This window comes from Pogoniulus pusillus, chromosome Z (genome assembly GCF_015220805.1).
Source record: "Pogoniulus pusillus isolate bPogPus1 chromosome Z, bPogPus1.pri, whole genome shotgun sequence".
Taxonomy (NCBI): domain Eukaryota; kingdom Metazoa; phylum Chordata; class Aves; order Piciformes; family Lybiidae; genus Pogoniulus; species Pogoniulus pusillus.
In genome coordinates, this window is record NC_087309.1 from 78437964 (window position 1) to 78582142 (window position 144179).

Here is a 144179-nt window from a genome sequence, read left to right on the forward strand (position 1 = left end):
AAGCTTTCTTATAGATTTTGTTTTGTTGTATGTTTATGGGAAACCTGTACTTAAAAAGCTGTTAACTGTCAAGTGTTTCCTTCTAGTAGGTGTTTTGATGACAGCTATGTTAGAATCACTTCAATTGTAATTTTTTTTGTCTAAAGTACTAATGTAAAGATACCTTGCCCACAGTAAATACTCTTCTCCTTCTATCCATTCTAGACCTTGGCTGGAGCCTGTTTTTGTTACAGAGATGCTCACCTGAATATCCAAAGGCTTTTAGTGACCTTAATTTTTTTTTCATTTTGTGATATATAGCAGAACTTACAAGGAAGAGACACCAGAAAAATAAGCATATCTTTAGCAGATAATGTACAACAGTTGTATAGTTAGTATCTTTGTTGAATTTGCTCTGTGAGTTTTTTATAAAGTGGCACATCAGATGAAATTGTTCAAGTAGAGGAGATGTGGATCAGTTAGAGCAGAAGTGGTAAAAATAAGTAACCCTTGGTTGTCAGCTGGGCCAACTCTCAGTTACTGCTGTTAGATTACCTGAGTTGTGGATTTTTCAGTGTCATGGTAAGAGAATCTACTGTCTTAGTAGTAGGAGTACAGTGATTCATGGCCAAAGCTGTATTGGTTTCAAGGCAGGCTTATCACTGAAAGAAATACAGCTGCTGTCCCATGGAGCAGGCTGGCTTTGCACCATGACAGCTTAGGCATTTGTGCATGTTGTTCCCAAGACTGGGATGCCAGGGATTTCAATGCAAGCTACATGTCCATTTGACAATAGCACTCTTCTGGTGGGGCTGATGAGCTCCAGCATCCAAAATAGACCTACCTCCCTATGAAAGGACTGTTTTGTTTCCACTTCCCAGGGAGTGTTTTTTGACCAGGAAGATGATTCAGTAGACTGCAGTGTCACATAAGTACATAGATTCTGGTTAGTCAGCTGGATCAGCTGGATGAGGAATACTTTTTTCTGAGGAGCACTGCAGCAGGTATGCGGTGCCATGCTTGAGACTACGCGAAGGCAGGTCTGGCTCTGGCAGGCTAACATTGCCACTGCTCCACTGGGATGCAATATGCAGAGAATACCTTTGAGGGAACTACCTTCTGTCAAGTAAATATGCCTTAAATTGGTTCAGGGCTGCCAGTAGGTTTGTTTGAATGCAAACAAGACTTCAATCTATTCACTAGTCTGCACTTGTCTACTGCTTCCTTGTCTGTGGTATCATCTGTATTATTCAAGCTTTTCCTACTATTTGCTGGTATATCAGTTCCCCTGTTAACTCCAAAAATAGACTATGGCTTGATTTGATTGATTGAATCTTAGATGCAAGGTACTCATAAAATTATGCTGGTTTGGAAGACAGACTTAGTTATTGACAACTTGTAATTTTCCTTTCATCTTTTAAGTACAATGAGATCCCGTTATCCACTTTTTATAGCTCTTTCAAATCTCTCATGCTCTTACTCAGTGTTTCTTCCATCATTAGTGTCTTCTTCACAGGACAGCCTTTTTTTTTTTTTTTTTTTTTTTTATTAGGCGATGTCTATTTCACCAATTTATCTTTTTTTTATGGTTTCCTTTCCCAGTGCACATCATAAGTCTCTCCTTTTTATGGATAGGCTACAACTTTAATTTGAATAATGGCTAATCTATGACTCCTTGGCTAAGGCCAGGGAAGTAACTACAAGGTCAGCTGTCTGTTGCTGAGACATCTTAGTATTTCAATAATTAAAGATCACAAGACCTCTCACCTTCCTCATCCAAACTCAGCACCTCTATGAACATGAGATGGAGACCAAGTTTCTTAATACAGCTGCTAGATAAGAATGGTTTTGTGTTATTATGCTTTAAACAAAAATGTAGCAACACGTTTTACTAGACAGTGTACAAGAAAACATAAATACAGAGTGTGCTTTTGTTCATATAGGAAATGGCCATTATGTGCTTCAAAGTATTGTCTCCTTCACAGGTTGCTTCTTCAGCTCTTTTGGATGAAGTCTGATATGCATCTCTGCTACAGGAGACACAAGAGCCATTTGGCAAAAGCATATGTGTTGGTGGGCAGGTGCATGAGAAGATAAAAGTGTCTTAGGCTACTCAGATCTGGCAGTGATGACCAATACATGTCATACTGCCAGTGTTTGTGAAGAATAAGATGACTGAACACTAAGGAATTGTGTTGCTGATCCTTCAGGCATGTCACCATACCTCAAAACATGTTGCAGCACGAGAGTGAATCCTGATGTTATACCCACACAGGTGTGATGACAAAATCCAGTGTTTAACTTTGCAGTTCATATTTTCTGTTGATTTTGATTGGTGCCAATATAGCATGATTTCAATGAGGACATGGAAAACATAGCTAAGGAATCTTCATTCAAGCCCAGCTGCTGTAATTAATACTTATTATTATTGGCAGTGCTGAATGATAAACAGAGATGATTGAAAAATGCCCATGATTTTTTTTTTTTTTTTAGATCAGAACATTAAATAATATTTTAATGGAAAAGATGAATTCAAATAGAAATTAAACCAAAAGAAGTTCTGGAGAATGTTTTCAGTGAAAAACTTTATTTTTTAAAAAAACATCAGACCCAAAAATTTGCTCTAGAAGTGCTTTGTTTCCTTCTTCTTTTTTTTTTTTTTTTTTTGGATAAGATTTTCTAATTAGAGATTAATGAACTTATTTCATCAAGAGTACAACAAGAAAACTTCAATCATTCATGCTGAATCATCACTGGTCTCAGGGCCCTGTGGGTCTTCTTGTTCCTGCCTACATCCTCCTCCCCTGCCAGCCCTGATCCTGTGTCCTTCCCCATCTGCTGATGCCCCAGGACCATAAGTCAGCCCTCTAGGGCCAAAAGTCTCTGCCCCAGAGATGCCAATACTACAGCAGGAATTATCTCCAGCTACCCACAAACCTGCCCGTCTGGACCATGGGGCAAGACTAACAGGGAGCAGGAATATTGCCATCAATATCAAGCAGTGAGAATCATTAAAAAAGTGAACCACCATCAGCAGGGAAAAGCAAAATTTGCTGTTAATCCATCACTCATGGCAAATGTATGGTGTCTGTGTGCATGTGAGTATGTTTATTTTTCACGCTTGCATGAATGTGGAGAAGGATAGTCCGCACCAGAGGAACGCAGGCTGTCTTTATTTTCCTTGATTCTTTATACCCCTTTCCAAGGAAATACATAAGCACGAGTAATATTAGGTCTGTCCCACTTTCCTTGTTGTAAATGAGATACTGCCCTAGTGCTGTTGTTTCTTGTCCTGTGTTGAGTCATGCAGTGTAGATACTTTATCCTGTCCGTGTGTCTGTTGTGAGACCACAGATCATGTTATCACTTTACAAATATAGCATATTAGTGCATCTGGAAGGCTAGTCACGCTATGGGGTTCCAATAGATCTGGCTGGCCATGAGCTGTGCTGCTGCTATAAACGACCTCAGTGTCCCAGATTGAGTAACCGCAGAGCTCTGGACACTTGTGTTCTCTAAGTAGTAGGTAAGTGACAGTTTTACTGATTATTGTGTTTCTTTAGATGTGTGGGGTCAAGGTGGGAAATGTCAGGAAAAACAAGAAGTTGCTTTTAGGTCTTTGTTGCTGTTACTGTGCTACTGGACTTTTTAAATGGTAATATCTATAGGAAAAATAGCTGAAACAGGGAATATTAGTCCAACATAAAGTGTTTTCTAGCTACTTTTGAAGATAGTAAGATTCACCCCATATATTGTTGCTCTAAATAGATTTACACCTCTGGCAAATCTAAACTTTATAGTCTAGGAAAGCTTTCAAGACTCACTCTGTGACTGAGTTGTAATAATCTCTTGCTGTTACATCTCAAGGACATATGCTGGTGTGAAAATGATATTCAATTAAAAACTTATTGGGGAGGTTGGTCATTCATCTTTGTTGTCTGTCAAAATTTGGAATGGAATTTAAAAAGAGTTACAGAACTTCAGTTTCAGAAGGTTAGTTACAGATAATCTCACTGGTATAGGAAGTCTGTCTGCTGAATCTTTTGTGAACAAAGCTTAACATCTAAAGGTATACATTTTAATTATTGTTGTTGCTGCAACCATAAGGACACTGCCTAGCACTTATATGTTACTTTTGGTAAGCTAAAAATTACTGACCACCTCTCTTCCTCTCAGGAGGTGACTGAGCACTGTTTCAAGCATCAGTGAGGGCTGATGAAGCTCTTTAGTCAGAGGTAGATCCTGATGGAGAGTTTCATCCATGTTGTTTTTCTCAAGCAGAAGGTGAAGGTGCAGAATTATTCCAAGGAGGTCCATGCCACCTATCTCTTCTATCCAGAGTCGGGGGAAGGCTTTTGGGAAAGGCTAAGGATGCATATATGTTAAAGGAAGAGAGCTGATGAAATAAAGCTGCCACCTGATTGTGTGGTGGAGCCTGGATCATTTGAGCTACAATAACTTAGCTACTCAAGTAGTTGAAAGCAGAATAGTTTCTTGCTTATTTGAATTGTCTGCCATGCCTACTTCAATCACAAAATGTGACTGCTTAAGAGTTGAGTATGAGCACCTTACTCACAGTATGAACAAATGATCTTGTATCTAAAACTGGAATTGGAAGAAAGAGGCTTGGTGCCATAAGTCAAATATAGGTTTTTGTTCTCCTTCTGAAGCAGAGAAAGATGTGGGTCATAGAATTGAATTCTTAGATCTGTCTATAGCAAATGAACTCCTTGCAGCAAAAGGAAAAGATAAAAATTTTGATTTTTTTTTTCAGTCTCAATTAGAACAGACAACTTAAAACAACATTTATGATGTTGTCATCCACAAAGATAACCTCAGAGGTTGGATGCTGTACAGGAAAGGAAACAGTAATAGCCTCACTTTCTGGAAGAAGTCCAGGTCCATTAACTTTAAGACAAACTGGGAAAAGTTAATGAAACATTGCTTTTTAAAAAGAAAGGATTGCACAAAACAGGTCTGAGAAACCTGAGACTATAACTTCGTCCTTAATTAATACCACCTAATTGTATCTGAAAGTCTCTATGTTTCATTCAATGGTACTGAGTGCAGTTTCATTTGCCATGGGTCTTTGTATGAGTAATTAAATGGAGTCTCTCAAGTAAGTTCTTAGAACACACCTTAGCTTTTCTAGGAATCTGTTGACAACTACCTGTGACAACTGTTTTCACCTTCTGACTGCAGCTACACTAATAGATTCAACCATCATAAAAAAGTACAGTACAGTTTTGAGCTTCTTGTTTTTCCTTTGGGTAGAAACTGCCTTTAAATGCATACTCATTTCAAAGACATCAGCCCTTTCTGATTCTTATGAGAATTAGACCTCTCTTTAGGAGTGCCTAGTGAAAAAAAAAAAAAAAAAAAAAAAAAAGGGTTTGTGTCACAAGTGTCAGTCCAGTGTTTCATTAGCTTCATTGTCAGTGGAAGAATCACTTTGAATAATTACTCAGCTCGCTGAAGTGCTAGGGGAATACAGCTGTAATAAATCCCCTTGCATATGTAACATCTATCATGCTTGATGGGTGACATATTAGTGTTACAAGAGTTGAGGGAAGTATAAGGAACATTGCAATTCAACTGCTAATTAATCCATACTTAAAGACCTAATTAATGAATAACCCTGTGAAAAATTGTCTAAAAATCAAGATGTGAAGACTGAAGTGTTAAAGAGGAATCTTGTTTGTGAGACTGGTTAATTTACATCTAGAATAGGAAATGATTAATGAAAACTGTCAGTAAGACATGGTGCTGAAGCACTGGACGAAGAGAAATACGCACAACAAAATGTGTGGAAGCCAAGCTCTGTCTCTGCGTATCTGTATTCACTTGTCTTTTTAATTTGATGGTGTTCATTGCTATTTTTACCTGAAGTGTATAAAGAGTAGGTTAAGAAAAGACATATTTGTTTTCTTGGCTGTGGTAGACAGTGCAGAAGTGATCTACATGTGAAAGAGACTGATGACAGATTTTGTTCTTAAATGCATCTTCTGTGACATAGCTGAAGCAAAAAACTTGAAAAGAATTTCAATCATAGCAATCAGGAATTGAGCCCCTTGATATGCTAAGATACTAATTTATGAAATTAACTACAGTGAAAGCTGGGCTAATTAATATCTTGAAAGTATCACAGTCTGTCTGTGTTTGTTTATCTAGAAGCCGTCTGGCTGAGGCTGTGCTCTTGAGAGAGCAGGAGGGAACACTGCAACTCCCAAAACATCTGGGTCCTTGTCCAGGTGTCAAGACTGCTTTCTTCAGCACTAGAGAAGCTTTTCCCTCTCCTGCTTCTATTTATTCCACAGTGCAGCTGTATTTGCAGGATGTCTGCAGACCTCGGCCTTCAGGGGGATGTGATACATTGCATTGCCTTACCCACGTGCTCCCCAAAACCTGGCCATCACATGCATGTGTGTATGATCTGTATCACTATGTAACTTGGATACCTGACACCCAAAACTGTCAAATCTGCATATATGTAAAATCTAGTGGCAGATAAACCAGACACACTATCAGGGAGGATAATTCCCTGTTGATGCAGAATAAGAGATTGTTACTGTCAGCAAGACTAGTTAAGAAAGAGGAGCCCAAGTGGCACAGGGAAGTACTACTGCATTTAAAAGCTGTGCACAGTTAGTACGAAATAGTCACATATTATGAACATTATCACCATTTCTACTGCTCTTTCAATCACAGCATGTTTTGGTAGTTTAATCTTTCCTTGATAACACAAAAAATGTGTTCAGTTGCCATCCAGATGTCAGATTTCATCTGAATTATTCAAAGACTTTTGGAATAAATGACCTGATCAGTTCTAAAGCACAGTGCGAGCAAGCTTATGTCCTAAGAAATTATTTGCAGTATTGGTAGGAGGTATATTCACCCACATTTTCTATGTAATCCTGCCAGTAATATTCATAAGATTGCAGCAGGCCTCCTACAGTGACTATCTGAAAGAAAAAGGACCCTACTGAACAAGGCTGTTAAACAAATTGAAGAAATCAAAACATTAATCATTTGCTAACTTATGTAAATCAGCAAAGGAAAGTATAGGCAGTACTGTTACTGAGAGCAACCAGGCCCCATAAAGACTCAGGAGAGTTATAACAGAGACTAATATTGGCTGTATCTGTAGTACCAAAACTGTTGTACATTTTGCAGACTCAAGACAGAGGTCTTGTTCTACAGAATACACTATGCATAGACAAGTCGGACGGTATTAATATTGATGCTGGCTATCTTCAGAGAAGCCTGGACTGTAGTATAATGAAGTCAATATGATTTTGTCTTATGAGTGGCTGCATTTCACTCCAGGCAAGACAGAGAAAATACTAGTGAACAGGGAGTAGCCACAGAAGATTTGATATAGTTAATTTTAGAAGGCCACACAGTTACTGTATCAAAGAACAGTTTTACCCTGTGCTCCACTAATTTGCTTCCCAAGGAAAAGGTAGTTTTATTTTGAAGCCCAGTTGTCTGAGTGTTCCTCCATATCCCAGGCTGGTGACACTGCCAGACATATTGCAAGTCATTGTTTCTGCATTATTAGTAAGCCCAGAAGGGAAAAAAAAAAAAAGTCAAATGCCTGCTCTGAGCTCAGAGGCCAAATGGGAATAAACACAAGTATGTGGTCATGAGATCATTGACTGCTATCAAAGATGACTGTGGAAACATCTGGCAAATATGTGCAGAGCTGTAAACAAGGAGCAGCTGAAGGGAGCAAGGGCATTTAAAAGGTAGTGTACTAAATATCTCTAGTTTTACTGGTGACTCAACGTGGTCTGAAGTATACCTGTTTTGTAGCAACAACATGAATAACAATTAATAGAAAATTGTATAGACATTACAAGGCAGAGATCTTTTCTGTTATGTAGCCTTTCAATGTCTTACTAAATAGTTACTGGTCAATAGTGCCGTGGAGGGGTATTCTGCCACCTACGCCAATTGTGGCGGAGGGGAGAAATTAATTGGTGCAAGATAATATTCTATAAAAATATATATTTATTAAACTGAATATTCTGAACTCTCACCACCCCCAACCACTGTATATTAATATTAAAAGGATCCTACACAGTCTTGAAAACATTCTAGGATTAATATCAACAGTAACTTGTTAATAACTAGCAAACACTTCAAACTATAAACAGAGAGAGGAGTTTCCCCGTGGCTAATACTGCTTGGGGTCCATACGTTGCTTGCCCAGCAGGTGGGCTGAAAGCTCTTTCTGGTCTATGTCAGGAGTCAATAGAAGTTACAGAGGTATTAAGGCATTTACTTACAATTCTTAATAATTATCAGTCACCCTCCAGGGCTATGTCACAGCCTATTACAATTATCAATCACCCTCTGGGGCTACATCACAGCCTATTACTAGTGTCCAAACTTCAGGGGAGTCTTTGCCAATGGACTTTGAGGCTGGAATCCTCCCGGCTTGAGGGGAAAGGAGAATCTTCCTGGCTTCTGGAGAAATGACAGTCTCTGACCTTGAGCTGCTGGCGAAGGATGCAATCTCTGCCTTTGTCTCCTGGCTTCTTCTGGATGCTCTGTCCAGGGACTGTAGACAGGACCTTCAGGTGCAGAGGCAGGATGTTTTGCTGTCTCAGCACGATCTCACACTGGCTAGCAGGCCGATCACATGTAGACAATTCAGAGTCTGCTTCCTGGTAACTCGGCGGCAATAGCACTTACCAGGCAATGATAGGGCAGTGGGTGTACAATAGGGTGCATGGCTGCATGGGAGTCTGAGCTCCATAGGTAAAGGCAGGCAATACAGGATCTGGTCCTGATAACTCACCACAGTGTGCACAGCTGGCTGGGAGACTATGGGAGATTCTGTCTCCGTAATAACAGCAAGGCAATTAGGCATAAGCAAGAAGCTGGTGAGTCTAAAGCCTAATAATGGAGCTTGAACGTGAGTGAGCTTGAGTGTGAGCGAGCTTGAGCAGGCGATTCCAATCATGTTGTTTACCTGTGTACCCCTACTTATTGAATGTGGGCCAAGATTAATGGCCCCTTGGCCACTGGAATGACCAATCTGCTTGGCAGTCAGCCAAAGCTTACCACAATAGGCAAAAGCCACAGGCCTGGACTTTCCAAATATGGTGAATCATGGGCCTTACTGGGCAGACATGAGCTGGGAATGTGGGGGCTTACACAACGTGTTTACACAAACATTATACAATCTGGACCCTAAGCAGGCCAGACTTTGTTGCACCAGGCCTATTGTGCCCCTTTTATCCATTTAATGTGTTTACCTCTGATTTGGGCAGAAAAAACCATGTCCAGGCAAGGCACGGCATAAATAAGCCTATTTTCGGGCCCACAAGCCCTCCACAACAAATAGCTCCTGGATATGATATTTAAAGCAGAAAGACTGACGTGGATGTTAACAAACTATCTGTGTGTCTTTAGGTAAATTTATCCACTAAACTACACTAAAATAAAATAAAACAAAAAGAAATTATAAGCGAGTCCATTCAAGTACTTACACAGAAATTTTTATTAGCAAAACTATTTGGCATTAATGTTGCATCATTTAAATGAAAACATATGATGAATGTCATCACTAAGATTTTGTATTGTTGCCACCTAATCTCTCAAGTCTTTCATTGTAAATATCCTTATATATATAGGGACTGTGTTTGATTTTCAAAGACATATTCATAGACACAGTTAAATAAAAAAACATTTTGCAAGATTGTAATGGAACAGAATTGTCTTCTTTTTAAGACTGGAAATCTCACAGAAGTGTACGTACAGGCATTTGTTCAGTTCCATGCAAGCAGGGATAGATTATGGCAATCAGAAACCTAAAGCCAAACATCTATAGGAAAAAAAAAGCGATTATGTGAGTGAGCACTTGTTCTCACCTCAGGTGGCTCAGAGAGATGGTAGAGTATCTGTGATGGTTTGGGGGTTACCTCGCCCCCCCACTCTCCAAACCAACAATGGTGTTACGTGCAGTAGCATGTGGAACTGGATAGGTTTCCAACCATCCAGTGCTGGCTTCTACCATCGTTAGCACATACTGCTTGCCAGAACGAGATCGAGGTAAAGTGATGTAGTCAATCTGCCAGGCTTCACCATACTTGTACTTTGACCATCTCTCACCATACCATAAGGGCTTGATTCGCTTAGCCTGCTTAATAGCAGCACAAATGTCACAGTCATAGATGATTTGGGTGATAGCGTCCATGGACAAGTCAATTGACCTATCGTGAGCCCATTGGTATGTTCCATCTCTGCCTTGATGTCCAGATGAATCATGGGCCCACCGAGCTAAGAACAGCTCACCTCGGTGTTTCCAATCAAGGTCAATGTCAAGTTCAGAGTTGGTATCAGCTTGAGCAATCTTAGCAGCTTGGTCTGCCTTCTGGTTATGTTGATGTTCCTCAGTAGCTCTGCTCTTAGGCATGTGTGCATCTACGTGCCGCACCTTCACTGGAATTTTCTCCAGCCGTGCATCAATGTCCTGCCACAGATCAGCTCACCAAATAGGCTTTCCTTTCCTCTGCCAACCATTCTTCTTCCAGTCCTTCAGCCAACCCCATAGAGCATTGGCTACCATCCACGAGTCGGTGTACAGGTAAAGGATAGGCCAATTCTCACGTTCAGCCACATCAAGAGCAAGTTGAACAGCTTTTACCTCAGCAAACTGACTGGATTCTCCTTCTCCATCTTTCGTTTCGGTAACTCTCCTGGTTGGACTCCAAACTGCTGACTTCCATATTCGCTTGTTCCCAACAAGATGAAAGGAACCATCTGTGAACAAAGCATAGTTCTTTTCCTGATCAGAGAGATCACCATAGGGAGGAGCTTCCTCAGCACGAGTTATTTTCTCCTCTGGAGGTTTGGGACAGTCTGTGCCTTCCGGCCAGGTGGTGATCACCTCCACTAGACCAGGTCGGTCAAGATTACCCATTCGTGCTCGTTGGGTTATCAAAGCCATCCATTTAGACCAGGTTGCATCTGTGGCATGATGTGGTGATGAACCTTTGCCTTTGAACATCCAGTTAAGAACTGGCAGTCTAGGAGCTAAAAGCAATTGTGACTCAGTTCCAATCACTTCAGAAGCTGCTTTCACTCCTTCATAGGCTGCTAGAATCTCTTTCTCAGTTGCAGTGTAATTTGTCTCTGAACCTCTGTAACAACGTCCCCAGAAACCAAGTGGACAACCACGTGTCTCATTCGGAGCTCTCTGCCAAAGACTCCAAGTTGGACCATTGTCACTGGCAGCCGTGTACAGAATGTTTTTAATGTCCGGACCAGATCTTACAGGACCCAAGCCCACTGCATGGACTACTTCTCGTTTAATTTGATCAAAGGCTGCTTGTTGTTCAGGTCCCCACTCAAAATTGTTTTTCTTACGAGTCACATCATGCAGAGGTTTGACAATCTGACTGAAACCAGAAATGTGCAGTCTCCAAAATCCCACCACACCAAGAAATGAAAGTGTGTCTTTCTTACTGGTGGGAACTGCCATGGTAGAGACTTTGTTGATCACATCCTGAGGAATGTAACGGCGACCATCCTGCCACCGCACTCCCAGAAACTGAATTTCTTTGGCAGGTCCTTTGACCTTGTCCCTCTTAATGGCAAAACCTGCTTGCAACAGAATGTCAATGATTTTGTTACCTTTCTCGAAGACTTCCTCAGCAGTTTGGCCCCACACAATGATGTCGTCGATGTATTGGATGTGCTCTGGAGCTTTACCTTTCTCCAGTGCATTGTGGATGACTGAGTGACAGATGGTTGAGCTGTGTTTCCACCCCTGAGGCAAACGGTTGAACTGGTACTGGATTCCTCTCCAGGTGAATGCAAACTGAGGCCTGCACTCCTTTGCTATGGGAATAGAGAAGAAAGCATTAACAATGTCTATGGTTGCATACCACTTAGCCTCCTTTGATTCCAGCTCGTACTGGAGTTCCAGCATGTCCGGCACAGCTGCACTCATGGGTGGCGTCACCTCGTTGAGGGCACGAAAGTCAACTGTCAGTCTCCAGTCGCCCGTAGGTTTGCGCACAGGCCAGATGGGACTGTTGAAAGGTGAATGAGCTTTCTCGATGACAGCCTGACTCTCCAGTTGATGAATCAGCTGATGAATGGGCAACAAAGAGTCACGGTTAGTTCTGTACTGCCTATGATGAACAGTTTGAGTTGCAATTGGCACTTCCAGGTCCTCTATGTCATGATGTCCCACAATTGCAGATTCATCAGAAAGTTCAGGTCTAATAGACAATTTCAATTTATCATCCTCAATCTCTACAGATGCTATTCCAAAAGCCCATTTATGACCCTTAGGATCTTTGAAACAACCTTGTCTCAAAAAGTCAATTCCCAGAATGCAAGGCGCATCAGGACCAGTTACAATAGTATGTGTCTTCCACTCTTTACCAGTTAAACTGATCTCAGCCTGTATCTTAGTTAACTCTTGAGATCCACCAGTGATTCCAAAAATAGATATGGACTCTGTCCCTTTACAATTTGATGGCAATAAAGTACACTGAGCACCTGTGTCAACTAAAGCCCTGTATTTCCGAACTCTTGAACTGCCAGGCCACCTAATGAATACATTCCAATAGATTCGGTTCTCTCCACTATCCCTTTCCTCCTCCTGGCTGGAGGCAGGGCACCCCTAATGCTCAACATGGCATGTGGGGTGTACACAGTGATTGGTGTTGTTGTGAGAGGAACTGCAACTGTTGGAACAATTGCAGTTGCTCTCGGGAGCTGAAGAAGTGACAGCTACTTTTCTGGCATTACTGCCTCTGTTTCTGCCACTCTGCAGATCCCTGACTCTCTTTGAAAGAGCTGAAGTAGGTTTACCATCCCATTTGTTCATGTTCTCACCATATGTGTCATTAGGATTTGGACTGACTGGGCTAGCGTTACTAGCACTAGTAGTATTATTAACATTAGTGGGATTATTTGCCTGTCCTCCTGGGATGCCTGCCAACCCTGAGGTGTTTTGATTGTTGCTAGGAACATTCTGATTTTGGGTACCTGCCTGTCCTCCTGGGGCTCCTGCTAAACTCTGCAGCTTGTTTTGGTTATCCTTATCATTGTTTACGTTAGTGGCGGGAACATTGGCCATGCTCCCAGCACTTGGAGAAGGAGGGGCAGAGGCTGGCAAGGGGGAAGCCGATAACTGTGTTCCCTTGTTTTGCTGTGAAAGAGACTGCTTCTGAGACACAGAATTTTTCCTAGTTCTTACAGAAGCTGGTTTTGAATTTTTCACCAACAATGCCAAAATTAATATGAATATTAAAATCATAAGAGCCAGGTTACTGCACACCAATCCCGCCACAATCTCTTTTCTGTAAAAATCCTTGCATGGACTTGGCATTTCAGTTTGGGGCTGGATGACCCTCATGAGATCAGTAGATAAAGCAGACTCTCGATTGATTGTAGCATTATTGACAAAAACTCTTGTAATATCACTAGTAATATTCTCAGTGACACTAAAACCAGCATAGCCAAGAACAAAATCACCCCAGCTCCAGAACATGTTTGAAAGCTTAACTTTAGCCTTCTTAAAAACTACATGAAGCAAGAAATAACCAATTTGATCTTTGATCCAGTTGTACACAAAAAACCAGAAAACAGGCCACACAGCAATCCCCACCAAGTACAATAGCTGCTTGATTAGCTTCATCTTAATTCCCAGAGCTAATTTCCAGTCACTCAAATATCTAGCCCCACGTTGGGAAAGCCAATAAAAATGTGATGGTTTGGGGGTTACCCCGCCCCCCCACACTTTTGAATTTGCCCCAGCTAACTCAGACGGACCCTGGGAATATAGTTGAAGCAATTTATTTACAGCTAGCAGAATTTACAAGCAGCTATTTAAAATATATACAGTTATATACAATTATATACAGAAATATACAAAGGATAAACAATACAAAAGCACAACTCCCCTCCCAGAAACCAAGGTCCCCAGGAGGGGCTCTCAAACCACCCCAACACCTCCCCCCAGCCCTCTCAACCTTACCCCAGTTCTCAGGAAGAAGAGAGGTGCGGCCAAGAGGTTAGGGAGCAAGGTTAGTAGGAGCAGGGTTAATGAGATGTGTCCAGGTCTAAGGCAAAAGCAAGAGTGAGAGATAAAATGGAAGAAAAAGTCTTTCTTCTTCCCAGAGTTCTCAGTGAGACTGTGAGAGAAGTTGACATCAATTGTTTTCATTTCACTGCCCGTTATCTAGTTCTTTTACCAAAACATTCTAGCTTGCTTCAAACTAGCACAGTATCAAATTAATGTGTAAAGATATAGAGATGGGTTTCAACATCAAAATGGGGCCTGCAGTAATGCAATATTGTGAGAGTTGCTGAGGGGAGAGGCTTTGTATAGTGCTTTAGTGAAGGCACAAGGCTCTTGAATGGTGAAACTGAGAAAAGTTCATTGGTGATATTATCTAGGACTGAAATTACAGCCCTGAGGAGAGAAATGTGAATTCTTGGTTTAGAAAGTGGAAAGAAGAAATGCTAGTTATAAGGACTGAGTATCCCACAGTGTTCTCTCTGATTTGGAGAAATATGGGTTCAATGGGTGGACTGTTCAGTGGATAAGGACTTGTTTGGATGGTCACATCCAGAGGGTAGTGGTCAATGGCTCAATGTCCAGAAGGAGATGGGTGACAAGTGGTGTCCCTCAGGGGTCCATACTAGGACTGGCACTGTTTATTATCTTCATCAATGACAAAGAATGTGATCAAGTGCACTCTCAGCAAGTTCAACAAAGCCAAGTTCAAGGTTCTGAATCTGGGTTAGAATAATCCTTATTGTCAATACAGGCTGGGGGATGATGTGATAGAGAGCAGCCCTGTGGAAAAGGACTTATGGGTATGGTGAATGAAAAGCTATATGTGAGTCAAGTATGCACTTGCAGCCCAGAAGGCCGATCACACCCTGGGCTGCATCAAAAGAAGTGTGGCCCAAGATTGAGAGAAGTGAACATGCTGCTCTGCTCTGGTGAGACCTCACCTGGAGTACTGTGTCCAGCTCTGGGGTCCTCAATAGCAGAAGGACATGGCCCTGATGAAGGGGGTCTACAGGAGGGTCACAAAAGTGATTAGAAGGCTGGAGCCCCTATCCTAGGAATAGAGGCTTGGGAGAGCTGGGGATGGTCAGCTCTTGGGAGTAGCCTTCCAATATTTGAAGAGTGCCTATAAGAAAGCTGAGGAGGGACTACTTGCAAAGTCATGTAGTACCAGGACAAGGGGCAACAGTTTTAAACTAGACAAAATCTAATATATATTTGTCAAATAACGCAAATGTTTCTAATAAAAAATGTCATTAAAATTAATTATATTACTTAATAATGTTGTCTTAAATGTAATATGTAGCTCTTTATGAAGGGAAAATCTTACATTCATTAGAAGAAAGAAATGTATTCTGAATGGCCAATTTTGTTTCTGAGCTAATTGTTAGCAAAAACATAAGAAACCAAACTCACTTTCCAGTATGTATAATTCTAATGAAGGCTTTGTAGATTATTTCCTGTGAGGTCTAAATGGTCAGGGATAAGACGATTTGCCTCTACAGACATACACAGAGAGCTGCTTTCTCCAAAATGATTCTCTCATACCTGATATCTTTGTCTTCTCTTTTATGTTCCTGAGTCCCTTTTCCTCTAGAAAGCACTGTACTTTTGTTATCATGCATTACTGAAGAACCATGCTTTGGTCATCTGTCTCACTAAATAACCTACATGACTGAATAAATGTTATAATCATGCATCACATAAGAAAGAGATGCTGATCTACATCATAGTTTAGATGTAGCTGTCACCCAAGGAAAATGACATGAAGCTGCAAATTCAGTATGGTTATGAAGTTGGGCCTTGTAGGTAGATGCAGGTGATAGTTGCTTCTGTGACTGTTGCTTTTCCTTAGTGAAAACAAGGTTGCCAGTTTCTTGAGTGAGAATGTTTTTTGTTTTTCATTTACTGAATATTCGTGGGTGAAGTAATCCCCACAGCTATGACCAAAGCTTTTCCTTAGTGAGCACGTGTATGTATGGGGTTGTGAATGGAGCAAGGCTGAATTACAGAGGACTGAGGAAACTGGAAGAGGGAGGAAATTGAATTATATATGGCTATGGGTGGATAACCATGTGATTGGCTGAGCAGGGCAGTTGGACTTCGTGACCTACAGAGGCCCTTTCCAGCCTCACTGGTTCTGTGACTTGGTAAAATGTTGGTAAAATGCTAATAATGATTATCTGTGAAAAGACTAAGTATAGGGGGCCATAAAGGTATGGAATGCCAGGACGAAGGAAAAAAATTAGGAGGAAGTCTATAATGAGGGATTTCTTTACCCAAATGCAACTTCCCACCTGGGACTGATGACAGCTTTGGGTTTTCTCGTGCAAGCCTAATCTGATGACTGGAAGAGAACAACTGCTGTATGTGAATTTGAACAACTACAGTCCTATGTATTTCTAGAGCTGGAAACTATTATAGAGTAGTTTCTTCTGTGGCAAAGTCTTCCCGTGCATGAGTGTGCAACCTAAGAAGCTGTGTGTAGGAGCAGCTAAGGCTAGGTCTGTCAGATATTTTTTCTGTGCAGTGTCTCAACATCAGGAAAATGTTTGTGTCCGAACTTGGGAATTACACATTCTGCTATCATTCTTGACACCTCATGATCATTTTTTGGGCAAGGATATGGAGACAAGCAACAGACCTATGAAGGTTGTTAGGTGGCCTTTTTGGAGTTGTAGATAGAAAAGTTTTATATTTGTTCTGATGAGTGAATGTTGAAGTGTTAGCCACCTTGTGTTCTGATCGGGATTTGTTCATTTGCTCCTTCTGAAGAAAACAGTCCTAGGCAGTCATGATGAATACCTCTCACCTTCCACCACCCCAGTGCTGGGGTTTACCATTGAAGAAAACCTTTAATGCATTGCAGCCTAACGTAGTATCTGGATAAAAATTGGATGAACTTTTCCAAACTGAGTATCTAATAAATCATTGTCTCAATAAAGAACAGATGACTTAACCTTGGAGGCAGGAGAGGTGGGAAAAAGTCAAGGAAATAGAGTAATTTCACAGTTTATTCAGACTTTGTGTTGATTAAGGGCCACTCAGCTCCAACAGTGGTGAAGTGTCCAGCTGACATTTCACCCTCTCTCAGCAGTATAGCTCCTGCAATAGTCCTTCTTAACAAAACATATTGATAGTAATCGACCTATTAAAATGAGTTAGATCCTGCAGAGTGACTGCTAGCCTGAAGCTGCTGTGAGGGGAATTTCTTTTCCACTGGATTTCTTGATTTGGGCAATGGTTTAGGTGTTACTTGCCCCCCCCCACACTTAAGAACAATCACCCATACTAGACTTAGAGCCTGGAAATTAAAGAATGAGCTATATTTACATGTTAGCACAATATACAAGCAGATATAGAATATATACAGCTACATACAAGTTAAAAAAGTAATACAGACATACAACAGCCCTCCCAGAAAACAGAGTCCCCAACCACCCTTCCACCTCCTTTCCACACCTCTGCCTTATCCCAGACTTTGCCTTACTTTCAAGGTGAGTTTGGAGAATTGGCCAGGGGGGGTTAGGAAGCAGAGGGATTAGTTACACAGATGGCAGGTTAGAGAGAAAGAGGCAGTCAGGGCCACAGAACAACTGAGTTATCTATATTTGTGTTCTTGTTTTTATACATCTCAGCAAGCCTATTAGTGAAGTAGACATTACCATTGTTTCCTTTTCTATTCCTCTAATTCCTCTCACTGAAACATCCCAGCTAGGTTCAAACTAGCAGAGGCAGCAGAATAGAATGTTTTATTTTATATGGTAAACAGTTTCCTGTAAATTATTAGTAAATATGTTTTAGAAGGGTGCAGCTGATTGTAGAGAAGTCTCTCCACTGAAAGTAAGGTCACCATACTCATTACATTGCTATTAATGAGGTTTTGACTTTGCTGATGTCAGCAGTTGGTTCCAGATAGGTTGGGAACTATTTTTGGCACATTGTTAGTGCACAAATAACTAAGCAACGGGAGCAGCTTTATGAAAAGTGAAAATGGCAGTTTGTGTGGATATCCTAAGACACAGAAGACAAGTGTCATAGAAAAATACTGTTCTCTTATCAGATTGTGTGCTGGTACTTGGAGGCATTTCTGAGAATATGTCTTACTGAGATGACAAATAAGGTGAAGAGGTACCTTTTGATGTACCTATGCACCTAATGCTTCATAGTCCATGCTGTGCATTTTCTGGAGGACATGAGGGTTTTTTTCTGTCTCAGAAAAAAATTACTCCTTTATATGAGATGTATAGGTGAAAGGGAAGAAAGAGAAAAGTGACAGTTAAAAAGTTACAAGAGGAAAAATGCAGAGGGGAGATAATTTCTCCTTCATCCTCAGTATGAGAACAGGAAGATAGATAATGAGCAGGTCCAGATAAAAGTTATAGGGCTCAGGAGAAATGATTACAGTAAGGTATGAAGAAGGAGTGATACAAGCTTGAAAACATCCATTAATGCAAGAGGTGGAGAAGCGGACTGGTTTTAAAGTGATCTGTAGGTGGTCCAGTGTTTTTTTTTTTTTTAAATCTTATGAATAGTATACTAAATATGATATCTAATGCAATATCAAGTGAAGTTTAAATAACTTTCTTTTTCTCTTCTTCTCTTGGTAGAAGAAACTATTTTAAAAACCCTTCAAACCTCTGTTTCATAGACTTGCTTGCAGTGGTTCACAAATCATTTTATGAAGAAGTAAGCATGACAGAATTCTTCTGCAGACAGTCTAGATGCCTTTTCTGAAAATTGGTGTATTATGGTGATCATACCTTCATGAGTGGCTCTGAACAAGAGTGCTTTTTTGCCTGTTTCATCAAGAACTGAATCTTGCATTATCAATTTAGAGAGTGATTTGTTTCTTTAGTTGGTATTGAGCCATTGTTCAAGTTTAGTGAGGTACTGCGTTGCCAGTCACACTGTGTTTCACAAGATGTAGATCGGAGGTCTTCACCTCTTGTAGTTGTGAAAGATCCTTCAGCCTGGTTTATTCCTCCAGTAAAAGGTTGAGTGTTCACACAGGGTCATACATACCTTTAGCACCATACTTGTTAATGGGAATAATAGATTTGTTATGGATTTCAGCAGTGACATGGGTTCTGTGAGAAGCTTCTTTGGCTTTAACTGAGTATGGAAAGCTTGTGTTAAGATGCACTTCAGCAGTTCTCACTTACATAGGACCTAGCACATTGATGCCAAGCCTTTGATTGATGAAAGGTAATTGTACACATACATGGAGGAGTATTCTGCCGCCTACATCGATTGTGGCGGAGGGAAGAAATTAATTGGTGTGAGGTAATATTCTATAAAAATATATATGTATTAACTTCAATATTCTGAACTCTCACCACCCCCAACCACTGAATTTTAATATTAAAAGGATCTACATGGTTATGAAAGACATTCTAGGATTTATATAAGACCATAACTTATTTATAACTAGCAAACAATTCAAACTATAAACAGAGAGAGGACTTTCCCCATGGCTTAATGACACTTGAGGTCAATATGCTGCTTGCCCAGTAACGTGGGCTGAAGCTCTTTCTGCAATGGCAGGAGGCAACAGAAATTACAGAGGCATTAAAGCATTTACTCACAAACTCTTATTAATTATCAATCACCCTTCACTGCTACGTCACAGCCTATACAAGTGTGCAATCTTCAGGGGACTCCTTGCCTGTGGACTTTGAGGCTGGAATCCTCCCAGCTTCCAGGGAAGGGACAGTCTCTGACCCTGTTCTCCTGGTGAAGGATGCAATCTCTGTCCTTGTCTCCTGGCTTCTTCTGGATTCTCTGTCCAGGGATTCTTAGGCAGGACTTCAGGTGCAGAAGGAGTACGATGTAACGCTGGCCATGCAGGACGATCGCATGCAGACAATCCAGGGTCTGCTTCCTGGTAACTTGACGACAGTAGAGTTTACCAGGCAATGATAAGGCAGCAGGTGTGCAATAGGATGCATGGCTGCATGGGAGACTGAGCTCTGTAGATACAGACAGGTTTAAGCATAATATTGAGAGTGAGTGAGTGAGTGAGTGAGTGAGCGGGGGAGCCTGTGTATCTCTATTTATCAAATGTGGGCTGAGATTAATGGCCTATTTGCTACCAAAATGACCAATCAGCTTGGCAGTTAGCCAACCTTACCATAATAGGCAAAAGCCATAGGCCTGGACCTTCCAAATATGAGAATCACATGAGCCTTACACTAGGCAGGCATGCGCTGGGTGTGTGGGGGCTTACACAAACACATTACACAATCAGAGGGTTCTGGATAGGCCTGACTTTATGGCACCAGGCCTATTGTGCCCCTTTGAGCTTGTTATGTGCTTACCTCTGGTTTGGGCAGAAAAACATGTCCAGGCACGGCAAGGCATGAAGAAGCCTATTTGGGCCTATGGGCCCTCCACCACATACACGTAATTCTACAAATAGGTAGTATGTGCTAACAAATTGCCTTATCTCTGTCTTAATGAAGTTGTTTTGCTCAGTATCAAAGGCTGGTGTTTCAATGTCCTTCACAGATAAGAACCTACTTTACATAAACATTGGAAATTTGCAAATTCCACTGGAATAGGGTACTGAAGGGTACCTAAAGATCAATATACATAAGAATCTGAGGTGAAGCATGTTTGCATGATCTAAAAGCAATAAAAGCTCTTGTTCTAATATTAGTTTTGTAAATTGCTATAGGTTGGACTGGATGATCTTTAAAGCAGCCTTTTAGTACCTGAAGGGGACTGCAAGAATGCTAGGAAGGAGCTTTGTAGAAGGGCTTGGAATGATAGGATGAGGGGAAATGTATTAAAGCTCGAGGACAGGAGATTTAGATTGGATATTAAGAAGAAATATTTTACGGAGCAGATGGGGAGACACCAAAATGTGTTGCCCAGGGAGGTCATGGTTGCTCCCTCCCTGAAGGTATTCAAGGCCAGGTTGGATGAGGCCTTGAACAACCTGGTTTAGTGAAATGTGTCCTTGCTGATGCCAGGGGATTGGAACTGGATGATCCTCAAGGTGCCTTCCAGCCCAAACTATGAAATGATGAGTCTATGAGTCAAGCTACATGCTGTCACAGAACCACAGAACTGAGGTTGGAAAAGACCTCTAGGACCATCCAGTCCAACCTATCACCTAACCCTTCTAATTAACTAACCCATGGCACTAAATGCCTCATTCAGCCTCCTTTTAAACACCTCCAGGGATGGTGACTTCACCACCTCTCCAAGCATCCCATCTTTCTGTGAAGAACTTCTTCCTAACATCTAAGGTATCTTTGGAGTCTTCTACAGGCTGAACAGACCAAAGTCTTGCAACTCTCCCAACTGTCCCCATAAAAGAGGTGCTCCAGCATCTAGGGATAGGTTTCTCTAATGTCTTGTGCTGAAAAAAATCTCTGCCTAAGGTGGTGGCAGAAGACTTGAAAATGAGCTTGGGACACACAGGCACCGCAGGATGTCTGGAGCCTGCTTCTGTCTCATCTTCAGCATCACCAGTGCATCCTGGTGCAGTAGTTGAAAGTGCATTAGCTATTTGGATAAGGTGTTTGGATTCCTTCACAGGGCAGAGCTACATTGTTGATCTTTGCATCCCCATGGAGAGAATTTTTGATCTGAAGAGGGACTTGGATAGGGCTGGGTGATAGGTTGGCCTGGGTGATCTTGGAGGTCTCTTCCAACCTGGTTGATCCTATTATATATTCTCTCAGTGTTACTTAATGAAGTGACCACATGTTTGCAACTCTGTCTTTATTTTGGAAGAGCGGATACAAAGTAATACAAAAAACTCAACATTTATCTGTTGCCATAGAAGTCAACTGTAAGCTACGCTGATTACTGCTAGCATAAAACCCTAGGCAAAGTAGGTAAGATAGAAAGCGTGTTATGTTTATCTGTATATCTATCTATCTATCTATCTATCTATCTATCTATCTATCTATCTATCTATCTATCTATCTATAATTATTATTAACTTCAGCATTTTCCCCCACATAATTTTAATAAAACATGATCATTTAGTTCCTTATTTTTACTCATTGTTTCTTTTCTGAAGTATTTGTGATGGTTTCTTCTTGCAGGAAAAGATTGATGTCGACACTATGGGGCATCAGGTGATAATATTTGACTTTTCTGTCATAAGAGGACTGTGGGAAACTCGAGTTAAGGAAAGCAAAGAACGTCAGAGGAAAGAGAAAGAAAGATTAGAAAAAAGCTCATTGGAGAAGTAAGCCATCTTTACTGATGTTAATTTTAACTGAACTCATCATTATTATCTACTAACATTGCCCTATACTAAGTATATTCAACTTTTTAAAAGAAAAAATTTGTCAATTTTAATTTTATTTCTTGCCTTCTTTCCTCAGATGATTGTAAAATAAATGCAGCACAGACTGTGCTTGTATTTCACTATTTCCTGTTCTTACTTACATAGATTGTGATTTACTAATAATATGTGTAATTATCTACCGTGTAGATTTAATTTGAAGGGGAAAATAATACATTTTGTGCCATTCTGTTGTTTATATGCTGTATAAAACTATGGCCTTTTATTATAGATTCATGAAAACATGCTCAAAAATTCAATAAAAAATTAGTTTCGATCTTTTTGAGCTGACAGGAGAAACAAAAGGATTTAAATAAATGGACACATTATTTTTTCTGTATAGGACAGAGAGGATAGAATCAAAGAATTATCAGAATTATTTTCTTGTTCAAGTATTAAAGAGAGCATTTATTATTATCCTTCCATCTATTAATCAAGTTACTGTTTTTATTATACTTAATTTTTTTGTTTCCTTAAGCAACATTTTGATTTCTTTTTCCATTCCCATTAGAAACCGTGAAATATTATACTGTACTGGCAATGCTGAAAACACAGGACTTAACCATTTTCCCCCACTGAGAAGAGGACAAGACAATAAAAATAATTTTCTTCTTTAAAAAATAAAATGCAAGGAGTTAAGCAGTGCTCTTTTTTAAGAGTACCATTGCATTGCAGCTTCATGTGGTGTTTTAGATGTCTCACGAGACACCTGCTCACAGATTCTTGCTACTCCTGCAGCTATACAATCAAGGGAACAGCTGGGCTAAGAGGAGATCAGGGCAATATGAAGTCTGACTTCCCTTTCTGCAAGAACTTTCTCCTCAAAATATCCATATTTGCAGTCTTGGTTCTCCTGTCTTTACCCAAACCCTGCTTTAAAATCCATAATCCTAGGGGGAAAAAAAAAGGTTTGTACTTCAGACTAATTCTGTGGCTAGGGTAGCTTTTGTTTTTGGTATGGGCTAACCAATAAGAAAACCTTTGCTGCTGTGAGAGTTACCCTTATAGTGTAAAAGAGAGGTTAAAGGATTTGAAATGTAACTTGACCAAACCTTACATTAAGAAACGTGTTTGTGCAGTTCTTATACAAATAGCAGATGACATTCCAATGTTTTCTATGTCTGCTAGTGGCTCTTTGGGCGCCACTGCAGATCTCTTCTTTAATGAAATGTTAAGCCTAGGAATTCACACAAATATATTTTAATGATGCATGGACTCAACTTCATAATTTTTGAAAGTTCAGTTCCAGTGTGGATCTAAATGTCAACATTCTTTTGCCAGGTTTTGTTTGGTTTTTGGTTTTCTGTGGCACAGGTGCTAATTTCTGAATTCATAAGTACAAAAGCAAACCAGGAGCACCAAACACAGTGAACTTTTGTATGGATAGAAGAAAGAGGGTAAACATGTTCTCTATGGAGCTGATTTCTGCTCCCATGTTTTTTGTCGGTAGCACACTGACTCATAAGCTTATTTTTTTACTGTGACTTGTGTTTTCCAGAAAAATATTTCCAGAATATGGTTCTCCCTGCTGTTTCTGTCTATGGTTATTTGTCTGTAGTCACCTCTCCAGCTGAAAGAGTGGAGCTTGACCACCTGTTCTGCTCTTTTCCACTAACGAGGTCCAAAGTCGTTTTGTTTTCCTGCACCAAATGGAGATGGGGAATTTGAATATGATGCAGAGAAGTAAAATGTTCCAAATGTACTTTCAGAATTTAGAAGGGATTTTTGTTTTCCTCCTTGAGCTGGCAATTTGTATATGGTACTTTGTCATGTTGCATATCTTTATGCAGTCAGATTGCTTTTCAGTTGGTCCTACTCCTTTTGGAACTCCTGGAAATAGAAGGAAACACATCAGGCATTGCTTCTGGAACACAAGTGCTCAGGATTCACCTGTTGAAGTGAACAGCAAAGTTCATGTTCATTCTTATGATTCAGGACTCATAGAATGCATAAAGCTGGTAGAATAATGATCAAAGTAATAAAAATATTGGTATTAAAATGCCAGATTCCATAAAATTCCCCAATATCTTTGTTTTATGAGAAGTATAGTAACCACTGTCCTTTAGGTCATAAAACCCATATGAGTTATTTCTTAGATGCTTTTCAGTGTTTCCAAAGATTAGGCCAAAAATAGGACAAGATTTTTCTTGCTATTAGCTGAAAAATGTAGATAAAATTGTAATTATAATTAAATGCTTAATATAAATAATATTTCCATGTAGAAATAAATATTACCATTTCAGGGAGTTGTGTCTTTGACCAAATTTTGATATTCTGTTCAGATTAATATTTTACTCCTGTCAAAATAGGTCTAACAGAATCAATGCTAATACTTATGATTAAATGACAGTAAAAAAGTATTTTGGAAAAAATTGTAACTCAGCGTGGTTAAGTCTAAATACCTGTTCAAAGCAGGTTACTTTCCAGAACTGAGAACTGCATTCTAGTTTGTAGATACCTACTTTTGCCAGATACATGTAAGATACTTCTCTTTATTCCCTCTTAGAAAACCTTACAACAAAAGCAAAGCTTGAACTGTGTTTTTATTAATGATGATATATTGAGAACTTACAGGTCTAGAACATATGTTTAAGCAGATGGCCAGTGAAGGCTGATTCTGGAGAATATTCTACTGAGAATATTGTGACAAATTCATATCTAGCTTTCTGAAATAGTGGTGTCGGATCACTTTGAATGGAGTTAATGAAGTACTCTGCTTCCCCTTTGGTTTTGTGAAACCATGGAAGTGTGGCAGTTTATGGAACTCCTTCTTCTGAGGGACAGAGTACAAAAGAAAGAAACAGTACAGTGTTGTGCAGAAGTAATTTAATTTCATTTAATGTCAATTCTTTTATTTTTTAAAGGATTGCAACATGTTTGTGTTCTCTGTGAAAAGCAGGTAAGGTAACAGTTGAAGGCTGAAAAATTAAGCATTCAAGTGAGGAAATGTCAGAGCTGTTTGCCCAGATTAGCTATCTAAATCTTTGCTGTGGAATGGCACAACCTCCCCTGTCCACCAATCAAACATGCAGCAAAGATAACAGTTTGTTCTGCCACCTCTTCCAGTGTGTCACTCCACAAATTTCCTCTCAAGGTCTGGCTAGATAAATGTGAGGTATGCACTTTCTGAATAGTGAAAGTCAAACAACTTCATTTTTTCCCCCAAGAGGTTGTACGTTTGTTTAATAAAACATTTATTTCTATCTCTCTGCCAAACTTCAACATTATAATTCTATTTGTACCTCATTTATGGTTTCATTTGTTATATTTATATTTATATTTATTCTCTCACTCAATGCCCAAATGCAAAATTTTTCTAAGCAAGACTAACCTTAAGCTCATTGCCTTTAGCTCCAAACACAAATTGTAGGCAACAAGTTGGGAGTAGATCTGCAGCATTTGTATCCACTCATTGTTTTCCTTTCTTCTTAGGCACTTGTGCATACGAATCTTACATTTCATACAGTGCATGCAAGTGTGTTGAAAGATAAAAGCTATTGCTCAGCCATAATCCTTCACAACAATGGAAGAGTCTGGCAGAGGGACTGAAAATAAATCAGACCATTTGAATTTGAATGAAGTGTTACTTGTCCATCAGGAATATGAGTCTGGGCTGAGCTCTAGTTTAACTGTACCACTCCCGTGAAAGCTCTTTAGGATTATTTAATGATCCTATGTGGCTAGTGATTTTGATTTAAACACTACCCAGGAGTGCTAAACTGGTGTCACCATGTAGCCTCCTGTGTATTTCTTAAGCTCCTGATTTAAAGGAAACAGTGCCATCTAATGAAACTTCATTTTCTACCTAAGAACAGCAGCTTTGTCTCAAGACTTCCTAGTCAGACATTGAGAAGTGGGTAGCTGCAGAAGGAAGAATCATTCAATCAAGTCCAGCTGGCATGGCGCTGAAGTCCTTGCTCATGCAAACCTGTTTTTCCAAAATGAATACTCTTCTGAAGGGTCTAGAATTTATTCTACAACTTTTTTTTTTTTTTTTTAATTAAGTTGATTAGCTTCTTGATATTGTTGGATAACCTAAAATGACAAGTAAAGAACTCCTGTACTCTTGAAGGGAAACGCTTATAATAAAGGAAAAAAAAAAAAACCCGATGCTAATACATCTCTTTTCTGCAGAAATACTCCAACAGTGAAGTAGTGTTTGGGGAACAATGATCTAAGGCAAGTTCAGCACTAACTGAAATGGAACTATTCGAGTACTCCATTTCCCTGTTGATCCCATTTCATACCTGTAGTTTTTCAGTGCATCACCTTGAAAGTTTTCGTAAAACCAATGAAGTATTGGGAAACAGCTTGCCAGAGTTAACATTTCCTCTATACCATTTACAGTATGCTTTAACAACAGGCATGCTTTTGCTGATTTGGAATCTTAAATCTTATCTGGGTCCAATGTCCAGAAAGAATACTTGATCTGTGCTTGTGTTCTTACTTACATTAGGCTTGGCTTAGCTAACGCTAATGTTTAGTTTTTTCTGTAATCTGACAGCAACTGTTTTGCCACACTCTAGTAGATAAAAAATTTTATTTTTTGGATAGCATTAGAAAATAGATTAAAAAGGCTGTGATTCTGTAACCAGTTTATTTATTTGTCATGTGTGACAATGTGTTCCTGGAATATCAGGAGCCCTTAAAGTGCCAAGAATGGAAATTTAATTTCCCTAAATGTATGTTAGTGTATTTAAATGCTGATTTTTTTTTTTTTTTGTCTTGTAAGAGATCTCAAAGATGTATGAGGTCCACATGCTGCTTAAATGTTTCCAGGGACAGTGACTCCATCACTGCCCTAAGCAAACAATTCCAGTGTGTGATGGTTTGGGGGTTACCCCGCCCCTCCACACTTTGTATTTGCCCCAGCTAACTCAGACGGACCCTGGGAATATAGATGAAGCAATTTATTTACAGCTAGCAGAATTTACAAGCAGCTATTTACAATATATACAGTTATATACAATTATATACAGAAATATACAAAGGATAAACAATATAAAAGCACAACTCCCCTCCCAGAAACCTGAGTCCCCAGGAGGGGCTCTCAAACCACCCCAACACCTCCCCCCGGCCCCTCTCAACCTTACCCCAGTTCTCAGGAAGAAAAGAGGTGCAGCCAAGAGGTTAGGGAGCAAGGTTAGTAGGAGCAGGGTTAATGAGATGTGACCAGGTCTAAGGCAAAGGCAAGAGAGAAAAACAAAAATGGAGAAAAAGTCTTTCTTCTTCCCAGAGTTCTCAGCGAGACTGTGAGAGAAGTTGACATCAATTGTTTTCATTCCACTGCCCGTTATCTAGTTCTGTTACCAAAACATTCCAGCTTGCTTCAAACTAGCACAATGTGCTTGATAACCCTCTCCATGGGAAATATATCCTAACACCCAGCCTGAACCTCCTCTGGAACAGCTTGAAACTGTTTCCTCTAGTCCAGTCGCTTGGCACCAAAGAGAAGAGGTTGGCCTTGTCTGCACTTTAGCCTCCCTTCATGTAGTTGTAGAGACTGATGAGGTTTGCCCTCAGCCTCGTCTTCTCTGGACTGGACAACCTCAGCTCCCTCAGAGGCACTTCACAGGACATGTGCTCCAGGCCCTTCACAAGCCTCGTTGGCCTTCTCCAGACATGCTTCAGCACCTCAAAGTCCATTATGTCATGGGGAACCCAGAATTGAACACAATAATTGAGGTGTGGCCACTGCAATCTATTTGCCTGTTTTTCTGTCTTTCCTCAAGATTCACAAATTAACTTTCACATATGACAAACATGGTGGGAATTCTGTTTTGTGTGAGGATTTTCATAGAAGGAAGACTTAGAATGGTCTTTGTTTTTATAAAGATCCTTAAAGAAGTACCATCATTTTAATTTTTGACAATGACAGGGATGAAAGGGAGCATTGTAGTTGCACAGATCCCTTTGATTTCATCTCAACTGTGAGCCGCAAATTACAGCTTTCTAATATTTGTTTAGTGACACATGTGAACTTGATGTGCATCACACCTCCAGGCCAGAAGGGATCCTGTGGATCTATTTAATTAGTGTGCATCACAAGGGTACAAGCGATGGTTGTAAATTGTTAGACCCTCTGCCCTTGGGTCTTTTTACATTCTGAGATTTATGATACAAAATTACATGTTTGTTCCTTCATCATTAGTCACTTTGTTCAAAATATTTGTATACGCAGTACTTAGCCTGATGACTGCAAGCAAGCATTCTTTAGGAGGGTGTTGCCATAATTTAATGTATGGGTTGAAAAAAAAAGGGCACAGTTTCCACATCAGTGAATGGTTATCTGTGTTGAATTCCTAAATTAATAATATTTAATTATTAATGCTTGTCTTTTTATTTTTTTGCCCTCTGAGGTCAACACTTCACTGACTGATTTGGTTAATGGATTGTTTTGGTTTGTGTGTTTTATTTGCCTAACAATGTGTCATGACCTCCTGAGACTTGTGTTTTGTACCACTATCAACAAAGTGGCAGAAGGCTGTTTATTCTTTCACCTTTAGTGTAGATTGTAATTTTCTCAGCTCCTTGTTGTGAGAGAGTAAAATTTTAGATCTGAACCTTCTGCTCTTGTGTTTCTGGGGTCTACCAGACAGATCTGGCACTGAAAGGTGGTAGAGAAGCTCAGTGCCTTCCATTTTATTGAGCTAGACTTTTTTGACCTCTTCCATCTGTTTGTTAAGTTTCTAATATTCTTGGAATTTACACTCTTATGAGTGAATCAGACACTTTTTGTGCATAAAAGCAAGGAATACACAAAAATCACCTTGGGCCAAATTCTTTCCATGCATTGATTTATGCACCAAGGCCAACTATTTATTGCTTTGGTAGAAAATGAAGGAATTCCAGGAAGTGAGAGGGCAATAATACAAAGTTAAGCTTCACAGAGAAGCAGAAAAGCTGTATGTGAAGAACTAAAGGAGGATGTGAGAAACAGCATTATGGCAGTGGTAAGTAAAGCAAGGATTATTTATAAAATTTTAGAATAAAAAGCTTGGCTTATGTGTCAAAGCATCTGAAAGAAGAGCTTCAATCTTTTATTTCATGTCCACTGGCATGGAAAACTCCATCACTGGAGCACTTCCAAATTCCACTTATGGGGATACCATTTGCTAGGGCTGCCTAGTGCAATCAGGTACTTTGGTGTCTCTCCCTCTGTAATCAGAAGTATCAAATAGAATCATTGCAACAACACTGGAAAAGGCCTTCAAGATTATTTGGTCTAATTGTTAGCTTAAACAGTGAAATCCACCACTAAACCATGCCTCTAAGCACCTCACCACAGGTTTTGTTAACACTTCCTGGGATGGCAATTTCATTTCTTCACTGGGCATCCTGTCCAGTGCTTAATCACTCTTTCAGTGAAAATATTTTATTTAAATATCTGATCTAAACTTGCCCTGGTGCAATTGAGGCCATTTCCTCTCATCCTGTTGCTTATTACTTGGGAGAACAGGTGAGCTCCCACCTCACTACAACTGCCTTTCAGTTGTAAAAAAAGCCTCCTTTTTTTCCAGACAAAAGGATGCCAGTTCCCTAAACCATTCCTTATAACATTTTTGCATTAAATCTTCACCAGCTTTGGTGCCCTTCCTTGCAAGTGCTCGAGCACCTAAATAGCCTTCTTGCAGCAACTGGCTCAAAGATGAACATAGTATTCAAGATGCAGTATCATCAGCACTGAGTACACAGGCGCAATCACTTCCCTACTCCTACTGGCCACACTATTCCTGATCAGTCCAGGAGACTGTTAGCCATCTTGGATACATTCAGTTGACTGACTCACATTCAGCTGGCTGTTGATCAAAACCCCAAGGTTTTTCTCCACTTGGCAGCTTTCCAGCCACTCTTCCCTAAGCTCATAACATTGCATGGGCTTGCTGTGATCCAAGTGCAGGGCCTGGCACTTGGCCTTATTGAATATTATACAACTGGCCTCTACCCATTGATCTGTTCTGTCCAGATCCCTCTGTAGACCCTTCCTACCCTTGAGTGGATCAACACTGCCACTCAGCTCGGTTTCATCTGCAAACTTACTGAGAGTGCAATCAATCCCCTTGTCCAGATTGTTAATAAAGACACTAAACAGAACTGGCCCAGATCTGAGCCTTGAGGAAGGCCATTCACAAGCAGGCAGATGAACCATATTGAGGGATCACAAAATGGGCTAAGAAGCTGTGTCTGATGTAACCTATGTGCTTCTCTTTGTTATTTATTTGAGAAAAGTGGTTGGGGTTTTATGTGTTGATGGTAGTCTCTTCTGTAAGTGTACTAACATCTTCAGTATCCCTATAGGCACTCCCTGAGTTAAATGTATTGCTGGACATGTTTTCTATCTGACCAGTCTTTTTCTTCCTAATTCTACACATCACCTCCTTCCGTGGCATAAAGCAGTTCACAGTTAGACACTGAAACTGGGAGATGTACTTAAAATATATGTTGCCTTCTTCTCAAGCCTTCTCTATTGATGCTTTAAGTGTAAGAAGTTATTTCAGATGCCTACTTGTGAAGAACATGCTGATCTCTCTAATAAAAAATGAAGCCAGAGATGACTAAGTTTGCTGAAGCTCTCAGTAACTTCTTTCACTATTCCTTCATTGTTCCTTTCATACCTTGATAAGTTATTATTTCCACTGTCTCTCTAAGACTTCCTGCATCTACTGTGCTACAAATCCTTTTTCTATTCATTTGTATACCTGCGATGACTTAATTTTTTCTTTTTTTTGGGTTGTTTATGCATTTAATTTATCAGAGCTTATACTGCATTCTCATTTCTTCATTTGAACACAAATATCATTGTATCTTCACAGAATCACAAAGTGTTAGGGATTGGAAGGGACCTTTAGAGATCATCTAGTCCAACTCTAGTGCCAAAGCAGGACAATCTAGGGCAGGCTGCATTTGAAAACAACTCGGTAGGTTTTCAGACTCCAGAGAAGGAGACTCAATTACCATTCTGGGTAGCCTCTTCCACGTGCTCCAGCACTCCCTCCATAAAGAAATGTCTCCTCATGTTGAGGTAGAACCTCCTGTGTTCCAGTTTGTACCCATTGTTCCATGTCCTATCACTGAGTACAACCAAAAATAGGCTGGCACCTTCATCTTGGCACCCACCCCTCAGATATAGACATTGATAAGATCGCCTCTCAGCCTTCTCAAGACTAAACACTCCCAAATCTTGCTTCAAAGGTCTCCCTTCATAGGAGAGACGTTCAAGTCTCCTAATCATCCTGGTAAGTCTCCATTGAACTCTTTCCAGCAGGTCTCTGTCTCTCTTGAATTGGGGAGTCCAAAAGATACAGTATTCCTGGTGTGGTCTCACTAGGACTAAGTAGAGGAGGTGGACAACCTTCCTGGGCCTGCTGAAGACACTTCTCTATGCGCCTCAGGATGCCATTGGCCCTCTTGACCACAAGGGCACATTATGGTCTCATGGTTAACTTCACACCCACTAGGAATTGAAGGTCTTTCTCCATGGGGCTGCATTCCAGCAGGACAACCCTTAGTCTGTACTGGTGCCTGGTGTTATTCCTTCACAGATGCAAGACTCTGCACTTGTCCTTATTGAACTTCACGAGGTTCATCTTTACCCATCTCTCCAGCCTGTCCAGATCGCACTAGATGGCAACACAGTCTTATAAGGTGTCAGCCACCCCTCCCAGTTTCATATCATCTGCAAATTTGATGAAGGTACACTCAATCCCATAATTCAGGTCACTGATGAAGATATTGGATGAAACTGGACCAATTACTGATCCCTCTGGAACACAATTGGCCACAGGCCTCCATCTGGGATCTGATCTGCTGATCACTACTCTCTGAACTGTGGTGTTGAGCCAGTAACCAATCCACCTCACAGTCCAATCATCTAACTTTTCTTGAGTTTACCTTCCAAAAATGAGGGGAGAAAGAGGTCTCTAGAGTGGCTTTGTTAGAACATACTCTGAAATTGTGCTGCCTTCATACTGTGTGCCAGCACTTTACCCAGTAAACTGCACTTTTAACCAGTTTCACTAGTAAAAGTAGCTTATCTTCTGAAATATCTGTAGATGCTTCCCTCTTATTTTATTTTTATTAAGATGCTGCATGGCAATGTGCTGCAGTCAGTATTACAGATGGGGCTTTCTGTAGCTCTGCAAAACTAAATTAGGTCCTCTTGCAGTCTCTTGGGCCAGCTGCTCTGATGAACAGTCAGCTGTAGCTTCCAGAAGTGTGTTTTGTCTGCAGTGTGTCAATGTTCCGTATATGCCCAATAGCTGAAGTCTCCTGCTGTTGCTGTGCTCTCTGCTTCCAAGTGTCTCTAAGATCCCCTAAGGTTTCAGTAAGTGCTACTGTTCTGAGCAGTTTATAGCTGTCTCACTAGTACTTTTCCTGCTTAGGTACGGAGTTTTGATCCCTAAAGTTTTGATAGCATTGAGTCAAACATAGTATTTAATATATGCTATGATAATCCCACAAATCTACTCTGCCCTGTGATTTCTATCTCATACCTTGCTATAAGTGTCAAAAAATTACTTATTTTTGTCAGGATGCTTCTGGTATCTAAATTTGTAACTGATGTTTTTCTATGAGTGTTAAAATGTTTCATTTGCCACTTTTTAACATGCTAGGGCATTTTAGACAAAATCCTGTGCTTAGCTGGGAATATGTGTATTTCCTACTTGAACTTTAGAAACCTGCACATGAATCTTTTTCTAGAACATACCATTTTTAACTTTCTCCAGGGGGCACATTACCCTGAACCATCTGCGCTTCTTCACCTGTCAGTTTTCTTCAAGTCTACAGCTTAAAATTTCTGCCAAAGGGTAGAGATCACATAAATGTACCACAAAAATCTTGCATTCAGAGTGATATCAGACTTCTGATGCAAGAGTCTCTGCAGAGTCTTATTTTAGTGTAGAGGAGGATTATTTCAGTTAATCAACCTATTCCACAACTGACTAAGCTGAAATAAATCTCTCTGAAATTAAAGCATGTGTTTTGGCAATGTTTAATTATATCAAATTGAATCTGCACCTGAAGTATAATTTCCTCAGAAGGTAAACCCAAATTTGCACTGAAACTCAAAGTAAAATTAGTTGTCGTGCAATAACTTTAATCTTTACCTCCACTTTATAAGATGATATTGTAAGATAATGTGCAAAAAAATGAAAATGAAAGTAGATAATTATTTTTCAACAAGAACAAACAAGATGAAAAAGAATTCCAGCTGAAAAAAGATGCATGTATGCACAGGTCCTAATTCTTAATTAGACATATAACTTATTCACTGAGAATGTATTTCCTTCTCTATCAAGAAAAAAAAAAAGGGACATTATTCATGCTGGGTTTTGTGACAGTGTTCTAAGTCTCTACTTCTCTGTTATTCCCTTGATGTCACTGTTTTGGAGTGAGTAAATGATTTTTTTTTTTTTTCCTCTGAAATCTGTATTTAAGTCTGGAAAATCTAATCATAACTCTAGGAATGCTATTATTTCTTTCTCTTTCAATATATTTAATATTTATATATATAAATATAGTTTTTAAAATATATTTTTTATATATAAATGGTCAATACATTAGGTGCATAATTACATTTTAATTACTTGTGCAAAGATCTTCTTTTGTGATGTTGTTTCAACTGACTCCTGTAAAACCTCTTTGCCACCATTTCAGGATAAAGCAGGAATGGAATTTCATACTAGAGTGCCGGAAGAAAGGCATTCCTCAATCAAAATACCTTAAAAATGGCTTTGTGGACACTGATGAGAAGATTTGGGAAAATCATGAAAAGACTCCTCAGCTGCAGAGGAGGCGTGATGTGTCAGATGAAGCAAATAAGGAAAGAAATAAGTTTATCTTTCATCTTTCTGGAGAGCAGTGGACGGTAAACATAATGTTTCTATCATTAACAGTTTGGGTACCATAGCAGTGTAACTGTTAATTCTGAAAACATTTCCACCCCCACCCCCCAATGTATATGAAATTGGTGATTTTTCACAATGTTAGGAGTGAAAGAAAGCATTCCCTATCTTATTCTGAACTAGTGGTTTAGTTTTCACATATGCTTATTTTAAAATCTCTGCTGATAGATGTAATTTAGTCCTTTCAAAAAGGTATAAGCAATCATATTGCAACAAGGTATCTCTGTCTGAAATTCCTAGGTGACTGGAAAGAAATGAAAATAATGTTCAGCATTGTTGGCTTGTTGATGTCTTTCACTGTTCAGAAATCTGTCTTCTTGCTTTAATGGTGTGTCAACATTTTTCTCAAGCTCTGTTCAAATCAAAATTAATATTAGCATCAATCCACAGTGGTCTTGATGAAAAAAGCCACATATTACTTGCATTTGTTTTTGATGTGAAATAGCAGTTTGGAAGTAAGCTGTTTTGAAAATCAGCAAAAAGTAGATTAGAGTTTGTCTGAGGTTTTCTTGAGTTGTAAATATTTTTACTGAAATACATTTCCAGTATACACTATTGACAGGAAGATGAAATCAGATATTTTACTTTTGTGAAATATATTTTTGAGGTCTCCAATACAGGAAAAACAAACAAACCAACAAACAAACCCAAAACAAAACACCCTCCTCCCGAACAATTGCCTCCCCTCCAAACAAACAAGTTGACACGTCAATGGAGAATGTAGGTAAGGAGACTAATTCTTCAGCTGATGCCTATTGCACCTTCATGTAAATGGACTGGTTTCTGGAGAGCTATTATGTTTGATCTTTCGAGAACCTTGCATATTGAAAACGATGTTAAAACTTTGTAACCTTATACTGCATGTTATCCTACTCTATAAACTTTGTTGGTATGTTAGGAGAAAAACAAGAGATAATATAGCTCCTTAATAGCAACTGCAAATATCTTCAGGGAGAAGAAATCTGCATAACTAAACTTTTCTGTTCTTATTCTCATTTGCCAAACTGTTAACATTTTGCTTTGTCACCATAAAGGCTTTACATCGGCAAATAAAATCAAGCATACATAGTTTGCTCTGTTTTCTAGAGCATTCCTTTCAAATGTGGATGATCACATTTAAGAGATAAAGGTGTACTGTTAGGCACATTTTGCTGCCTTGCACATTATGCTCTTAGCTACCGTACACTTTGGTCCTGTCTTCAGATCATGTGTCACTGTGGCTGTATCACGCAACTACTGTGTTTTGTTCTTGAGCTCTAGCCTGACTAAAGTGGGCTTCCTCTTTCAACAGGATCCTGTTGACATAGTTTCAGTGTTTGCAAACGACAATAAAGCAAATGCTTCTCTAGAAGCAAAGATCATTACCAGCCTCTAACAGTTGAAAACAATTAAAAAAAAAAAAGAAAACCAGCTTGACCAAGTTCTAAAAGAAGTGAATTTCTCCTCATTGCAAAAGTTTTGCTTTACATCAGTTGTTCAAGTCACATCCCTTATGTTATTCTTTTTCATCTCTACTGCTGCTTCTAAACCAGACGCTCTTTTCCACTAGTATTTGGATAACCAGTGCGCTTCAATAAAATGAATTTGTAGACTGTACAAGCAAAGCTGGCAGTTTACATGCAAAAAATTCACGTATATGGGTATGTGACAGTTTTCTCAAATGGGAGTTGTGGCATCACCTGTAGGTGTGGGTTTTTCTTTTTTTTTTTTTTGTTTGTTTGTTTTGGTGGTATGCTTTGCACACCAACTCATCTTTGAGCTAAAAGTTTGGATGGTTAAGCACTCAGACATTAGGAGAAGTCAGAATTGACATTGCCTGTGTAGTTTTATAGACACATAACCAGCTGTCTGTTGTTGGCTGGCCACTTACAGTTGGCAGCAGATAATAACACAGTCCTGTGAAGTGTCCATTTGGGAAACAGATGCTGAATCCTCTGACTCACTTGCTTTTAGCTGATAAATATTTCTATTATGGTTCCCTTTTGCCCTCATCAGCGCAGGTATAATATATCCTCCAGACAGTTGATAACAAAATCTGAGTATGCTGCAGGTATGACTTACAGATTTAGTTCTGAGAATGAGACTTGCTTTTGGGATGTACTAGTTTCTCTTTCTGCATGCTATAAAGTTAATTCTCGTAGAGGAGTAATCCCCAGTATCGAGATTTTTCAAGATCAAAGCAAGTGGCATTAGTACATCCTTCTCATAGGTCTCAATGTAAATGCTCTTAGCAAAAATGTAAGCAGCAGATGAGCTAAGTCCACAAATCAACTAATGGTGTTATTTGTAATATTGCAATCAATTAGAATGGTAGCTTACATCAGCATTATTCAGTGCCCAGGCTGTCTGTATGCTGAAAATGTAGACATGTTACAAGCATGCTACTTATCTTATGTTCCATAACCAGTTTAGCAATTAATGTATCCCACTGATTCTGCATTGTTGAGTATAAGGTTGAAAATGGGTATTATAAAATGCTCCATCACGTACTAAGATAGCTTGGACAAATATTTTGAAAATCACCTGGATAGTGCTCTTTCAAAAGTAATCTTGGATCTGCTTCTAAGAATCTTTGTACTAGAGAAAATCAGAGCAGATCACCCATTTTTAATTTCCTAATACGAAGTTCCTTCTTTAGGACCTCTGTATCACTTTCCCCCCATCTCTCAAATGTAGTTGAAATGCTAATATATTTTCATTAAGTGAGACTCACTGTTCCTTATACTAGTAAAGTAATTATTTGTCTGTACTTGAGGAAAGTTAAACTCATAGAACAAAAATTAGCTCTAGACATAGAGTATTAGCTAGAGCAGAGATTTATTTTAAAGTGAATTCACAGTGAATTCTGAGGAAATGTATTTTGTTTATGCAGATCCATAATTGTTTGTGGATCATCAATTCTTACTAGTTATTTTCCACTTACAGTTTTCTAACAATATCGTATCAGTAACTTAATGGAAATCTGATTTACCACATTGCAAGTAGGATTAGTATCAAGCCTTTATGCTAGAAGAATACATACTCAGACTGTCTTTCTGAATCTACATGTTCTCTTGGTAACTTGAATACTGGTCTAGCCATGCCTTTCCATGGTGGTTATCTTCTGGTTGTGGACAAAGGTTGGCAACTGCAATGAGCTCCACCTATGTGACAATATCCTTGAGGTTCAGTGGTTCTTGCATTCTCTTTTGCATACCAACCAAATATTTGTGACTCAAGTGTTTACTTCCTTGTGTGGTGCATGTCTGCCAGCTGGGAATAGTAATGAAGTAGTATTTGCATTTAGCAAAGAAAAGGTCTAATGAGAGGCTAGTTTCATAATCTGATATTATGAATGGAATCAGACAGGCTTTTCTTTTCTCTTTATAAAAAGTATGCAGAACCCAGTTAGGTTGCCACAGCAGTGAGGTCTCCTGAACCCTCCTGCATTTGCAAAACTCTTGGGACTCCACAGGACAAGAATGGCATACTGTGCCACAAGTAATTGAGCTTCCTGAGTTTTTGGAACTGTTTGACAGTTTTGCAAGCAAACCCACCAAAAGGGGGACTTCAGATTCTTGAATAGAGTGTTTGAATCAGTTGCCTAGGAGAAAATGATGTAGAGTTGATGAAAAACTTAATTGAGATCCTTTGTACATCCAAACATGTGTCTTCTAAACTAAATTAGTTCTTCAGAGAAATAGCACTGCTATTACAGCAGAGTCAAAACTGTGGCAGAATAATGCCATGAATATTCATAGGAACTTTTCAATTAATTCACTTTAACTCTGTTTTTCTCCTCTTAGTGTTTACTTTCAGCTCCTAACTAATGAATGTTTATTCTCCAGTGAATCAGTGATTATAAGATGATTTTCAGAAAATGTTCAGGAAAATTAAATTTTTGAGTTGGCGATACCATCATTGGCAAAGGAAAGGTGGTGATGTTCACTTCAATATAGGGCAGGACTGTGCTTGTCAGTGCTGCTTCACCCAAGCAGAGGATTTGGATGCATACTTATTACAAACAACTTTAAAGCCATATGGACACAACAACTAAATAAATGAGTGGTGGTAAAATTCTTTACTTGAAAATCATGACCTTCTTGCAGATATATATATATATATGTGTGTGTGTGTGTGTGTGTGTGTGTGTGTGTTTTTTCCCCAGGGAAAGAAGTAAATTAATTACTGTATTTATATGCATTCTTCCAGTTTTATCATCCAACACGCCTTGTATTTTCACAGGAAGCAAACTTCCATTTGTTATTTCCAAGTACTAGTGACAGTGAGGTATTTATTTGCTCCAAGGGGTCAAGTAGAATTGTTGCATTGAATGGACCACTGCTTATTGAAATTCAAGAGATTTTTTTTTCCTAGAAAAATTGTGAATTCTATGTCCAGTCAGATAATGCAGGTGGTCCTAAGATACACTGGTTTTGGAATTAGGTACAAACTTTCTCAAAGATGGACGAGATTTGGATCCAAGATTTTGGGTTGGCTCATGACAGATGGAACTACAAAGCTGGAAAAGAATCAGAATTGAAACTTCTCAGAGCTTTGACTACTTTTAGTTCTGGCTGATGTCTAGCATGTAAATTCCTAATTAGAAATAGTATAATGAGCAATGGTTGTAAGTTTGCTATTTATTTCCTTCAAACACTTCTTTTTCTTCCTCTCCCAAAAATCAATGAAGTTTGAAGCATTGTTGTGCTGCAAAAGGCAAAAGACTGGATATACTCCAAATGTCAGTCTTCATTGAGCAATTTATCAGCAGGCTGCCAGCTTTTGTGTGGCAGCAGAAGATTACAAAAGTACACAAGGGAATGAGGGAATAATGCAAATGTAAAGCTTGTGCAAATTTCACTTTCCAACCCTATCTAATTTGTAAATGAAGTAAACTATCACACCAATTAATTTTTTTTAGTTACACAAATAAAATGTATTGTACAATAGAGAATTCTAAAACAACACATTATAGCAAAGTGAGCCTACATTTACAAATTGTAAATATGATTATAAGATACAAAGAAACAATCTCAACAAAGAAAAACGAGTCAGAAAAACTGATAGAAGAATGGAACCTTCTCCCACTCTTTTGAAGTCATGTCTGAATTTATTTCAGTTCCTGAAGAAGAATATCCTGATGTTTTAAACTGCCATTAATAGGAAGGAAAGGTTTATTTATGTATTTATATAATAATAGCAAACATTTAACCTCAAAATTTCTAAAAGTTATGAAGGAAATGGATCATAATCTGAAACAGTGCCTTATGTATTGCACTGCTTTCAACCTATCATGGAGAAGTTTGCAGGACACTTCCTTCAGCCTGGGAAAAACATCAAGGACTTTTGCTTCACAGGGGCAAGTGTTTCCCTTGGTTTCTGCTGTATCTGTGAAGCTGGAACTGGTCAGTTGTGACAAGGTACAAAGTACTCATACATTAGTACAAAGACAAAGACAGATCTAGACTGCGGAGTAAGAGAGTAGCAAGTTGTATCTGTTAACCTAGACATCTTTTTCCCTCCAATAAGACTCTGTGTCTATTTTCGCTATGAATTCAGGGTTCTCCCATACAATGACATCTATGACATTTCAGCTAAACTATATCCCCTATGCATATAATTTTCAATTCTGTGCAGGTGGGAAACACAATACTAATAAAATTTGCAGTTGGTATTTGTTCTTTTATTTTGCTGCAAAAAATGTACAATGCTGAAGCCGGAGGAGTGAAAGACCACTCCAAACAGTTAGACAGTTATCCCATTACCAGCCTTGAGGCATTTCAGACATTTTGTTTTTTAACTGCCATAAATTGACAAATACAGAAGATGGATCACAATGCAGTGTACACCTAGTGGGAAAACAAAACAAGACATGAAATGATCCTTTTCAAATATCGAAGGGCAGGTAGCAAAGCAGGTAGCTTAGCAGGTAGCTAAGCTTCTGCATGTGTAAATTTGAGAACAGCTGAAATTTGAGACAGAAGCATCAAAGAAAGAACAGCTATGGTCCAGCATATCTTCTAAATAGAATTAGATGTTTTCAGGTAGCTAAGAGTTAAGTAGCACTACTTCTAGTTTAGTTCAGAATTAATAGAAAACAATTGAAATGCATCCCTCTTTTAAATGAAATGTGGAAGAAAAAAAGTGGACAATGTCTTCTGTACATAAAAAAAGTTATTCCTATTGTGTTGTATTCTTCATGCATAGGAAGCGAATTTGGAAGTTATAAAGTAATTAAAATCTGAAAATTTTACATCTGGTTTTATTGAGCAAAGTTCGGGATAGCACCTCATCCAAATTATTCAGTCCAAACATTACCAAGGCACAGTGATATAAAACACATAACAGAATGACTGGTGTGTTAAGTGCTGCATTAGAAATTGGAGCTTAAATTATCTGAATCTATGAGCTGATTTTTGCCTCTTTCAAGTTCAAGGAATTTGATGACATAATTTAAACAAAGACGTGCACATCCAAATGGAATACCAATTGACTAAAACAATTTGATAAGAAAGGCCTTAGAAACTGTAGTTTCAGTTACTGTTATGTATATATTGGAGATTTTTGATGAATAGAATAGTCAGAAAATTACTTTCAAGTAAATTTATTTGCAGTATATTTGTAACAACACCAGGATTCTTACAGAAAAGGATTCTGCATGACTAAAGGAAGAATTAATTGTGGTTGTGTACTAATTTATAATTTGAGTATTTTTTGTCTTCCTAGTGAAATTCAGTACAAATTTTCAAAGAGTAATGCGGTAACTTATGAAGTTAAGTCACTTGAAATGAATAAATTAAAAAAGGCACCCGAACAATGATTTGTGTGTATCCTACTTTAAATGTTTCTGTTCCTTGTGATGGACTGTGTTGTTTATTGGTGTGTGCATAATGCACTGAATATTTTCTTTTAAATCCTCCAACTGGGAAAAAGAAATAATATAGGAGACATCAAGTAGACTGAATGCCTCAGATAGGTTTCAGATTTAGAACAAAATGATTAAATGATTGCATTAGCAGTTAAAAATGAATATATGGTGACAGATAGCTGCAATGCTCTTCAAAATTAAACAGCTCCTATGAGGGTTTGGCAAATTGCTGTTCTACATAAAAATAATTAAAGTGTTGAGGTTGGGCTGTGATTTTTTTCTCCCCTGTATTTAGAAACATTGTAGAATTAAATATGAATTCAGTGATTTCTATTTACTTGTTCTTATTTAATTTACAGGAATTCCCAGATTCTCTGAAAGAACAAATCTATCTAAAAGAATGGCATGTGAACAATACATTGATACAAACCATTCCAACCTACATTGCATTATTTCAAGATCTGAGAGTACTAGAGTTGTCAAAAAATCAAATCAACCATCTCCCAGTGGAAATTGGTAAGTTGGTAAAGATACTTAGCTAATTATGCCATTTAATTGTGTTGCACAGAAATGAGAATATTATTAATTTACTGATAATCGTCTTCTTGCTTGTTTCCAGTGAACAATCCCCTCTAAAATTTTATGGCTCTCTTCCTGTAATTACACTTGCTGAATTGTATGCAGTATCAATTATGCAGTATAGCTCAAACCAGAGGTGAAAATGGACACATTTTTGTTATCTGGCTGGCTAAATATGTATTATCGTAGAGTTATTTCTGGGAACAGGCAGTGGTTTGTGTTCCTTACAGCTTAAGAAAAATATAAGTATTACAGAATTGTAAACCTCACACAAGGCGAATTAAAATATAAGAGAATGGCAGAAAAATAGAAATGAGTTCAGAAATTTTTAGAAAAGTGGGTATATCCAACATGATGTCAGGTTCTTCAGAGAGGCAAATTCTTAATTCTTCTATATTTTGGCATTTACTACTTTGAACTATGTAATAACAAGAATGTCAGTGTGCAGTTCAGCATTTTTTGATCATGCTCTGAATAAACCTGGTCTGAAAGATTGCAATGGTTTGAGAGGGATTTACTGCTCTTACAAGGCAGGGTGTTGCTGTAACTGGTGTTATATTTTATCTGTGAGAGCTGAAGAATCTGGGACCACTACAAGACACATACGTTTTAGTCCATGTATCCAGGTATACAGATAATACAGAATCAGAGTTGTTTGGGTTAGAAGAGACCTCAAAGATTGTCTAGTTCTAATCTCCCTGCCATAGGCAGGGACATTTTCTGCTGGATCAGATTACCGAGAACCACATCCAGCCTGGCCTTAAAAAATTCCAAGGATGGGGCTTCCACCACCTCTCTTGGCAACCTGTTTCAGTGTCTCACCACCTTCATGGTGAAGAACTTCCTAACATCCAATCTGATTGGATGTGGCACTTGATGCCATGGTCTAGCCTTGAGCTCTGTGGTAAAGGGTTGGACTTGATGATCTGTGAGGTCTCTTCCAACCCTGATGATACTGTGATACTGAATCTACTGGCTTCAAGGTTTTCTCCATTCCCCCTATTCCTGTCACTATCTGACAACCTGAAAAGTCCCTCACCAGCTTTCCTGTAGGTTGCCTTCAGATACTAGAAAGCCACAATATGGTCTCCTCAGAGCCTTCTCTTCTCCAAACTGAAAAACACCCATCTCTCTCAGTCTGTCTCCATTGGAGAGGAGCTCCAGTTCTCTGATCCTTGTGGCCCTTCTCTGGACACATTCAGCATATCCATGTCTCTCCTGTAATAGAAGCTCCAGAACTGGACATAGTACTCAAGGTGGGAGTCTCGCCAGAGTGGAGTACAGGGGGAGAATCACCTCCCTCAACCTGCTGGCCACACTTCTCTTGATGCAGCCCAGGATATGATCGGTTTTCTGGGTTGCAAGTACATACTGGTGGCTCAAGTAGCCATTGTCATCTGCCAGTCCTCCCAGGTCCTTTTCTTCAAAGCTACTCTCAAGCCAGCCATGGCCCAACCTATATTGATTCTTGGGATTGCCTCAACCCAGATGCAGGACTTTGCACTTGGTCTAGTTGAACCTTGTGAGCATGTCTTGGGCTCCCCTCTCCAGCCTGTCAAAGTCCCTCTGGATGGCACCCATTCACTTCTCAGCCTTTCTTTTAAAATACATTACAGCATCACAGAATCACAGAATTAACCAGGGTGGAAAAGACCTCTAAGATCCTTGAGTCCAACCTATCACCTAACCCTTCTAATTAACTAAAGCATGGCACTAAGTGCTTCACCCAGCCTCCTCTTAAACTCCTCTAGGGATGGTGACTCCACCACTTCCCCAGGCCGCCCATTCCAATGGGCAGTCACTCTATCCATGAAGAACTTCTTCCTAATGTCCAGCCTAAACCTGTCCAGGCACAGTTGGAGACTGTGTCTTCTTGTTCTGTCACTGGGTGCCTGGGAGAAGAGACCAACCCCCACCTGGATACAATCTCCTTTCAGGTAGTTGTAGAGAGCAATAAGGTCGCCCCTGAGCTTCCTCTTCTCTAGGCTGAACAACCCCAGCTCCCTCAGCTGCTCCTGACAGGGCTATGCTCCAGCTCCCTCACCAGCCTTGTTACTCTTCTCTGGACACATTCAAGCACCTCAACATCTTTCCCACATTGCGGAGCTCAGAACTGGACACAGTACTCAAGGTGAGGACTAACCAGTTCTGTGTACAGGGGCAGAATGACTTCCCTGGTCCTGCTGGCCACACTATTCCTCATACAGGCCAGGATGCCATTGGCCTTCTTGGCTACCTGGGCACACTGCTGGCTCATGTTTAGTCATGTGTCAACCAGAGCCCCCAGGTCCCTCTCTTGAGTTACCTTCTTCTCTTTCCAAAGGTGATACACCCTCTTTTTTCCCTTAATTCCTTCACAAGTCCCATGCCCATCCAGGCTGGTTGCCTTTCCTTCCGGCTCTGCTGTTGGCACACCAGGACAGCCGTACCTGTGCCTTCAAGATTTCTTTCTTGAAATAGGTCCAACCTTCCTTTTGCTTTTAAGGCTTTTTTTCCCTAAGGTACCCTTTGAGTTAGTTCTTTGAATAAGCCAAAGTCTGCCCTCTGGAAGTCCAGTGTGGCTGTTTTGTTGATGCCCCTTCTAGCTTCACTGAACATTGAAAACTTTATTATTTTGTGGGCACTGCAGCCCAGACAGCTTCCAACCACCACATCTCCCACCAGCCCTTCTCTATTCATAAACAGTAGGTCAAACACAGCCTCACACCTTGGAGGCTGACACACTAGATGTGTCAAGAAGTTATCCTCTCTAAAAACCTTCTAGACTGCCCTCTCTCTGCTGTGTTAAGTTCCCATCAGATATCTGGCAGGTTGAAGTCACCTACAAGAATAAAGGCTGGCAATATTGAGACATCTTGTTGAGATACTGCAAAGTGTCTAGAGAAGGAGGATGAAGCTGATAGGAGGCCTGGAACAAAAGCCCTGTGAGAGGCCGAGTGTCATGGTGGGGATTTCTCTATTCCTCCTCTGTTAGGGGGAGGAGAGAAATTAATTTGAGGATGTATTAATTATTTATAAAATTATTTATTAAAATTAATATTTACAAATTTGTACCACCCCCAACCACCATGAAATCAAGTTCTTTTGTGCAAGTTTATGAAAACAGGTGGGATATATTTACAGGGATTTGATTATTAAATGGAAATATCAAATTATCAACAACTACAGACAGAGAGAAAGATTCCCTTAGGCTTAATGCCTCTTAACAACTATGCTGTCTGCCCAGCAAGGGCTGAAACTGTGTCTGCTCTTAAGACAGAGGTAACTTATATTACAAAGGAATTAAAGCTTGCTTAAATGTGTTCCTCTTAAGTATTAATTATTAATCATCCTCCTGGGATTGTGTCACAGAGTGTGCCCAGTATTCGGGTCTTGGTGAGGCTGGAATCTGTCCCGGCTTTCAGGTGAATGATAAGTGTTCCCAGTCTCTGGGGTAAACAGGGTTTCTCTGACCTTCTCTCCTGGTGTGAAGTGGTCTCTGTCTTGGTGCTGCTGATTCTTCTGGATGCTGTGTCCAGGGATGATCAGCTGGCAGGATTTCCAGATGCAGGAGGAGGATTTGTCATCTGTACAGCTAGCAGGCTGTGTTTGTAGGTTTGCAGACTATCTGGAAAGGGTCTGCTGAGCCTAGAATTTTCCAAGCTTACAGGACAGCTGGCAAGCAGGGTCTATGCCGGGCTGCAGGGAGACTTGAGCTCCGTAGATAAATACAAGATAGCAAGCCAGTATGTACGGCTGCTCTAGGCTTAAGCAGGGGGCTCTCGGCTCCCCATACATGTATGCAATGCAGGTGTGTATGTGCTCTGCTTCTCAAAGGGTTCGCAGACAGCTTAACTGCACCTTGAGATCAGTGCAAGAGGTCTGAGCCTCAGTAATGTTTGCAAGTGAGTAAGGCCTGACTCTGTGTCTAGGCCATGCAAGCAGGTCTATGCTGCTGTGTGGATCAGAGAGCTGAGCTTGGTCCTCTGAACGCTCTGAACGCTCTGAATATGTGGTGCTCCTTTGCACTCCTCTTCATAGACTCTGAGCCGAGATTTGTGGCTCATTCAGACATCTAAAGTGACCAATCAGGCTGGCAGTAAGCCAAACCTTACCTTAATAGGCAGTAGCTGTTTGCCTGGACCCTCCCAATAGGGGATTACCTGGGCAGACCCCAGGGGTACATGGACTGGGCGTGTGTGTGTTACACAACCTGTTTACTGCCATAGGTCCCTGTCAGAAAAACGTATCCAGGCATGTAGAGGCATAGGGAGGCCTCAGTTTTGGGGCTGCTGCCCCTCCACCACACTGAGGGAGCTGGGATTGTTTAGCCTGGAGTAGAGGAGGATCAGGGGTGACCTCATTGCTGTCTACCACCACCTGAAGGGAGGCTGTATCCAGATGGGGGTTGGGCTCTTCCACCAGGCAAACAGCAACAGGACAAGGGGACAGAGTCTTAAGTTGTGCCAGGAGATGCATAGGCTGGATATTAGGAGCAAGTTCTTCCCAGAGGGAGTGATTTGCCATTGGAATGGGCTGCCCAGGGAGGTAATGGATTCACCTTCCCTGGAGGTGTTCAAGGAAAGGCTAGATGGGGCACTTAGTGTTGTGGTCTAGTTGATTGGATGGAGCTGGGTGCTAGGTTGGTCTGGATGATCTTGAGGTCTCTTCCAACCTGGTTGATTCTATGATTCTGTGATCTTAAGCTTCCCCATGATTGGTATTCCTTACGTACATTCAGAGCCTTCCTCTACAGTTACTAAAGGTTTAACTAGTAAAAAGAGGAAGACAGAGAGCATCCTAAAACACAGAAATCAGTGATAGAGTTTTCTACTCTTTTCTATTATTTTCCTATTCCATTAGTAGAATAACACTAATACTTTTGATTTATTTACTAACATTATGTTTCACACAAAATTTCCCAGTGACATCAAGAAATATTTTGTAGTTCAAACCTGGCAACTAAATGCATTCACAAATCATAAACAAGACAGAAGCAGGAGATAATGAGCATAAAAAAACCTACATTAAGCATTTTATCAGCACTCAGATTGATCAGAGTTTAATGGGAAACACCTTCTCCCACGTGGTGTGTGAGAAAGGGGAAAGGATACAGTTCTCTTCCAGAGGCTATCCTAAATCATTAAGCATGAAGTTTTAAGGGGTCACTGCTTAACAACTGAGGCAGGTACTGGCTAAGCAAGTGTTTTATTTCTTGTAATAATACTGATAATTAATGAAAATTATTCCCACAAGAAAGTGATTATGAATGCTGATAAATGCTCTTTCCAGAATAAAGGCACAAATCAAACCTTTCTAGCATAGTCAGTCCATTCTTGGGAAATAAAGAAAAAAGTTTCAGTGCTTCTAGTAGCAAATCCCATTCTTTTACTTGAGAAAAAAAAGATGTGATTTTTCCCCCCTCATCACCAGCTTTCATATTTTTCTTGTTTATTTACTTTTACTGGAAGGTTCAGTGAATATTAGAAAGCCATTTGTTGTGATTCCTGTCTCAGACAATGCTATTACACTCACCATTCTCCTCCTCAAGGTGAGCTCTTGTTCAGAAGTTGTTTTTTTTTTTTTTTTTTTTCCCAAGATTTATTAAATGAAAGAGGGCATGATTGTGCTAAACACTTGTCTGGAGGTACCTGGATTTGAATCTTTCCTTTTGAGACTCTGCATAACTAAATTGGCAAAGTTGGTTAGACATAAATGCTATTTATACAGTAATTCTACATCACAGTGGTAATTCTAGCTTATCCAGACAAAGACACAGGTTTGTCAATGTAGTGTAAAAAGAAATACCAAAAAAAGCTACTCCAGAATTGTGTAAGTGAATTTGTTCAGTACATTTTGCCAAGCCTGCTTAATGATTCTCAGTCTTAGTGAGTGTCCTTTGTTGATAAATCACCTGTTAGTAATGCAGTGAAACTGTCCTTGTAATGGCATAAATTACAGAGAAGTTTTTACCTGAGTTTGTATAATGCTCTTTTTGTTGGCAAGTAAGGTGACACATTTGCAAATGGGTATGCCTTTATTTCATGTACTGTAGATCCATACAGATATAGTCACTAATATGTATTGGACACATTCATTAATTTAATAATACATTATTGAGAAACATCTTGGATATTGAGAAGTTTTTAGATGTTGTTTCAAAATGCAAGCTTGCATAGTTCAATCATCTGGCTACTAAATTAGCAGGTGTAAAATAATCAATGTGGGTTTGGTTTGGGAACTCTAAGCAAAGAGTTAAGACTCGGTGCTAAATCAGAAGGTAAGGTCTCTGGAAAGGTTAAATACTAAGACATTCATCATTTTGTGTTCTGTTCAGAAAACAGCATCAAGGAGATAAAATATCACTGCTAAAATGTACTTGAGATTAAGGACAGATGGTTGAACTTGGCAGTTTCAGGCACGCTGTTGAGTATTTGATCTTTAGAGGCAATGAAGAAACAGCCCAGCTGAAGCTAAACTAGTGAGCCATACTTGGACTAGTCTTGATTAGTATCCACTTGCAAGAGTGCTATAAAGGTGTGAGAGAACAAGAGATTATAAGAATATTTCCAGTGAAAATCTGTATTGCTGGAATCTGAATTAAAATATATGCAGAAACTGAAGTTCATGTTCCAGTTCTAATTAATTTAAAGAGGAATGTGCTGCTCTGAATCTGAGAAAAGAAGGCTTGAAGGCATTCTTAGATAGTTTAAATCACACTCCTAACTGCAATCACATACGCACATGAACAGATCAAATCTGGATCAAAAGACAGATGTGAATACTTTTGATTTGATACTTTTGTGGAATAGCAGGTATTTTCAAAGGTAGGCAAAATTGGAAAAAAAACCTGTAAAATGGAGTTGTCTGTCTCAAAGCTGTCAGGCTTAGTTTTCCCAAGAATAACAGGAAAAACACATGAGAAGAAGTATAGCTGAGAGGTTTACTTTGGCAATGGCTTATGTGTGAGTTTGCAGTTCTGGCTCTGACTGTGTGGCTGCAGTGTAATAGTTCTGTAACAGCTGGTGCCAGTATATTAGTTATTGCTGCAAAGGAAATATTCAATAGAATATGTTTGCATATTCCCACAGGAAGCAGTGTGCTGCATTTTCATGTGATCTCAAATTTTTTGTGCTACAATGGGGTACTGAGGCTGTTATCAGGACTTTTTTGTCCCACAAACTACTAAAAGAGTATCTCAAGGAGTTGCTAAAAATATCTGTGTAACTTATTGTCTCACATTTTTGATATGCCAAATATTTAAGAGGAATAATAACAGTATTTTGATACATATTTGAACAAGACGCTTTGGAGATTTTTTTTTTTTTGTCTCTGTACTTCACAGTATAACTTTTCATTTGTGCATACTGTTAATCCAATTTCCTAGAACTCATAGGGGAAAACTAGAAGTAATACAGGCTTAAATAACCATAGATACCTGAAATAGCTTTTCCAATTAATAAGAATCCCAGCGTGCTTATGTGTGAATTTCCAGGAAGAAAACATATTTTCAGTTTATTCCAGTTTTGTTCTGAGGAGTTGTCAACTCACTGCCATTTATTCAGTATTGAATGTCATGAATCCAACAGCTCAGTCTTGTGTACAACTGAGTGAAATTTTATGCATGTTCACCATTTGAAGAGGAAGTATTAAACACCCCTAATGCAAGGTGACTTTTTTTAGTAGGATGCCAGTGCTTTAAAACTAGCTGCTCATACTGAACAGATGTTAAGGTCTTCAAAATTTAATCATTGGCTAATGCATTAACAAAGTACAAAACTGTGCTTCTTGTTTGATCACAGTTAGAGAAGAGAGAATCTTTTTTATTAATCTTCATAAGCTATCAAAAAATTGTACTGAAATGTAAAAAAAACCCCAAGCCACAATTGTTTTTACAAATTGCAACATCATTGGATCTTGCAAACATTGATACATTAGTAAGCTGAACTTCTGGAAGTATTTCAAATAGTGCCATTGAGTACTGAGCTTAAGTTGCAAACACTGCCATGGAAAATACTCATTACATGAATTATCTTTGAAAAAATGTTCCTAATGAGTTTGTCATATTAATTTATGTAACAGCATTATATATATATATCAATCTTAGAACACAAAGACCACATTGTTATTAGCAAAATGGTGAGGCATCTGGAGCAGAAGCCCTGTGGGGAGTGCTGAGGGAGCTGGATTTGTTTAGCCTGCAGAAGAGGAGGCTCAGGGGAGACCTTATTTCTCTTTACATCTACCATGATGTGAGGTTGTAGCCAGGCTGGGGTTGTTCTCTTCTCCCAGGCAACCAGTGACAGAATGAGGGGACACAGTCTCCAGTCGTGTCAGGGCAGGTTTAGGCTGGATGTTAGGAAGAAGTTCTTCACAGAAAGAGTGATTGCCCATTGAAATGGGCTGCCCAGAGAGTCCCTGTCCCTGGAAGCATTTAAAAAGAGACTGTGGCACTTGGTGCCATGATTTAGTTGACTAGATAAGTTGGGTGATAGATTTGACTTGATGATCAAAGGTATTTTCCAATCTGATGATTCTGTGATTCTGTGAAAATCTGTGATTTATGTCTCAGCCTTCACTTGTGCAACATTGAAGGCTGTGCATGCCATTCTGTATACAATGGCAAAATATTATTCAAGGAGATGTTTTTTTAATTTTGAAGAATACAACAATACGTTTTCTACCCATTCCAAACAGTTTACTACATGTTTGTTTGTGATCATCAGAAGTATTTTCCAGCCCAGCAACAGCATATATTTTGCTTTGCCCTTGGGAGACAGACCTGTTTTTTTTTTTTTTTTTTTTTTTTTGGATCCTCGGGGAGATGAGAGCCCATACTTCAGCTTATCTGTTTACATAAAAAAAGGATGTTGCATATTTATCTATAGAATTTCTGAGCTACCAAAATACCTTCAGTTCAGCCCTTGGCATTCTTTAACTGATTTTATTTTCATCTTGTTCAGTAGACTCTCACCCTACATTTTTCCCCAACATGTATCTCTCTTTTCCATTCAGCCTACCAGAACTTTGTCATAGTTTTATACCTCTATTTTGCTGCAAAAAAATAGTTCCCTCTGCTCCTTACATTGTACTAATAATTTTCTGAGATCATAAGCTTTGTCTTTTTTCTGTTTTGTGGTAATCACATGCAATTTCTCTCAGCAGTTGAAATTTTACTAGACCAGAGTTAGTCTGTTACTGCATGATAGCTTTTATAAAATCTAGTGGTAAAACACAGTTTCCCAACTATTTTACACAAAAGGATTTCAGGGAGTCTACATCCCTGCTTTAATTGGTTGCTTTGAGCAGAAGTGAACTTGATAAATGAGTGGATGTTTTAATTGTTACTTGTAAACTTGACCATCAGTATCTCCTTTCAGATAAATCAAAGGCAGTATCACTAGCCGAGCAAACTGGAAATAAGTGATTATTTTTCTTGGCCTGTAAGAAGATGCAATTAGATCACTGTAGATCAATGCAAAAAATTGCTTTTTCTTTTACTCTAGTGTAAGCAACTGAGTCTGAATTTGCACTAAATGAGATTCTTAGATGATAAAAGCTCTCTGTAACTTCCTAGCCTTGTAAGGGGTGCTGATGTAGGCTTGTTTAAATGTTGAAGCTGCATTACCATTATTAATATACTACATTGCTCATCAGAAATTATAGAGATTAATTATTGGTTTAGTTTTTTAAATAATAAATTAAAAAAAAAAAAACCCTGGGAGTAAACACTATCTTAGGCAGCAGCTATGGCATTGCATCTCCCACTTAAAAATAAAATATTCTTGTGAGACTGCCAGGGAAGTCATGGATTTCATTACCACTTTTGCTGCTTTTCTTTGGAAAATACAGAGATACAAACTCCCCAATTTGCATTTTTAAATAGGATAAAAAATTCAATGTCATTAAGAACAATCTGTAGCGGGAATGATTTTATTATGAATACTGTAATCTGAGAAAATGTGTTTGAGTATTATTTGAATGTATAGGTGGCAGATATGGCAGTCAAATTCTGCTCTACACTTAGGCAGCAGTGAAGAGATTTTTGCCTTATATATCCTTTCCTAAGGCTGTCTCAACAGTTGCACTGCATGCTTATTAAGTCTGGGGGGTGACTGCACACCATACCCAAGAGAATGGACAACCTTTGCATTAAGTTTGTATAAGTAATCTCCTAAATACAGATTACAGAATAGTGAATGTTGTTTGTACCACCGTGCTGCCAACCTCAGAATCACCAAATCACAAGATATTAGAGGCTGGAAGAGACCCTGAAAGATCATCTAGTCCAACCTCATTGCCAGAGCAGCGTCACTTAGAGTTGATCACATAAGAATGCATCCAGGCAGGTTTTTAATATCTCCAGTGAAGGAGACTCCACAACCTCTCTGGGCAGCCTGTTCCAATGCTACCACTCTCACAGTAAAAAAGTTTTTCCTTATGTTTAAATGAAACCTCCTATGTTCCACTTTGCACCTGCTGCCTGTGGTAGTTATAGGTGTTACCTGTCCACCATTCCTCCAGGGATTCACTCAGACTAAACTCAACAGGCTGAGTTTTGTCCTATCATTGCACATTACTGAGAAGAGCTTGACTCCATCCTCCTGACACTTGTCCTTCACATATTTATAAATATGAATGATGTCACCTATCATCCTTCTCTTCTCCAAGCTAACGAGACCCAGCTACCTAAGCCTTTCCTCATAAGGAAGATGATCCATTCCCTTAATCATCTTTGTTGCTCTTTCAAGCAGTTCCCTAATGTTCTTGAGATGAGAGGCCCAAAACTGATCACAATATTCCAGATGTGGCCTTATGCCAGAGTAGATGGGGAAGAGAACATCTTTCATCCTATTAGTTACTCTCCTTACCTGCCACACCCCTTCTAATACACCCAAGGATGCCATTGCCATTCTTGGGCACAAGGACATATTGTTGGTTCATGGTCATTCTGTAATTGACTAGGACCCTCAGCTCCCTTTTACCTGTGCTATTGTGCAACAGATCAGTCCTCAACCTATACCGACACATGGGTTTGCTCTTTCCAAGATGCAAGAATCTACACTTGCCCTTGTTGCATTTTGTTCAGTTTCTTCTTCCCAACCCTGCAGCCTGTCTAAGTCTCATTCAATGGCAGCACAGCCTTCCAGTGTGTCAGCCACTCAACTCAGTTTTGTGTCATTAGCAAACTTGCTGACAGTCCGCTCTATGCCCACATCCAGGTAGCGGATGAATATTTTTACTAGCACTCATCCCAGCACTGACACCTAAGGGACCCCACTACAGAAAGGCCTCCAACTATACTCTGTCCCATTGACCACAACTCTCTGACTTCTTCCCTTCAACCAGTTTACAATTCACCTCACTATCTGATCATCTAGACTGCAGTTCCTCATTTTAGCTGCAAGGACTCTGTGGGAGATGGTGTCCCACCTTAAGGAAGATGGGGAAGGGGGTCAATCAGTACTGAAGTAGCAAAGCAGCAGCAGCAGCCAAAACAATAGTGAGGGAAGATAGCAGCGGGTGCAGCAGAAGCAGCAAAAGCAGCAAGGGCCAGATACAAACTGTGCTTCCAGACATAAAGCTTTTGATTCATCCCTAAAGCTGTGGTCATCCAGATTCAGGGAAAGTTATTTCAGAGGAGAACAGATGGAAAGGAAGTCTATTAGGGCCATTCAAGGACAGAAATTTTGATTTGTGAGAGATTAGAAGAACTGGGTCATTCATGTTAGTAAAATAAATTCTCAAATATATTCACTTATGAAAACACCAGAAAAGTCAACATAAGGGAAGGACAGAATAAGAAAAAAAAAAGAAAAAAAGATTATATGAAGTGGTGAGGTAAGGGTCAATCTAGAAAGTTCTAGTGAGTCTTATGTATCTTATGGTTCTAGAGGTAGGCTTGACTACTGCTCAGTTCTCAGTGCCATAATCCACTGGAGAGTGTAGAAGTAAAAAACCAAACTGTTACACAGAATTACAGGCAGATCTTGATGGACTATACATCGTAACAATGGTTATGACTTTTTTTGAATCAACCCGGAGTGAAGCAGAGGGTTGGAAACACTTGACTATTCAATTCATGACACCTGGACTGAGCAAGCATGCCCCTTCTCACTTAAATCCAAGGGGAGAGGGGCCAAAGAGTTGAGGGTTATATACAGAAAAAAAAAAAGAGTGAACTTGTTGAGACATGTTTGCAGAAAGAAAAAACATGCAAGTCATGCAAAAACTCAGTTTCACTAAGCAGTTTCAATGGCATACATGTCAGCCAATCAGAATGAAGTGTGTGAAGGTGAAATGGTGATATAATATTATACTTTGAAACGTGAAACACTGCTAAGAAGTGGCACTGTTTCATTGGTTCTCAGTGGGACTTGTGCCCTAGCGGTGCATTGAGGTAGTGCACATTTGGCTTTGTAACAAAGTTGGCCACGCCCACTGACAAAGTCAACACTTGACTCTGTTATACCAGTCAAAGGCCAGGTAGGGAAATGGGTATGTTTTTTTAAGAATCAACCTGGAGCAAAGTAGAGGGTTGGAAACACTTGACCATGTGTCGCAGAGGGCAGGAACTGATATGTGGCCGAGTCGAGAATTTATCAAAAATAGATATTTTTTATTTTCCCAAAAACCCGCCCCCACAACTATATATACAAAGATTAATTTCATTTAATAAACAGGTTCAGTTGCATGAGAATTAAATCTACAAGGATACCATCAATAATCTGACTATATTTGGAAGTCAGAAGTTGGAAAAGGACTCAGCTATTAATTAATAGCGGTTTCTTACTAAATTAAGCTAAGCCAAATAACTCACTCAGGCTGGCTCGTGCGGTCTGTCCTTCTCTTCCTTTCTAGCGGCTGCAGGAGTCGTTAAGGGTCGTTAAGGGTCGTTAGGCACACAAAAGTGTGCCTAACAGGAAAGTGAATCCTTGGTCTCTCTGCAGTCCAGGCACAGGGGAGTGTGTGAGCTCAGGCAGACACATACGTCCAGGCACGGGCAAACTCCAAAGTGGGAACCCCAAAGGCGGGAAGACCCCCAATATTTATAACCTTCGCTAGACAAAGGGCAGAGTTACCACACCTTAGGCGCGAAAGCACACGGCCAATCCCAGCCTGGCTCCAGTGCGGGAACTCACAGGGCAGTCGCCCCCCCCTTCACGGGGCAGTCCTCCCCCCCTTCACGGCTGCAGGGGAGGCGAGGGGGGGGGAAACCAGGCGACTTTTCCCCTTTCCCCCCGAAGTCCGGGCAGGAGAGGAATTTAGGGGTACAGGACTCCAGGACATCCCACTCCGGTGATAATGAGCATCTTTGTCTAGAACTTGAGTGACAGGTGATCCCCCTTCAATTTAGTAACCTATTAATATATATACATAGCTTAGCCTTTTCCAACATTAACAATATATATAACACATTAATCGCCTCAACAATATTTAACAATACTTAACAAGGCTTAACAATAGCCCAAACAGTATTAATAAAGCTACACAGTCAATTGAAGATTGCTCTGTTCCTGGTAGAGCAACCAAGTTCATGGCAGAGCCTTAGATGCTCTGAGTCCATGGCTGGAGGTCACAGTCCGTGGGTCCTGATGCCATCATCCACTGGCCACCCCGGTGATATGACTCCGTCTCTCATGTAGCTGGCTCTCCCTTTCCCAGGTGCTGGTCAGGTGGTCAGGAACTGGTCCTCTGCCTCAACCTTAACCTGTAAGGAGACAAAACCTGCCTTGGCCTCTAAAGGCCAGGCTTGACAATTAATAATTGGGGACGATCCACCGTGCACTGATCCGGTGACCTTTTGTACTGGGGCAGGTGGTCAGTGACCACGTGGCTCACCTAGGCAGCAGGTCTTTATTCTGGGGGCTTCTGTAGCTCTCCCCATGACTGCTGACCATTAAAAGCTGCAGAGCCACTATTACACTAATTCAGTGTTTTGCCTCCCGTGTGGGAGATGAGAAAGGGTTAACCTTTCTGTCTGGGGACGAGCTGCAGTTCCCAGCGGGGGGGCTGCCACTTCTGGGCGAGCCGCTCCGGGAGCCACCGCTGCCCCTGGGCTTCTCGCGGCTGCCTCTGGATTTTGCAGCCGATTTCTGAAGGCACCGCACTAGATTCTTCAGCTGCCAGTCTGCCAGCTGCCTTAAAACAGTTTTTGGTATCCCTAAAGTCAGGGCTTGTCTGTACCAACTGCTCTTCTTTTCTCTGGGTCTCCAGTTACTCTGTTGGTCTCTGCCCCTTCCCCTCAGGGAGAAACCTGCAGAATCCGTTCCCCTGGGGCAGCAGTCCTGCACTGGCCGGACTTGCCTGTGCAGAGTCCTGGGATTTTCTGGGGGAGAAGCAAGAGACTGTCTCTCCCCAGCCCCTTTTCCTTCAGGAGACCCAAACCCAAACTGCAACCCGTAGGCATTTAAGTCAGTTAACAGTTCAGCCCAAGTCATTACATGCTCTTTAGCATCGTTTTCTGCATTTTTTTTTTGCAATCACACGTTCAATTTTCTCAACATTCTTCATTAGTTGGATTTGCAGAGTTGCTGGCAAACCCTTCATAATAGGGTGAAGTCTCTCCGGGTCCACAGGGGCATAAAACGGGCAATCGTAATGTCCCTTATCATAGATAGCCTGGACACAGGCAAGTCTGCGGAGAGCAGTGATGAGCTCAGAGGAGCTGGTGACCCTTAGTTCCGTCGGCTCCCCATGGTAGGCTGGGCGGACGCTGCTTGCCTAGTAGCCTGGAGAAGAGGAGGCTCAGGGGTGATCTTATTACTGTCTACAACTACCTGAAGGGGCATTGTAGCCAGGTGGGGGGTGGCCTCTTCTCCCAGGCAACCAGCAATAGAACAAGGGGACACAGTCTCAAGTTGTGCCAGGGTAGGCAAAGGCTGGATATTAGGAAGAAGTTCTTCCCAGAGAGAGTGATTTGCCATTGGAATGGGCTGCCCAGGGAGGTGGTGGAGGCACCGTCCCTGAGGGTCTTCAAGAAAAGACTGGATGAGGCACTTAGTGCCATGGTTTAGTTGATTGGTTAGGGCTGGGTGATAGGTTGGACTGGATGATCTTGGAGGTCTCTTCCAACCTGGTTGATTCCATGATTCTATGATTCTATTCGGGCGGTGAGGCTGTGTGTCCCCTCGGGTTCACGTGTCAGGAACACATCATCCCCCCAGTCTCCAGCCGCTTCCTGCGACTCTAGAAGAACCCGGTCCCCACCGGCTCGGGACACTCGATACACATAGTCAGCGATTGAGTCCCCAGGATCTCTCGCATATTTGACTTGTAAGTCACTGAGCTGTGTGTCTGTGAACTGCTTTTTGATCACGGTGGTCCCTGCAGCGCCTTTCCTGCCCTTCACGGACTGAGTCCTTATCACAGGCAGCACGTGCTTCTGCACCATGGCGCCCTCCTCACCGGAGCTCTCTTCTCCGCTAGCCACGGGGAGTCCGGTCGGGCTCTGCACTTTCTGAGTGGCTTTGAGGCTTTCTGCAGCACAGAGGCACATGCAGAGGAATTCTCTGAGTCTCTAGCAGAGTCTTTTGTGCCTGGTTTCGGGGAACTCCTCTCCCCCGAAGAGCCCCTCGGGGCATTCTCTGCCTTTTTCCCCGATTCCCGCGAATCACTCAATTCAAATTCAGACACGGAGACTGAAGAGGTAGTGTCTGAAGGCGTTACAAGCCTTTCTTTCATCCAGGCAGTCAGTGCCGCGGTCAGGCTCTTTGTCTGCGCCAGCATGTTCTCCCAGATACTTTGGCTCTTAGTTTTTCTGCTAATAAATCCTTTCCCAAGACCTGAATTCTTTTTTCATAGTTTTCAAATTCGGCCAGAGTCTGGGTCACGACTGACCCCAGAACAACAGAGAAATGCTCCATTGGAGACTCAGGAACCACAGGGTCTGAGCGCTCAGCTAATTTATCCAGGATTTTCTCCGGATTTTTACAATTTTGCTGAGCCCAAATTAAATCAAGTCCTGTGATTAGGCATCCCTTTTCATGTAGAAATTCTATGATTGAACTACTCTGCATACACTGCGCCATAATGTTGCAGAGGGCAGGAACTGATATGTGGCCGAGTCGAGAATTTATCAAAAATAGATATTTTTTATTTTCCCAAAAACCCGCCCCCACAACTATATATACAAAGATTAATTTCATTTAATAAACAGGTTCAGTTGCATGAGAATTAAATCTACAAGGATACCATCAATAATCTGACTATATTTGGAAGTCAGAAGTTGGAAAAGGACTCAGCTATTAATTAATAGCGGTTTCTTACTAAATTAAGCTAAGCCAAATAACTCACTCAGGCTGGCTCGTGCGGTCTGTCCTTCTCTTCCTTTCTAGCGGCTGCAGGAGTCGTTAAGGGTCGTTAAGGGTCGTTAGGCACACAAAAGTGTGCCTAACAGGAAAGTGAATCCTTGGTCTCTCTGCAGTCCAGGCACAGGGGAGTGTGTGAGCTCAGGCAGACACATACGTCCAGGCACGGGCAAAATCCAAAGCGGGAACCCCAAAGGCAGGAAGACCCCCAATATTTATAACCTTCGCTAGACAAAGGGCAGAGTTACCACACCTTAGGCGCGAAAGCGCACGGCCAATCCCAGCCTGGCTCCAGTGCAGGAACTCACGGGGCAGTCGCCACCCCCTTCACGGGGCAGTCCTCCCCCCCTTCACGGCTGCAGGGCAGGCGAGGGGGGGGGAAACCAGGCGGCTTTTCCCCTTTCCCCCCGAAGTCCGGGCAGGAGAGGAATTTAGGGGTACAGGACTCCAGGACACCATGTGACTCATGACACCTTGACTGACCAAGTACACCCCTCCTCACTTAGATCCAAGGGGGGAGAGATCAAGGAGTATAGGGGTTATATACTGAAAAAAAATGAGTGAACATGTTGAGACGTGTTTGGACAAAGAAAAAACATGCAAGTTATACAAGAACTCAGTTTCACTAAGCAGTCTAAGCAGCTGACCTTGTCTCCATCATTCTGCCTAGAAAGGTTCTTGAGTTTTTATGATTTTTTTCTTTTGTATGCAGCAGAGATACATCATATGAGCAGAATCAGAGAAGAAGGTGGTCAGAGTGTTGGTGACACTAGATTTTTCACTTCAAAGATACCTTGTCCATATTCTCCAGCTACTGAGGGGAAAGGGAGGTACAAATTCCTGTGGCTGAAAATTTTGCAAATAGATGTGTTGTAGTTTAACACTTACAGACTGCTAAGATTCCTGCAGCTTGCTTAGCCTCTGGCAGCTTGCCTGTTCAGAAGAAAGCAGAAGGATGGGGAGAGAATTGGAAGAGCAAAAGTGAAAAAACTTGTCTGGCATACTGAAGACAGTTTGCTAAGTGAGGAAACACAAACAAGTGAAGAAATAAAAAAGTGATGCAAAAGACCAATGCCCAATTGCTCAGTCAGCCTCTGAGCAATATTGAGAATAACTTTCTTCCATTTCTTGTTGCCTCCAGTTTCAGTGGTGATCATAGTATTATATGTTATAGTATATTTCTTTGGTCAACTCAGGTTCAGTATCAGGCCTGTTCCCTCACACTCTATTGGCTGTCCCTAGCTGACTCACTGCAGGGGTGGAGTGAGAAACAGGAGCTGCATGACCCTATACAGTGCTACGTTTTGCAAGACAGCAATGCTTTCACCATTGCTGAACACATTGGTATGTTGCAAAACATAGCACTACATAGGCTGCAATGGAGCAAACTAACTCCATTGCAGATAGAGCCAGTACAATAAGCCTTTGCTGAAAGAAAAGACCAAACATTTTAGTATATAGTTCCTTTTTCATTCCAGTGAGATTTGGTCTCCTACATTGATGGATTATTTGAATGAGGAAATAACTTGTGATTCACTGATTCTTCACAAATAAGGTTGTTCACACATTTACACCATTATGTCACTTTTATCACTCTTGCACCATCTCAAATGACCTCTGTGTGACAGTAATGTATGCCAAAATAATGCCTGTTTTAATTTTTTTTTCCCTCTGCTATTCCCTCTTCACAGTGAATAGAAAAGACAAGAATTCCTTCCTAAAAGGACAGTTGAATTTTGAAGCACTACCTCAGTTTCTGGCAGAATGAAAACTGGGAGGAAGCTGAGTAGAAGCTTCTGTATTTTTCTCTGTTGCCATCTGTAGAGGTTAATATAATGAAGATCTTACCATATGTGCCTTGTCTGCCACCCATGAGAAAAATACAGGTGCTCCACAATGAGAGTGACTGAGCACTGGAACAGGCTGCCCAGAGAGGTTGTTGAGTTTCCTTCTACAGAGACTTTCAAAACCTGCCTGGATACATTCCTGTATGAACTACCCTAGTGAACCTACCTTTATGTCAAGGAGGTTGGACTTGATGATCTGTCGTGGAGGGGTATTCTGCCAGCCTACGCCAATTTTGGTGGAGGGGAGAATTAATTGGGGTGATATAACCTTATATAAAAATATATATTTATTGAACTCAATATTCTGAACTCTTGCCACCCCAACCACTGAATATTAATATTAATATGTTCTACATGGTTATGAAAACATTCTAGGATAAAATACGTACAGTGACATTAATTAACTAGCAAACATCCAAACTATAAACAGAGAGAGGAGTTTTCCCCATGGCAAATACCGTTTGGGGTCTATATGCTATCTGCCCAGCAGAGTGGGCTGGAAACTGATTCTGCTCTATGGCAGAGGCAACTTTTATTTACAGAGGTATTAAGCTTTTACTCACAATTCTTATTAATTATCAATCACCCTCCGGCGCTGTGTCACAGCCTATGCCAGTGTCCAAACTTCAGGGGATCTCTGCCCATGGACTTTGAGGCTGGAGTCCTCCCGGCTTCAGGGGAAAGGATGAATCTTCCTGGTTTGTGGGGAAATGATGGTCTCTGATCTGATTCTCCTGGTGAAGGATGCAATCTCTACCTTGGTGCTGCTGGCTTCTTCTGGATACTCTGTCCAGGGACTCTTAGGCAGGCAGGATCTCAGGTGCAGGAGGAGGAAGTTGTGCAGTCTCAGCATGATTCTCATGTGGCTAGCAGACTGATAGCGTGTGTGTACAGACAATTCAGAGTCTACTTCCTGGTTATCTTAGCGGCAGTGGTGCTTACCAGTCAATGACAGGCAGCAGGCATGCAGGATGTGCACGGCTGCTGGGAGTCTGAGCTCCGTAGGTAAAGGCAGGCAGCACAGCATCTGGTCCTGATAACATAGGAGACTATAGGCTCCACATATATATATATATATATAGGCAGGCTTAAATGAGCTCTGCAACTAAAGTATGCAGGCAGGTAGCTGCAAGTCAGAGCACAAGGGTCTGAGCTGCAAGTGAGGCTCCGAGTGTGAGCAATGACATCCAAGCAGGAATCTGAGCACTTTGTTTACCTGTGCACCCCTATTTATTGAATGTAGGCCGAGATTAATGGCTCCTTGGCCACTAGAATAACCAATCAGGTTGGCAGTCAGCCAAACCTTACCATAGTAGGCAAATGCCACTTGCCTGGACTTTCCCCACATATGGGGATCATGTGGGCTTACACCAGGGAGACACAAGCTGGGTGTGTGGGGCCTTACACAGCCTGTTTACAACCAGTGGTCCTGGCAGAAAAACATGTCCAGGCAGGGAGAGGCATAAATAAGCCACTTTTTGGGCCTACAGGCTCTCCACGACATGATCTCTGGAAGTCTCTTTCGACCTCTAAGGTCTTGTGATTCTGTAAGAGAGACTATGGGGTTTACTTAAAATGCTGTGTGGTTTGATAACTGCCTGTATTGGTCATTGAACTGCACACTCTTTCCCTTGACAGACAGGGACAACTCAGGGGAAAAAATATGGGACTCTCAATTTCCTATGTATCTTCTCTGTCCTTTTCTGTGAAAGCACTATCTGGCCACTAATAAGGATTTCCACACATTGTGAAAGGTGAGCAGTTGTAATAAGACACTAGCTCTGGATGGAGTTTAGTTAAACATTAGTGCTTTAAGGGTAAGCTCAGTGTTATGACACTGTTTTGAGCACTTGAGATGTCCTGCGTGATACCTGGTCTAGTGTCATTCAAACCCCATGAAATATCATATTTAAAAAAAAAAAAAAAGTTTATAAATAGATGATTTATATAATACAGAATGGTGAATCTTGTATAAGTTTTGCCTTTTTTTTCCAGTTCTAACTGCTGAATTGAATTTAAGATTCTTACTCTACTCTTCCTCATGAATGCTGTATTCTGTAACTGGTTAGAGGGGAATATCAAAGGAATATCAATGATTAGAGAGGAGTGTTACTCGTGATACCAAACTGAGTGGTGCAGTTGATACACTGAAGGGAAGACATGCCATTCAGAGAGACCTTGAGATACTTCAGGAGTGGACCCACTTGAAACCAAGTGCAAGGTCTTCCAACTGCACTGGGACAACTTTTGGTATCAATACAGGTTGGGAATAATAGATTGATTAAAAGGTCCAGAGGGAAGAACTCAAGGGTACTGGTGCATATGAGCTGGTGTGTATTTTCAGGCCAGAAAGCCAGTTATATCCTGGGTCCCACCAAAACAGGTGTGGCCAGCATATCTCCTACGCTCTCCTCTAGTCAGACACTATTAGGAATACTGTGTTCAAGGTTGATGTACTCAGTATGAGGAAGACATGGACCTATTAGAGCAGGTCTAGAGGAGGTTATAGAAAATGGTTAGAGGGCTGGAAAACCTCTCTTCTGAAGAAATGTTGAAAGAGTTGTCTAGCTTGCAGGAGAGAAGGCCCATTTAAATACCAAAAGTAGGAGTGATTAATCCTGAAGAACAGGTTTGATAAAAAAATACTAAGATGCTTTTCAGTTATCAGGCAAGTTTTCTGGAGTGGCAAAGTCAGAGGCCATCTTCTCCAATTTCAAGAGTTCAGTAGAAACCTCATCTTTGGTAGAATCAAGATTTTTAGGAGTCTTTGCTGTCTCCTTTCAGAAATCTCACTAAAACAGTTGCTTGTTAAGGGAAGTCCATAGGAGTACAACACAGCACTACTACCCTCCTGCAATACTAGTGACCACAGCAGGAAATATTTATTAGTCTCATTATCACATTGAGTTTTTCCATGGCAAAACTGAGTGTGGTTTTATATTTTTACTTTCTTTCTTCTTATTATTCTGCCCTTTTTTTCCCCCCCTCCTCTCAGTATGCTGATTTTAGTTATCTTTTCCTCACAGGCTGCTTAAAAAACCTCAAAGTGCTCAATGTGAGTTTCAATCACTTGAAGTCAGTCCCTCCAGAAATAGGCGATTGTGAGAATCTGGAAAAATTGGATTTGTCTGGAAATATGGAAATAACAGAGCTCCCATTTGAAGTAAGATAATAAATTATGTTTCCATTAATAAAAAAAAAAAAAGGTTTATAATGTATTTCATCACAATCTTAAAATATTTTCCTAAGAGATTAAATTACATTCCTTGCAGTTTTTAGCAATAATGTTTTAGAAGTATCACTGAAAATGCCTTAGCAGCAGTTAAATGGGACTAAGATTTTTTGTTTTGGTTTCCAAGTGACTAAATTTTACTTGTATTTTTCCTGATATATGAAGGAGGACATGACTCCAAAGGAGATTTGGTCAGTAGTGATAAGGAGAAGGTTGCAAATAACCATTTTCTGTGAAAGTAAAGTGTAACTTGACAGTCAAATTCATGTACTAACCTTTTTTTCTAGAGTCTGGAGAAACATGCTATATATCTCTAAGAACATAAATACCTGTCTGAAAGGGATATAACCTGTGAGGCATGAGATGAATATATAACAGAGAATGAGAAAATGACTGCCAGGAATGCATCGGCAGTGTTTCTTCTGTTGGATGCATAACTGCTCTCTCTCCCACTTTCTCTAAGACTTACTCACCATAGAGAAATGAAGCCATTGTCTGTACCTAATGACAGATTTGGGTATTATCTGTATTTCTTAAGTTCTTAATATCCTGATTCCTGAATGCCAGGAATGCCAGTAAGGAATGCCAGGATCTTCTTTACTAATATCTACTTTTTTTTTTAAACGGTGATTTGCAGGCAGTGTCATAATGGATTAAATATTTTTTGAGATCTGTTTTGGCCGTGATTATGTGCTTCTCTGAGAAAACACAAAAGACAATTAATTTCCCCTTAACACTTTTTACTGTAAGGTAGCTTATCTGAAAAGAATTGTTAAAAAAAAATATGTGAAGGGGCCTGGAACAAAGCATGAACATCAGCTTCACATTTCATAAAAATGTTAGCAGCAGCACAAATAGAGCAAATTTCTTTTCTCTTTCCTCTCATCCTCCCTCAGAGAGTTAAGACAAGGGACAAATCAAATAATGTTTCACAGAATCACAGAATTAACCAGTTTTGAAAAGACCTCTAAGATCCTCGAGCCCAATCTACCACCTAACCCTTCTAATTAACTAAAGCATGGCACTAAGTGCTTCACCCAGCCTCCTCTTAAACTCCTCTAGGGATGGTGACTCCACCACCTCCCCAGGCAGCCCATTCCAATGGGCAATCACTCTATCCATGAAGAACTTCTTCCTAATGTCCAGCCTAAACCTGTCCAGGCACAGTTGGAGACTGTGTCCTCTTGTTCTCTCACTGGGTGCCTGGGAGAAGAGACCAACCCCCACCTGGATACAATCTCCTTTCAGGTAGTTGTAGAGAGCAATAAGGTCGCCCCTGAGCTTCCTCTTCTCTAGGCTGAACAACCCCAGCTCCCTCAGCTGCTCCTGACAGGGCTGTGCTCCAGCCCCTCACCAGCCTTGTTACCCTTCTCTGGACACATTCAAGCACCTCAACATCTTTCTCACATTGCGGAGCCCAGAAGTGGACACAGTACTCAAAGTGTGGTCTGTAACAGATTGACACATGCTCCCAGCTTAGTGTCATCTGCAGACTTAATGATGCTGGGCTCAATCCTCTCATCCACATCATCAGTGAAGATACTGAACAGGACTGGGCCCAGCACTGATCCCTGAGGCAAACCACTAGTGACTGGATGCCAACTCGATGTGGCACCATCCACCACCACTCCTTGGCCCAGCCATTCAGCCAGTTCTTAACCCAGCACAGAGTGCCCCTGTCCAAGTCATGGGCTGCCAGCTTTGCCAGAAGTTTGCTTTGGGACATGATGTCAAAGGCCTTGCTGGAGTCCAGGTAGACTACATCCACAGCTTTCCCTACCTCCAGCAGGCAGGTCACCTGGTCATAAAAAGAGATCAGCTTGGTCAAGCAGGACCTGCCCTTCCTAAATCTATGATGGCTGGGTCTAATTTCCTGGCCATCCTCTAGGTGCCCTGTGATTGCACTCAAGATGAACTGCTCCATTATCTTGCCTGACACTGAGGTCAGGCTGGTAGTTCTGGAATTTCTGGGGTCCTCCTTTCAGCCCTTGTTGTGGATGGGCACCACACTGTCCAGCTTCCAGTCTCTGGGGACCACTCCAGTGAGCCAGGACTGTTGATAAATGATGGAGAGCAGCTTGGTAAGCTCATCTGCCATCTCTGTCATCACCCTAGTATGGATCCCATCTGGTCCCATAGACTTGTGAGGATCCAAGAGGCTCAACAAGTCCCTAACTGCTTCCTCTTGGATTACAGGGGGGCTGTTCTGTTCCCTGACCCCACCCACCAGCTCAGGAGGCCAGCTGTCTTACTACTGAAAATTGAGGCAAAGAAGGTGTGAAGCACCTCTGCGTTCTCCTGATCTCTAATTACTATATTCCCCTCCTTGTCCAATAAAGAGTGGAGGTTTTCCTTGACCCTCTTTATCATTAATAGATTTATAACAATATTTCTTTTTATCATTCACAGCAGTGCCCAGTCTAAGTTCTAACTGGGCTTTTGCTCTCTAATTTTCTTCCTACATCACCTGGCAACATCCTTATATTTTTCCTGAGTAATCTTCCCCTTTTTCCAAAGATGATACAGCCTCTTTTTTCCCTTTAATTCCTTCACAAGTCCCTTGCCCATCCAGGCTAGTCATCTTCCCTGCCAGCTCTGCTTTTGGCACATCAGCACAGCCTGTTTCTGTGCCTTCAAGATTTCTTTCTTAAAGTAGGGCCAAACTTCCTGGACCTTTTTGATTTTAATTTTTTTTTCCTAAGATACCCTTCCAGTTAGTTCTTTGAATACACCCTCTGGAAGTCCATTGTGGATGTTTTGTTGATGCCTCTCCTAGCTTCACTGCATATTGAAAACTTTATTATTTTGTAGTCATCAGTAACTAGTAAAAAGAAACTGTAATGGAGTCAGAAAACCATACATCCTAAACAGGCTAAGGAATTGTGTATGAATGTCTAGGAAAAGTGAGTTCATCGAAGCCTGTGGACTAGAATGATAAACCTGGCTTCAATGACCTGTATATTAAAAACAATTTTAGTATTTTCCTAGTTGCTTCAAATGGCTTGTAGTGCAATGTTTTATCCATGTCTATAATTTGTCTGTAGCTTCTGCCTAGGATCACAGAATCACAGAATCGTTGAGGTTTGAAGGGATCTCCAGGATCATCTAGTTCCAACCCTTCCTGCCATGAGTGGGGACAGTTTCTGCCAGATCAGGTTGTCCAGAGCCCCATTCAGCCTAGCCTTAAAAAACTTCCAGGGATGGGACTTCCCCCACCTCTCTGTGCAGCCCATCTCACAACTCTTATGGTGGAGAAATTCTTCCTAACATCTGATCTAAATCTACCCTGCTGTAGCTTGGATTCATTTATCCTGATCCTGTCACTATCTGGCATCCTAAAATGTCCCTCACCAGCTTTCTTCTAGGCCCACTTCAGATATTGGAAGGCCACAATAAGATCTCCTCAGAGCCTTCTCTTCTCCAAATTGAACAATTCCAACTCTCTCAGTTTGTCTCCATAGGAGAGGTTCTTTAGCCTTCTGATCATCCTTGTGGCCCTTCTCTGGACTTGCTGCAGCATGTCCATATCTTTCCTGTGATAGGGGCTCTAGAACTGGATGTAGTACTCAAGGTGGGGTCTCACCAGAATGGAGTACAGGGGGAGAATCACCTCCCTCAACCCACTGGCCACGCTTCTCTTGATGCAGACCAGGATACGGTTGGCTTTCTGGGCTGCCAGTAAACCTGACTGCTCATGTTGGTATTCTCATCTGCCATTAGTACCCCCCAGGTCCTTTTCTTCAAGGCTGCTCTCAAGCCAGTCACTGCCCAACCTATCTTCATGCTGGGATTGCCCCAGCCCAGATGCAGGACTTTGCACTTGGTCTTGTTGAACCTTGTGAGCATGTCTTGGTCTCCCCTCTCCAGGCTGTCAAGGTCCCTCTGGATGGATCCTTTCTCTCTGGTGTGTTGGCCACACCACACAGCTTGATGTTGTTGGCAGACTTGCTGAGCATGCACTCAATGCAACTATCCATGTCACCAACACAGATGTTAAGTAAGACTGGTCCCAGTACTGATCCTTGAGGGACTCCATTTGTCACTGGCCTACACTTGGACATGGACTTGGCCACTCTTTGTGTGTCACCAGCAAGCCAGTTCTTTCTCCACTGAGTGATCCATCCATCAAACCCATATTTTACCATCTTGGAGATGAGGATCTCAGGTGGGACAGTGTAAAAGGTAAATGATGTTTGTTGGTCATCTCTTGTCTATTGATGTTGTAACCTTTTCATAGAAGGCCACCAGGTTTGAGCAGCACAATTTGCCCTTGGTGAAGCCCAATCACATCTTCATTATTATTCTTCTGCAGCAGTGCCTCCAGGAGGATGTGCTCCATGATCTTACCAGGCACAGATATGAGATTGATTGGTCTAAAGTTCCCTGGATCATCTTTCTTTCCCTTTTTGAAAATGAAGGTTATATTTCCCCCTTTTCAGTCACAAGGACTTCATCAGACTGCCATGACTTTTGGAATACAATGGAGAGCACTTTAGTGACCTCATCTGCGGTTCCCTGAGTACCTATTGTTGTATGCTGTTGGAGCCCCTGGACTTTGAGTGGTGAAGTGAATTGTGATCTGGTTAAAGGAAAGAAGTCAGAGAGGTGTGGTGAATGGAACAGAGTCTAGTTGGAGGCCTACATCTAGTGAGGTCCCTCAGGGGTCAGTATTGGGACCAGTACTGGTCAATATATTCATCAACTACCTGGATGAAGGTACAGAGTGCACTATCAGCAAGTTTGCTGATGACACAAAACTGGGAGGAGTGCCTGACACAACACAAGGTTGTGCTGCGAATTCAGTGAGACTTAGACAGGCTGGAAAGCTGGGCAGGGAGAAATTGAATGAAATTCAACAAGGGCAAGTGTAGAGTGTGACACCTGGGAAATGGATGGAAGATTGACCACGAGCCAACAATGTTCCCTTGTGGTGAAGAAAGAGTGTATTGGAAGGGATGAGATTAGTAGGTCGAGAGAGGTTCTACTCTCCCTCTACTTTGCCCTGGTGAGTCCGCATCCAAAATATTGTGTCCAGTTCTGGGTCCCTCAGTTGAACAAGGAGAGAGAACTGCTTGAAAGTGTCCAGCACACAGCCACAAAAATTATTAAGAGAGTGGAACACTTTCCTTATGAGGAGAGACTGAGGGAGTTGGAGCTCTTCAGTTTAGAGAGGATGAAACTGAAGTGTGACCCTATTAATGTTTTTAAATGCATAAAAGGTGAATGCCAAGAAGATGGAGCCAAGATCATTTCAGTGATGCCCAATGACAGGACAAGGGGCAATGGGTGGAAGTTGAGGCACAGGAATAGTCAAGTAAACATGAGGAATTTTTTTTTCATTGTGAGTGTGAGAGAACACTGGAACAGGCTGCCCATGGGGTTGTGCGGTCTCCCTCTCTGAAGATACTTAAAACCGTCACGGTGCATTCCTGTGTGATCAGGTATAGATGATCCTTCACTGACAGTGGGGTTGGACTAGATGATGTTTTGAGGTTCCTATCAACCCCTAACATTCTGTGATTCTATGATTCTGTGACTTGTACACTCTCATGTTCTTCAGCTGGTCATGAACCATATCTTCACATAATGGTCCGTTCCCTCTTCTAGTCTCTGCCATTATCTTCTGTGATTTTGGGAGTGCAGCTGGAGCTCTTGTCAGGTAAGACTGAGGTAAAGAAATTGTTGAGAACCTTGGCCTTTTCCACATCACTTGTCACCAGTTCTCCCATTTCCTTTCTGAGGGGGCCTACACCTTACCTAGGCTTCCTTCTTCCACTAATGTACCTATAGAAACTTTTGCTATTCCCCTTGATGTCCCTAGCTAGATTTAATTCTATCTGAGCTTTATCTTTTCTAACCAGGTCTCTTACTGCTTATATGTCCCCACTTCTTGCTGTCCTTTCTTCTCCTTCTTATATGGTTTCTTTTTGTGTGACAGTGTGTCCGGGAGCTCACTATTTGTCTGAGCAGGGCTCCTAATGTTCTTTCCTGCCTTCCTCTTTGTTGTTATACTTTGCTCTTGGGCACAGAGAAGATGACCCTTGAATACACAGCAGCTGTATTGTGCCCTTCTTTCTTCTAGGGCTTTGTCCTATATACTTCAGCCAGCAGATCCCTAAAGTGAGAAAAATCTGCATGCCTAAAGTCCAGGGTTGAAAGCTTGGTATGCATCCTCCTAGATGCCCTGAGGATCTTAAATTCTAGTGCATGGTGGTCAGTGCAGATAAGGCTGCTCCTGAGCCTGATATTGGTCATCAGCCATTCTCTGTTGATCCAGTGTAGCACATTTTCTTGTTGGTTCCTCCACTATTTGGAGGAGAAAGTTGTCATCTATACATTCCAAGAACATTCTGGATTGATGATGCCTTGCCATGTTGTCCCTCCAGCAGATGTCAGGGTTCCTGTCCTTCCTAAAGAGCTTGCAGTTATGGGAATCATCCCACCAAATTTCAGTAGCATCCACTACGTCATGGCTTTCCAGCAGCACAGTGGCCCTCAATTCATCCTGCTTGTTGCCCAGGCTGCTGCACAGAGACCCTTCAGGTGGCCTGGCTTTGCCACCCTCTTTTTCAAATCCTCCTTGATTCTCTTGGGGTGTCTCAGTGCATTGCCCCTGGCTTGCCTCAGGGCAACAAGTTGAGAACCCTTAGTAGCACTCTGTCCCTCTGCCCCTCCTGTGCTGCTCCACCGTGTGTCACAGGCAGGCGTGAAATTACTAACCCTTTCTCTTGAAAACCTAGCTGTATGTAAGTCTTTCCAGAGCTGAGTCCCAAGAGACTGATGTTTCTCTTGGAAAGCTCAAAAATGTCATTCCCTTCTGGTAGTCTCCTATACAATGGGATTAGAAGCCACTAAAACTGAGTGTACGGCACTACATAATGGTTCACTTACGATCTATGGAAAAAAAAACCCAGGAGCTGTGCAAATGACTTCATGTAACAGAAAAAAACTTGAATCAACATCATGTCAGCAAGGTCTAAAAGGTCAAAGAAGGAAAATATTTGCCTTGCTTCCTGTGTTTTCTTGTTTCTCTAAAGGCCAACATTTCATTTATACTAACAGTGACTTGGGAGATAGGCTTCATAAACTGTCTTGATTTAGCTTATAAAATTAGTTTCCCAGAATCAACATTTCAAGGGCAGCTTGGGAAGGTGAACTTACAATTAAAGGAACACCTTTGTCAAATGATTTAATGTGCTGCAAAATGTTTGTCCTTCGATATACTCTATATGGCTAATGTTATTCAGAACAATTGCATCAGTATCCTTGCTAATGTAAAAGGTGTCTGATGGGCAAAAGGTGGTAGTCACTGGCAGATGCATATTTAATGACCTCACATATTGAATTGGTTTGAACAGTTGGAAAAGGGAAGACCTTGTGAAGTATTGTGGTGGGCTAACCTTGAATAATAGCCTGACACCCACCCATCCACTTTGCTCTCTTCTCAGCACAATATGGGAAGTAAATAGGTTAAGAAACATCATGAGTTGAGCTAGAAGACAGGGAGGTTGTTTACTATTTATTATTGTGGGCAAAACAGATTGTACATGGGGAAGATTAATATTTACTAATATGTATTTGAAAAATGAGAAACAAAGACATTAAAACAAAACTTTCACTTCCCTATCTCTCAAGGTCAGGCTTCATTCCTTATCTTTAGATTCCTGTGTTGAATTTATGCTGGGGGTGTGGGATTGGTAGTGTGGGAGGGGAACTACTAGCAAGTCTCCTCTAAGAAGCTGTAAGAAGCGACCCTAGGTCCAAACTGTACTTACCTCTGGCCAAGGTCAAGTCAATCAATTGCTCTTCAACATGTTTAAGAGGTGAAAAACTCAAGCAGATCAATGCTGCCAGCTTAGTGTTATCCGCAGACTTGCTGCAGGTGCACACAATCCCCCAGTCCAGATCACACAGAATCACAGAATCACAGAATTGACCAGGTTAGAAGAGACTTCTAGGATCATCGAGTCCAACCTATCACCTAACCCTTCTAATTAACTAAAGCATGGCACTAAGTGCCTCATCCAGCCTCCTTTTAAACACCTCCAAGGATGGTGACTCCACCACCTCCCAGGCAGCCCATTCCAATGGTCAATCACTTTTTCCATGAAGAGCTTCTTCATAATGTCCAGCCTAAATCTGTTCCAGCACAGTTTGAGACTGTGTCCTCTTGTTCTATCACTGGGTGCCTGGGAGAAGAGATCAACCCCCACCTGGCTACAACCTCCCTTCTGGTAGTTCTAGACAGCAATGAGGTCAGCCCTGAGCCTCCTCTTCTCCAGGCTAAACAAGCCCAGCTCCCTCAGCCTCTCCTCATAGGGTTTGTGTTCCAGGCCCCTCACCAGCTTTGTTGCCCTTCTCTGGACACGTTCCAGCACCTCAGCATCTCTCTTGAATTGAGGGGCCCAGAACTGGACACAGGACTCAAGGTGTGGCCTGACCAGTGCTGAATACAGGGGAAGAATAACCTCCCTTGTCCTACTGACTACATTGTTCCTGATGCAGGCCAGGATGCCATTGGCTCTCTTGGTCACCTGGGCACACTGCTGCCTACTATCCACCAGTAACCCCAGGTCCCTCTCTTCCTGGCTGCTCTCCAGCCACTCTGTTCCCAGCCTGTAGCGCTCCTTGGGGCTGTTGTGGCCAAAGTGCAGAATCCTGCACTTAGCCTTTTCAAATCTCATCCCATTGGCCTCTGCCCACCCATCCAGCCTGTCCAGGTCTCTCTGCAGGGCTCTCCTACCCTCCAACAGATCCACACCTGCTCCTAGCTTGATGTCATCTGCAAACTTACTGATGCTGGACTCAATCCCCTTGTCCAGATCGTCAATAAAGATATTGAACAGGACTGGGCCAAGCACTGACCCCTGGGGAACACTAATAATGACTGGCTGCCAACTGGATGTGGCACCATTCACCACCATTCTCTGGGCCTGGCCTTCCAGCTAGTTCCTGACCCATATCAGAGTGAATCTGTCCAAGCCACGAGCTGCCAGCTTGGCCAGGAGCTTCTTGTGGCAGACAGCATCAAAGGCTTTGCTGAAGTCCAGGTAGACTACATCCACAGCCTTCCCCATATTCACCAGGCAGAGAACTCGATCATAAAGGGAGATCAGGTTGGTCAGGCAGGACCTGCCCTTCCTAAACCCATGCTGGTTGGGCCTGATCCCTTGGCCATCCTGTAGATGCTTTGTGATGGCACTCAAGATGATCTGTTCCATGACCTTTCCTGGCACTGAGGTCAGGCTGACAGGTCTGTAGTTTTCTGGTTCCTCCTTTTGACCCTTGTTGTGGATGGGTATCACATTGGCCAGCTTCCAGTCTTTGGGAACCTCTCCAGTGAGCCAGGACTGTTGATAAATGATGGAGAGTGGCTTGGCCAGCTCATGTGCCAGCTCTCTCAGCACCCTAGGATGGATCCCATCTGGTCCCATGGACTTCTGAGGGTCCAAGTGCTCATTTAAGCTTTTCTTAAGCAGGTCACAAACTCCACAGGGGCTGTATAAAGTCATGACTGCTCTAATGCCCCTTCAGTATTGCAATATTCTCTTATTATTTTAATTTAAAGCCCCACCATTATTATGACAACTATTTCTGATCTTTCATAATAGTCCAATTCATCTTTGGAATTTTATGAGAATGGAAAAAGTATTTTCTTCAAGATATAGAGCACTGTGGCTCTATATATTAAAGAGAACTCGCACCAAAACTGTGCCCTGGTAAACACCACTTGTGACTTGCCACCAACTCAGTTTAATTGAATAGACATATTAGAGAAATGATTACCATTTATTTCTTATATCTCTTAACCTGGTGAAATACTGGTATGGGTTGGTCATTATTGTCTCCTGTGGTAGAAGTACTTAGAATTGGAGAGTGTGAGTAAAGTACATGCAAGTTCTGCTTTTGTAGGTGAGTGAGTTGGCTTCACAACATTAGGAAAAAACAATTCAAAAACTTGGCAACTTATAAACAAAATGATGAGTTGTTAAAAATGTTTCACATTTACCATCTTTTAGGAAGTTCAATTTTCATTTGATTTTCAAATCTTTACAAGATTCCTCTAGAAGATAAAAGAAATGCATGAATGCAGTAACAATATTCTCCAGTGAAAAAGCTATTAAAAAAAAAAACAACTTTAGCCCAGCAGAATTGACCAATTTTAATTTGACCAAGTTTAATTTTACCTTCATTTTGTGTGTAGAATAATTGTCTGACACAGATAACATATGAAAACAGATTGATAATGTGGTTATAGTCAAGACAAGAATTTTTGACAAACCTTTAAAGTGATCATTAGAATTCTGAGACTGAGTTATTTCTTCAGTAATGTCTCCCTATTTCCTTTCTATTAATTTTATTTATGACAGTTGCAAAAATTAAGTGTAATTTAGAAGGTTTAGCTTATTTGATTATTTATTTGTTTACTTTCTTAGGAAAATAGTTCAGATTTTGTTTTGTTTTGTTTGTTTCCTTTTTTTTAATAGATACAAAATATTACACAATGAGCTAATTTAGATTAATATACAAGATCATGCATCATCACCAAATTCCCATTTTTAATTGATGTTCCAAATTTGTGAAGATAGCTACTTTATATGTGCTTGCATCTTTGCTAACATATGAATTATTTCTGTACCTGCATTTGTTAGTCAGCCACATAAGAAATACACAGACTTTTATTATGTCTGTTAAGTCTGCTAATTTCTTTTGTGAGTGGGGAAACTTCAGGAAAGACAAGATGCTAAGCATCTTAGTCTTGTACAACTTCTCAGGTAAATTACAGTTATTATGCAGACTTTCTGCATGTATGCTGACTATGATTCTTGCCTTTTTAATCTACCAATATAATTTTTCAACATAGCTGTTTTAAGATGAAGTATGCTGTAACAAAGTTATAATATATGAATTATTATTAATATTAATAACAGGTAAAAGTATTAATAAAAATATGGAAAAATATTAAATCTCCCCAGAAAACTTATTTACAACCACGTTTGTGGTTTATTTACAGAGGGAACAGGCAATTTAAACATTTATCAAAATGAAATGCAAACATTAATTTAAAATGGAGATTGATGTCAGTAATTATGCTGCTTGCCCACTAGGGGACCGGAGAGGAAACTTTCTGCTAAAAAAAACATCTATAGGTGGACACCTAGAACTCTCACAAGACAATTTTAAGGCTAAATTTGCTGGGCTTACTCAAGGCTATGCTGCTTTTATAAGGGGTGTGTCCTTTTGGCACGTGGCAGGCAAGCAGGTGATGCAGTTGACCTGCAGGCTACAGCTTGGGGTTTTCTCCAGTGCTTGAGATGGCTGCTGGTGTGCATGGCAAGGCTCACGGGTTTGGAGCACCTCTTGTCCCTGCAGCTTTTGGCACAGCAGTTGTATGGCTGATTGCTATGAGAAGCTTCTTTAGTTGCAACCTTGGCAGCAGCTCTTCTTGTTTCTCTGGGCATGGCAAGGCAAGGCTTACCAAGGCAAATTGTTTTTCACATTGGCTTTGTACTTACCATTTTTCTAAGAACGAACCTGGCCAATAGGCAACCCCAGCAACCTGCACAAACCTGTACCTTCTGTTCGTGGAACGTAAGAATTAGTAGGGTGCCTGTATTTGCTTTTTGACTGTTGGATAGAGTTCTTACTGTTATTTTCATATGTGTTCTGCAACTGTTATATTTTTCTGAGACTAAAAATCATGTTATATATAACATGTTTTCTGATACAGGCTTATAGAAAAACTATTATGACCTCCTTTTGAGTCGTGCTTTCTTCAGAAAATATTGCTTTCTAATTATGTTATTTATGGAATTGCACTATTAATGCTTCCTGTGCATGGGAGAAAAGCTGGTTTGTGCTGACGTATCAGAGACAGCTTTACTGTGTGGAAGAGCCATTCTTCTTCCATCCTATAAAATTCTTCTAATAATATCACATCAACCAAAAGTATCTACAGAAGTGACCTGAAGACACTTTAATGAGCAGGACAGAAAGATGAAATTTTTATATTCTTCATCTCTACCATCTGGAGTGGCACATGCTCTCAAGAGGACAGGCAAGTCACACCGCGCTACCAGCAAGCAGAAATGCTTACAGGGAGATATAATTATATTGAAGTATACTAAAGAGGGACTTTGCAAAGTTATTCTGCTCTAACTAATGCTCAATATCACATCTAGGCAGTCACAATAAGTGGTTTCAAAAGTTTTCTATGTTAGGTCTGGGTAATGCAAAGTGAGAGAATGAGAGAGAAACTCTTACACAATATGAATGTTTTGAAGAAAAATAGCATTGGTTTATATCCCTGTGTTTCCATGACAATCCTGTAAAAAAGAATAGAATTATAGAATGGTGGGGGTTGAAAGGGAACTTTAAATGTCATCTAGTCCAACCCTCCTGCAATGTGCAGATGTCTTCACTTAGATCAGGTTGTGCACAACTGTGTCCAACTTGACCTTGAATCCTTCCAAGGATGAGCCATCTACCACCTTTCTGGGTAACCTGTTCCAGTGTTTCATCATTCTTATATCTAGTTTGAATCTATTGTTTCATTTAAAACCATTGCAACTTGTCCTATCACAATGAGCCTTAATTCTTGCAGGCCCTTTTTAAGTACTGAAAGGTCTTGCCAGAGCCATCTCTTCTCCAGACTGAACAACCTCAGTATTCCCAGCCTTTTACCACAGGAGACAAGTTCCATCTCAGATAATTTTTCTAGCTCTCCTTTGAACCTGCTGTAATCGGTTCACATCTTTCTTGTGCTGGGGAGTCCAGAGCTGGGCAGAGTACTCCAGCAGGGGGTCTCACCAGAATGGAGTAGAATGTGAGAGTCATGTCCCTTGACCTGCTTTTGAGGCAGCCTTAGGCTGTCAGTTAGACGTCTGGGCTGCAAGTGAACACTGATGGCTCATGTACAGCTTTTCATCCACCAGTATCCCCAAGTCTTTCTTTACAAGGATGTTCTCAGTCATTTCATTTCTCAATAATGGTGTAGGATCTTGCATCTATTTTTGAACCTCATGAGATTTACATGGGCCCACTTCCCAAGCTTGTCCATATCCCTCTCGGTGGCATTCTGTCCTTCAGGCATGTCAGTCAGACTACTCTTGATGGCATCTGTAAACTGGCTGAGGGTACACTCAATCCCACATGTCATTGATAAAAATATTAAACAGCATTGGTACAATGCTATCCTTCAGACACATGAAGGACACCACTCATTGCTGATCTCTATTTAGACATTGATCTCTTAATCACTACCTTCTCGATGTAACCATTCAACCAAGTCCTTGTCCACTGAATAATCTACCCATCAAATCCATGTCTTTCTAATTTATGGAGAAGGATGTTGTGTGGGAGAGTACCAAAGGCCCACAGATGTCCAGATGGATGACATTCATAGCTGTTCCCTTGCCCAAGGCAAAAGCTAAGTCACTCCATCATAGAAGGCCACTGGATTGGTCAGGCAAAACGTGCTCTTGGTGAAGCTATGGTGGTTGTCTCAAATCACCTCCCTGCCCTCCATATGCCTTAGCATAACTCCTAGTAGGATCCATTCCATAATTTTCCAGGGCATAGAATTGAGAATGGCAGGTTGGTAGTTCACAGGGACCTCTTTTCTACTCTTTTAAAAAATGGATCAGATATTTTCCTTCTTCCAGTCACCAGGAATTCACCAGATTTCCAGTTCCCTCAGGCCTCTTGTTAGGTGCTTTAGACTTGTGTATGTTCAGGTTGCTCACCTGGTGCTCATATAACTGATCTTACAGTGAGAGGAACTTTGCTCTCAGGGTTCCTGTCTTGTGGTTCATCAAATCACAAGGTACGGAAATATGGGTTGCCAGTGAAGACTAATGCAAAAATGTTGTTGGTCTTTCTCCTTGTCCACCGGTACCAGCTTGCCATTCTTGCTCATCAAGGGGGATATACTTTTTTTGATCTTCCAGTTCTGACCAACATAACTTTGGAAGATCTTATTTCTCTGAATTTCTTGCCAAACTGAGCTCTAGTTGTGCCTTGGCTTTACTATCCCTACTGAAACCCTCTTCCACTGCTTGTGTGTCCCCTTCTTGCCCTTTAATTTGACTGCAGGTCTTGATTCATTCATGCTGGTCTCTTGCTTTCCTTGTCTGATTTATTATACTTGGGAACAGGGAACTCTTGCACTCTATGAAAAGAAGACTTAAAGATCTGCCAGGTCTGTTTTGCTCTCTGAACCCTTAACAAAAACTCTATCTGATATGATTAGAGAGTCATTAATCACTAAAATTGTTCTCCTAGAGTTTTCAAGAACAGCATTATCCAGAATGGACTTTAAAACCCCCTTTTTTTATACATTAATGTGGTTTTGAAAGATATTTTAACCACATAATTAACAGCTGTATTTAATAATCTCTGTAGGTCTGTTTCTGTTTCTCTGACCAGCCCTATTTAGCAAATTACATTTATCAAGAAAAGCAGAGGTACTAGCTCTAGGCGAGTGCAAGGAGATGTCAAACAGGTCCTCATTAGGCATTTCCGTGTAACTCGTCTTTGTGATCTGTGACTCACACACCTCAAAGCAATACCCTGGCTATGCAGGCAGTATGCCATCAGTCTCAACAGAAATGTAAAATGACAGGTTGTTTTACCAGCATATTATTCTTCAAAGCTGAAAACATTCAACTTTCTTTTCCTTGTCCTATTTTTTAAAAAAAAATATGTGTAACAATTACAAAATGAAGTGCAAATGAAAAATACAACTAGGGGGATGTACAAGATACTAATTACCAGTGGGTTTTACTATCCAGTCATCAGAATAGACACTTAGGTCCTTCTTCTCTCATGCAAAGGGATTCTGAATGATCAGTAAAAAACTTCACATTTGTAGGATTTTTAGAAATTTGCAAAATACATGTGGATATGTATTTGATTTGTTGAAAACTGAGTTTTCTTTGTATGGATTTTTCAGGACCACAAACCAGAAAGGACTGGTATAATAAAGGGATAAAGTATTTACTCTGAAGCCAACAGCTTTAGGCCTGCCTCTGGTGAAATGCTTCAAGTCACTGGCAAGAGTCTAGCTGACTTTAATCAGGCCAGTGTTTCTGTGGATATATTTCAAAGTCAGTAAAGTTTTTCCAGTTGCTTGGTTTGGGTACTTTTCTGTCCTGCCCTTCTTTGCTCAGTGTTTGTACTTTTTTTTTTTTTTTTGAGTTTTCTTAGCATTCATGATCATAGAATCAATTAAGTTGGAAGAGATGCCCAAGATCATCCAGTCCAACCTATCACCTAGCCCTAGCCAATCAACTAGACCATGGCACTAAGTGTTCCATCCAGGGGCCACCTCCAGGGACAGTGAATCCATCGTCCATTCCAATGGCAATTCACTCTCTCTGGCAAGAACTTCCTCTTAATATCAAGCCTATGCCTCCCCCAGCTCAACTTGAGACTCTGTCCCCTTCTCCTGTTGCTGGTTGCCTGGGAGAAGAGACCAACCCCCACCTGGCTACAACCTCCCTTCAGGTAGTTGTAGACAGCAATGAGGTAATCCCTGAGCCTCCTCTTCTCCAGGCTAAACAACTCCAACTCCCTCAGCCTCTCCTCATAGGGTTTGTGCTCCAGGCCCTTTACCAGCCTTGTTGCCCTTCTCTGGACATGTTCCAGCACCTCAACATCTCTCTTGAATTGAGGGGCCCAGAACTGGACACAGGACTCAAGGTGTGGCCTGACCAGTGTTGAGAACAGGGGAAGAATAACCTTCCTTGTCCTACTGGCCACACTGTTCCTGGTACAAGCCAGGGTGCCTTTGGCTCTCCTAGCCATCTGCACACATTCCTGCTTCATGTTCAGCCTACTATCTACCAGTGCTCATAGGTTCCTTTCTGCCTGGCACATGCTCTCCAGCTACTCTTTCCTCAGCCTGTAGTGCTGCTTGGAGTTGTTTTCCAGTACTTTTAGCCAAACTGCAGTCAATCTATGCAAACCAACAGCTGCTTTGTGGAACCAGTATTAAATGTAACATCAAATATTAACAGGATGAGTGTGAAAGCCAAAAGAGCAGGTGCAAAGGTGTTAGGTGTCAGAGCACATGCATGGAGGCCTTACTGCTACAGGAGCTTTCATAAATGTTTTAATAGACAAGAGGTTAAAGAAGGGCATGGTCTATGTTAGGAAACAGGATTATGCAGTTAGACACAGGAAAGTGTGTCTGTCAGTTGATCTTGTTCTTGACACTGTACGTCCAAAGTCTACTAATTGATAGAGTATCAGAGCAAGTCATCAGCTAGTAATAACAGCCCGCTTCACTGGAGAACCCTGCTGTGATGCAACTCTTACTCCTTTCCTATGAGGTCAATAAAATTAACATATTTTTTCACAGTCCGTTTTTTTTTTTACAGTAAGGTATGACAGAGAAGTAGTTTTACAGCACAAGGGAAGACATAGCAACGAGCAAAGGGGCATAATGTCCACATTACAAAATAGTTATGATGATACAAAAAGCATTAATCTTAGTGGCAGGAAAGGATATTTCCAGCTTTTCTTTCTCTGAAAAGAGGTAAAGATCTGATTGAGACCAATAGCAAAACAGGCTTTTAAAACCCTAAATATATCTCCAGATATAATATGATCTCAGGTTATATTATAATCTGGGACAGATTTTATGTAACTCCTGAATAGAAGAATAGAGAAGAACAGATACATAGCACTTCCACATTTGCACATTTTAAATTAAAGAAAAAATATCCTCACATGCCCACATGTGTGGACTGGAGAGAGTCAGGAGGGAGGTGCAGGTGAAGGGAGGAAAAAGCACACTATTTGTTATTCCATAAAGTGGAAGGTAGTGAGAAATAATATATATTCTTTAAGAAAAGTAAAGTTGAAGAGTCTACATGCATTTAATTTACTACCAAATGAATTCACTTGTTAACTAATTATAGGTAGCTACATGATTGATCAATTCTTTGCACCTGTAAAAAATGCTTGATAAAGTTGTCTGGGATTTTTATTCATCATCATTGATCACTGGGAAAGCCAGCCCTAGTAGCTGAAAGTACATATCCCAATTTTTGTTCTCATATGAAGCTCTGTCAGGTAAGATCTCTGGTCTGCTATTGGTGGGCAAACATGTATAATTATGACCAATATGAAATGGAAGTGATGCTGAAGATGCAGGGGAATCCAGTGGAAGATACGACCCAGCGGTTCCTGCTTTTCTTATTGAAGAGATGCAAACATAACTGCTCGCAAATCTGGAACTCTGCCATGCTTCTGAACTGCAGCGCTAAGCACAATGAGATTCAGATTAAGAAATCAATGCCTGGAAATCTCAGAATAAGTATGAAAAAAGAGGCCTCTCCTCACCTGCTGTTCAGACTATCCACCTAACTCACTGTTGTGTCTAGTCATAGAGCTGGCCACTATTAATGGAGTTTAGAAAAATGTGGGTAACTTTACAGACAGTAAAAATGTCTGTAACCCTACAGTGGTAGGGTTAAAGTAACTTCATGCTTCATGGTGTAAATACAAGTTTACAGGAAGATTTCCCAGACACTGGTAATTTTTGTCTTCATATCTGTTTTTAATTGACATTTTTTTAAAATCATCTGTGTTACTCTATCCATATCAGCCAATTGTTTTCTGGACTAACCTGAGGTGATACTGTTAATCCTGATCGGTCAAATTTCTTCAGCCAAAATTTGAGACTTGCATATTGGTTTACATTGGCAATCTGGATCCTGGTCATATGTGCCCAGTGCTTGCCTATATGTAGAATTTGTGTGAAGAATGTGTACAGCTATGAGACAGGACTTCCTTTGACTATGCCTAGTGTGATGGTTTGGGAGTTACCCCCCAGCACTTAAGGAAATCACCCAGACTAGACTCAGACAGCTGGAAGTTAAGAAATGAACCTATATTTACAGTTTAGCACAATATACAAGCATATATATATACACACAAATATATACAATTACATACAAATTAAAAGTAACACAGAAACACAGTACCCCTCTCAGAAACAATCAAAGTCCCCAGGAGGGCTCTCAGCCCAAAACCCCTACCCCCTCCCTCTTTCCCTCCCTTCCTTCAGAAATAACCAGATCAGCTCATGTATATCTCACATGATAAATCTGGAGATCTGAGGTGAGATGTCAAACAAAGACGACAAGGAGGTTAGAGGAAAAAGGGTTAGGTGGATTAGAGAGCCAAAGGCAGAGTCAGCAACAAAGACTGGACCACCAGAAAGAAGGCAGAGACTGAAGTGAGAGCTAAGAAGTGTGTGAGAAGTGACTGTCTTATCTTTTTTTTGACTAGTTGTAATTCTCAGCAGAAAAACTGAGGGATATAGATTACTGCTTTTTTTTTCTTCTCACAGCTAAGTATTTAATTTCTCTTAGTAAATATTAGCCTCAAACCAGCACAATCCACCCCTCTATATAACTCAGTGTTCTGCTGAGAACTATCTGTCTAATCTAAACTAATATTTACAATAATTAATATTACAAGTTCAGTTTGCACTTTATTCCACCTATCTCAGATGCAGGTGATTCAAAAGCTCAGAAAACAGCAAATAGTTTGTCTCCTCATGGATGAGAACAGAAACTCCTGGATGACATCGGGTTCATGCTCATGTACTATAGATTCTCTCATAGACTGTGTCTCATTAGAAGCCGATAGTACCTAATACAGCTTGTATTATACACTCTGGATTTAAACTCTCTCAGCTAAAGTTAGATTTCTCTGTAGAATACACTGGATTTCACCATTCTCTTGCATTACCCAGTATGTATTACCAGGACCCTCAGCAGAAACCACCCTTCAGACAGTTTTCCCTTTGCCCGAAAGAGAAAATAGCCAAAGTTTTCCCTAACAGATTCTTTTCACACACAACAGGAACTTCATCACCATCCACTGTTTAGGCAGTGCTCTGTTTACTGAACTCTACTGTTTACCAACCAGGTTGCTTGTGCTAAATATTTGTCCCAGAGTTCCACCCCCTATGACTTTTAGGGTGGTTTTCAGCGAACTGTTGTAGTGCTCAATCTTTCCTGAAGCTGGTGCATAGTAGGGTATGTGTTAGATCCACTGTTTTGGTAGGCCTGATAGGCCCAAAATAGGCTTATACATGTCCTGCCTTGCCTAGGCATGTTTTTCTGCTGCACCAGAAAGGCAAGTGTGGGAAATGGATGCAAAAGAACCTAGACCCACTGAGTCTGGCCTGTCCAGGGTCCTGTGGTGTAAGGTACGCACACTTAGCTTGTGCCTGCCTAGTGCAAGGCCCATGCTTTTCCTAAATTAGGGAAAAGCAAGCCCATGGCTTTGCTTAATATGGTATGGTTTGGCTAACTGCCATCCTGATTGGCTGTTCTTGTGTCCAAAGAGCAATTTATCTTGACCCACATTGATAGGAGATACACAGGTGAAAAATGTGCTTTTGCTTCCCTGCTATTTGCTGTGCTCTCTCTGCTATGCCCAGCCCTGCTGCTATTGCACACTGCCTTATTGCTTGCCTGGTAAACTCCACTTCCATGAGTTACCAGGAGCAGACCCTGGATGCCTGCATGCAATTGGCCTGTGTGGCCAGTGTGACATCATGCTGAGACTGCACGACATCCTGCCTTCTGCACCTGAAGGTCCTGCTTAAAAGTCCTCGACATAGACACAGATTGTCCATAAGAAGCCAGGAGAAAAAGGTCAGAGATTGTATGCATCCTTTCCTCAGAAAGGAAAAGGAAAGCTTTCTTCCCAGAAGCTGGGAAGATTCAAGTCTCAATGTCCAACAAGACAGAGTCCCCTGAAAGCATTTGGGCACTGTCTGGACATTGGCTAGCCCCCACAAGGGTAATAATAATGATTTGTTAATAAATGTTTAAATGCCTCTTTGTAATTCTCTGCTGCCTTCTGCCATAGAGCAGAAAGAGCTCCTTGAGCCCATCTACTGGGCAAGCAGCATATCAACTGCAAGCGACACTTGACTGCAGAACCTTCTCTTCCAGTTCAATTAATGTTTATATATTTTGATGGTTGTTACGAGATCTAGATGTTATCTATAGAATGTTTCAACGACTGTGTAAGAGCTGAAATATTATTAAAATTAGTGGTCAGGGGTGGCGAGAGTTCTGAGTATCAAAATTAATAAACAATATTCATTTTGGAAAAATATAATCTTGCATCAATTAATTTCTTCTCCGCACATCCACTCAATACCATTCTCTTTGGCCCAGTTTTTCACAAGATTGTTCTTGAAATGATTGCCATTGTCTGACTCGATTCTCTCTGGAGTTCCATGTCTCCACATGATTTGTCTTTCCAAGCCAAGAATGGTGTTACGTGCAGTAGCATTTGGAACTGGATAGGTTTCCAGCTACCTGGTGCTTGCCTCTACCATTGTTAGCACATACTGCTTGCCAGAACAAGAACAAGGTAAAATGATGTAGTCAATCTGCTACACTTCACCATACTTGTGCTTTGACCACTCATCACCAAACCATAAAAGCTTGGTTTGCTTTATCTGCTTTATAGCAGCACAAATGTCACAGTCATGTATGACTTCAGTGATAGCATCTACAGATAAGTCAATTGACCTATCACATGCCCATTGGTAGGTTGCATCTCTGCCTTAATGTCCAGACAAGTCATGGGCCCACCGAGCTAAGGACAGTTCACCTTGGTGTTTCCAATCAAGGTCAAGATCAGAGTTTGTATCAACTTGAGAAATTTTAGCAGCTCGATCTGCCTGCTGGTTGTGTTGGTGTTCCTCAGTAGCTCTGCTCTTAGACATAGAATCATAGAATCAACCAGGTTGGAAGAGACCTCCAAGATCATCCAGTCCAACCTAGCACCCAGCCCTAGCCAGTCAACTAGACCATGGCACTAAGTGCCTCATCCAGGCTTTTCTTGAACACCTCCAGGGATGATGATTCCACCACCTCCCTGGGCAGCCCATTCCAATAGCAAATCACCCTCTCTGGGAAGAACTTCCTCCTAACATCCAGACTATACTTCCCCCAGCTCAACTTGAGACTGTGTCCCCTTGTTCTATTGCTGGTTGCCTGGGAGAAGAGACCAACCCCCACCTGGCTACAACCTCCCTTCTGGTAGTTGTAGACAGCAATGAGGTCAGCCCTGAGCCTCCTCTTCTCCAGGCTAAACAAGCCCAGCTTCCTCAGACTGTCCTCATAAGGTTTGTATTCCAGGCCCTTCACCAGCTTTGCCGCCCTTCTCTGGACACGTTCCAGCACCTCAACATCTCTCTTGAATTGAGGAGCCCAGAACTGGACACAGGACTCAAGATGTGGCCCTGACCAGTGTTGAGAACAGGGGAAGAATAACCTCCCTTGCCCTACTGGCCACACTGTTCCTGATACAGGCCACGATGTCATTGGTTCTCTTGGTTGTTGTGGCCAAAGTGCAGAACCCTGCACTTGGCCTTGTTAAATCTCATCCCATTGGCCTCTGCCAACCCACCCACCCAGCATGTCACAGTCCCTCTGCAGGGCTCTCCTACCCTCCAACAGATCCACACCTGCTCCTAGCTTGGTGTCATCTGCAAATGACTGATGCTGGACTCAATGCCCTCGTCCAGATCATCAATAAAGATGTTGAACAGGACTTGACCCAGCATTGACCCCTGGGGAACACCAATAATGACTGTGTGCCAACTGGATGTGGCACCATTCACCACCATTCTCTGGACTCGGCCCTCCAGTCAGTTCTTGACCCATATCAGAGTGAATCTGTCCAAGCCACGAGCTGCCAGCTTGGCTAGGAGCTTCTTGTGGCAGATAATGTCAAAGGCTTTGAAGTCCAGGTAGACTACATCCACAGCCTTCCCCATATTCACCAGGCAGAGAACCTGATCATAAAGGGAGATCAGGTTGGTCAGGCAGGACCTGCCCTTCCTAAATTCATGCTAATTGGGCCTGATCTCTTGGCCATCCTGTAGATGCTTTGTGATGGCACTCAAGATGATCTGTTCCATGACCTTTCCTGGCACTGAGGTCAGGCTGACAGGTCTGTAGTTTTCTGGTTCCTCCTTTTGACCCTTGTTGTGGATGGGTATCACATTGGCCAGCTTCCAGTCTTTGGGAACCTCTCCAGTGAGCCAGGACTGTTGATAAATGATAGAGAGTGGCTTGGCCAGCTCATGTGCCAGCTCTCTCAGCATCCTAGGAGGAATCTGATCCAGTCCCATGGACTTCTGAGGATCCAAGTGGCTCAGCAGGTCCCTTACTTCTTCCTCATGGATTACAGGGGGCCTATACTGGACCCTAACTACATCCGCCACTCCAGGAGTCCAGCTGTCCTGGAGATAACCTGTCCCACTATTGAGGATTGAGGCAAAGAAGGTGTTAAGCACTTCTGCCTTTTCCTCATCCTTTATCACTGTATTCCCCTCTCTATCTAATAAGGACTGGAGGTTGTCCTTTTGGCCCTTTTCTTGCCATTAATATATTTACAGAAATATTTTTTATTCTCCTTATCATCAGTGGCAGCCTAAGCTCAAAATGGGCTTTTGCCTCTCTAATTTTTTTCTACAAGACGTAGCAACATCCTTGAACTTTTCCTGGGATACCTCCCTTTTTTTCCAAAGGTGATACACTCTCTTTTTTATCTTTAATTCCTTTAGTAGCTACTTGCTCATCCAGTCTGGCTGCCTCCCTCGTAGTCTTGTCTTCCGGCACAATGGCACTGCCTGCTCCTGTGCCTTTAGGAGTTCTTTCTTGAAGTAGGTTCAACCTTCCTGAACCTCTTTGTTTTTAAGGGCTGTTTCCCAAGGAACTTTCTGAATTAGTTCCTTAAATAGGCTGAAGTCTGCCCTTTGGAAATCCAGTGTGGAGGTTCTGTTGATGCCCCTCCTGGTTTCTCCACGTGTTGAAAACTCTGCAATTCCATGGTCACTGGACCCCAGGCAGCCTCCAACCACCACATCCCCTACCAGCCCCTCTCTATTTGTGAGCAGGCGGTCAAGCAGGGCTGCCCCCCTGGTAGGCTCATGTAAAAACTGGTATTAGAAGTTGTCTTCCACACACTCTAGAAACCTTCTAGACTGCCTCTTCTCTGCAATATTTAAGTCCCAGCAGATATCTAGTAGGTTAAAGTTGCCCACCAGAACAAGGGCAGGTGATATTGAGGCAGCCTCCTCCAGTTGTTTAAAGAGTAATAAATCAACCTCTTAGTCCTGGTTGGGTGGTCTATAACAGACTCCAACCAGGATATCAGTCTTGTTTGCCTTCCCCTTAATTCTCACCCATAAAGACTCAACTTGATCATATTTGATTTCTACCCCCATGACATCCAGAGCACCCCTAATATACAGAGCCACTCCCCCACCCTTTCTCCCTCACCTGTCTCTCCTGAAGAGTCTGTAGCCATTGATTACAGCACACCAATCATGTGAGCCATCCCACCACATTTCAATGATGGCGACAATATCATAGTTTTCCTCCAGCACCAGAGCTTCCAGCTCCTCTTGTTTGTTACTCATACTTTGTGCACTAGTATACATACACTTCAGCTGGGCTGCTGCTTTTACTCCTAGCTCTAGCCTACCGCCCTCAATTTCCTTTGGTTTATCTCTGTCATGTTTAACCCCCTCCCCCTTCCACTCTAGTTTAAAGCCCTCTCAACAAGCCCAGCCAGCTCATGTGCCAGGGTCCTTCTCTCCCTCTGCGTCAGCTGTACCCCATCTGTTGCTTGCAGACCTGTGGCAATATAAAGTTTCCCAAGACCAAAGAATCCAAAGTTTTTTCAGATGCACCAGCCTCTGAACCACTTGTTAAATACGCTTTCTTATTCCTCTCTGCATTCCAACCTGTGACTAAGGGTAAGGATGAAAAGACTACTTGTGCTCCTGCTCCCTCAACTGCTTTTTGCCTTAAAGCCTCTTTTGATAGCTTTTAGCCCTCTGGTATCAACCTCATCATTTCCTGCCTGTATAACTAATAAGGGATAGTAATCAGAGGGCTTCACTACAGTAGGCAGCCTCATGGTAACATCCCTGACCTGGGCCTCAGGGAGGCAGCAGACCTCCCTGTGGAAGAGATTTGGCTGGCATATGGGGCCCTCTGTTCCCTTCAGAAGGGAATAACCAATAACTATTACCCTCCTCTTTTTCTTATGGATACCTGTTCTGATGAGAGGGAACAACTGATTTGCTTCAGCTGCCCTCCCAGCCAGTGTTGCTTCTGCATCCTCCAAAACCACCTCACATTCAATTTCTAGTGCCCTATATCTGTTGTGCAAGGGCAGCTGAGGATGGAAGGATGTCTGGAAGGGTTTTCCCTTGCCCCTTCTGGCAGGGACCTGCATCCATTCACACCTGCATGTGTGAGTCTACATGCCACGCCTTTACTGGAATTCTTTCCAGTTGTGCATCAATGTCCTGCAGTGTTACAGGATGCAAACCAGACTTTTGTCTGTTGCAACCTTTTTGAATTTGGGCATTTTATTTATGAAACTCCAAGAACTAATAAATCCAATTTCAAGTTTCAGTGTTCTCTTGCTTGGTAGCCAGTTAGTGGTGTTTGTCAGCATCACAGTAGGCAAGAACGTTGCACATTTATTGAAGTTGCTCTGCCCTGATGCCAAACGTAGTTTGTAGAGCTAAAAATTGCATGGAGATGCTTATTCCTGGTATGATAGGAGGCAACTCACAAACAACAGATGATCCAGTCTCTGCTGCTGAAGTCAGAATGTCTTTTCCCCCGACATATTCCATTTTCCACTTACATTTATACACAAGCTGATTTCTGGCTGACATTTCCAAATCTATCAGGCTATATTTGTTCAGTCTGGTTGAGGAAGATGTTGTTGCCCAACATCATTATGCAGAAGGTGAAAAGATTTCATCATCAATCATCAAAATGCTGCTATAGTAATAAGTTAGAGCCATAGGACCACATTCTTACTTTCACTTCAATGTTTTTCTCACATAATTTTTCTTATTATTTATTTTACTTCTGACAATATTACCTAGTTTTGTTCTACTAAAAATATATTTTCAAATGTCCTTGATATTTTCCAAGTGAATGTTTACTATTTCATCACTCTAAAACAAAATCATCAAACTGTGTGTTATATTTCTTTGTTTTTGTTGTCATGCAGCTTTTCTTAGCTGCAACAGAATAAAATTTCCTTTTGAATGTTTTCCCCATTTCAACATATAGTTAGTGATTCTAGGTTTCAGGATTAGCTCAAATGAACATACTCAATTTTTAATATCATAAAAGTAACTTCATAGGTTACAGTGTATTGTTGTGGGAAAATGGGGGTTTTATAGAAATATAAATTATATCTAAGCCGCTGTTACATCCCAGCACAGATAAGAAAGTAACAAATTTGGTCATTTCTTGGTGGAAGAATAGAAAATACCTTACAATTTTCTTTTAATATATTCAAAGGACACTCCCCAGCCAAAAATACTAGAGATGTCAGTTAATGACTGTATGATACTGACATTGCTGCTCTTCCTCTTCTGTATGAAAAGTGGGCACCCAAAGTGAGATACTGAATACATTTAAGTTGATAACAAATCTGTAATTGACTTATGTAGAACTCAATTTCCCTTCTAATGTGTGTCCTTAATTTTCATATTTTGGAGATTTGAAGACGAGATGACTTCATGACAGGGAAATGTAATAATACATGCAGACCGAATGTAGCTGTATCAGTCATCAAAAGTTTAAGTCACCTAATCATCATAAATTTAATTTTTGAGAAAGATAATATGTTTTGGCTTCATCCAAGAAAAGAATTAATTTTGTACTTAATTTCATGCATGTGACTCATCTACTGGATTGGAAGAACTCCTGTACTTAAATTTAAGTAGCCACATTCCTAGGTATATTAAGTGCATAAATATATTCCTGCTGTTACTGCTATGCTTTTCTTCAGTCACTTTTGAAGGATCACTTCTTGATATTTCTGTGAATATTGGATGTGCAACCAGATTTCACATACCTTGCAGACTTAATGAAAGGTTTGTGTATACAAAGCCCTGATCCAATAAAATGTAAAGCTCCTTTCCATGAACTTTTTATGCTTAGATCATCAGAGCTACATTATTATTAGGCATTCGAATGATGGTAATATTCTGAAGAGGGAAGGCAATAGTATTAAACTTCCAAGTAAATAGTTTGGTGTCAGAATAACAATGCCTCTTTTTGGCTTAACTCTGCAGAAGATTTAGGATTTTGGTATTGCAAAATTAGAATAATGTTCGTTGGATGAAGATCCATATATGTTTGATTTGGTTTATCATGCTACCACTAAACGAAATGCTGTATTAAGGCATGCATTTTTGTACTTCTGAGCATTTTATCACACAGAGTATGAACAAGTACCCTGTTACTAAGAGATAAGGTTGACTGTAAAATGCCTTTTCTTCCTCAGGTTTGAGAGTCCAGTTTGGAAGTCCAGTGGTGGACTTGGCTATAAATATACATATCTTAATGGAAGTTATCTTTTGCCTCAAGAGATACTTGTATCCTGTTTCTTTAATTGATACTTTTATCCACGAATATCACTGTGAATATAGAAACAGTTACACTTAAAGTTTTGTGAAAGATTTGGTCTGAATGCATATGAGATCTATGTGATCAACTCTGAGATTTGCATCTCTAGTGCTTTGTTGTCATATACACTATACTGGTTTTGGTGACCTAATTAGATGCTGAGTGCCAGTCTGTGTGTTTTGGGAGATAAATGTATGTTATAACCTGATCCTGAAGAAATGGTGCATAATTGTCTTTGAAATCTTTGAGTTTGGAATTTCTGTGCAAGAGCACATTTGCAATACTTTGATAGGTGATTCTGGGTTAATCTTTTGTGTGTCTTGACTTGGACACGATATTGTTTCTGTTGCAGAATATTTACATGCAATTGAAAAAATAAAGTAATCATGTGGTAAGGCTTGACATTATAAATTTTTGTTTGTTGGTGCTAAGTAGTAGGCAACTCCTGATAAACTTGCATACAATCTTATTAGTAAGTCCCTTTCACAGTAAAGGGCAGAACAGAAACAAAAAGGAGGCTGGATGAGACACTTAGTGCCATGGTTCAGTTAATTAGAAGGGCTGAGTGATAGGTTGGACTTGGTGAGCCTAGAAGTCTTTTGCAACCTGGTTAATTCTGTGATTCTGTGAACACCACACTCATTTATCAAATAGCATGTTCAGCCCAAAATGCAGTGTCCTTTTCTTTCAACTGAAAGTTTAACTGTCAGAAAGAAAGAGAATCAATGGTGTCCTACAATAATATTTAGAATTTAGGAATCCAGGAGGGTTTGACTCACTTCAAGAGGGAAGTCTTAAAGGCACAGGAGCAGGCTGTGCCTATGTGCCAAAAGACAAGTTGGTGGGAAAGATGTCCAGCTTGGCTAAATAGGGACCTTTGGCTAGACCTCAAGAACAAGAGTGTTGTGGAGGGGGTTCTCAGTGCCTACGCCTATCTGGTGGAGGTGAGAAAGTAATTCGAGGTGGTATTAATTTTTTATAAAAATTAATTTATTAAAATTAGTATTTACAGATTCTTGCCACCCCCAACCACTGTGTATTGAAGTTCTTTGTGCGAAGTTATGAAAACAATTTAGAAATATAATATATATATATACAGGGATTTGGTCAATAACTGGCAAACTATTGCAAACTATTTGCAGAGAGAGAAATTTCCCTTCGGCTTAGTGCCGCTTGGCTTAGTGCCGCTCCTACCGTTTTTGAAAATGGGGGTTATATTTCCCTTTTTCCAGTCAGTGAGTGCTGCACCAGACTGCCAGGACTTTTGGAATAAAATAGAGAGGGGTTTAACAACCTCATCTTCCAGTTGCCTCAGCACACCATGGGTGTATCCTGTCAGGTCCCATGGACTTGAACACTTCCAGGTTCTTCAGGTGATCATGAACCTCATCTTCACTTATGATGGGCAGCTCTTCCTTCCCGTACCTGCCATTATCTTCCATGGCTCCAGGAGTGTGGCTGGAGGCTTTTCAGTGAAGACTGAGGTAAAGAAGTCATTGAGAACCTCAGCCTTTTCCATGTCATTCATGACCATTTCACCTGTTTCCTTTCTAAGGGGCTCCACACCTTCCCTATTCTTTTTACCATTAATACACTTGTAGAAATTTTTAGTGTTCCCTTTGACTTCCCTGGCTAAATTCAATTCAAACTCTGCATTGGCTTTCCTAACCAGATCTCTAGCTGCTCGAGCAGTTTCCTTATATGCTCAACATTCCAGCTGTCCTTTCTTCCACTCCTTGTGGAGTTTCTTTTTGTCTGACAGCATGTCCAGGAGCTCCTTGCTCAGCCAGGTAGGCCTTCTAGCAGTCTTCCCTGCTTTCCTCTTTGTTGGTGTGCACTGCTCCTGGGCCCCTCTTCCCTCTAGAACTTTGGCCCATGATATTTCGGCCAGCAGATCCTTGAAGTGACCAAGTCTGCACATCTACAGTCTTGGGACATAAGCTTGGAATACCTCTTCCTGGTTGCCCTGAGGATCTTAAATTTAGCTGTGTCATTGTCACTGCAACTAAGGCTGTCCCTGAGCCTCATATCAGTCACCAGCCCTCCCCTGTTGGTGAGAACAAGTTCCAGTATAGCACCTTTCCTTGTTAGTTCCTCTACCATTTGAAAGAGGAAGTTGTCATTTATACAATCCAGGAACATCCTGGATTGCTGATGCCTTGCTGTGTTGTTCCTCCAGCAGATGTCAGGGTGGTTGAAATGTCCCATGAGGACCAGGGCATGTGACCTGAAAGCCACTTCTATTTCCCTGTGAAGGCTCTGTTGTGGAGGCAGGGAATTAATGCGGCCAAGTCAGGAATTTATATAAAAATAGAGTTATTTTACTTTCCCAAAAACCCGCCCCTAAAACTATATATAGAAATTAATTTAGCTTTAAATACCATATTCAGCTCATTTGAGAAAATCTACAGGATGCCATAGATAATTTGACTATTTTGGAAGTCAGAAGTTGGAAAAAGCTTTTAGCTATTAAATGAATAGTATTTCCCACTAAATAATAAAACTGAGATGAAATAACTCACAGTCGGGCTGACTTGATCCAGCAGCCTGTCCTCTCGCTGTATTCTGATGCCATCATTAAGAGAGTCGTTAAGAGGTATTCAGGTGCACAAAGGGTGCTAATGGTAGGAAGATGCCCTTCCGAGTGGAGCGCTGGGCTCTTTCTGCAGAATCTGTGCCGGCCGGGGGGGGGGGGGGGGGGGGGGGGGGGGGGGGGGAGGGGTGGGGGGGGGGGGAGTGGAAGTCTCAGGCAGGCACGAACGTTCAGGCAGGCACAATCTCTAAGACAGGAACCCCAAGAACGGGAAGTCCCCCGATATTTATACCTTTCCTAGACAAAGAGCAGAGTTACCACTTCCTAGGCGCGAAGACCACAGCCAATCCCCAGCCCAATTCCAATGCGGGCACTGCACAGGGCACCCCTCTTGCTGAAAGGGCCCCTTGCTCACCCCCTTCATGCCTGCAGGGTGGGGGGAGTGAGACAGGTCTTTTCGCACCTTTTCCTCTTCCATTCAAGCCACAGAGGGAGAGGAATTTAGGGGTATACAGGACTCCAGGACAGGGTCTCATCTGTTTGGTCCTGATGGTCACGTGGCCTGTAGTAGATCCCTACTGTAACATCACCCTTCCCTGTCTTCCCTTTAATTTTAACCTATACACTCTCAACCAGCTCATCACCCTTCCCCAGGTGGAGCTCCACTGATTCTAGCTGGTCACTGACATAGAGGGCAACACCTCCTTCTCTCCTTTCCTGACTACCCTTCCTAAAGAGCCTGTAACCATCTATGCTACATTCCAGTTATGGGAATCATCCCACCAAGTTTCAGTAATAGCCACTATGTCGTGGCATCCCAGCAGCACAGTGGCCCTTAATTCATCCTATTTGCTGCCCAAGCTCGGTGCATTTGCATAGAGGCACTTCAGCTGGGCTGGCCCTGTTCTCTTGTGCCAAGTCTCCTTGATTTCCTTAGATTGTCCTTCTGTGTCATCCCTGGCTTGCTTCAGGGCAGCAAGTCGAGGGCCCTCATTTGCTCTCCATCCCTTTGCCTCCAATGAGCTGTCCCACTGTTTGTCACCAGCCAGCAGGTGACTATTACCCCTTCCCCCTTTGAATCTAGTTTAAAGCCCTATCAATGAACCCTGCCAATTCCTGCCCCAGGATAATTTTTCCCCTCTGGGACAGGTGCATCCCATTAGTTGTTTGCAGCTCTGGTGCCTTGTAAAATGAAAACTAGGTTGCAGATTCCAAACTCTTGTTGATGACACCAGCCCCAGAGCCATGAATTGAACTGTTGGCTCTTTCTACATGTTCCCTTGTCCATTGCTGATGTTAGAGGGATAGAGGAAAACACAGCTTGGGCTCCTGATCCCTTTAGCAGCTGTCCTAAGGTCCTGAAGTCTTTTTTAATTGATTGTGAGACTCTTATTTTTGCATCGTCACTACCCACTTGAAAGACCAGAAGTCAGTAGTAGTCTGAAGGACTCACAAGGTTGGGAATTTTACCTACTATGTCTCTTACCTGGGCACCAGGGAGACAGAGATCTCTCTGTGAAGTAGGTTTGGTCTGTATATCAGGCTTTCTGCTTCCTTCAGTAGGGAGTCTCCTATAACAATGACCCTTGAGGTTTCTTTTTAGGAGTGGTTTTGATGGCTGGCCCGAGGCAACCTGTCTTTGGTGCAGTTTCTGGGCTTTTTGAGTCCTCATCCTTGCTGATAACCTGTTCCTCCTGCAGAGCCTCATACCTATTCTGCAAGTGCACTGTAGGCAGTGTGATGCTTAGAGTAGCATGCTTGCTCCTTTTGCATTTGATCCATTGGGCAGAGACCCTTTCCCATTGACTCTGCTCATGAGGGTTATTACATGGAGGCTGAGACTTGCTGGTGGGAGGGTATTGGGCTCTCTGATCCACTAAGAGTTAACCCTAGTTCTTTTTTTTTTTTTTTTTTTTTTTTTGGGGGGGGGGGGGGAGGGAATTATAGAAGTAATCAGTTTTGTAGTCTCTTAATCTTTCTACTTCTTCATTTAGCTCAGCCACCATGTTACTCAGATCCCTGATCTGTTCACACCTAACACAGTTGTTGTCCCTGCCATCCTCCATATCAAGTTCCAGGCTCTAGCACTCTCTGCAAGCAGTTACCTGAACATCTGCATGCTTGTGTGTGGCATCTGTTTGGGTGCTCACTGTTTTTCTACTAGCCTTTACCCGAGCAGAAACCATGACTTTCAGTAACTGTCCTGTCCTCCCTGCTGTTTGGGTGTTTCCTCCCACACCACCTCGCAGTGAGAAGATGCCGCTGCTGCTGCCAGCGCTGCCTCCTCTCTTCACAGCCATGCACCGGGTTCCGTTTCGTCGTGGTGCAGTTTCTGTGGCGACCCCTGCCCCTGCTGCGTCACTGAGCTCAGGCACGTAAGCAACCCAAGCCTACCGCCTCCCCTCCTTTCCTCAGGAGCTCCGCAGCGGTTGGACCCTTGTCGCCTGAAATGAAGGGAAAGAAAGGCCAAAACCAAGTGTCCTGAGTTGAGCTGGCCTCCGCTGCCTCCTCTCCTCCATAGAAGAGTCTATGGCCATTGGAAGAGGGAGCATGTCTCTCGTGAGGACTATAAAGATGTAGCAAAACTATGAAGGGGCAAAATTAGGAGAGCCAAAGCACAGCTAGAGCTTAACCTAGCTACAGCTGGTAAAGATAATAAAAGAATGTTTCTGTAAATTCATTAACAGAAAAAGGAGTACTAGGAAAAATCTTCATCCCCTACTGAATGCAGAGGGAAACTCAGAGACTAAGGAGAAGGCTGGAGTACTCAATGCCTACTTTGCCTTGGTCTTTAGCACTGGATGCATCAGTGTCCTGGGCACCTACTGTCATGAAGTAGGAGTCAGGGAGAGGAATCAGATAGAGGCCATCACAATAAATGAGGAAGTGGTCACTGACCTGCTGCACCACTTAGTACACAAGTCTGGGAGGCCAGATGGGCTGCACCCAAGGGTGCTGAAGGATTTGGCAGATGTTCTCACCAAGACACTTTCCATTATTTACCAAAAGTTCTGGCTAACTGGGGAGGTGCCAATGGACTGGAGGGTAGCAAATGTAACACCTATCTGAAAGTCAGAAAGGAAGATCTGGGAAACTATAGACCTGTAAATCTGTCCTTGGTATCAGGGAAGGTCATGGAGCAGGTCATCTCAAATGCCGTCATATGCCATATAGACAGCTACCAGAGGATCAGGCCAAGTCAGGATGGGTTTATGAAGGACAGGAACTGCCTGACCAACCTGATCTCCTTCTGCGACAAGATAACCTGGCTACTAGATGAGGGAAATGCTGTCAATGTTGTATTCCTTGGCTTTTGAAAAGTCTTTGATACTGTTCCCCACAAGATTCTTGGTAGACAAATTGGCTACTCATGGCTTGGATGAGCACACTATCTCCTGGATAAAGTACTGTCTGGACAGGAGAGCACAGAGAGTGGTGGTAAATGGAGCTAAATCCAGCTTCAACAAGACCAAATGCCAAATCCTACACTTGAGTCACAACAACCCCAAGCAATACTACAGGCCTGGGGAAATGTGTCTGGAAAGCTGCCTGGCAGAAAGGGATCTGAGGGCTGTAATAGGCAGCTGAAGATGAGCCAGCAGTGTGCCCAGGCAGCCAAGAAGGCCAGTGACATCCTGGCTTGTAGCCTTGCAGCGGGACCTTGCAGCGGGACCTTGACCGCCTGGACAGATGGGCAGAGTCCAAGAGGATGGCGTTCAATAGCTCGAAGTGTAGGGTGCTGCACTTTGGCCACAACAACCCCATGCAGAGATACAGGCTGGGGTCGGAGTGGCTGGAGAGCAGCCAGACAGAGAGGGATCTGGGGGTACTGATTGATACCCGCCTGAACATGAGCCAGCAGTGTGCCCAGGTGGCCAAGAGAGCCAGTGGCATCCTGGCCTGCATCAGGAATGGTGTGGTCAGCAGGAGCAGGGAGGTCATTCTGCCCCTGTACTCTGCACTGGTTAGACCACACCTTGAGTACTGTGTTCAGTTCTGGGCCCCCCAGTTTAGAAGGGACATTGAGATGCTTGAGCATGTCCAGAGAAGGGCGACGAGGCTGGGGAGAGGCCTTGAGCACAAGCCCTATGAGGAGAGGCTGAGGGAGCTGGGATTGTTTAGCCTGGAGAAGAGGAGGCTCAGGGGTGACCTTATTGCTGTCTACAACTACCTGAAGGGTGGTTGTGGCCAGGAGGAGGTTGCTCTCTTCTCTCAGGTGCCCAGCACCAGAACGAGAGGACACAGCCTCAAGCTATGTCAGGGGAGATTTAGGCTTGAGGAGAGGAGAAAGTTCTTCACTGAGAGAGTCATTGGACACTGGAATGGGCTGCCTGGGGAGGTGGTGGAGTTGCCATCCCTGGGGCTGTTCAAGGCAAGAATGGACATGGCACTTGGTGCCATGGTCTAGCCTTGAGCTCTGTGGTGAAGGGTTGGACTTGATGATCTGTGAGGTCTCTTCCAATCCTGATAATACTGTGATACTGTGATAAAAAATGCTATGGCCAGCAGGAGTAGGAAAGTGATTGTCCCCTCATACTTGGCTTTGGTGAGGCCACACCTCGACTATTGTGTTCAGTTTTGGGCACCACAATACAAGAAAGATGTGGAGGTGCTGGAGCGGGTCCAGAGGAAGGCAATGAAGCTGGTGAAGGGCCTGGAGAATAAATCTTATGAGGAGCAACTGAAGGAGCTGGGGCTGTTTAGTTTGAAAAAGAGGAGGCTGAGAAGTCATTGCTGTCTACAACTATCTGAAGGGATGTTGTAGAGAGGCTGAAGCTGGTCTCTTGTGACACGTAATTGGAGACAGAACAAGAGGGAATGGCCTCAAGCTGAAGCTGGGGAGGTTTAGATTGGACATTAGGACAAAGTTTTTCATGGAGTGATCAGGCACTGGAATGAGCCGCCCAGGGAAGTGCTTGAGTCATTGACTCTGGATGTGTTTAAGGGTTGTTTGGATGTGGTGCTTAAGGATATGGTTTAAGGTGAATCTTGTGTAGAGTAGGGTTCTTGATTGGACCTGGTGATCCTGAGGATCTTTTCCAACCTGGACGTTTCTATGATTCTGTGATATTTGCATTATTTCTATGAACAAAATTATTAAGATAAGCAAAGTGTGTCAGTTTTTCAAATAAAAATGATTGACGTGAGGACCACATAAGGACCACAATAAGTGGGTCAACATAGCTAGACTATAAAATATACTATTTTAAAGAATGGAACTTGCATAAAGCTTCTATACTGATTGATTCAAGGTCACACAATAGAGGAAAATACCAAAAATAATAATCAAATAAAAATAAATTATAACATTAAAGTGATGAGATATTCATGTTTGTTTGAAAACAAAGTGTTATAAAAGGTGCAAAAATTAATCAGTTTTTCAAGAAGAAATGAAATACACATGTTTTTCTTTAGAAGATATAATAAATAACTACCATATTTTCCAAGAGATTATATGTCATACACATTTGTTGGTAGCATATAGGAGACAGATTCAATAAAAATTCCATTAAGTTTCAACATGCTATAGAAAATGGATAGGTTTTGTTAAATATCAACCTACAAGAACAGATGCTGAGGGCTTGTATAACTGGCTCTGACACAGCACTAAGCTGTGAATATGAACATTTAAAATGCATGAGTCAATTTAAGATGAAACTCTAGCAGTATTGCAGTAAGAAATAGTTTGCCCATAAAACACAACAGACAAAGATGTGATTCTTAACAATAATTTTTAAAATCTTTCTAAAAGATTCAAATGTAATTTATTGATTTATATTGAGTTTTACTCATAATTTATTCTCACTCATTCTGGAAATGCAAAATACATTTGTTTTGGGATTTTTGATTCTTAATTATTTTATACATTCTAAGAAATCCTCAGTTAAAGACCAGTGCATTTTTTTGGGGTCAGTTTTTCATGTGTGTCAAAATCTGTAGAAGTAGATTTTGATGGTGACCTGGTTAGGAGTTCAGAGACATAATTTCAGTCCTAAAGTACTTAAAGTGCCTTTTTTTTTTTTTTTTTTGGGTTTACATTTATGCTCCTTTGACATCGACTTTATTTAACTTCATGGCTTTGTGAACACTAGTAGAGTTAGTAATTTATTCAATTGAGAGATTTATTTCTTTAGTAGTTGTATTTTACATTAACAGTTAACCTCCATCATGCTAAAAGTTTATTACTAAAGGGTGCAATTAATTTGGGAAGTATTAAAAATTCTCTAGTTCAACTTACACTTAGTTGCAGTATATAAAACATTTTCTTAAAGATATTTGGAAAATATTAGATCAAAATTTCTGTTGACTGAAACTGACAATTTCATTTTCTAGGGGTAGTCTAACAAGAGACTCTCAGTACATAACAGTTATACTGAAGGAAGTCTGCGTATTTTTAATGAGAGTTACAAATTCTCTTATTTTAAGAATTGTAACCTGGCATCTAGTAATTATGAAACTATGCTTTGTCACTTCAAAGCTTAGTTCATTTGTAGCCTAGGAAGAAACACATGCTGTTTCCAGCTCTGGTACTGTCTGAAAGGAAAGGGTGTTTTTAGAAGAAAAATCTCTTTCAATACTATGACAGTGTCAGAAAGGTCAAGGTGGTAATTTTTCATGTAACATGATGACTAAGAGGTAAGGCTGGCAAAATTAAAGTGAAAAAAACCCACCAAATTCAGTTCTTATTTTTCTAAGTATTTTGAGATCAACAAGAAAGTTTAATGAATGAAATGTCTTGTATTTGCAAAGTATTACTAAATAAAGCACCATTTTTTTCTAGCTAAGTAACCTGAAACAAGTCACAGTTGTGGATGTGTCAGCAAACAAGTTCCATTCGATTCCAATTTGTGTTCTCCGGATGTCTAATTTGCAGTGGTTGGATATTAGCAGTAACAACTTGAAAGATCTCCCAGAAGACATAGACAGGTAATTTATGTTTTAATTCATTGAGGGGTCTGTGAACTACAAAGAAATTTAGAAAGTAACAAGCTTCCAAGGGACACCATTAATGAAAAACTTCTTTAAAAATTCACATTTGGAAATGCATCAGATAATTTTCATGTAAACTTTAACATTATTATTGACAGATAAGGTCAAAGAACAGAAGCTGCATTTTCTATCTCACTGACTTCAGATGGCACAGTCAATGTCTCTACTGTTCAGTTAACTAATTCTATTTGCTACATTTATGATAATTAGTTATTACGTCCAAGTGTTGTTCTTTGGGAAATAATGAGGTATACTCTGCACCAGTTCCAGCAAAAGGGACTCACTGTATGGAGTTTGCAGCAATTTTTTTCTGAAGATGGATGTACTAAAGCATATTTAAGCTACTAAAGGACACTTTGCTGGTAAAGCAGAAAAATATTGGCAAGATTAAAAATATCCAAAACCCCACACTGAAAATCCTTCTCTTCTACCACGAAGTATATATGCATGTGCATGCATGTACTCACTCAGTTTAGGAATCCACTAAAGCTAGTTTACAAGCAATCATGCTGAACCCTTTAATCAGACTGGCTAGCCTGAGAAATAACTTCTTATTGGTTGTAGCTTGGTTTACAAAATTTTATGTTGACATAAGTAACTAAAAATATATATTAACAAAATTTAACAATGAATTTATATATGGTACAAGTACAATGAATAATGAAATTTAATTGAAAATTTTAAATGTATTAATTATTTATTGATCTTGGATAGAGAGCCCTGAAGCAGAAGAAACATCACACAAAGCTCAATTGACCATAAGTTTTGTAAGGCATTTGTTGTTGGGGAAAAGGACCTTTCTGGGACATTATTTATTCATAGATTGTTATGACAGCATGGCTGAAGCCTTAGTTGATATTAGTAATTTACCTGCTCTATATGCAACAGTGTAAACCTGCCATTTTTTTCCCCGGGGATTTGAGAAGAGATATGATGAACTTCAAACAGCTTCTAAGACTTTATTTTTATTTTACAAAAGGATACTCCTTCAACTTAAGGACTTATGCTTTTTTTCCTCCTTCCATTTTGTAACCTAAATATGTTTCTCTGTCTCCAAAATATTAATTTTCTTTATTTGATCCTCTCCATTTTGTGCTGAGTTGCCTCAAAATAAGATTTTCTTTGTTTGAGTTTGGATTTTGATTTTTAAGATCTCTTGGGCTTATATGGATTCTAAAAACTAGAAAATGTCAGAATATTTCCCCCCCCGTAAACTGATACTGTCATTTAGACTCATGCTGTGGCAGCAAACTGAAGCCTTTCACTAAATTTAAACAAACTATATGGGTCCGATAAGCAACAGCCTGCAATAGTGTTTTAATAATGGACTCCTCTGGTCAAATGAGACAAATGTTTTGTCAATTTGCTATGTTTTTTTTCTCCTATCTGCTCCAAGGAATAAATGCTCAGACACAAATTTTTATTGTATTAGGAAAAGCCAGGGGAAATGAAGTAAAAGAAGCCCAACACGTTGCTCCACAAAATATTGTTGTTAAATTGATTTCAGTGGGACAACTTGCAAAAGCCATATGACCAGCGGTTTGTCATTCTGTTGCTCCCCATAGTACTAATTACTATTAGAAAAAATAGATGGAATATATTGCCTAGCATGGACATATATAGTTAATAGAAATCAGCATATAGTCATGGGTGTGAGCTGGTAACAACATCATAATGTTCCAGCACTGAAAGAGAGTGAAGCTTTATATCATGTTTGATCAATATCTTCTATATGAAAGCACAGTAATTTTCTTAACATTTTATCTTGGGCATATGTCTGAGTTCTTTTCAGATGCATGCTATTAGTATCTGTAATGCTGAAACATGACTGGAAAATCCAGTTAAAATTGATGACTATTAAAGTATGGTGTGAGTAAAATTTGAGAAGACAAAAGCGATGCATGTAATTGTCCTTTGTTTACACAAGATTAAGTCTGTATTGCTACTTTGCCTAGATGTTTCTGTCTGAAACTAATATTTATTTGTTTTCCATTTCTACAGGTTAGATCAGCTGCAGACACTTCTCCTGCAGAAAAACAAACTGACTTACCTTCCTCGAGCTCTAGTGAATATGCCTAAGCTCAGTTTGCTAGTTGTCAGTGGTGATGACCTGGTTGAGATACCTACAGCCATCTGTGAGTCAACCACAGGTTTGAAGTAAGTAAGAAGGAAAGGAATATGCCTTAAGAAAATTAGGCAAATGCACCCAGAAGAGATACTTTCCAAAACATCAGTTTCTACTATACTTGCTGGTCAAATTCTGAACTGATTTATGCTTGAGCCTGTAAGGAGGCACTGGAGATCTTAGAAATTGGAGAGGCACTGCAGCTTTCTGATCTTCATCTGCTGGTTCTCCATATTTTGCATCTATATGTTTAAAAATGCTATTTCTGTGTAGACTTAGTCATAACAGCTCTAACCCTGGCCTAGTATGAGAACAGTAGTCTAATAGCTTTGATAAGCTTTGTGCTGCCAAAATATGCCACTGAGAATGGGAAACATGGCTAGTTAGAGGGCTAAACAGTGTCACATGAGTGTAGTAGTCTGTATTTTGTTTGTTTTGAAAGATCATTGCTGCATGCAGGAAGAGACTGACAGGCTTTTAGTCAGGTGATGTTCAGATCTTTGATTATGAAATCAATTGAAATTGTGTGCTAGGTCTGTGGCTGGGATGAAGTTTGCTTTCACCATAGCAGCCCTTACAGTGCTAGCCTTGATATTTGTAGTTAGAAAGGGGGTCAATGAGTTATGAAAGTTTTTGACAATGGGTAAGCAGTGCTCTAACAACTCCAAGACTGTCTCTCCATCCCTCTCCCATAGAGGCAAGTAGGCTAAGTGTGAGCAGAGATTGGTAAGCAACACAACTGGGACAGCTGACTTAAACTGACTAACGGGGTATTCCATATCATATGATGTTGTGTTTATCAATAAAAGCTATGAGAAGGGAGATGGGTCATTTGTCTTCCAAAGCAACCACTAAAAGCTATGAGAAGGGAGATGGGTCATTTGTCTTCCAAAGCAACCACTACACTTACCAAGTCTCTCTTTCCCAGGAATTGTCTGGACATCACCTGTTGATAAGGACTATAATTATTTTTTTTTGGCTTTGCTTTGCTTCCACACATGGCATTTGCTTTTCTTCATTAAGCTGTCTTTGTGTCAGCACTCAAGTCCTATATTCTTTCCCTGTCTTGCTGAGGAAGGGTGGTGAGAAAGTTGCTTAGTGGGCACCTGGCCAGTCAAGGTCAACTGACTGTAGACTCACAGCAGATCATGAGATTTTTAAAAAAATTGTTTGATTTGTTGGAATATTTGTTATTTTGAAAGCAGCATTTTTTTCTCCCCTTCTTGCAGAGGTAGTATAATCAGAGAATCTCAGAATGCTGACCACTTAATTTGCACACTATGTAAGCTGTTTATATAAACCATCTACTTTTCCACCTGCTTTGGAATATTTGCAAATATGATGTAATTCATGTCCAGTCATGCACTATAAATGAGAAATAATGTAACCATGGTATAAAAATTGGAGATACATATTGTTAGCTAAGTGATATTGGCAAATTTCCAGATTGCTAGGCAAATGATGATTTTTTTACTGGTCCTTAGTGGATATGAAATTTCAAGGTAGTTTTTCAGATGCTCTGTATTAAAGAAACATACCTGTTATTGAAAATAATGGTTTACACAGATAAGTAAACAGACACATAAATCTAATAATTCTTATATAGAAAGTGCAATATCGAGAAGGTGTAATTTTCAATGCTTATTTCTAATATTTTTTCCTAACAAAGCCATAATGAGAGAATTGAATAAATGTTCTTCATGTTTCCCCTTCTGGTTATATTATCCACTTCTAAAATATAATTCATGTTGGCCAGTGTTGTCCATAAGATTGTTGCACATATTCTGTTGTTGCACCCTCTCTAGATTCGTAAGTCTTAAGGATAGCCCAGTTGAAACTATTGTGTGTGAAGACACTGAAGGAATTACAGAAAGTGAACGTGAACGTGAGCAATTTGAAAAAGAGTTTATGAAGGCGTACATTGAAGATCTAAAGGAAAGGGGTATGTACTAACTTGCAATAGACTTCCTGTTGTGTTGAATATAAATTCAGATATGCATTGGGAATATTAATTTGTAGCAGTATAAGCAGTGTGTCCTTAAACTGTAATTGGCTATTGTAGTTTTAGCTAGGAATAAAAGTGAATACATTTTGTTAAAAATTTGGGCTCTCACTAAAACAGCTGATAATAAATGCATATATGCAAAATTAATGATGAATTCCTACCTGCATTAACCTTAATTCAATGATAAATACGTAAATATTATCCTTTATTTCCAGATTTACTTGTTTCTTCAGGGATTAATATCGGTGCTTTTGATTTTCTACAGAAGTACATCTCATCTTCAGAAAGAAACACAGTGTATATATGAAATGCCCTTCGCATTGTCAGAACATTCTTTAAGAACCTATCTGTATCCATGTACTAATTATTTAAGCAGTGTAGAACCACTGCAGTAAAATCACTGTTTGTGTCTTCATCACACAGCCCTTGAAAGTTTACACATTACTTTATTTTGCTATTGTATTTTATATTTGCTATAATTAACTGGGTCTATTGGGTCATGTTTAGTAAAATGTGCCAAGAAATGAAAAAAAACAACAACTGTGAATCAAAATACCTTAGAGGTTCTGTTTAAATCTCTTTGTGTGCAGAAATGAAGTTCTGTGCAATGAATTGCATAGTATCTTTTCACTTACAGTATTTTATGTAAGTGGTCTATATAGTGAGTCCTACAAGACCTTGTGAAAGAGAAATACAAAGAAAGACCACTTCCTGTGGCTACTGAGTACTTTTCATGTTCTGATACTGGACTTTTGTTGCTTAATGTCCATGACCTGCACACTTAGGTATTCAATCTGTCTACTTCTAAAGCAAAATCTACTGTAAAAGTGTCAGATTCTGATAATGGTAGCAAGAGTGGTTAAAAGGGAGAGGAGGAATAAAGAAAAAGCTGAGATAACAACCTGGCTCATGATTAGTAGTGATTGAGTTGTATTTACATATTTGTGAAATGTGGAGCCTAAAGCAATGCAGATTACACAATGCCAGTCTACCTGAAACCTGCATTTGACCCTGTCAAGCATAGGCTAGCTTTTCTGTGTTATTAGACAAAAATTTTCTCTCTATTTTTTATGATGATCTTGGACCACTGATAACATTTGGATTTCTTGCTTCTCAACTCTTGTACTATACTTGCTTTTAAAAACCAAACTAGACAAGAAATAGTTTCTGTTGAATATGAATCAGCAGAATTCCTGAAAGATAAAGAAGAGATTACTTGTTCCTTTGAAAGAAAAAAAACCCGAACCTAGCTGTTTCTAGCTAAAAGGTCTGCTTGTTTGTGCTGGATGACATACCTGAAGTCTGAGATGCATCTGTTTTTTTTTTTTTTTGTTTGTTTGTTTGTTTGTTTGTTTTTCCCCACAGATTCAGCTCCTTCCTACACTACAAAAGTATTACTCAGTCTTCAGCTCTGAAGATCAAAAACCTCTAAATCACTAGTGAATATCAGAAACTCTATTTTTTTATCTGCATTGATAGAAAATGCTGGAAACCATAGATGACTAGAAACACTTCAAAATCATAACGAGTTTTTTTGGTTTTGTTTGTTACTACATCTGCTCACAGTAACTGTAGATAAAGTAAGGAGTGGCGGAGCCTTCCTAAGATGCTGTTTCACCTTTAAATGAAGATCTTTATTTTCAAGACCAGGTAACAGTCATTAATTCACACATAGACCTACAGAAAGTAAATATAAACTGTAATGATTTATACACAGGCATAGACATCATCAAGTTGAAGACATTATATGTTGAAGCTGAGCCAGGGGAACTTAAATAATCATCTTAAAAAGAGATTTATTCCTAAGGGAAGGAATAATTTAGAAAATAACTGTAATCTAGCATATTTAGATCTTTAAAACATTCAAAGTATAAACACATACATATCTGTTTGTGCTTACTTCCAGTTCTTCATGGAAATTATCCTTAGAATTTTTAATTTAGCTAAGTTTCATCAACTTTATGTATAGAAAGTGTAATAATTCTTCTGCTTTTTTCCAAGTTTTTAGGTGTTTGCAAATTAAAATACTAACATGACTGAAACTTCTGTGCTTAAGAGTCTCGTACTATGTCTCATATGATAGCAGTGTATTAACTAAAATTTTAAGATCTGAGCAGCATGAATAAACACTATAAGCAAAACAATGATATATGTTTTCTACATGTGATGGTTTGAGTGTTACCTGCCCCCCCACTCTTATGAAATCAGTCACACTAGATTCAGCCAAGCTTGAAATTAGAATGAAGCTTTATATTTATATCTTCGCACAATATAAAAGCAGATATTTACAGTATATACAGAAATATACACATTAAAAAAGTAATACAGAACCACAACACACCTCCCAGAAACCAGAGTCCCCAGGTGGGGCTCCCAATCAGCCTTCCACCTCCTTTCCACCCCTCTATCTTATCTTTGACTTTGCCTTACATTCAAGGTGAGTTTGGAGAATCAGCCAGGGGGGTTAGAAAGGAGAAGGATTAGTTAGACAGCAGGTTAGGGAGAAAAGTGCAGGCAGCCAGATCCAGAGAGCAACTGTGTTATTTATATTTATGTTCTTGTTTTTATACATCTCACTAAGCCTATGAGTGAAGTAGACATCACCCTTGTTTCCTTTTCACAGCCTATAATCTAATTCTTCTCACCAAAATACTCCAGCTAGCTTCAAACTAGCACACTATCAGTGGTGTCAGATCACAGAATTTTGTGGACATTTATTGGAATTTTCCAAACCGTATAAGAACATGTTGTTGGATTAGAAATATTTGCTTGGTATTTAATAATCTGTTTATATGTTAATTATGTAAGTGTAAGTGTATATACTGCAGAATTTCAGATATTCAGTTTTACATATATTTTTCTTTAATAGATTAATACATTTTGATCTAAAAATACTTGAGATTTTGAGTATTTAGACTCAAAATATTTCTAAATTATGAGTGTCGTTAGGGGAAAATATATTTACATCATGCTTTTTTTTTATAGATTGGCTGTGTCCAGTTTTGTGCAGTAGAGTGACACTTGGTCATATCTAAAAAGCAGAGCAACAAAGGATGTGCTCCTCAAGACTTCCATCCAAAAAGATCCTGTCTTTGATGCTGGTTTTTTTTTTTGTTCAAATAGCATAGGTGTGTTATTTTTTCCAGTCAGAAACTCCTACAGTTATAATACTCTCTAAAATGAAACCCTCTTGGGTCAGTCTCTAGGTATTAACACTGGGTTTAAATAAATCATGGAAGGAGAAAATGAAAAAAAAAAACTGAAAGAGAAATTGACATTGACTTGGAACAGAATAATGGAAAATCTGAAATTATTATTTTGTTACAAAGGTAAAAAAAATGTGATAAAATGCAGACAATCACAGTGGGCTTATGGAAATCAGGATATCTGAAACTGCTAAACATTCTTTTGGTGAAGTTATAAATTTAGTTGATTAGCTGTTGACGTTGATGTCACAAACTTCCACAAGGCATCTGATATGATGTTGTCTGAAATTCTATTTCTAGAGTTCTGTTGTATTCTAATGTGATTCACTGAAAATCATAAGAATGAAAATCACAGCAGCTGTTGTTTATAGAGTGGAGATATCCATTGTGAGAATTATAACTATGAAAAAATAGGGTACAAATAATTCATTAAATTAAAATTTCCAGTGCAGATTATACTGCCAAAATTGTTGCATATATAAACAGAAGACACTTGAATAAAATTTTATTAGAAATGACTTAGCATTGCTGTTAATTTTACTTGAAAGATTTCTCCTGTTCATAAATGAGAGTTATACAGATAAACTGGAGAATGTTCAGAAAAATGCCAACAGCATAAAGAGAAAACATGCATTTTAAAAGTCATTGAATAGTAGAATCATTTAGACTGGAAAATACCTTTAAGATTACCAATTCCAGCCATTAACTTAATGTTACCAAGTCTGTTGCTAAACCATATATCTAAGCACCATGTTGACATATTTTTCAATATCTCCAGGAATTCAACTACTTCCCTGGGGAGCCCATTCCAGTTCCAAACAACTCTTTCAGTGAAGACACTTTACTTAGTGTCCAACCTAAATCTCTGCTGACTCAACCTGAGTGCCCTCTCATCCTACTACTTGCTACCTGGGAGAAAACGCCACCCCCCACCTCACTGCAACCTCCTTTCAGATAGTTGTAGGAAGTCAAAAGGTCTCTCATCAGCCTTCTTTTCTCCAGACAATCAGGAGCAAGTTCATTTGTTTGTCAATGTTCATCAATGAAAAGTCACAGTACAGAAGCAGGATTTTTCAATGTAGTAGACAAACATAAGTCAGAAGACTAAAATTTGAATTGACTTGTTACCATCTTTCTCAAAAAAAAAAAAAAAAACCCACCAAAAACTTTTACATATTGAAAAGTGGTAAAAAACATCTCCCTGGGTTCTTCTCTTCTCCAGGCTGTACAGAGACGATTCTCTCAGCCTTTTCTCACAGTGAAAATGTTCCAGCCTTCTGACCATTTTGGTGACCTTCTGGAACCTGTTCTAACAGGGCAAGGACTTCTCTGTACTATGAACCTCAGATCTGAATGTAGTACTCCATGTGGGATCTCCTGAGAGTGAGTAGAGAAGGAGAATTGCTTTGACCTGCTGGCCACACTTCTGAGGAGGGATATAGCTGGCTTTCTGGACTGGAAGTGTGCATGGCCCATGCCCAGTTTCTTTTCCACCAGTATCTCCAAATACTACCCCACAGGCCTGGGAGTCTTTGGTCCTAGTTTTGTAGAACATTACTTGCTGTTTTTTTGTTTCCAGTACCACAGCATTTCATTCAGACTTTTACAGGTTTATGGATGGAATGAAAAGGTTATTCAGTGTTTCATTCTTATTCTGTGTTTGCTGTTTTTTAATCTGCAATGCTATGTCACCTATGATATCTGTGTAGCCTTCTGTCAAGACAAATGTTTGAAAAAGAGTAGATGCCAGGCCTGTCATGCAGCTCCAGAGAGTCAAAGCAAGGTGAGCTGTCTAGTCCAGGTTCATTCAGAGAAGGCAAGTTGAGTTTCTAGATGCTGTCAACTGCAAAAACTGTGAGGAGCGACACTACAGCCTGGTAACTCAAAGAGACTGAACTTTTATTAAAAAAAAAAAAAAAAGTAAATCTGGTTTTGGTTGTATATTTAAAAAATATCTGTATCACCAGAGTTCCTTTCTCTATAGTTGTATGAGCTGTGTGTCAAAACACATGTTGGCTTTTTAAGGCAGGACATGATTTCAGAAGGGAAACTTTAAAAGAAAGTGTTAGTAATTTAATTGCAGTGAACCTATCATTGACAATATTGTGAAATGGCTGAAAATGATTAGGATATATCTGCTTTTATCCCATAAGCAGGTTTTTCATATATTGGAAGGTCTTGCTATAGGAAGGCTTCTACCTAGAAGAGGAGGCATGCCCACAAGCTAACCTTACCAAGAGGACTTGCTAGGTATTTGTCCACTCCACTCTCCTTGGTGAGTGGTCCTAGCTGCTTGGCAGACTTGACTCCTACCTGTAGGGCATTTGCACCAATACTACGGCACCTCATCAGCCAGCTTAGGATTGGCTCACCTGATTCCCTTGAGTATTCCTTTCTAACTTCCCTGACATCTCTGAGGGGATCATTGGAATCCTGGATGTCATTCTTCTCCTCTTCCTCTTGTTGATCTGGATGTCCCTGGCCTAGAAACAGAACTTTCCTAAGAGCACTCTTAAACTCCTCGGAACCATCCTCTTTCTTGGCAGTCAACCTCACAGTGCTCCTCTTATCAGAGTACTGGGATCTGAGCATGTTTGCCAAATCTCAAAGACTATATGTCTCCTCTTCCTCCTCTTGCTCACCATTAGTCCCCTCTCTTACGTCCTCTTTTGAATCACACTTTGTCAAATGTCGTGTCTTAGCTCAGGCTTTGGCAGATACTGAGAGGGCATGCTGCACAGCGACAGACTTTGACAAGTCCACTGGTGGGTTTGAATCATTGGGGGTTTGGCCTGAGGCCTGTGAGTTCTGATCTGTCTTAGAGCTAGGAGGGTTCTTGTCTGCTGGCTGGGGATTTGAACTGGCTGAATTAGTGTTGTTAGTTGAGGGAACATCTTGGCTTTGAATAGTCACCTGTTTTCCTGGGAACCCTGCCATGTTGTCATTCCCAATAGGAACATTGGCAGCTTTCCCAGAATCTGGAGGGGGAAGTGTATTGGTAGCTCCTTGATGTGCCCCTGAGTTATCTTTGTTTTGGTTTACACTGGTACATTGTTTATCTTTCACCTGGGACGCAGACAGCAGGCACCACACTCGAAATTTTCTTACATAATAACAGAATATGAAAATCAAAATTACAAGAATTACAAGACATAAATTCACACACGACAGAAATACCACAGTCTGATGTGAATAACATTCAAAATAAGATTCAGCCACCTGACTTTTAGGTAAGATAACTCTCATGAGGGCTGTAGATAAAGCAGAAGAAGTACTACTTCCATTACCTGTAATGTTATTGGTGAATACCCCTGTAATATTACTGGTGAAAGTCTCAGTGACATTGAATCTAACATATCCAAGGATGAAATCCCCCCAACTCCAAAAAACGCATGTGAGTTTAACTTTGATCTTCTTAAAAATTATATTAAACAAAAAAATAACCAATTTGGGCTTTGATCCAATTATAATCAAGAAAACAGAAAATAGGCCACACAATTGCCCCCACTAAATAAAATAGCTTCTTCATTAGCTTAATTCTGATTCCCAGAGTTAATTAACAATCACTCAAAATGAATTTGCCCCTCGTTGGAGTGCCAAATTTTAAAGATGTGATGGTTTAGGTGTTCCCTGCCCCCCCCACCCCCCACTTTGGAAATCACCCAGACTAGACTCAGCCAGCTTTGGAAATATGGATGAAACTTATATTTACAGATAGCACAGTATACAAGTAGATATTTACAGTATATACAGTTATATACAGAAATAGACAAGGTAAAAGGTAATACAGAAACACAACATCCCTCCCAGAAACCTGAGTCCCCAGGAGGCGCTCTCAACCACCCCTACACCTTCCCCCTACCCCTCTCAACCTTACCCCAGTGCCAAGGAAGAATAGAGGTTTGGCTAAGAGGTTTTAGGAAGCAAAGTGGGTTAGCCCAAAATGGAGGGTGAGGTTAGAGAGATGCAGTTCAGCCAACAGCCCCAGCGAGAGTGATTATCTAATGTTTTTGTTTCTTGTTCCTATACTTCTCAGCAAGACTCTGAGGGAAGTAGACATCACCATTGTTTTCTTTCCACAGCCTGTAATCTAGTTCTTCTCACCAAAACATTCTAGCCTGCTTCAAACTAGCACAGTAGGAAAGAGTCTGAGATGGCATATAGCCAAGACATCTGACCAAATGTTGTGGTATGCCTATAGGCCAAAATAGGCTTATACATGTCCTGACTTGCCCAGACATGTTTTTCTGCTCCTCCACTCCTGCTGTAGTGACAAGCAACCCCAGGAAAGAGGACAAGGAATCTGGAGCCACTAAGTATTTTGACTTGTCCAGATATGTTCCCCTGCTCCCCCTCCTTCTGTGCCGGAGGAAGCAACCACAGGAAAGGAAAGTTAAAGCCGTAGCATCACCTAATATAGCCAAGCTTGGAAAAGTATCATTCTGATTGGCTAATCTATGTCCAAAGGCCCATTAGTCTCAGGCTGTATTAATAAAAAAGGATAAGCAGGGAGCACAGTGTGTTTTTCCTGCCTCATTACATCCTAAACTGCCTGGGAACTCCACTGTCTAAAGGTACAGGCTCTAAATGTCTGCACATGATCACCCTGCATAGCCAGTGTAACACTGTGCCAAGACTGCACATCATATTTCCTCCTGCCTGGTCCTCTGCAAGACTTCTGCTGAATCAGGAATAAAGCGGAACCAGATCAGAGACTATGTTATAGACTCCCAGCTTGCTGAGAAAAGAGCTTGGGAAAACTCCAAAGCCTCTAACAGCTTTGAGACCAGTGACAGCAACTCCTCCATGTGCTTTAGGTACTGTCTGATACTATTTTGTAAGTAAATACTTAAAGCTTCTTGTAATTCACTAGTTGTCTTCTGTCATAAGCAGAAAGGGGCTTCCTGTGTCCATCTAGTGGATAAGTCATATAATTAACTGCAAGTGGTATATTGACTGCAAGAATACTCTTCCAGTATAATGTTTGTGTTTGCTAGTGACCACCTAAAATGTTCTAGTTTTGCCTGTTCCCAGTATGCATAAGTATCCAAATTGCGCATTTTGAGCCTTGTAAATAAGTCTTCTGGTGAAATTTAATGTTAATAAACATCTTTCATAGTTATTCATAATCTTTGCCTGGATATAAAAATTAATACAGATTATTAATTTTGCATAATTCTATCATACCCAACCAGGCAAAAAGCTTATCTGAGACCACATGATGTCTTCTTTGGCAATAAAAGCTCAGAGAGAGGAGAGACCTTTGTGGTTCTGGCATTTGTATTCCCAAGAAAGTATTGCACTTGCTGGGATCCTGCTTGCCAGGGAGCAGCACATGCCATTGGTGCATTAATTTTGTGGTTTATTTTCTTTGCACATGCAGATTTTGCTTTTCTTATTAAAATGTCACTGTCTCTATATGCAAGGGTTCTCACCTTCCTTATATTTTCTCCCCATCCTGAAAGAGTGAGGGAGAAGCTGGATGTATGTTTGCTGTATTCGTGTGTGTGGGTTGACACACTCATTCTAAGGTTTAACGTGATTTTCTGCCCTACCATTTACTACAATATTTGCTTTCTATTATATGCTTTGGAAAAAATCTTGAACCTACTTTTTCAGCCATCTTTTACCTGTTTATTTTTCCAGGGAAAAGTATGTTTGAACATTTTAAGAACACAAGGTAATTTAATAAGACATACTGCTCTGAGGATGGGCAAAACATCAGTGTTGTTGCATATAGCAATGCTGAGACATACGTGTATTTCAGTTGCTGCTTTAGCCAGCAGTTTAATAAAGAAGAGTAAAAATTCTAGTCAAAACCATTAGAGAGGTCCTAGAATGACTGCAGATACCATGAAGAAAGAGCAACAGATCTTATCAGAGAAAATGAGAGTGGTTTAAGAATGAGCATGGTGACTGTATGCATTAGAGAATTACCTACAAGGTCAAGAAAGAAAAAATCTTTCTAAAGTCAGCTTTGGTACAAGACCAAACAAATACTGACTGGACAAAAGAAGGGAGAAGGAAGTTCCTAATTGTCAGAATGTAAGACTTGGCAAAATTATTTGAGAGCACTGATGACATTTGAATTCAGGAAAAGTGCAAAGAAAAGAGCATCTGCCATTTTCAGTCAGAATATGACGGTTTGCAAGAAAGGTGTTATAAGCATTAGGATATGCTTCCTAGTCCTTTTAGCATGTCAAAACATAGCTCTGCCTGCAAGACAAAATCTATAAAGGTCTTCTAGAAATAACAATTGTGACAAAATCAGCTGCATTTCACTCAATTTTCAAGACAGTTTCTTGGAGTTTCTTGGAGAAAAGGAGAACAAATATTTTACTTCTGACATCTTCCTGGGTAATAAAAAATAAATATTAAAATTATGAATATTCATAATCTGAAACATGGACTGCAATTCATTGTAAAATTCTATGCATCTGGCATTGTACAGAACATCAGAGTCTCTGTTATTATAGAAAGTTACTGTGCAGCAAAAAACCCCATACTTCACTAAGCAAAAAACAGTGTGACCAGACAATTCTTTAAATCATATATGGGTTTCAGGTGAAAGAAAAATCATGTCATTGTGGTAATAAGGAGCACAGTAGGTAAATGTTACAGAAATTAACCTGAAAATATTTGTCAAAGACTGCAGAAGGAGAGAGAAGAAAGTTAAAATAATAGATTTTTTTTGTCTGTTGAACCAAGATGCTACATTATTTCACATTCTGCAAGATGCTACATTATTTCACATTCTGCATGCGCTCATTCATTTTGAAAACAGTTATATCCATCAGAAGACAGACTGATATAGCAATTTTTACAATAAATCAGATCAATCTACGCACAACAATAACAACAAAATATTACTCACAAATATGCATTTTTAAAAATATGTTAGAATAAAATAATTGTACAACATTTAAAAGCTATAAGGGTGGGCTTTTTCAGTAAGTAATTTGAGTGCAGCTTGTAAAATGTTAAACATGCCACAGATGGCAAATCAATCAAACCATTCAGTGAGGAGTCAACTTATTGAACACCCACTTAAGACCAAGAAATGTAACAATGAATGAGGAGAATCAAGTTCAAAGCCCATCAGCACATTATCTTAAAGAGTTGTTAAGTTTGGGATAACATCTCAGAGTATTGATTTTTTTTTTTTTTTTTTTTTTGTTGCTTGGATTATTTTAATTATTTGGTATTTGTCATTAACACTCACGGGGGTTTACAAAAAACATTGAAGAGAAAAACACTTCCAACAGCCAGACAAAGTAAAAACTAGTGACTGCTGACTTCAAATACATACAGCATTTTTTTCCTGATATCCATCTAATTTTCCAAATGCTTTCTTTTGGTATCTACTTCTCACAAAACATATTAATATATTGTTATATGCTAATAATATAAAATTGTAATTTCTTCTGTGAGGAGGACCTACATTCTCATGACAAAAGAAAATAGATTTATGAAACAGCTACAAATATGCTGAAAAATCTGTAAATTTAGAAAAAAAATCTGGTCTGTAAGGTACAGATGAAATAAAGAAATCATTCATTTGATCTTTTTTATAACTGTCAAGAAAACCAATGTGATGACTTTGTGTAATTCATAAACCTATGACATATGCCTAACTACATCTTATATTTGAAAGCTATTCAAATTAGCACATACTATTCCTCTGTCTTTTTGCTATCATACTATAATTTCTGCAAAACTTTCTGAATATTTGGGGCATTAAAAAGGGAGAAGATGGGGGGGAATTAGAAGCCAAGAAAACACAGAGGACTGTAAGGCTTGATGGCCTTCTATGACAAGGTCACAGCAATAGGCAAGGAGAGAGCAACTGATGTCATTTATCTGGACTTGAGCAAAGATTTTGACACTGTTCTGCATGACATCCTGGTCTCCAAGCTGGTAAAATATGTGTTTGATGGATGGACCACTCAGTGGATAAAAAAACAGCCATGCCCAAAAAGTGTCTGTCAGTGGATACATGCCCACACAAGTGGAGTCCCTCAAGGATCAGTACCGGGGCCAGTCTGTGTTGATGACATGGACAGTGGCATTGAGTGCATTCTCAGCAGGTTTGCCAACACCAACCTGTGTGATGTGGCTGACACAGTGGAGAGAGGAATGCCATCTAGAGGGATCTTGATAGGCTGGAGAGGTGGGCCTCTCATGAGGTTTAACTCATGAGGTTTAACTCACAGTCTCATGAGGTTTAACTAGACCAAGTGCAAGGTCATGCATATGGGTTGGGGAAATCCCAAGCATTGACATAGGCTGGGCAGTGACTGGCTTGAGAGCAGCCTTGAAGAAAAGAACTTGGGGGTACTGGCAGATGAGAAGATCAATGTGATCTGCCAGAGTTTACTTGCAACTCAGGAAGCCAACTGTATCCTGGGCTGCTGTGGCCAGCAGGTTAAGGAAGGTGATTCTCCCCCTCTACTCCACTCTGGTGAAACCCTACCTTGAGTACTGTATCCAGTTCTAGAGCCTCTATTGCAGGAAAGATATGGACACGTTGGAACAAGTCCAGAGAAGGCCCATAAGGATGACCAGAGGGCTGGAACTCCTCTCCCATGGAGACAAACTGAGAGAGTTGGGGTTGTTCAATTTGGAGAAGGGAAGGCTCTGAAGAGGCCTTACTGTGGCCTTCCAATATCTGACGTGGGCCTACAAGAAAGCTGGTGAGGGACTTTTCAGGCTGTCAGCTAGTGACAGGACTATGGGGAATAGATCCAAGCTAAAGCAGGGTAGATTTAGATCAGACGTTAGGAAGAATTTCTCCACCATAAGAGTGGTGAGACACTAGAACAGGTTGTCCAGGGAGGTGGTGGAAATCCCACCCCTGGATGTTTGTAAGGCGAGGCTGGATGTGGCTCTGGGCAACCTGATCGAGCGGAAGGAGAAGAGTAAGTGTAGAGTCTTGCACCTGGGAAAAAACAACCCCAGGTATCAGTATATGCTGGGAGACTGATCCAGAAAGCAGCCAAAGAGAAAAGGGCCTAGTGGATGGAAGGCTGCCCATGAGCCTTGTAGTCAAGAAGGCCAGTGCCATTCTGGGTTGTATTAGAAGGACTGTGATTAGCAGGTCAAGAGAGGTTCTCCTCTTCCTCTACTCTGCCCTGGTGAGACTACATCTACAGTACTGTATCCAGTTCTGGGCTCCTCAGTTGAAGAAAGACAGGCAACTGCTTGAGCACAGAGCCACAAAAAGGTGAAATGTCTTCCTTATGAGGAAAGGCTGAGGGAGCTGGGTCTGGAGAGGAGGAGACTGAGGGGTGACCTTGTCAATGTTTATAAATATGTAAAGAGTGAGTGCCAAAAGGATGGAGCCAGGCTCTTCTTGGCAATGCCATATGACAGGAAAAGGGGTAATGGGTGGAAGCTGAGGAATAGGAAGTTCCATGTAAACATGAGGGAAATTCTTTTCATTGTGTGGGTAACACAACACTGGAATAGGCTGCCCAGGAGGTTGTGGAGTCTCTTTCTCTGGAGATATTAAAAATCTGCCTGGATGTGATCCAGTGTGATCTGTTGTAGGTGGACCTGCTCTGAAAGGGGACTGCACTAAATGATCCTTCAAGATCCTTTCCATCCCCTAACATTATGTGATTCTGTGTCATTCTCTATCCCCACCTAGGGCAGGGGGGGGGGGCTGGACCTAGATGACCCTTGAGGTCCCTTCCAATCCTAACAATTCTGTGATTCTATGATAGTTTGGCTAGAAATCTCTCAACAAATTTGTTGTGGTTGACATCTTTTGAACAACATTCCTATAATAGAACATCACAGTATCACAGTATCACAGTATCACCAAGGTTGGAAGAGACCTCACAGATCATCAAGTCCAACCCTTTACCACAGTGCCCAAGGCTAGACCATGGCACCAAGTGCCACATCCAACCTTGCCTTGAACTGCCCCAGGGACGACGACTCCACCACCTCCCCAGGCAGCCCATTCCAGTGCCCAATGACTCTCTCAGTGAAGAACTTTCTCCTCACCTCGAGCCGAAATTTCCCCTGGCGCAGCCTGAGGCTGTGTCCTCTTGTTCTGGAGCTGGCCACCTGAGAGAAGAGAGCAACCTCCTCCTGGCCACAACCACCCTTCAGGTAGTTGTAGACAGCAATAAGGTCACCCCTGAGCCTCCTCTTCTCCAGGCTAAACAACCCCAGCTCCCTAAGCCTCTCCTCGTAGGACTTGTGCTCGAGGCCTCTCACCAGCCTCGTCGCCCTTCTCTGGACACGCTCAAGCATCTCAATGTCCTTCCTAAACTGGGGGGCCCAGAACTGAACGCAGTACTCGAGGTGTGGTCTGACCAGTGCAGAGTACAGGGGCAGAATGACCTCCCTGCTCCTGCTGACCACACCATTCCTGATGCAGGCCAGGATGCCACTGGCTCTCTTGGCCACCTGGGCACACTGCTGGCTCATGTTCAGGCGGGTATCAATCAGTACCCCCAGATCCCTCTCTGTCTGGCTGCTCTCCAGCCACTCCGACCCCAGCCTGTATCTCTGCATGGGGTTGTTGTGGCCAAAGTGCAGCACCCTGCACTTTGAGCTATTGAACCCCATCCCATTGGCCTCTGCCCATCTGTACAGGCGGTCAAGGTCCCGCTGCAGAGCCCTTCTGCCCTCCAGCTCAGTCACATCTGCCCCCAGCTTAGTGTCATCTGCAAACTTGCTGATGACTGACTCGATGCCCTCATCCAGATCATCTATGAAGATGTTAAAGAGGATGGGGCCCAGCACTGATCCCTGAGGGACACCACTAGTGACTGGCCGCCAGCTGGATGTGGCACCATTCACCACCACTCTCTGGGTCCGGCCCTCCAGCCAGTTCCTAACCCAGCACAGAGTGTTACCATCCAAGCCGCGGGCTGACAGCTTAGCCAGCAGTTTGCTGTGGGGGACAGTGTCAAAGGCCTTGCTGAAGTCCAGATAGACCACATCCACAGGCCTCCCCACATCCACCAAGCGGGTCACCTGATCATAGAAGGAGATCAGGTTAGAAAGGCAGGATCTGCCCTTCCTAAACCCATGCTGGCTGGACCTGAGATCCTTGCCATCCCTCAGGTGCGCAGTTATTGGCCCCAAGAGAACCTGCTCCATCAGTTTCCCTGGCACTGAGGTCAGGCTGACGGGTCTGTAGTTCCCAGGTTCCTCCATCCGACCCTTCTTGTGGATGGGGACCACGTTGGCCATTTTCCAGTCTCCTGGGACCTCTCCGGTGAGCCAGGACTGCTGGAAAATGATGGAGAGTGGCTTGGCCAGCTCAGCTGCCAGCTCTCTCAGCACCCTGGGATGGATCCCATCTGGTCCCATGGACTTGTGGGTGTCCAGGTGGCTCAGCAGGTCCTGAACTAATTCCTCATGAATTTCCAGGGGAGCACACTGCTCCCCGACCCCATCTCCCAGTTTAAGAGGCCATTTGCCTCCTCCTCCTCTCTCCTTACTGTTGAAAACTGAGGCGAAGAAGGCATTCAGGACCTCTGCCTTTGCTTCATCATCAGTTATAGTGTTCATCCACAAATCTACAGGCTAGGCCACTCTCAATCCTCTTTGAAAAGTCCTAGAGAACAGGAGAGGTGCTTCAGGACAGGAAGAAAGCCAAATCCAATCCAGTCTTTGAAAAGTGAAAGGAGGACTCAGGTAACTACAGGCTAATCAGCCTCACTTCTGCTCCTGGAAAGGTGATGAAGGAGTTTGTTCCTGGTGCCAACTCAAACCATATTGAAGAATAGGGTGTTACCAGCAGTCAACAAAGATTCGCCAAGTGGAAGTCATACTTGAGCAATCTGTTAGATTTTTATGATGGAAAAAATGGATGGATAGATGTGGAGTAGGGCAGTGAATGGATGTCTAATATTTGACTTAGGCAAGACTTTTGACACCATTTACCACTGCATCCTCACAGCCGAGCTTAGGAAGTTTGGATTGGACAAGGTAGATTAAGAACTGTCTGAAGGACAGTGGTTAGAGGGACAGAGTTATCTGGAGACCCATCACTAGTTGCGTTCCCCAGAGACCAATACTGGATCCAGTCCTGTTCAACATCTAAATCAATGACCTGTGTCATGGAGGCAGGTAATTAATGTGGATGAGTCAGGAATTAAAAAAAAAGATTTTAAATTTTTTTTTCTGAAAACTCTACCCCCAAACTATATTCAAAACTCGTTTAGATTCTAATTTGATCGGGAATTCTTCAAAGGATGTTATGGGCAAATTTAGAGATTTAGGAAATCAGAAATTTGAAAAGGCTAAGCTATAAACAACAGCTTTACCTCACTATCAATCAGGATGAGCAGAGAATTAAGGCAACAGCAGGCTTTACTCACGGATGTGAAATAGGAAATGGATATGATTCCTTGCTGGATTCCTCTGCAGCTCACCTGCCTTCTGAGCTGCAAACCATACCCAGTAGTCTGGATCCATGTGGCAGAAGCCCAAGGTGAGCACCAAAGCTTCCAAACTCAGAAATGTTTCAAGTCATGGCTTCCACAAGACAAGGATTCGTGGAAGTGACACTGCCTCAACAGCAGCAGGTGAGAGCCAAACTGCTAGGGTCTCCCCAGTCCAGAGTAGCAGCCAGAAATTTGGCTGTGTATGGTACAAGAGTAGCCAGGTCAGGATGCCATCAGCAGATCTCTTAAAAGGACCCCGGGACTTGCCAACCTCATGTGATGGTTTGGGGGTTACCCCGCCCCTCCCACACTTTGTATTTGCCCCAGCTAACTCAGACGGCCTCTGGGAATATAGATGAAGCAATTTATTTACAGCTAGCAGAATTTACAAGCAGCTATTTACAATATATACAGTTATATACAATTATATACAGAAATATACAAAGGATAAACAATATGAAAGCACAACTCCCCTCCCAGAAACCTGAGTCCCCAGGAGGGGCTTTTCAAACCACCCCAACACCTCCCCCCGGCCCTCTTAACCTTACCCCAGTTCTCAGGAAGAAAAGAGGTGCAGCCAAGAGGTTAGGGAGCAGGGTTAGTAGGAGCAGGGTTAATGAGATGTGACCAGGTCTAAGGCAAAAGCAAGAGTGAGAAACAAAATGGAGAAAAAGTCTTTCTTCTTCCCAGAGTTCTCAGCGAGACTGTGAGAGAAGTTGACATCAATTGTTTTTCATTTCACTGCCCGTTATCTAGTTCTGTTACCAAAACATTCTAGCTTGCTTCAAACTAGCACAATCCACCCCTTGTCTACTTCGCTCAGAGTATCGCTGAGAATTATCCAATCTAATCTAAACCAATATTTACACTAAAACAATATATACAAGTTCAGTTCACACTTCAATCAGATGTAGGTGATTCAAAAGCTCAGAACAGGGACTCTCAGGTGATGTTGGGTTCGTGCTCACATACTGTAGATTCTATCATAGATTCTCTCAGTGTTGGGCGCCGATGTTACCTAGAACAGAAAACTCCTAAGAGCTTGAATTTAAACTCTCTCAGCTAAGGTTAAATTTCTCTGTGGAATACACTGGATTTCACCATTCTCCTGCATTACCCAGTAGGTATGACCAGGACCTTCAGCAGAAACCACCCCTCGGACAGGTTTCCCTTCGCCCAAAGGAGAAAATACCCAAACAGTTTTCCCTAACAGATTCTTTTCACGTACAACAGGAACTTTATCACCGTCTACTGTTTGGACCAGATCTGATTGTGCAGGTCCTGCTCTGTTTACTGAACCTCTACTATTTACCAACCAAGTAGCTTGTGCTAAATGTTTGTCCCAGTTTTTTAGAGTTCCACCCCCCATGGCTTTGAGGGTGGTTTTCAGCAAACCGTTGTAACGCTCAATCTTCCCTGAAGCTGGTGCATAGTAGGGTATGTGATAGATCCATTCAATACCATGCTCTTTGGCCCAGTTTTTCACAAGATTGTTCTTGAAATGAGTGCCATTGTCTGACTCGATCCTCTCTGGAGTTCCATGTCTCCACAAGATTTGTCTCTCCAAACCAACAATGGTGTTACGTGCAGTAGCATGCGGAACTGGATAGGTTTCCAACCATCCAGTGCTGGCTTCTACCATCGTCAGCACATACTGCTTGCCAGAACGAGATCTAGGTAAAGTGATGTAGTCAATCTGCCAGGCTTCACCATACTTGTACTTTGACCATCTCTCACCATACCATAAGGGCTTGATTCGCTTAGCCTGCTTAATAGCAGCACAAATGTCACAGTCATAGATGACTTGGGTGATAGCATCCATGGACAAGTCAATTGACCTATCACGAGCCCATCGGTATGTTCCATCTCTGCCTTGATGTCCAGATGAATCATGGGCCCACCGAGCTAAGAACAGTTCACCTCGGTGTTTCCAATCAAGGTCAATGTCAAGATCAGAGTTGGTATCAACTTGAGCAATCTTAGCAGCTTGATCTGCCTTCTGGTTATGTTGATGTTCCTCATTGGCTCTGCTCTTAGGCATGTGTGCGTCTACGTGCCGCACCTTCACTGGAGTTCTCTCCAGCCGTGCATCAATGTCCTGCCATAGATCAGCACACCAAATAGGCTTTCCTTTCCTCTGCCAACCATTCTTCTTCCAGTCCTTTAGCCAACCCCATAGAGCATTGGCTACCATCCACGAGTCGGTGTAGAGGTAAAGGATAGGCCAATTCTCACGTTCAGCCACATCAAGAGCAAGTTGAACAGCTTTTACCTCAGCAAACTGACTGGATTCTCCTTCTCCATCTCTCGTTTCGGTAACTCTCCTGGTAGGACTCCAAACCGCTGACTTCCATATTCGCTTGTTCCCAACAAGACGACAGGAACCATCTGTGAACAAAGCATAGTTCTTTTCCGGATCAGAGAGATCACCATAGGGAGGAGCTTCCTCAGCACGAGTTATTTTCTCCTCTGGAGGTTTGGAACAGTCTGTGCCTTCCGGCCAGTTGATGATCACCTCCACCAGACCAGGTCGGTCAAGATTACCCATTCGTGCTCGTTGGGTTATCAAAGCCATCCATTTAGACCAGGTTGCATCTGTGGCATGATGTGGTGATGAACCTTTGCCTTTGAACATCCAGTTAAGAACTGGCAGTCTAGGAGCTAAAAGCAATTGTGACTCAGTTCCAATCACTTCAGAAGCTGCTTTCACTCCCTCATAGGCTGCTAGAATCTCTTTCTCAGTTGCAGTGTAATTTGTCTCTGAACCTCTGTAACAACGTCCCCAGAAACCAAGTGGACGACCACGTGTCTCATTTGGAGCTCTCTGCCAAAGACTCCAAGTTGGACCATTGTCACTGGCAGCCGTGTACAGAATGTTCTTAATGTCCGGACCAGATCTCACAGGTCCTAAGCCCACTGCATGGACTACTTCTCGCTTAATTTGATCAAAGGCTGCTTGTTGTTCAGGTCCCCACTCGAAATTGTTTCTCTTACGAGTCACATCATGCAGAGGTTTGACAATCTGACTGAAACCAGGAATGTGTAGTCTCCAAAATCCCACCACACCAAGAAAAGAAAGTGTGTCCTTCTTACTGGTGGGAACTGCCATGGTAGAGACTTTGTTGATCACATCCTGAGGAATGTAACGGCGACCATCCTGCCACCGCACTCCCAGAAACTGAATTTCTCTGGCAGGTCCTTTGACCTTGTCTCTCTTAATGGCAAAACCTGCTTGCAACAGAATGTCAATGATTTTGTTACCTTTCTCGAAGACTTCCTCAGCAGTTTGGCCCCACACAATGATGTCGTCGATGTACTGGATGTGCTCTGGAGCTTTACCTTTCTCCAGTGCATTGTGAATGACTGAGTGACAGATGGTTGAGCTGTGTTTCCACCCCTGAGGCAAACGATTGAACTGATACTGGATTCCTCTCCAGGTGAATGCAAACTGAGGCCTGCACTCCTTTGCTATGGGAATAGAGAAGAAAGCATTAGCAATGTCTATGGTTGCATACCATTTAGCCTCCTTCGATTCCAGCTCGTACTGGAGTTCCAGCATGTCCGGCACAGCTGCGCTCATGGGTGGCGTCACCTCGTTGAGGGCACGAAAGTCAACTGTCAGTCTCCAGTCGCCCGTAGGTTTGCGCACAGGCCAGATGGGACTGTTGAAAGGTGAATGAGCTTTCTCGATGACAGCCTGACTCTCCAGTTGACGAATCAGCTGATGAATGGGCAACAAAGAGTCACGGTTAGTTCTGTACTGCCTGTGATGAACAGTTTGAGTTGCAATTGGCACTTCCAGGTCCTCTATGTCATGATGTCCCACAACTGCAGATTCATCAGAAAGTTCAGGTCTAATGGACAATTTCAGTTTATCATCCTCAATCTCTACAGATGCTATTCCAAAAGCCCATTTGTGACCCTTAGGATCTTTGAAACAACCTTGTCTCAAAAAGTCAATTCCCAAAATGCAAGGCGCATCAGGACCAGTTACAATAGTATGTGTCTTCCACTCTTTACCAGTTAAACTGATCTCAGCCTGTACCTTAGTTAACTCTTGAGATCCACCAGTGATTCCAAAGATAGAAATGGACTCTGTCCCCTTACAATTAGATGGCAATAAAGTACACTGAGCACCTGTGTCAACTAAAGCCCTGTATTTCCGAACTCTTGAACTGCCAGGCCACCTAATGAATACATTCCAATAGATTCGGTTCTCTCCACTATCCCTTTCCTCCTCCTGGCTGGAGGCAGGGCACCCCTAATGCTGAACATGGCATGTAGGGTGTACACAATGATTGGTGTTGTTGTGAGAGGAACTGCAACTGTTGGAACAATTGCAGTTGCTCTCGGGAGCAGAAGAAGTGACAGCTACTTTTCGGGCATTACTGCCTCTGTTTCTGCCACTCTGCAGATCCCTGACCCTCTTTGAAAGAGCTGAAGTAGGTTTACCATCCCATTTGTTCATGTTCTCACCGTATGTGTCACGCAGAAGTATCCACAGTGACGCACGTGATTGCTGCTGTCTGGGTGGAATTTGTCTCCTCCTAGGCTGGAATTGCCTTGCAGGAGGTGGGCGTCTGTTCCTGACCGCAGAAACATTCACCCATTCAGATGATGCAGGAATGGTATCCTTTACCAGATTGGTAATGTTTTTGAGATCCTCCTTCAGTTCTTTCATGGTATCTTTAAACTCTGTAGTCATAGTCTTTATGGCACAGATTATACCAGAATGGGACAAGCTGTCCTCAATCTGCCTGAGCTGGTCAGTGAATTCACCAACAGTGAAAGACCTTCCATTATCACTCCTTGCTAGAAACTTACTGGCCAAGATGTTAGCATAGGATGAAGGAGCAAGCTTAATCAGCTTCTTCATGAGACCTGTTCCCAAAGGAATATCATCAGGCTCATGAGTGCCATGATCTCCATAAAGCACTTCCTTCACAGCAAACTCCTTCAGAAGCTTAATTCCCTGCTCAACGGTGTTCCACTTCTTGGCAGCCCATGGCAAATCATCCCGGGAAGGATATCTCATAGCCACAGCCAACAGAAGGCGTGTCCACAAGCTAACCCTACCAAGAGGACTTGCTAGGTGTTTGTCCACTCCACTCTCCTTAGTGAGTGGTCCCAGCTGCTTGGCAGACTTGTCTCCTACCTGCAGGGCATTAGCACCAATGCCACGGCATCTCACTAGCCAGCTTAAGATTGGCTCACCTGATTCTCTTGTGTATTCCTTCCTAACTTCCCTGACCTCTCTGAGTGGATCCTTGGAGCCTTGGATGTCATCTTCCTCCTCTTCTTCCTGTTGTTCTGGTGGTGCCTGGCCTAACACAATCTTCCTCATAGCATTCCTAAACTCATGGGAACCATCCTCTCTCCTGGCAGCTAACCTCACAGCACTCCTCTCACTTGAGTATTGTTGTCTCAGCACATCTACAAGGTCTCGCAGACTAACTGCCTCCTCTTCCTCTTCTCCTTGCTGATCACTAGAGGTCCCATCTCTTACATCCTCCTGTGAACCACTCTTTGTCTTAGCTTTTGCCTTAGCAGGTGCCAGAAGGGCCTGAGCAGCAACAGACTTGGATGTGTCTGCTGGAGGATTTGAATCTTTAGGAGTCTGACTTGAAGGGTTTGAATCCTTAGGGGTCTGACCTGGAGCATTTGAATTATTGGAGGTCTGACTTGGAGCATTTGTATCCTTAGGGGTCTGACCTGGAGCTTGTGAGTTCAAATCTGCCTTGCTTTTAACAGGAGGATTTTGGTTCTGGTCTGCTGGCTGGGGGTTTGAATTGGCTGAGCTGGTGTCATTAGGATTTGGACTGACTGGGCTAGCGTTACCAGCATTAGCATTAGCATTAGTGGGATTGTTTGCCTGTCCTCCTGGGATGCCTGCCAACCCTGAGGTGTTATCATTTTTGCTGGGAACATTCTGATTTTGGGTACCTGCCTGTCCTCCTAGGGCTCCTGCTGAACTCTGCCCATTATTGTTTTTGTTTTTGCTATCCTTATCATTGTTTACGTTAGTGGCGGGAGCACTGGCTGTGTTCCCAGAACCCGGAGAAGGAGGGGCAGAGGCTGGCAAGGGGGAAGCCGATGACTGTGTTCCCTTGTTTTGCTGTGAAAGAGACTGCTTCTGAGACACAGAATTTTTCCTAGCTCTTACAGAAACTGGTTTTGAATTTTTCACCAATAATGCCAAAATTAATATGAATATCAAAATCATGAGGCAAATATTAAAAATTGTGAGAAGAAAAACAGTTTTACACGAGCATGTGCCTATACAAACAGTTGGAATTCCTGTCTTAGGCTGAATAACTCTCATTAGAGCCATATTTAAAGCAGAATTTCCATTGATTGTCACATTATTGACCAGAGCTCCTGTAATGTCCTTGGTAATATTCTCAGAGATATTAAAACCAGCATAACCAAGAATAAAATCACCCCAGCTCCAGAACATATCTGAAACCTTAGCTTTAGCCTTATTATAAGCCAGATCAATGAAATAAGCAACAATTTGACCTTTTAACCAACTAAATGCCAAGAAAACAAAACCAGACCAGAGCAATGCACCAACCAAATACAATAGCTGCTTGATTAGCTTCATCTTAATTCCCAGAGCTAATTTCCACTCACTGAAATATCTAGCCCCACGTTGGGAAAGCCAATTAGAAATGTGATGGTTTGGGGGTTACCCCGCCCCTCCCACACTTTGTATTTGCCCCAGCTAACTCAGACGGCCTCTGGGAATATAGATGAAGCAATTTATTTACAGCTAGCAGAATTTACAAGCAGCTATTTACAATATATACAGTTATATACAATTATATACAGAAATATACAAAGGATAAACAATATGAAAGCACAACTCCCCTCCCAGAAACCTGAGTCCCCAGGAGGGGCTTTTCAAACCACCCCAACACCTCCCCCCGGCCCTCTTAACCTTACCCCAGTTCTCAGGAAGAAAAGAGGTGCAGCCAAGAGGTTAGGGAGCAGGGTTAGTAGGAGCAGGGTTAATGAGATGTGACCAGGTCTAAGGCAAAAGCAAGAGTGAGAAACAAAATGGAGAAAAAGTCTTTCTTCTTCCCAGAGTTCTCAGCGAGACTGTGAGAGAAGTTGACATCAATTGTTTTTCATTTCACTGCCCGTTATCTAGTTCTGTTACCAAAACATTCTAGCTTGCTTCAAACTAGCACACCTCACAAGTTTGCAAAGAATGGTGTAAGTGGGGAAAACCATTCAAAGATAGGGACTGTGTAAAACCAAGAGCCATGTAAAAAAGTAGGAGCCATCTGAAAGCAGGGATGATCCAAAACAGGAATTCTGGCATGGCAGGAACCTATCCTGTCAAGAACTCTGTCAAAGCGGGAACTCTTCCAATGTGGGAGCCCCTATGTCTTCTCCTTTGCACTATTTATGTTTTTCTAGACAAAGTGTCCATTCGCCCTTTTATAGTGGGCACGAAAACCCAGCCAACCACCAGCCCAATTCCAGTGTGGGCTCCCACACGGATCAGCACACATACAGAAAGGTGCCTCCTGCTGTTCCCCCTTCAAGCCTACAAGGTGGAGAGGGGAAAGCAGTTTTTTGTGCTTTCTTCTCCTCCCCATTCAAACCTTTGGGGTAGGGGTGGGGGAGAAGAAAGAAATTTGGAGTACTCTGGAGCAATCTGGATGAAAGGACAGACTGTATTCTCAACAAGTTTGTTGACAGCAAAAAACTGGGCAAACTGGCTGACACATGAGGCTGTGTTGTCATTCGGTGTGACCTAGGCAGTCTAGAGACTAATAAACTAATGAAATTAACATGGGCAAGTGTAGAGTAATACACTTGAGGAAGAACAACCCCACATATCGGAAGAGGTTTGGAACTGACCTGTTAGAAAGCAGGTCTTGGGAAAAGGACTTGGGAGTCCTGATGGACAGCAGACTGATCATGAGCCAACAATGTGCTCTCACAGTCAAAAAGGCTAATACCATTCTGGGATGCATTAAGGATGCTTAAGGATGCATTAAAAAGAGTATGGCCAGCAAATCAAAGCAGGATCTCCTTCCCCTCTGCTCTGACCTGGTGAGGTCTCATCTGGATTACTGCATCCAGCTCTGGGCTCTGCATTTCAAGAAGGACAAGAAACTACTGGAAAGAGTCCTGTGGAGAGTTGTCAAGATTATACAGTGAACTGCAACATCTACCTAACAAAGGAAGGCCGAGAGAGGGGAAAAAAATCTTCATTTTGAAGATGGTAAAGCACTGGAATAGGCTGTCCAGAGTGGCTGTGGAGTCTCCATCTCTGGAAACATTCAAAACCCACTTTGATGTGTTCCCATGTGATTTAGTCTGGGCAATCCTCCTCTAGCAGGGGGGTGTGGATATTACAGGTGATGTGGGATTTTGTTCCAATTAATATGGTTTATTACTTTGATATCAATATTAATATTAATCTTGCCACATAACTTATTTTTTAACAGGTTCTTCACACTGTCAAAGAAAATATTACACAGAGGAAAACAGGTGAAGTAGAAAGCTTAAGAAATAATTAGCAATAATGCAAACATTAATTAAACTAATTGAAATTAGAAAGAGAATCTTGAGGTTGATTATGCCACTTGCTCACTAGAGGGACTCGAGAGGCTCCTTTCTGCTTAAGATAGAAGGTATATTCAATTTAGTCACAGAGACACTTTTGAATATTTACTCACACTATTATTATGCAGCAGGGCTGCTTGGAACTTAGCAGGCAGAGCATGGCAGGGTACAATAGCATAGAGCATGTTATATTTGTCTGCTTATCACTTTTTTTCAATTCAGCCTGAGTCTACGGCCCCTTGGCCACAGATATCATCCAATCAGAATGGCAGTTTGCCAAACTTGACCATATTAAGTGAGCTAGGTCTTATTGGGAAAGACATAAGCAAGTGCACAAACATGAGTGGAGACCTGTTTACCAGAGAGAAGGAGACTTGATGGAACTGGGCCTTTATTTTCCTTTCTTGCCTTGCTTCCCCCGTGAGCAAAAAGGAGAAGGAACAGGGGACATGTCTGGAGAAGCCAGAACATGGTTTAGGCCAATTTTGGCCTTCCACAGGGTGTTCTTCAGAGTTCACTTATAAGCCCTACTACTCTGCGATTCTGTGTTACTTATATTAGGAGTTACAGTCACCATGAACCCAGGAAGAACCTAAAGTCTGCAGGATACTCATCTTATTAATCTAAAGACATTTCCCTGAAGGAGACAGAAGTAGTTAATGCACAAGGTAGACAAGAAGTGAAATATTTGTCCAGTTTCAGAACTGTTCAAAATCATTTGATCAACTGCACAGACTCTAACCATGATACTGTGAATTAACAGTTAGGTTTTAATTTTGTCATTTTATGTAAAAATTCTGGAGGAAAACAGAATCCCACTGTGGTGGAGGGTTATAAAGCCCTCTTGCAAAGCCCTCATTTATACAGAATTGCAGCTCAAAGGACCATCAATCGAAGAGCTAAAACTTTGCCCTCATTTGCCTGCATGACTACAGCCACTGTCCCAACCACCGTTTCTAGCTGTGGGAAGATTTCTCCCCCAGAGGGACTTAAAGCTGTAAACATGAGCCATTGTTTTGGGAAAGAGGCCTTGGGTCTGAGACAGTATGAGCACCCTACGCACACCTGCTGGGGGCTGACCCCTGGGTGGTACCACAGGTTGTTTTTGGTAAAAAATAGCCTATCTCTGTGAATTACACATAACTTTGAACCAATCAATATTGTCCAGCTAGCATCAGTCCAGCTGGATACATCTCTTCTGAAACACTATAAAAGATGCTGCATTGCCTTCCTTGCTTGCTTGCTTGCACTGCTTGCTCTCTCTCTCTCTCTCTCTCTCTCACACACACACACACACACACAGAGCACGGCTTGGGATGGCACAGCTACAGAACCAACTCGTCAGGGCTTTGATTCTCACCAGTCTTCGGACGGAAGGCAGCACCCAACTTGGCTTGGACCAGCGGAAGCTCAGACGGCGCGCTCCAATCCACGATATTTAGGACTTTCAGAGCTGAATCGGGACAGTGAGTAACTGAGAAAACTTGCTCTAAAGCCAGAATAATCTCTCAAAGCCTTCCAGTGGAACTCTCTCAAGCCACAGACTCTCTTCAGAAATTATTTCAAACTGTTGCTAAACTCCTGATTTCTTACACATAGTCATTCTGTGATTTAATTTGCAACCACATATAAAGGACTTACATGGGATAGTTATAAATAAGTTTGGGGAAGGGGATTCCTAGTGTTTATAATAATAAATCTTTTAAATTCTTTCGAATTCGGCCTCGCATTTCATTCCCCAAAACCCAGACAAACTCCACTCTGTAACACCCACATACACAGTGTATTTGATAGTCTGTTCCACAGTGATGTATGTTTCATCTTGATGTCTTAAACCTATTTATACTGCCAAAAAATCCTTTCCAAACTTTCACTGCTACAGTGTACTCACTCTTGTAGTCTTTTTCCTTCTGCTACAATCACATGATTTAAAAAAAAAACAACTATTATGTGACTATAAAATTCATTCAATTTTCTTTAAACTAAACCAGACAGATAATAAAATGCAGAGAAGTGTCTAGCCTATGGCTTGTTAATGTAAACTAAATTAATGTATACAAGTATGTGTAATTTCCTGAAAATTTCTACTATAACTTCAGAATTCAAAGTATAATTTAGAAACCCTTCTCCATTGGCAAAATGCTCCTGACTTCCAAGACATGAATTATATGGAATCACAGTAACCACACCAGTGCCAGACAGCTTCCCTTCTAACAAGCTTTTCTACATCTAGTATATGACAAGGTTTTAAATTAAGTTCTTAGGTATTACAGCAATCTTCAGAGCAGTAATACTGAGGAGGAAAATCTCTGTATTCTACAGTGCACTTATTAAACATGACACCTAGTAATTTGATCAAAGCCTTTCTAATGTAGTTGTGAAATAGGGAATATTAAAGTTGTGCCATAGGTATTTGTATACCTCTAGGTCATTACACAAATCCAAGGAATAAGGCAGCTGGTGGTACACCTGGACTCTTGTGCTGTGCAAGCTATATACAGTAGCTGCGTGTCTGTCCTGGGCATGCATCTTTTCTCCAGCCAGACAAGGAAAGGACAAAAAATACCAACTAACTAAAATGGTGGCAACCTGCTCTCTTCAGCTCTCTACAACATGCTACTACCAGTGTATGTTGCAGAGCCACCAGGAGCAGGGTAAAATATTTCAGGTGGGATGAAGCTCTATTTTCTGAATATGAGTAGGTAGCCAGGGATAGGAAAACAGCCTCTCACATTGAGGAAGGAAGCAGACCAAGGCATAGAGCAGGAGTGGCAAAAAGGGGCGGGAGTTTGCTACCTGGTTCATACTCATGGCAGTAGCTGTCATATCCAGCTCCTCAAGTTCTTCTTTGTTCATGACTCTTGTAGTGCCTATAGTTGACAAGTGTTATACCTCAGGGGTCAGTACCGAGACCAGTATTATTTAACATTTTTGTCAGCAACATGGACAGCAGGATTGGGTGCATCCTCAGCAAGTTTGCAGATGATACACTGGGGGAAAGGTGTGCCTTCCAGAGGAACTTAGACAGGCTTGAGAGGTAGGCCCAAACCAACTTCATGATGTTCAACAAAGGCAAGTGAAAAGTCCTACACTTGGATTAGGGCAATCTCAAGCACAAATATAGGCTGGGCATGGAGTGACTTGAGAGTAGACTTGAAGAGAAAGACTTGAAGGTGTGAGTGGATGAAAAACTCTACATGAGCCTTCAACATGCACTTGCAGCTCAGATGGCCAACTGTGTCTTGGGCTGCATCAAAAGATGTGTGACCATCAGGATGAGGGATGTGATTCTCCCCCTCTCTCTGCTCTTGTGAGACCCCATCTGGAGTACTGCATCCATTTCTGGTGCCCCCAGCATAAAAGGAACATAGAAGTGCTGGACAGGGTCCAGAGGAAGGCTACAAAGATGATCAAAGAGTCGGAGCACCCCCCCTATGGGGACAGGTTGTGAGAGTTGGAGCTGCCCAGCCTGGAGAAAAGAAGGCTCCAGAGAGATGTACAACCTTCCAGTACCTGAAAGAGGCTTGTAGTGATAGAATGATAGGGAACAGATTGAAGCCTGTGGAGGGTAGATTTAGACTGGGTATAGGAAGAAAGTCTTTACAGTGAGGGTGGTGAGACATTCTCAGGTTGTTCAGACAGGCCATGAATGTTCTGTCCCCAGAGATGTTCAAGGCCAGGTTGGATGTCCCTGTCATTGAACAGTAGCTGAATCTAGATGAACTTTAAGATCCTTTAACCTAAACCATTCTAGGAATCTATTAATTTAGGAATCTCTGAAGCAGACAAGAAAGCAAGTCTTTCCTGAACTCAGCAGTCATTTCCTCAGTTCTCCATTGACAGGCAGAAGACACAAGCACAGTTTTATTGTCAACACAGAAGTCATGCAGACACATCACTTCTCTCATTACCTGCCCTTACAGTCAGCCTCTATGCTTCCTCTATGTCTCCTACAAACTATGAGCCATCTGCATCTGGATGAGTTGGAAATGGTCCTGCACTCCCACTTAGCACTCCTCACTCTATGTGACACATGTACCGTAGTAAACACTTTGTTCATATTACAAAAGACAGAACCATACTAAGCCGTGGAAGTTTCTACCAACAGGCATGGTCGCTATGCTTTTTATGTACCAGTATAGCCTGGTGTAAAATTAAGATCTCTTTGACACAATGGTGGATCCACAGAGATCAGGATAAAATTCCCTCCTACTGACCAGACTGTGCTGCTTTTTTATATGAACATTTACTGGGAGGTAGATGGCTAACTAGTATCTTGAAGTGACACAAACGAGAAGGAGCATCTGAGTGTTCTGTGCTGAAAAATCTGCCTGAAACTTCAGAAAGGAAAGATTGCACAAGTTTGGAGGCACACTGTTTTTTATACAACATTGGTAAATGGCAAGTTATTAAAAGCCTTTTGCCTTTTATGCTGAAGGTGGAATTTAAGCTACTGCGGCTACAACAATGTCAGACAGTTGTTTTTTTTTTTTTGCAAGTGACAACCTGTGTGACTGTGAAATGTGATAACTTGTCCAAAACCATCCTTCTCAAAACCACACTGACCCTGAAGCTTCTACTGTCCATTCACTGGATCACTTCTGCTAGATAGACAGTCCTCGTAATTTGCTAACAAGTGATGGACTTTTATGAACAGTAATAGCTGGATAAACGCAATTCTAATTAATTGGCTGCAAGTTACAATTTGCCACAGTTGTTGCTGCATTTGGGCACAGGCTTCCAGGCTCTCCTTTCAGTCAGAATGAATACAAAACATTTGTCCAGGACATTATTTAACAAATAGTTTTATCTCAAGTTCTGGTTTTGAAGTCTAGGTAATATTGCAAGTTAAAGATGAAAAAATTAAACTTTTTTTTTTTTTTTTAAATTCTTACTTTGTGGAGTATTTTAAAGGCATGTAGTAAACAATGAATAAAACAGTAAGGGTGTGATGTAGTGTGAGGCCTACCAAAAAGGTAAAAGAAGGGAAAAAATGTAAAGCTGTTTAATGAGGACTAACCCTGACTAAACCAACATAGCATCAAAATAAAGGCTTATAGAGCCTTTATTGAGCTGTTGCTTTTGTTCCATTATCACTGAGGGTCATAAAAACTACCTCTGTTAGTATATTAGAAAAATTTAAAAATTGCACACATTTGGAAAGACCTACATCAGATGTGGAGCTAGAAAGATAGAAAAACAATATGTTTTTAAACAGAAATTTGACAATTTAGACCAATTTTAGTAAGGAAAGAAATGCATAACTCACATGTAAACTCCAATGTGTCTTTTAAATCTAAAAGCTTTTTAAGGTATTCCAACATTTTTCAAAGAATAGATCCCAGGAAAAAAAAAAAACACTCCTGTATCAGAATAAAGAGTTGACCATTTTTTCCGTCTTGCCTAAGGAAATTATATTCAAAGAGATTGAACAAGGAAACAGATTTAGCTGCAATTGCTAGAAGTCACAACACAGTTTTAAATTAAAAAATATTCCTATAAAAATGTAAACTTCTGACACTTTCCAAAACTCTGTTTTGATATGTCATGCAACAATTATTTCTCTAGCATTTACATACGCCTAAAACAATAACTGCCCATGAAACAAGTGAAAACTCTGAAGCCCCAGACCCACTTCACTTGGGTTACTCATTTCCTTCAGGAACACATGAGGACACAATAATATTCACTTTTCCCCAAATGCAATCTATATAATCAGCTTTTATTACATTAGAAGTACCAGTGGAAAACAGCTCCAGAATGAATCAAGTATAAGCACAATCGCTGAATTCTGTTCAAAGATATCACTGCCAAGTCAGTGGTTAGTCTGACTTTTTTAAAATTATTTCTCATATTTTTATGTCTATAGGAGTTTTAATAGGTAATGAATAATTCATCATGAGCTTTCTGGGAAAGGAAGTAGAACAATCAGCCAGATATGGAAGCCCTTGAAATTAGGAACCGCACAGAGCATGAGGGACCTAGTACAATTCCCAGAGGATTGCATGAAAAATACAATACTTGAGTACCACAGATGTGGCTGACATTTCATTCTCCTGTATTCATTTCTATTCTCTCACTACAAAAGTGGCAATTACAATTGTTATTCTGATAGTTCACAGTGGCACTTCCCACGCGTATCTGCTACATTGATTTTAAACAGATCACATAAAGTCAGCAGCCACATCTAGCTACATAACCTACCATTTCTTCACAATTGGGTTTCTAATGGAGCAAGGCTGTACTTTTATGAACAATTATTTCAGAGGTAATGATGGAGTTTCTTTCAAGAGAGAAAGCTTCCCTAAGCCCCTTAATGGTAGTATATACAGTGAAATAAACTGAGGATCTGAACTGAATTAAAAATAACTCGCAAAAAAAAATTAACCCACATCAGTTCCCTAAGGGGGAGAAAGCAATATGAACAACTAATTATGCTGACACCACCACAAAAAAGAAATGATGGTCAGACTCTGACCAGCATTTCTATCACTGCCTTCAGAAATTTCTCCTGAGATTGTTCTTCCCTTTGCTTATTCTTTTATATTTAAAATTACTTCACTTACTGACCTGAGTCTGTCAGCACTCCTCATATTTCAGATTAGATTTTAAAAACAGCCAGAAAGTTACATTTCCTTTTTTTTTAAAGCACCAAAAGCAACAAACACTAAGAAGCTGTAGTATCCAAGCACACTAATCAGTTGTCCACTTAGACACTTGTTCACTGCCCTTACCAAAGTGCCCTGTGCTATTAAGTTAGAGGTGAACAGTGTGCAATGCAGAACATCTGTCCTTTTACTGTGCAGTTTCCGACAGTCTAGGCTAGTAGCAAATAACATGTACTCCAGAGGTCACGCTTTAACAGGAAGTCCAGGGCAGTACAAGTCTTCCCAGTATGCAGCACCAAGGCTGTGCTAGTTTGAGACTAACTGAAATGTTTTATTAAGAGAAATAAAATTCTTAGCAGCGAAAAGAAAGAAGAAAAACAACATGTAACCTGTATCACCATTCTTCTGACGAGAAATGCAACTAGTCAAAATATAGTTAAGACAGGCACCTCATACAAACAAAATGCTCAGCTCCCACTTCAGGCTGTGCTTTCTTTCTGGCAGTCTGGTCTCTCTTGCTGACTCTGCCTTTAACTCTCTAATCCACCTAACCCCTTTTTCCTCTAACCTCCTTGTTGTCTCTTTTTTGACATGTCACCTCAGATCTCCAGATTTATCATGTGAGATACATGTGAGTTGGTATGGTTATTTCTGAAGGGAGGGAAAGAGGAAGCAGAAAGGGAATTTGGATCGGGAGCCTTCCTGGGGACTCTGATTGCTTCTGGGAGGGGTTTTGTGTTTCTGTATTACTTTTAATTTGTATAAAACAGTATGTATTTGTATACGTGTCCTCACAAAGAGAGTTAAAGATAAGCTGTGCAGAAAATGAAAACAATGTCTGAGGGAAGAGCGAGAGGGGGCCACCATGTCCACGGCTGCACATCCTCCCACAGGTTCTAGGACAATTGCCAAAGTTTTAATTGTTGACAACAACATGGCAGGCAGACAAAGGACAGGTCTCCATGTTCAAGTCTCTGCTGTTTCTTTAACTGGTTCAAATCTAACCCTAAATCAGATTCGAACTCACAGGCCTCAAGTCAGACCTACAATGATTCAGACCCGATAGAAGAAACTTTGAAAGCCTTTCTGGCCCCAGTTAAGGTACAGACTAAGAAGAAGCATTTCATAAAGAGTGATTCAAGAGACGAATTAGGGGAGGGTACCTCTGGTGCACAAGAGGAAAAAGAAGAGAAATGAAGTCTTAAAGACTTAACCAACATACTCAGATCTCAGTGCTCTGATGAGAAAAGCTTTGTGAGATTGGCTACCAAGAAGGAGGATGGCTCTGAGGGGTTTAAGAGTGCTCTAAGAAAAGTTCTGTTTCTAGGCCATGGACAACCAGGACATGCAGAGGAAGAAGAGGAGGATGATATCCAGGATTCCAACGATCCCCTCAAAGAAGTTGGGGAATATAGAAAGGCATACTCAAGGGAATCAGGAGAGCCAATCCTAAGCTGACTGTTGACATGCCGTACTATTGGCGCAAATGCCATACAGGTAGGGACAAGTCTGCAAAGCAGCTAGGGCCACTCACCAAGGAGAGTGAGGTAGACAAATACTTAGCAAGTCTTTTCAGTAAGGTTAGATTGTGGACACTCCTCCTGTTGGCTGTGGCTATGAAATATGCTTCCCGAGATGATCTGCCACAGGCTGCTAAGAAGTGGAACGCAATTGACAGGGAATTAAGCTTTTGAAGGAGTTTGCTGTGAATAAAGTGCTTTATGGAGATCATGGCACACATGACCCTGATGACATTCTTCTTGGAACAGGTCTCACAAAGAAGCTTATTAAGCTGGCTCCTTCATCCTATGCTACATCTTGGCTAGCAGGTTTCTATTGAGGAGTGATAATGGAAGGCTTCTCACTATTGGTGAGTTCACTGACCAGCTCAGTCAGTTAGAATCATAGAACCATAGAATCAAGCAGGCTGGAAGAGACCTCCAAGATCATCCAGTCCAACCTAGCATCCAGCCCTAGCCAGTCAACTAGACCATGGCACCAAGTGCTTATCCAGGCTTTTCTTGAACACCTCCAGGGACAGTGCCTCAACCACCTCCCTGGGCAGCCCATTCCAATGGGAAATCACTCTCTCTGGCAAGAACTTTCTCCTAACATCCAGCTTATACCTACCCTGGCACAACTTGAGACTGTGTCCCCTTGTTCTATTGCTGGTTGCCTGGGAGAATAGATCAACCCCCACCTGGCTAAAATGTTCCTTCAGGTACTTGTAGACAGTAATAAGATCACCTCTGAGCCTCCTCTTCTCCAGGCTAAACAAGCCCAGCTCCCTCAGCCTCTCCTCATATGGTTTATGCTCCAGGCCCTTCACCAGCTTTATCGCCCTTCTCTGGACACGGTCCAGCACCTCAACATCTCTCTTGAATTGAGGGGCCCAGAACTGGACACAATACTCAAGGTGCGGCCTGACCAGTGCTGAGTACAGGGGAAGAATAACCTCCCTTGTCCTACTGACTACACTGTTCCTGACACAGGCCAGGATGCAGTTGGCTCTCTTGGCCACCTAGGCACACTGCTGGCTCATCTTTAGTCTACTGTCTATCAGTACCCCCAAGTCCCTTTCTTCCTGGCTGCTCTCCAGCCACTCTGGTCCCAGCCTGTAGTGCTGCTTCGGGTTGTTGTGGCCGAAGTGCAGAATCCTGCACTTGGCCTTGTTCAATCTCATCCCATTGGCCTCTGCCCACCCATCCAGCCTGTCCAGGTCCCTCTGCAGGGCTCTTCTACCTTCCAACAGATTCACACCTGCTCCTAGCTTGGTGTCATCTGCAAACTTACTAATGCTGGACTCAATCCCTTCATCCAGATCATCAATAAAGATATAGAAGAGTACTGGGCCCAGCACTGATTCTTGGGGAACACCACTAGTGACTGGCTGCCAACTGGATGTGGCACCATTCACCACCACTCTCTGGGCTCTGCCATCCAGCCAGTTCTTGATCCAGCACAGAGGGAATCTGTCCAAACCATGAGCTGCCAGCTTGGCTAGGAGCTTCTTGTGGCAGACAGTGTCAAAGGCTTTGCTGAAGTCCAAGTAGACTACATCCACAGCCTGCCCCACATTCACCAGGCGGGTAACCTGATCATAAAAGGAGATCAGGTTGGTGGGACAGGACCTGCCCTTCCTAAACCCATGTTGGCTGGGCCTGATCCCTTGGCCATCCTGTAGGTGCTTTGTGATGACACTCAATATGACCTGTTCCATGACCTTACCTGGCACTGAGGTCAGGCTCACAGGTCTGTAGTTTTCTGGCTCCTCCTTACAATCCTTCTTGCGGATGGGTATCACATTGGCCAGCTTCCAGTCTTCGGGAACCTCTGCAGTGAACCAGGACTGCTGCTGATAAATGATGGAGAGTGGCTTGGCCAGCTCAGCTGCCAGCTCTCTCAGCACCCTCAGATGGACCCCATCCGGTCCCATGGACTTCCATGGACGGATCCAAATGACTCAGCAGGTCCTTTACTGCTTCCTCATGGATTAGAGGGGGACTATACTGATCCCTGACTCCATCCACCACTTCAGTAGTCCAGCTGTCCTGGAGACAATCTGTCCCACTCTTGAAGATTGAGGCAAAGAAGGTGTTAAGCACCTCTGCCTTTTCCTCATCCTTTGTCACTATATCCCCATCTCTATCTAATGAGGACTGGAGGTTGTCCTTGGCCCTTCTCTTGCCATTCATATATTTAAAGAAACACTTTTTATTTTCCTTGGCAGCCGTGGCCAGCCTGAGCTCCAAGTGGGCTTTTGCCTCTCTAATTTTTCCTCTACAAGACCTAGCAACTTCCTTGAACTTTTCCTGGGACACCTCCCCTCTTTTCCAAAGGAGATACACTCTCTTTATAATTTTTAATTCCTTCAGCAGCTCCCTGCCCATGCAGTCTGGCTGCCTCCCTCATTGGCTCGTCTTCCAGCTCAATGGCACTGCCTGCTCCTGTGCCTTCAAGAGTTCTTTCTTGAAGTAGGTCCAACCTTCCTGGAGCTGTGCCAGACATGCTGGAACTGCAGTATGGGCTGGACTCTAAAGAGACTAAATGGTATGCTACCATAGACATTGCTAATGCTTTCTTCTCTATTCCCATAGCAAAGGAGTGCAGGCTTCAGTCTGCATTCACCTGGAGAGGAATCCAGTACCAGTTCAACCATTTGCCTCAGGGGTGGAAACACAGCTCAACGATCTGTCACTCAGTCATCCAAAATGCACTGGAGAAAGGTAAAGCTCCAGAGCACACACAGTTCATCGATGACATCATTGTGTGGGTCCAAACTGCTGAGGAAGTCTTGGAGAAAGGTAACAAAATCATTGACATTCTGTTGCAAGCAGGGCTGTCACTAGGAGAGACAAGGTCAAACGACCTGCCAGGACTCCCAGTTTCTGAAAGTGAGGTGGCAGGATGGTCGCCGTCACATTCCTCAGGGTGTGATCAACAGTCTCCACCATGGCAGTTCCCACCAGTAAGAAGGACACTCCATCTTTCTTAGGTGCAGTGGGATTTTGGAGACTACACATTCCTGGTTTCAGTCAAATTGTTAAGCCTCTGCATGATGTGACTCGTAAGAGAAACAATTTCAAGTGGGGACCTGAACAACAAGCAACCTTTGATCAGATCAAAAGAGAAGTAATCCATGCAGTGGAGTTGGGACCTGTGTAATCTGGTCCGGACATTAAAAACATTCTGTACACAGCTGACAGTGACAATGGTCCAACTTGGAGTCTTTGGCAGAGAGCTCCGAATGAGACACGTGGTCATCCACTTGGTTTCTGGGGACGTAGCTACAGAAGTTCAGAGGCAAATTACACCCCAACTGAGAAAGAGATACTAGCAGCTGATGAAGGAGTGAAAGCAGCTTCTGAAGTGATTGGAACTGAGTCACAATTGGTCTTAGCTCCTGGATTACCAGTTCTAAACTGGATGTTCAAAGGCAAAGATTCATGACTGCATCATGCCACAGATGCAACCTGGTCTAAATGGATGGCTTTGATAACCCAACAAGCACAAATGGGTAATCTTGATCTACCCAGACTGGCGGAGGTGATCACCAACTGGCCGGAAGGCACAGACTGTTTCAAACCTCCAGAGGAGAAAATAACTCGTGCTGAGGAAGCTCCTCCCTATGGTGATCTCTCTGATCAGGAAAAGAACTATGCTTTGTTCACAGATGGTTCCTGTCGTCTTGTTGGGAACAAGCGAATATGGAAGTCAGCAGTTTGGAGTCCTACCAGGAGAGTTACCGAAGCGAGAGATGGAGAAGGAGAACCCAGTTAATTTGCTCTTGATGTGGCTGAAAGTGGAAATTGGCCTATTCCTTTACCTCTACACCAACTCATGGATGGTCGCCACTGCTCTGTGAGGTTGGCTAAAGGACTGGAAGAAGCATGGTTGGCAGAGAAAAGGAAAGCCTATTTGGTGTGCTGATCTATGGCAGGACATTGATGCACGACTGGAGAGAACTCCAGTGAAGGTGTGGCACGTAGATGCACACATGCCTAAGAGCAGAGCCACTGAGGATCACCAACACAACCAGCAGGTAGATCAAGCTGCTAAGATTTCTCAAGTTGATACCAACTCTGATCTTGACGTTGATTGGAAACACCGAGGTGAACTGTTCTTATCTTGGTGGGCCCATGATCCATCTGGACATCAAGACAGAGATGCAACACACCGATGGGCACGCAATCGGCCAATTGACTATGGACGCTATCACCCAAGTCATCTATGACTGTGACATTTGTGCTGCTATTAAGCAGGCTAAGCAAATCAAGCCCTCATGGTATGGTGAGAGATGGTCAAAGTACAAGTATGGTGAAGCCTGGCAGATTGACTACATCACTTTACCTCGATCTCGTTCTGGCAAGCAGTATGTGTTGACGATGGTAGAAGACAGCACTGGATGGTTGGAAACCTATCCAGTTCCACATGCTACTGCACGTAACACCATTGTTGGTTTGGAGAGACAGATCATGTGGAGGCATGGAACTCCAGAGAGAATTGAGTCAGACAATGGCACTCATTTCAAGAACAATCTTGTGAAAAACTGGGCCAAAGAGCATGGTATTGAGTGGATCTTCCGCATACCCTACTATGCATCTGTTTCAGGGAAGATTGAGCGCTACAATGGTTTGCTGAAAACCACCCTAAAAGCCATGGGGGGTGGAACTTTGAAAAACTGGGACAAACATTTAGCAGAAGCTACCTGGTTGGTAAATAGTAGAGGGTCAGTAAACAGAGCAGGACCTGCACTATCAGATTTGGTCCAAACAGTAGACGGTGATAAAGTTCCTGTTGTAGGTGAAAAGAATATGTTAGGGAAAACTGTTTGGGTATTTTCTCCTTCGGGCGAAGGGAAACCTGTCCAAGGGGTGGTGTCTGCTGAAGGTCCTGGTCATACATACTGAGTAATGCAGGAGAATGGTGAAATCCAGTGTATTCCATAGAGAAATCTATCTTTATCTGAGAGAGTTTAAATTCAGAGTGTATAATACAAGATTTTAGTAGTTTTTTGTTCAAGGTACTATAGGCTTACAATATGACACAATATACAAGAGAATCTACATGGAAGGGAATGGGAAAGCAAGGAGACGACTCAGTGTTCACTAGCATTTGAATATGCATAATCTTCCCTACTTGCGGTTGCTACAAAAGCATTTAGTGCACCCAGATATTGGAATTTGCATATTCCTCCTATTTCCCTCCTACTCTGCACACAGTCTCACAGAAGCTGTTTATCAGAAAGCTCAAGGACAAATTCCTCTGAGCTTCCTCTATACGCAGTGCTATAGTTTACTGCAGCTCCAACACTCAGACCTCGCATCAAGGCTTGATTGTACAAGCTTTTAGGGGCTCATGCCCCCTCTTTTTCAGCCAGATCCCAACAAATCTACAGTATGTGAGCATGAACCCAATGTTACCTGGGAGTCCCATGTTCTCATCTCATCTGTGAGGAGACAAACTGTTTGCTGTTTTCTGAGCTTTTGAATCACCTACATCCAAGAAAGCAGGAACGAAGTGTGAAGTGAATGTAGGATATTCATTAGTGTAAATATTGGTTTAGATCACATACTTCTCAACAATACACTGAGAGACAGGGGTGGATTGTGCTAGTTTGAAGCTACCTAGAATGTTTTGGTGAGAAGAATTAGATTACAGGATGTGAAAGAGAAACAATGGTGAAGTCTATTTCACTCATAGGCTTGCTGAGATGTATAAGAACAAGAACATAAATGCAGATAACAGAGTCACTCTCTGGGCTTTGGGCTGAACTTCTCTCTCTAACCTAACTTGCCCTCTGTGTGACTAATCCATCTGCTTCCTAACTCCCCTGGTTGATCCTCCATACTACCTTAAACATAAGGCAAGATCTAGAGTAAGGTAGAGGGTTGGGAGGAAGGTGGAAGGGTGGTTGAGAGCCCCTCCTGGGGACTCAGGTTTCTAGGAGGGCTGTTGTGTTTCTGTATTACCTTTTAACTTGTATATTTCTGTATATAACTGTTTATATGGTAAATATCTGCTTGCATACTGTGATAAACTGTAAATATAAAGCTTCACTCAATTTCCAGAGCATCTGAGTCTAGTCTGGGTGATTTTACTTAGTGTGGGAGGGGTGGGTAACACCCAAACCATGACATATAATCACAGGAAATGCTGATGGAATCATTTAACCTTCAATAAGAGCATTCTTGATAATTCCTTTCCATCTGGTAACTGGATTGCCCCCCTCAATAGGTCCCATAGCCCCTGTCCCGAGTAATGGAGTATAGTGAGAAATGGGACACATCCCTGGGGTAGGCATTGGGGCAGGTATTGTAGGATTTAATGGAAGGGGCATGGGGGGTGCTGGCAAGTGACCAGTGTTATACTCATCCACTTGCTATGCTGGTTCATCCTTAGCCTCTAACTTTTGGAGTCTGTCAAGAAGGTGTATAGGGTTAATACTCCAGGGGTAATAACCCTGAACCTGACTCTAGGGGTCTTGACCCCTCCCCAGGGGTGAGTCACACCACCAGGTGATGGTTAGCCCACTCCCCCCCACTTCCTGTCCTATAAAATGAGGGGGACTTCCTGTTCCTCTCTCCCTCTTCCTCTCTGCACATCTCTCCCTTCATACCACCATACCACGTGGCAGACACGAGGCAGCCCAAGCCACCACCACACAACTCGAGTTGTATTTATGCTTTTTGTATTTTGCTATTTTCCCCCTTCCTTAGCCTTTGTAAACCTCCCTACCTCAGATACCTCTTCTAAGTTATTGTTAAACTTTTCCTTTTAACTTCCAAATCGAGTGAGATTGATTTTATTCATGTGTGTTTACCTCTCTCTCTCCCTATATCTAATCCCTTCCTTTGGGAAAGAAGGCAGAAGAGGGGAGGGCACTCTACAAATTGTTATTGGTTCTATCAAATTTATTAGAGTCTCTGGGAATTTGGATTAGAACCCAAGACAGAAGGTCTTTCAGCTGTACATTTCTCAACCTGGAGGACTTGTCTTCTGAGGGTGACCTTGGGTGTCAGAGCATGGAGAGCAGCAAGGGTGGATATAGGGACTGGCTTTCCTGTGGAGATGTCGATACTGGAGGAGAAGGTGGTGGTGGGGGAGAGCTCACTGCAGGGGTGGTATCCAGGTTGCTGTCAGTAAATCTTGAAGAAGATGATGGTGTTTTGGGTTTTGACTGCTCCTTCTTTGTCCTTTCCTCTACTTTTCACACTTTTGTTTGGATTGATTGATTCTTAACGTCACTAGATGATACCATAGTAGGTGGCAAAGGAATAGTAGGCACTTGAAACAGTTGCAATATCACTGATAAGGGGACTTGAGCAGCGGAAGTCTCACTGCTCCCATTAAGAGCGAGAACCTCAAATGCTGATGTGGCAGAAATTCTATCACCCTTCATAGATGTCAGGGTGTCGAAGACCAATCACCATGGAAGGATGAGTTTTACAGCCTCTTTGGAGTCCTGGTTTATTTCATCCTTCAGGGCCTTTCCCATTGTCTCCGAGGTGGCCAATTCAAAGGCTGCATCCACCTCAGGGATCAAAAATCACTCCTTTGCCCACCAAAATGGAGCTTTTAACATCTGGCTGTCATAAGATACACCTCTCATAGAGGTGTAGCATGATTGAATGTAACTAATGTAGTTCATTCTGACTGTGTTAGTCACGGATGCATCAGACTTAGAAATCTAGCACTGTTGCAGTGGATCTTGGACTCTGTGTGTTGGAAGAAATTTTTAGCAAAGACTAGGAAATTAAGGACCGTGCAATGAAAACCGTCCTTATTTGCAAAACTTTCTTCCATCTTAAAGTCACAGTCTTATTTTCTGTCAGTTACTCATGGTCTGTTTGCTAGAAGTTTTTTGAAGAACTGATTTTCTACCTGTTATTTCATTCTATTATTTTTATTTGGCACTACTATATATTGTTAACAGCAGGAGAAGATTTCCATTACTGTGAATTGAACAGAATGTTAATGATCTTATTATTAAGCATGCCATATGTACAATTATTCCACTTAGTTTAAATTTTAATGGAGCAGAGAGAGATACTTCTCTGCAATTGCTTTCAACAAGCACTTATTTGTACTGTGAGCCAGGCTAACCAAAAACATGAGACAGAACAACCTATATTTATTCTAAAGATGTGCTAGTTTGAGTCAAATTGGAATCTTTTAATGAGAGAAATTAGATTATAGGCTATGAAAAGGAAACAATGGTGATGTCTACTTCACTCATAGGCTTACTGAGATGTATAAAAACAAGAACACAAGTATAGATAAGTCAGTATGTGTGTCTCTGTCTCAGTTGGTGCCTGTGCTTTTCTCCCTGTGTAACCCAACTAGTTCTGCTTCTAACCGTCTTTGTTGATCTTCCAGACTTACCTTGCATGTAAGGCATACTCTGAGATAAGGTAAAGGTGTGGAAAGAAGGTGGAAGGGTGGTTGGGACCCCTCCTGGGAACTCTGATTTCTGGGAGGGGTACTGTGTTTCTCTATTACTTTTAAGTTGTAGATTTCTGTATACAGCTGTATATATTGTAAACATTTGGTTTTATAGTATACTAATCTGTAAATATAAAGCTTCATTCCTTAACTTTCAGCCAGCTGAGTCTAATCTGGGTGATTTCATAACAGTGGAGGGGAGGGTAGCTTCCAAACCATCACAGAAGAGAACAAAA

General features: G+C 41.5%; 1 protein-coding gene across 1 annotated transcript; it reads left to right on the top strand.

Moving 5' to 3' along the window:
• Positions 1 to 22110: 22110 nt before the first annotated feature.
• On the top strand, positions 22111 to 104606 carry LRRC2 (leucine rich repeat containing 2). Its single transcript, XM_064140385.1, has 8 exons — positions 22111 to 22235; positions 33993 to 34203; positions 41450 to 41606; positions 62832 to 62968; positions 98853 to 98998; positions 101063 to 101218; positions 102992 to 103128; positions 104557 to 104606. The coding sequence occupies exons 1-8, from the start codon at positions 22111 to 22113 to the stop codon at positions 104604 to 104606; spliced, it is 1119 nt and encodes a 372-aa protein (XP_063996455.1).
• Positions 104607 to 144179: the final 39573 nt, after the last annotated feature.

Excerpts from the sequence above, each read along its gene's own strand:
- LRRC2 (XM_064140385.1), top strand. The coding sequence starts at position 22,111 with ATGGGGCATCAGGTGATAATATTTGACTTTTCTGTCATAAGAGGACTG. Across the intron at positions 22,236-33,992 it reads GAAAAAAGCTCATTGGAGAA|GATAAAGCAGGAATGGAATT; the intron begins GTAAGCCATCTT and ends CCACCATTTCAG. Across the intron at positions 41,607-62,831 it reads CCATCTCCCAGTGGAAATTG|GCTGCTTAAAAAACCTCAAA; the intron begins GTAAGTTGGTAA and ends TTTTCCTCACAG.